The sequence below is a fragment of the Prosopis cineraria genome, unplaced genomic scaffold, assembly GCF_029017545.1.
Source record: "Prosopis cineraria cultivar Desert tree isolate PC_DT_omini unplaced genomic scaffold, ASM2901754v1 PC4, whole genome shotgun sequence".
In the NCBI taxonomy this organism is placed as follows: Eukaryota; Viridiplantae; Streptophyta; class Magnoliopsida; order Fabales; family Fabaceae; genus Prosopis; species Prosopis cineraria.
Window position 1 is genome coordinate 34,127,754 of NW_026555335.1, and position 144,179 is coordinate 34,271,932.

At 31.7% G+C, this 144,179-nt stretch overlaps 8 protein-coding genes and 1 long non-coding RNA gene across 24 annotated transcripts; 6 read left to right on the forward strand and 3 right to left on the reverse strand.

The window, feature by feature from the left end:
• The first annotated feature begins 11,685 nt into the window (after nucleotides 1-11,685).
• On the forward strand, nucleotides 11,686-21,785 carry LOC129309665 (sufE-like protein 2, chloroplastic). 3 transcript variants are annotated; one of them, XR_008592939.1, is made up of 3 exons: nucleotides 11,686-12,549; nucleotides 16,670-16,838; nucleotides 21,603-21,785. XR_008592939.1 is itself a non-coding variant. In XM_054951322.1 (2 exons), the coding sequence occupies exon 1, from the start codon at nucleotides 11,847-11,849 to the stop codon at nucleotides 12,528-12,530; it is 684 nt and encodes a 227-aa protein (XP_054807297.1). In that variant the 5' UTR covers nucleotides 11,686-11,846; the 3' UTR covers nucleotides 12,531-12,549; nucleotides 14,184-14,362. The 3 variants fall into 3 exon arrangements, 2 of the variants coding, with proteins under 2 accessions (XP_054807297.1, XP_054807298.1); XM_054951322.1 differs by lacking the exons at nucleotides 16,670-16,838; nucleotides 21,603-21,785 and adding an exon at nucleotides 14,184-14,362; XM_054951323.1 differs by lacking the exons at nucleotides 16,670-16,838; nucleotides 21,603-21,785 and adding an exon at nucleotides 12,812-12,916.
• A 12,073-nt stretch (nucleotides 21,786-33,858) lies between these two features.
• On the forward strand, nucleotides 33,859-41,072 carry LOC129309104 (eukaryotic translation initiation factor 4B2). Its single transcript, XM_054950483.1, has 3 exons — nucleotides 33,859-35,159; nucleotides 39,752-40,237; nucleotides 40,535-41,072. Exons 1-3 carry the CDS (start codon nucleotides 34,081-34,083, stop codon nucleotides 40,557-40,559), a joined length of 1,590 nt encoding a protein of 529 aa, XP_054806458.1. The 5' UTR covers nucleotides 33,859-34,080; the 3' UTR covers nucleotides 40,560-41,072.
• A 3,466-nt stretch (nucleotides 41,073-44,538) lies between these two features.
• On the reverse strand, nucleotides 44,539-45,705 carry LOC129309863 (uncharacterized). Its single transcript, XR_008592969.1, has 2 exons — nucleotides 45,515-45,705; nucleotides 44,539-44,800 (listed from the first exon to the last, which is right to left on the reverse strand). It is a non-coding gene; the product is annotated as an uncharacterized LOC129309863 (long non-coding RNA).
• Nucleotides 45,706-67,874: 22,169 nt separating this feature from the next.
• On the forward strand, nucleotides 67,875-77,778 carry LOC129308660 (chloroplast sensor kinase, chloroplastic). The gene is made up of 9 exons (XM_054949944.1): nucleotides 67,875-68,428; nucleotides 68,521-68,679; nucleotides 68,762-69,076; nucleotides 69,412-69,477; nucleotides 69,569-69,637; nucleotides 70,286-70,378; nucleotides 70,834-71,054; nucleotides 74,769-75,042; nucleotides 77,170-77,778. Exons 1-9 carry the CDS (start codon nucleotides 67,928-67,930, stop codon nucleotides 77,422-77,424), a joined length of 1,953 nt encoding a protein of 650 aa, XP_054805919.1. The 5' UTR covers nucleotides 67,875-67,927; the 3' UTR covers nucleotides 77,425-77,778.
• An 11,048-nt stretch (nucleotides 77,779-88,826) lies between these two features.
• LOC129309305 (uncharacterized) lies at nucleotides 88,827-94,927 on the forward strand. Of its 14 annotated transcripts, XM_054950826.1 has the most exons (18): nucleotides 88,827-88,964; nucleotides 89,040-89,221; nucleotides 89,351-89,456; nucleotides 89,599-89,651; nucleotides 90,062-90,205; nucleotides 90,288-90,402; nucleotides 90,720-90,860; nucleotides 91,998-92,102; nucleotides 92,534-92,617; nucleotides 92,691-92,806; nucleotides 92,896-92,997; nucleotides 93,080-93,193; nucleotides 93,284-93,340; nucleotides 93,417-93,483; nucleotides 93,605-93,658; nucleotides 93,827-93,901; nucleotides 94,022-94,057; nucleotides 94,582-94,927. In XM_054950826.1, the coding sequence occupies exons 5-18, from the start codon at nucleotides 90,183-90,185 to the stop codon at nucleotides 94,693-94,695; spliced, it is 1,203 nt and encodes a 400-aa protein (XP_054806801.1). In that variant the 5' UTR covers nucleotides 88,827-88,964; nucleotides 89,040-89,221; nucleotides 89,351-89,456; nucleotides 89,599-89,651; nucleotides 90,062-90,182; the 3' UTR covers nucleotides 94,696-94,927. The 14 variants fall into 14 exon arrangements, with proteins under 14 accessions (XP_054806801.1, XP_054806805.1, XP_054806810.1 ...); XM_054950830.1 differs by having other exon boundaries at nucleotides 88,888-89,221; nucleotides 89,599-89,758; nucleotides 90,110-90,205; XM_054950835.1 differs by having other exon boundaries at nucleotides 88,888-89,221; nucleotides 89,599-89,758; nucleotides 90,110-90,205; nucleotides 90,291-90,402.
• A 2,249-nt stretch (nucleotides 94,928-97,176) lies between these two features.
• On the forward strand, nucleotides 97,177-98,044 carry LOC129308232 (probable E3 ubiquitin-protein ligase XERICO). Its single transcript, XM_054949290.1, has one exon. It carries the CDS (start codon nucleotides 97,319-97,321, stop codon nucleotides 97,757-97,759), a length of 441 nt encoding a protein of 146 aa, XP_054805265.1. The 5' UTR covers nucleotides 97,177-97,318; the 3' UTR covers nucleotides 97,760-98,044.
• Nucleotides 98,045-98,710: 666 nt separating this feature from the next.
• LOC129308233 (uncharacterized) lies at nucleotides 98,711-99,575 on the reverse strand. Its single transcript, XM_054949291.1, has one exon. The coding sequence runs from the start codon at nucleotides 99,439-99,441 to the stop codon at nucleotides 99,103-99,105; it is 339 nt and encodes a 112-aa protein (XP_054805266.1). The 5' UTR covers nucleotides 99,442-99,575; the 3' UTR covers nucleotides 98,711-99,102.
• A 26,398-nt stretch (nucleotides 99,576-125,973) lies between these two features.
• On the reverse strand, nucleotides 125,974-128,852 carry LOC129307939 (uncharacterized). The gene is made up of 2 exons (XM_054948891.1): nucleotides 128,292-128,852; nucleotides 125,974-127,494 (listed from the first exon to the last, which is right to left on the reverse strand). The coding sequence occupies exons 1-2, from the start codon at nucleotides 128,373-128,375 to the stop codon at nucleotides 126,397-126,399; spliced, it is 1,182 nt and encodes a 393-aa protein (XP_054804866.1). The 5' UTR covers nucleotides 128,376-128,852; the 3' UTR covers nucleotides 125,974-126,396.
• Nucleotides 128,853-140,453: 11,601 nt separating this feature from the next.
• Nucleotides 140,454-141,788, forward strand: LOC129307696 (uncharacterized). The gene is made up of 2 exons (XM_054948554.1): nucleotides 140,454-141,384; nucleotides 141,535-141,788. The coding sequence occupies exon 1, from the start codon at nucleotides 140,454-140,456 to the stop codon at nucleotides 140,946-140,948; it is 495 nt and encodes a 164-aa protein (XP_054804529.1). The 3' UTR covers nucleotides 140,949-141,384; nucleotides 141,535-141,788.
• Nucleotides 141,789-144,179: the final 2,391 nt, after the last annotated feature.

Genomic DNA, 144,179 nt, shown 5'->3' on the forward strand with positions numbered 1-144,179 from the left:
TTTAGCTTTGTGAATGCTTAAATTCGAATTAGTCAATACTACTAAATATCATGCCATTGCACTGAAAAGATATAAGTTTAATATATAATTATATTTTTTTCTTCTTAATATAATAATGTTAGTCTCATAAGAGGTGTCAAAGTTAACAACATGAGACAGCCGCATGAAGGACATTATTTTTTAGATAAATGAATGGCATTTATTAATCAACAATAAAAAAGCTTTGATTTCTTCTCTCTTTTTTGGCTGTCTTATTCTTATTATAAAATATTTTTAATTGTTTAATACATTTTAAGAAAAATTAGTTTCTTTTTATATCATAAAAAAAGTGATGTGTTTGGGCTTAAAGTGACATGTTTGGTATTTATTGTTTTGCAGAGAATGATTTATACTTTTATTTTTATCTTTTATTTTAAATAATAATACAACTACATTAAATATTTTTATGCTAATCAAGAAAAGATAAAATTAAAAAAAAGTTATTTATTTATTATAAAGTATATTGCATTTTGGATAAAAAATTATTTTTAGAAGGTGTCCTATAAATAGGATTGGAGGAAGCATGTTGTATATATACAAGGAGTAGTAGGCTTTGTTGATAGTGGTTAATTATTAACTCTCTTGGGATATTGAGTGCAAAAGGTAGACTTTCTTCAATTAAGTTACTACATAACAAAGGTTGTAATTCGAACCTCAATGTTCTCCGTATGGATTACAATATATATCATTGTTAATTAATTCACTGTTTACAAAAATTATTAGATGAAATCATGTTTTTTTAAAAAATTTCAACATTTTTTTTACACTCTTTCAAGAGTTCCTAATAAAATATTTAAAGTCAAAATAAAATAAGCAAGGGTATAAATAGAAGAAAAAATATAACATTTGCCTAATGCTTTATATTTTGGATCAAAGAGCATTTCTAAAAGTGATTTATATTGTAATCTAGGAGCATTTTATTTATCATGGATTTAGATAAGCTGAAGAATACGCTCATCTGTATAAGTAGGGCGAAGAAGTTTTTTTTTTTTTTTTTGGGCCCCCCTCTCTCAGGAAATATTAAACTACGTATCACTTCGTTTTAGGGCATGACATTTGTACTCTTTAAAAAATGACTATAACATACTTCCTCCATTTAAAAATAAAAGGCATTTTTAATTGAATCTCATCCCTCAATAAAATAGTTACTTACTTTCAAATTAACTCTTTCTTTTTATATTTATCTCTATTAAATATCCTATAATAAATATAAAGTCACATCAGACACTTAAAAAAAATAATGATTACACCTTAAAAGACTAAAAATATTTTATATTTTTTAACATTTAACTCTTTAAAAAATATCTTATATTTTTAAATAGAAAAAATATTGTATTATGTTGTATGTACGCATGTTGGTGTTACATAGGTGGTTGCAACTTGTCAGCACTGGTGCGTGATTTGGTTTGACCAGTTGAGCTGATTTTTGTTTAAATAAGTGGAAGAAGAGAGATGAAAAACATGAGAAGAAGAAAAGTGAAGGAGAAAAGGAGGATGGAAGAAAACCAAAGGCACAAATATATATATATATATATATATATATATATATGAAATATCAATAAGATAGTAGAATGAGAAAGAGAAGGAATTGAAAACAAAAAAAGAAGGGGGGGTGGAGTTATGAGAATCAAACTAGATCGACTAGTTTCAATAGTTGAACTTGGAACACTCAATTTAGATATGATGATAAGTTCAACAGTCAATGAAACTGGCTTCAAATCGACCAAAAATTTATAAGATCGGCAGTAGGATTGGCATAATTGGTCACAATTAATATTTTTAAAATATTAATCTATGTATTTAGTTATAATCGATGTTTATCTTTGCCAAATACACATGGGAAAAGAAAGACAAATGAACAAATATTCAAGAAATATGAATGTATATATTCTAAAATTATAAATTGTAAAATAATTGTGTACATTTTGATCGAAGATGATGGAATATTGATGAATATTCATTTCTTTTCATTTTATTTTTTTAATTTAAATGTTCATTTTCATTAATATGGGTGATTTTTTAATTTTAGGTATATTAGTTAAAACACATTCAATTATTCATGTCCTGTTCAATTACGATACCTTCATTAAAACCATGAGCTAAAATTTCATTTGATTTAACAATCGGTATAATTTTCTTAACATTGGGAGAAACAGGAGAAAGAAGAAAGACACGAATAAACTTAAAAAAAAAAATTGAGACCTAATTTAAGTATTTTATATTTTTAAGTGAGGTAATTTTTTTTAAAATTTTTTTTTTCAAGATTGTCCTTCTGATGACTAGCTGTGAACACCCCATTATCTGATGATGTGGCAAGATGTGGGCCCAACCAAACCCCATTTGATTTTTTATCCTTCACGGCCCTTCAATGCCTCCACCCACATGTAGCCTCTTCTTCGTCCTCGTTTTCAAAGAAAACCTCCTTTTATCAGACTTGCTCTTTCGTATTGAACACACCTACATCAATTTATGCGTATCATTCAGAATATTACATGTTTAGGATCGGATCCAATTGTTGGAAAAGAACAATCACATGAATAATTGGGTGAAATGGAATCGAGAAAGACCATGAGATGGATTTCGCAGACGGGTCTGCGCTGGCAAGATGGGTTATGGCGATGATTAGCAATTTGACGCGAGGACTCTTCCCCGATGACCATAAATCCCCCTTTTGCTCCCGCTCGCGCTTTAATATGATGTGTCCCTCTACTCCAAATGGGACGCCAACTAAGATGGTCAAGGGGTCAGACTTCACACCTCTGAAGCTAAGTCAGAATTTGCCAAGGCCCACCTGTTGCCACATCACCAGAAAAGGGGTAGTTCATGGCTAGTGTTAACAAAAGGACATCTTTGGATCTCAAAAAATTACTTTATGAAAAATTATCCATAAGATGTCGAGAAAGCTTAGAAAATAAATATAGAGATAAAAGTAGACCTTAATCCAGTAAAATTATCATGACTTGAATAGGAAAAAATTTTGAGAACTTTAGAAGGAACTAGGAAGTGAGGAACAAGATTGGGGAAGCTGAAGCCAAAGTGACAAAGGCCTAATATTTGGTTGGTACAAAAATATTTTGTAGAAAGAAAATAAAAAATTACCCATCTAATTTTTTTTCCAAGTGCTTCTTTCGATTTTTTTTATAAGTCATTCTTGTTAACCTCACCAATATCAATACAAAAAAAAATAAAAAAATAAAATTATATAAAATTCTAAACTTGCCCCTATATAAAAAAAATTAAAAGTTAATGTCAAGTTACTTTTTTTTCTTTTATGAAGGAGAACTTAAAAAATATTTTTCAAACATTACTTAAAAAACTATACGTTGATTTATAAATAGTACCAAATAAATTTTTTAAAATGTACTATATGAATGAGATTGGAGGGAATATATTTTTATTTTTTTAAAAAACTACTTTTTTTATAAAATGACAAATGATTCAAATACAATTAAAAGGAGAAAAGAAATATAAAAGCAAGAAACTAAAGAAAGAAGGAGAAAGATGGAAGACACGTGTTCGCCTGAATGGGATCGATTTTAAGCTTTCTTTCTACATAAACCACTTTGAAGTTGGTGGGTAGAGAATAAATGTCCCTTGTTATCATCGAGCTAAAACCTTTTGCTGAGAATTCACTCATGAAACAATTTGGTCAATATAGGAGGATGAGATAATGCAAATGAAGATTCACACGAATATAAGTGACAGATATAACCCATAGCAGAGTAGATCAAAGGCATCGAATCTCAAAGTTGCTCAAGGTGAAATACTTGTGTTTTGACCAAGTGAACTTGACAACTTGTTGCCTTTGATGAAGAACAAAAATGTTAATTATTGTGAAAACACTCCCTTTTTTCTTGGGGTAGATGAAGTACCATTTTGGTTCTCATAATGAAAAAAATCTCCTTCTATTAGAATATGCTTGCTTGATGGGTTGCAAGGAGTATTGATATCATATACATGCAAATCTCTTTTATCTCATGTGCAAATATGCTTCAAGAAATTATGTGAGTAATGAAATTCTGATATAGTTATGTTCAAATTAAGCTTGTGACCATTATAAATGATAAAATTTCAAAAAAAAAATGACAATAAATTTCTTTCGAATTATATAAATGATAATTTGATCTCTCAAAATGTCATAATACTAATAAAGTTTTTAGGGACCTCTTTGTCAATAACTTTTTAAGGAAAAAAACCCATTTTACCCTTATTGACAAATTTTAATTTTTTGTTCAATTTTTATAATTCTTTGAAGAAAAATTGTGATTCTTTAAAAAAAATTGTGAATAAAATTTATTATTTTGAGAACTTATTCTTCAACAATAGAATTACACTTGATAAACTATAATGTTTTTTAATTCTTGCGATTCATAAAATAAAAGTTGTTATCCCTTAAACAAAAGTTATGATTGAATTTTATTTTTCAATAACAGAATTTGATAGTTTGTGATTTATTGTTTAACTCTTATGATTTACAGAACAAAAACATAATTGAGTTTTATTAGTTTCAATAAGAATAAAATGATTTTTTTTAAAAAAAAGTTATTGATAAAGAGATTTTTAAGAATTTTATTAATATTATAAAATTTTGAGGGATGAATTTGTTATTTATATAATTTAAAAGAATTTTATTATTATTTTTTAATTTTAAATATTTTAAATACAATGAGTTAAAATTATGAATTTTTTAAGTAAATTCACTTCTTTATTCAAAAGTAACCTTTTGACAAAATTCTTAAGAGGTTGCAAAAAACATGAATAACTCAAATCTGTCTTAGTGATAGAGAGTCAAACTAAAAAGCCCGAAAGGGCATCCGAAAAAAAAAGGTGGGAAATCAATTTCTCCTCTCGACATCCAAATAAAAAATTTGTTGTTGGAAAACACATGATACCTTTGAAAAATGTCGTTCATTGGCTAAGCTTCACGAAGAAGCTTCCAAATAAAGACTAGCATTTTGAAGGGAGCTTTGTCAAAGAAAGGTATTACCATTTGAAAAATGAAAGGTCAAAAATCTAAAAATTATGCGTTGTCAAAATTGAAAGAAAGTGAGTTTTGAGTGTTACGTTTTTGCTGGGTCAAAGAAAATAACAAAAATAATAATAATTTTTTTAAAATTATATAAATAATAATTTAATCCTTTAAAAATGTCATGATATTAATAAAATTTTTAGAAATATCTTTATCAATGATTTTTTAAAGAAAATATTATTTATTCTTATTGTTGAATTGTAATTTTTTATTCAATTATTGTGATTCTTTAAAGAAAAGTTGTAATTTTTTAACCAAAAGTTGTTAATAAAATTTATTATTTTGAGAACTTATTTTTTAATAATAAAAATTACATTTAACAAATTATAATTTTTTATTCAACTCTTGTAATTTATAAAATAAAATTTTTTATTCCTTAAATAAAAGTTGTAATTAGGGTTTATTTTTTAATAATAAAAATTATACTTAACAAGTTGTGATTTATTATTTTACTTTTGTGATTTATAAAACAAAATTTTTGGTCCTTTAAATAAAAGTTGTGATTAGATCTCATTATTTTCAGTAAGAATAAAATAATTTTTTTAAAAAAGTTATTGACAAAGAGGTCTCAATAGACTCCATTAATATTATAATATTTTAAAATACTAAATTATCATTTACTCAAAAATAAATTTTTTAATAATCATTTCTACTAACATCATCAATATCAATGTAAGAAATATAAAGAATAAAAATGTATGAAATTTTAAATATGATCTTATATAATAAATTTAGAAAATAATATCATGTTATTTTTTTCTTTTATAAAAAATATTTTTAAAAATATATTTTAAATATTATTTAAAAAACTGTATTATAATTTATAAATAGAATTAAATAAATTTGTTAGAATGTGACCAATTTGAGAACTAAAATTTCCAAGCTGTACTGTTAAAATAAAAGGATCATGATAAGACCAGATTCATGAGGGCGGTGGATCGGTGACGTGACAACGCATCTTGAAATGTGCATGTTAAAAACAGTAATATAATACAACCCGCAAATCTCTCTCCCTCTCTCAATCTCAAAACGTCTTTTTTTCTTTTTTTCAGGGACATAAATGGTAAAAAACTAAAACGTTGAATCCATGCGCATTTTCCCGCCATAATATCCATCGGCATTATTGGTCCTTTCTTTCCAAAAATCCAAATTATAACTTTATAAGTCACGGAAATGGAAGTCGCTTCTTCCCCTGATATATATTAAATTCTCAAACTTTTCAAAGGAAGCAAAGAGGAAAAAACAGAGCATACAAGAAAAGGGAAAGAATGAGAGAAATAACTGGTATTTAGCTTCCTGCACAATTAAAATGCTCCAACTGCTATTCCAAGCATCTATATTGTTTGTAAAGGAATCAAAATTAATCGTTTATACATATCTTCAAAATGTTGAGTGACATGGAGATTGAAATGGAGAAAGAGAAGTCATGCTCTGTTAATATTAGAGGCTTTGGTCTCTTCATCATTTTCATGTTTATGACTCCCGCTGCCCCCACCACTCTGCATTTAGCCATGCTTCGTTGCTTCTCTATGAGCTGATATTGACAATAGAGATTGACAATAGAGAGATTTTTTTTTTGCCCCCCTTGTTCAATCGCTTTGCCTTATCTTTTTCTCTAGGTAAAAGAAATGATGAGGAAGAGAGCGACAAATGATGAGAAACAGTAAAAATTTGAAATTCGGAAAGACTTAGGAGGTGAATATAAGGTGAAAATAGGTTAGGGTTTGATTAAATAGACTCAAACCTATGTGATAAATTAGAGGTCTAAGTTTGACTTAAAACCTGTATAAGACTTCTTTCATGACTCAAGTTTGAACTTATCTGACCTAACTTGAAAGCCTATTTAAAAGTAGGCTCGTATTTTAGTTTTAAATATCTCAAATATAGTTTAGGATTATTATAATTGTAATGTATAATATATAACTTAATTTATCAATTACAATACATAATAATTGAAAAGACTTACCAGCTACGATACAATATAACAATAACGTAATAATATTAAAATTAATATATAAATCTAATATGATTGAAAATATAATTAGAAATAAAAAAAGGATAGATTGATTAAAAATCAAAGGGTGAAAATGAATTGTTTGTGATATATTATATGACACACATATATATAAGCCGGCCTGTTAAGTTTATAGGTTAGGCCTTAAAAAAATAACCTTAGCCTATTTAAATAAATAAACTTAATTTAAAGTATAAGCTTATTTAATAAATAGGTTGAGTTAGGCCTGAAATAGACCACATTGTAGGCCCTTATTTAGGGCCTTCTCATCCTTTGCAACTAGGAAGAGAGATGTTGGAGATATTAGATTTTAAAATTTGAAGCGACATGTGCATGCTTCATTTTGCCTTTGACTCTCACAATTAAAAATAGAATAGATTAGCTCGAATCTACCTAAAAAAATTTAAAATCGAGTTTAGAAAAAAGATAGTTTTCTATATTCGGGCCTATTTGGGCTATTGGCTTGAAAAAATTTAGGTCATATCGAATATCTGAATAAAAAATATATAAAATATAATAAATATTTATTAATTCTTTAAGTTTTAATTCATTTTATTATAAAATACCATATATTTGAATACTATATATGTTTAAGTATCAAAAAATATATTTAATATTTTTTATAAAATAAAATAAGTAATTTTAAAGTAAAAAAATTAATTAAAAATAGTTGCAAAAATAAATTAAGATATTTAGGCCTCCCAAAACCCAGAAGAATTCAGGGCAGGGCTTGACCATTTGAGCTTTTTAGGGGTTCAAGCCTATTCAAGTCAAGCTTATTTGTGCTAAACATGAATAAGCTTGGCCCGCTCAAATTTTTAACTCTACCTACAATCATGCTTTTACCTTGTAATGCTCTATAGCTCTTTTTTCTACAATTTAGATGTGATAATTTGGGTTAAATTCGACGGGCTATCCCGAATTTGCCTAAAAAAATTTAGGGCAAAGCTCAAAAAAATGATATTTTTAAATTTTCAAGCCTATTTGAGCTAGCTCGATTCGGGCCAAGCCCAATCAGATACCCAAATAACAAAATAGTATTTTTTTAAATATAATAAATATTAAGTAATTCTTTAAATTTTATGTCATTTTATACTAAAATACCATATAATTGAATGTATTACTATAGTTATTTTTTAAAAAAATAAAAAAAAATATATTTTTATCATTTTTTATCAATAAAATATTTTAAAATAATATTTAAAATATATTTTAATATTTATTTTAATATTTTAAGATTCAATTATTTTTTAGAAAATTTTTTAAGTCCTATAATCATTTGAGTATCCAAGAAATATTTTTTACAAAATAAGATAATTAATTTTAAAATAAAAATTAAATTAAAAATAATTTTAAAAATAAAATTCAGATATGTACAAATTTTTAACTTTACTACTAGATAAATATAATAAATAAAAATAATATTTTGGATAATCATTTGACTATTGTTATCACTATACTTAGTTAAAAATTAAGAATAAATTAGGGTAAATATCCCTTATATGTAAAGTTTAAACTATATTAAAAGTTAAAGGAAAAAATAATTCTAAAAATAATATTTTATTCATATTTAAATTATTTTTTTAATTAATATAATGATGACTATTTTTCTCATATTCTTACAAAAAAAATATAGTTTATCTAAAATTTATTAAAAATTTTGAACTAATTAAAAAAATAATTTTAAATTAGTAATCTAATCATGATTGAATTAAGATTAACTTAATTGTAATTAAAATAACATAATTTAATTAAAATATATAAAATATTTATTCATGACTATGATAAGATTAATGTTTAAATAATTGAGACATTAATTTATGAGCAAAGAAAATATTCATAAATAAATTATATATAATACAACAAAATAATAACAAAATTACTTAAGTACAATGTTGATAAGTTATTATTATTTTATTCTTTTAAAGTTAAAATAATATTTTACGCTCAACAAAATCATTTAAAAATTAAAATAAAATAGAAAAAAATATTTTTAAAAGGTTTCGAATATTCGAGCCAGCCTGAATAAGCCCGAAGGTGTTAGAAGTGAGCTTGATTATTTTAGGTAAGATAAAATACTTTAAATTTGATTTGAATAATCTCAACTTGTCTGAAATACTACAGTTTGAAATTTGTCATGATAGGGGAAAAGATGCACTATTCAATTCAGCTGCTTGATGCCTCTATTTTTTTTTTGTTATAGTAGAATTTTATATTAAAAGAAATCAAATATTAAAAAAATATGTTAAAGAAAATTATCAGTTTTACTTAACTTGATCTGATGAAAAGGAGAAAAGAAGGCTTGGAAATAGATCTTATAAGATTATATTTTTAAAATAGGAGCAAACTTATATACTTAACTTTTTATACCTAATTTGTTTGTTTCCAACCAAATCAAGGGACGTGAATCTTGTATAGATTATTTATTCTATAATAAATTATTGTATTAATTTTATTAACACATTAAGATTTATTTGTTATGATTTCATTGGATATAAGTATATAAAGTTAACTGCATAAGTCTTACCCTTTAAAATATGCTCCTTAAAGTAGTGATTAACTTAATAAAATAATTTTTATTATTTGTAAAAATATTTTTATTTTCAAAATTATTTATGAAGATGCTATATTTTCATTTTTCTCGTTCTTTATATTTTTTTGGTAAACAAATGATAAATTTTAAGATAAAATTAAAGTAACTAATTTCTTGCTTCTATGTTTTTTCTCTTTTTTCTTAAATTTGATTCATTATTTTATATATATTTTTATTTTTTATAATTTTTTTAGTTAATGATAGATAAAATAAAGTGTTTACTAAAATTTTAAAAAGAAAATCGCCACTGAAGTAATGTTTGAAAAAGGATAAAAAAATCAAATAGAAGTGATAAAAAGTAAGAAAAGGAAAAATGGGAAAAGTAACGAGACACTTTGGAAGGTAAATTTTACTCCCAAACGACACGTAGCAGGCTGGGAAAAAGATGGAGAAGTTGCTACAGGTAGGGGAAAGTAGGGGAATAGTTTTAAAATATATACTGATTGATTCTCAAACTTTTCTAAGGGAAGCAATGAAGAAGAAACAGAGCATACAAGGAAAGGAGGAGAAAGGTTAAAAATGAGGGAAAATAACTATTTAGCTTCCTACACAGATGATTACAAGAGGTATGTAGTGTTCAATCTGTCATAAAAGCCAAGCACCATCTCTTCACCACGCATCCTTATCCAAACTTGCAGTCCAATTCCTAGTGTTCGGAATACATCTACCACTCAAATTATCCCAAGAAACATATGCAAGAATTATATTAGAGGTGGAGGCAGGAAGAATCGGTGAAGGATATTTATATTTTGTAACTATTCAGAGGAGATTTATATAGGTTTCAAAAATAAATAAGAAGCATTTGTAATTAAAGTAAAACAGAGCATAGGTCGAAGAATTTTACTCTTTGTTTACTAATAGCGGGAGCGAAATATTAATATTAGAGTTAGTAGTACGAGAAGTTGAGCTTGTTTAAATCAAGTTTAAATTATTCTCTTCTCTTTAAAAAAACTTATATAATTAAGTATGGTTTTAACTTTTTTTTTTTACCAAATTTCAAACTAGACTGTTAGATTTGGCTAAAATTATTGGCTTTACATATACATAAAGCTAAAAATTTTAACGGTTGAGCTCAATTCAAACAAGCTTATTCGAATTAGGCTTAAAATATCCTATTTTCTTAAAAAAGTCTATATAATTAAGTTCAGCCTTAACTTTTTCTTGCGAGTTCAGGCTATCTAAATTACCAGCTCTAATTAATTTTATTTTTTCTTCCTTTGCGTGGGTGGGTGCTGTTAAACCTTAAAAGAAAAGAAAAGAAAGAAAACAGGAATTGTGATGGTGAGTGGAATCTGGTGTTGGCCAATGGAGCTTGGTTTTCGCGGACTTGGAGAAATTGCCAATTGTTTGAGGCTGGGTTTTGTTAGCCAGCTGAGCCTGTAATTGTGATTAAAAAATAAAATATGCAAATGAGATAAAGGAGGTCCAGAACCAAAATTGCAGGCGTATTTGAACCATAGCTACTGGTGTTAAATGGGAAAATCCTCAGGTTGCTTGGATTAAACTAAACATTAATGTAGGAATGGTGAAGCAAGTTGTGGAGGTGCTCGGTGGAAGATGCTGAGGTGAGGCTTTATTGATACAGGTGGAGGGTAACGCTGTCATCATTGAGTCGGATTCTTAGACACTTGCCCAGAGGATAGAAAGATTATTAACATGTAGAGATGCGGATAAGTTTACCAGAAGAATTGGGACACTCCTGGAACTAATGGAATGGACTGGACTGGATGACACATGGAGATGAATTATCAGAGAGTCTTGAGTATTTAATTTTTTATTTTCCCTTTTTGTTTTTTTTTTGGTGCTTGGGCCCCGCTCTGTTTAACAAAAAAAAAAAAAGATAAAATATAAAATATATAGTATGCAGTTTATAAATATCTAATGTGCCTGACGTTAGATTTTTTTTTTCTTCCCAGAATTAATGGAATAGACTGGACAACAAACCAGTTTGTTGTAATGTAAGCAATTACGTAAGTGCCTGGCTGCTGTGGTCGCCGTAAGCAATTACGTAAGATTTTGAAACTTCAACACTCTCTTACTCTGTTTCTTATGTCTCCGTCTTTGACCAGAGAATCATACGAGCCTCATAATTTTCCTAACTTCATGGATCTCTTCTCCATGATCACTTCATAGTTTTCTTCTTCACAATTCACTGAAGCCGATTCTACACCATGGTCTCTGCTACTCCAAAGTCATTCACCAGTCTTGCTTCTTCTTCTTCACATTCCTATCTCTTCCCAAAACTGTCGAATCGTAATCCCTTCACTCCTAAACACGTCGTCAAATATAAACTCTGGGTCGACAACAATGGAGGAAATCGCTTGCTTCACAGATCCCGTTCTGAGATCAATTCCGTTCCTCGAATCCCTAGCTTTTCTTGTGCCGTCGCCTTACCGTCAGACGTCGTCGCCGCCGCCGATAAGCTCAATCAACTCGTTTCGGAATTTAGGTCTCTCTCGGAGCCAATCGATCGAGTGAAAAGGCTGTTGCATTTCGCGGCGCTTCTGCCTCCGCTGGACGAATCGGCCCGCGTGCCGGAGAACAGAGTGAAGGGATGCACAACTCAGGTGTGGTTGATTGCGGAGATGGACGAGTGTGGGAGAATGAGATTCAGAGCCGATAGCGATTCTGAGATATCGAAGGGTTTCTGCTGGTGCTTGATCTGGATTTTGGACGGCGCCGAGCCGGAGGAGGTGTTGACGGTGGCGGCGGAGGATTTGGCGGAGATGAACGTGGGCTTGCATGTGAAGGCCCAGTCCAGAGTGAACACTTGGCACAATATCTTGTTCAGCATGCAGAAGGCCACCAGGGAAAAATTTGATCAATTTGTTTCTCCTTCGTCTTGCAATCATTGATTAGCTTCATGACTAACTGGTAATTTAACTACCATTGTTCTTAATAGTCTTAGCTTCCAACGAAATGTGCATCTTGGTAACAGCGCATAGAAAAATGTACCATCTGATCAGTATTATCGTACAATTGTATGAATCAGGAAAATTATTTTTAAGATAATACAATTTTTAATCCCTTGCATGGTTGTGCTTGGGGGTGTTGTTTATTTGGTTTCTCGAAATTAATACTGTTAAATTGTGTTGACATGCATGGCTAATGAAATGATGATTTGGCATTTATATAGATTAATAATGTGAGAAGCAAGAATGCAAACTTGGACAAGGAAGAAGGGGGGGGGGGGAGCAACATATTCAGGTGAAAAAGCCGTGTAAATTAGATTAAGAATTATAAATAGTAAAGTTAATAATATGTCAGCAATTAGGATTAGGAAATTTAATTTATGTATATTAATTAATTCATGTGTGCATTTCACATTAACAACTTAATTTACATAACAATCTTTTTAGGATTAATTTATCTTGCAAAACTTAGAAAACTAACTAGATATCTAAAGCAAACATTAGATATGGATGAAATGATATAAATTAAATTTAAAGGGTTAAATTAATAACTTCTACAAATAAAAGGGACTAAAATTGGAGTACCCCATTTACCGGGTTCAGTTTCGATGCTCAACACCAATTAATGCTACCCTTGCAGTGTTAATTTGTAGTCTTAAACGTGAATTTCTTCGGCTTATATTTTTCTTCCAGAGGCATTGTGTGAACTGGTGGACTAACTCCAAATGCTAGTCTAAGTCTCTAGGATCGAGAATTGGTGGCAATTCTTGTTCATTAAACCATAAAATTATTATAATAATAAATAAATAAATATGATAAAATTAATATTTTAATATTTAATAAATTTAACTCGTTAAAATTTGACCTCAACAATTCATATATAAATTTTAGTTTGAATAATTTAGAATTGTAATAAAAAAAATTAGAACTATAACTAAAAATGTTTCATAAGATATTTTTTATTTTATTGATTTTGAATAGCTATCTATTTATGAGAGATAATATCATTCGAAGCATAATCGGGTATTACATATATGCACTTCTCTTAATAAAAATTTAAATATTAATTTATTATATTGTGAGAAACTAGCTCATTTTACTATATTCAACCCTTATTTTAAACTCTTTGTGTCATTTTTTTTATTTTTTCAATACAGTTTTTAATTGATTAAAATCAAAATTTTTATCTAAACTATTTATGTCAAATTTTAACAAGGTAAATTTATTTATTAAATATTAAAATAATAATTTTATCATATTTATTATTATTATTATTATTATTATTATTATTATTTTGTGGTTAAAAAGAAAAAGAAAAAAATCAGCACTGCGGTTGTGTTAATTGGTGCTAAGCGCCAAAACCAAATCCCCCATTTACATCTCTGGTGATTGATTGATAGGTGTATGTGTTGATAGAGGATGCCAAAATCATGTGATCTGTTTGTTGAGTCTATGAACCATGATTTAGCACTGTATAAAAGTCTTTTAGTTTTATCTGATTCAATCTAATATGAGAGGATCTCAATCTTGTTTGATTCACATGGACATTGATCCTTTAGGATCAAAAAGACTAAAAAGATCATACTATTTTTTTAGGTTGGACTAGACAAGAGACTAAACATCCAGATCACTTGGTGCAGTTCAGTCCTATTAATTTTTTTATTATAATTATAATTAATTTATTTTTGATAAATGTTTGAAGTGTAATTAATGCTAAGGAAATGATTGTATAAAGATTTATTGAGTTTGTTTCTAAATTGTTATTGTAATGTAGTGTTGTTGAATTTTATTAAGTGCTGTTTTTATTAAAGTTATAAATTTAAATCATATAACAGAGATTTTTTTTGTCTTGTTGTTGAAAATTATTATGAATTTATTATTATTATAAGTGTTTTTACTATCTTAATTGAGTTTATTATGTTGAAATGAATTATTGCCTATCATATAATAAAGAGAAAAAAAAGCTAAATAAGTATTAGACTGATAGGACCAGTCTCTTAATCCTATAGATTAAGTTTAGTTTTATTAATCTTTGAATTATTATTAAAAAAAATCAAACTATAGGTTGTCTAATTTAATTTTTTTTATAAAAAAGATTAAATTTTAGGTTAAGATAAAATCTAGTGCGATCTTGTTTTTTATGCAATCCTGTCATGATTGTTATCGCATTTAAGCAAGACTTTGGCTGACTTTTCCATGACGAATCAGGACTGACACTATTGATAAAAGCACCTGGCCATTAGCACGCATTCCTTCCATACTTGTATATTAAACTCTTTTTTAAAAATATTATTTGATTCATTTTATAAATTGTTAATTGATAGACATATTTTATTTTAAATTAAAATTTTAAAACTATTCTTAAAAATAAAGAGAGAGAAGAAATAATATTACATAATTTATTTATTTTTTACTTTTTATTTAAGGGTTATATTTACAATTTTGCTTACTTTTATTTCTTATACTTTTATTATATTAATATTAATGAAGTTGATAAAAATAACTTATAATAAGATTGGAAGAGTAAGTTTTAATCTTGTGAGATTAATAATAATTGGGCTCCATTCAGTATAATATGAGGTTAAATTAGAAATTTATTTTCAAAATTTTCATATAGATGTATCTCATAAATTCTCTCTCTTTCATATAGATGTATCTCATAAATTCTCTCTCTCTATTTTTTTTTTCGTGTAACATCATCTCAACATTTTTTAATTTGGTACAAGGTTTGACAACAAATGTTGACCGTTGACATATTAATTTTGACAATTAAATACCTCTTTGGCAGTCACATGACATATTTTAAAAATTTAAAAAAAAAAAGAAAAAAAAAACACATCCTCCTCATCCATAGCTATGTAGATCAGATTCTTCATCTTCCCTTTACCTCTTCCTCTCCAACTTCATCCCCTTCTCCTGCTTCCCCTCTCCCTTCTCACCCCCTCATGCATCTTCTTCATTCTTCTTCAATATCTTGCCAAACTGAAGCATTTCTCTCAATTCTGTCAATCATCTTTACTTCTTGAAGAAGAAGTCAATGAACATTGACTTTTACCATGATCAATTACGAACCGTAACAAAACCTCGCCCCAAAATAAAAAAAAAATCATCTAAGACAAATCATAATTAACACTTAAAAGACAAATCAAAAAAACCATAACCTAGATCAATCAAATCAACAAACTAAAAAATAAACATGGTCAAATCAATTGACAATCCAAATAAAATTGAAACTAACTGAAACAAACCTAGACCAAATCTAGATCATAATCAACAATCCAAATCAAGAAAGTCTAACACATCAATTTAAGAGGGAACACTGCTCTCCATTTTGAAACTCATGGATCAAAATTAGATCAAAATAAACAAACCAGCTCACACAGAATTTTCATTCGTTTCAAGCTTCCTAAATAAACGACTCAAAACCTAAGCCTATAAGGAGCCCAATCATAAGCTCTCATTGTTGAAGCTGAGGAGGAGGAACTCTCGTTCTCATTGTCACCATAGTCATGGAATCCATATCCATTTATTCTTCAATCTAAATCCACTCTCATGCTCTCGGTTCCTCCATAACTCTGTACAAAGAAGATGTGGAAGGGAAGATAGCAGCACGAAGAAGATAAGAAAGGGGGAAGGGTTCAGAGCGATAGATTAGGAAAGGCAAAGGAAGGAGAAAGGAGAATTGATTTCAAATATCTTCATGGACCCACTTCTTTTTTTCACTCACATACGTGGAACATGAGGTGGTGGTCTAACTAAGCACAAAACAATCAAAATTTCAACGTTAATGGTCAAACCGGTCAAAGGGTAATGAGAAGACGGCATTGTACCAAAATGAAAAAAGTTAGGGGTAATATTGTGTAACATTTCAAAATTTATTATATGCTTAATTAAAATTAATTTAAGGTTTAAAAATAATTAATCTAGGTTCTAATGAGAATAATTAGAGTAATTGAATGATCATTAGATCTATTAGACCCTATACAGGGCTTAGAATGGGACTAGAAGAGTTATTGGGCTACTGTGGGCCTCAATTAATGGGCTTAAGTTATGGTTCTTAAATTGTGCCATTCATTATGTAGGACAATGCCATACGCCATGGTAGACACATTAGATTTTAAATCTAAGAGACACGAATGGAATCAAAAACTAGAGGGAGAGTTGAGAAGAAACTGAGAGAGAAGCATGGAGCCTTACTAGGGTTTGACTCTACCTATGCTTGGAGGTGTTTTTGGGTTACCAAATCCTTAGGTAAGCTTCTCCACTCATTCCCCTACCCTTTTTGTGCATTTTTCTTCAAGTTTTTCTAGGTTGGGAGCTATATTCGAACATGAATGGGAGTCCCAGCTACCCATATGATTTTAATGGAGTCTAAAAGTGGTTATTTAAGTTTATAATTATTTTTTATGCTAATGATAGTGGTTATTAGTGTTAAAGATGGGTTCAAAATTAACCATTATACAAATTAACCTAGTTTAAGCTAATACAATGGATTAACAGTATTAGATAAGCTAATAAAAGTTAAATAAGTTAATTGGAGTCAGTTTTAGGATTGATTTTACTTGATCATGCTTAATGAGGGTTTAAAGCCTTAATTGTGATTAAAGTTAATTAAAGATGATTAGTCATTAATGTTGTCTATTATTTGTTAATTGTAGATTAATTTCTTTGGGCGGACTTTCAGTTTGTATAATTGAATACTTATTATTGACAACATTAGATGTTTGTAATTGTTGGAATATATATTGCAATTGCATGAGTCTATTGATGACTCTCTAATTTTTATATGTTTTGAATAGATTTTATTAGCAATTAGAGAGTCATCTCCTTTTTTTTAGCTAATTTCAAACTCATTTTCTCATTAATTTGTCACAATTTACAAATAGGTTATTCTTGTTTAATTATTATAATTTGGAAGCATTTTTGAGTAAAATGAGTGGTGCTTATATTTTAGGACACCTTGATAAGAAGAGGAAAGAAATTGAAAAAAGAAAAATAAGAAGAATTCTAAAAAGAATATTCTAAAAGGTGACCATGGCCCCTGCTATGGTAAGCATGTGTTGCAGAACAACAAAGAAACAAGGGATAGCTATGGCCACGTTAGACAGCAAAATGCATAGCATTATTTTCTTTTGGTTTTAAGTCGTGAGAGGTTAAGGTTTCAATGGTTTTTACATTTTGAATAGTTTCAAGTTAGGAAGTTGATTTTGGAGCTCCAACCAAGTCTTAAAGGCATAGTCAAGATTGGAGAGCGATTTGAGCAGATTTTATGAAAAACTCTTTTCTTCTAGTCTATGCTTTCCATTCCTTATGTTGATTTTCGATTTTTCTGTATATTTAGAGTCATGTATGGCTAATTCTGTTTAATGCTTAAGAATTCTATATACCTTTATGCTTTGTAGATAAATTTCTCTTTGATTATTGATGTTTAATAGATATTTTAGTGTTTAATATGAGTTTATTTGTTCTCATGCTATTAGATGGCCAACTTTAGTATGTTTTTGGTTATTAGATCACCTCTGTTTGACTTTACTTATTCACAGCCTAGCTTTTGTGAGCTTGATTATTAAAAGTCATTGTCATACATGCCTATTTGTTATTTTTTTTATTGATCACATGTTCTCATCTTCAGTTTTTGCATGTGCTCATTTTAAATAACTGATTATATGGTCTCTAATCATTTGTTCTATAGTTGTTACAACTTTTTGAATAGCGCTTGGTTTTATTCCATACTTGGCTGAGTTTTTGCAAATCCTATGCATCTATTCATTGCATTTTTTGAGGACTGGTTGACGGATGTAGCAACTGACCTTGCTAGTTACACCCCACCCTCACATTATTGTACCACCTATCTTAAGGAGAGTTAAGGAGAGTATTAGTTTCTTTTTTATATTTCCCTTATATTTTATTGCTTTGGCTTATACAGTAAGGACACTATTTGATTTAAGTGTGGAGGGCTTTAAGGTTAATATTTATAACACTTGCATATTTAGTTCCTTAGCAATGGGATTATGGTAGATTTTATCCTCAATTTTAGGCTTATTTTTAATTTTTTTACAAAAATTAGAATGCTTATTTTAATTTAACTGTTCAAATCTTTGAATAAATTCAATTATTTTAGAATTAGTAGCTTGACTACAAAGAACCTTCTCGAGTAATATAGGCTAAAAGGAAGACAAAATATTATCTCTTTTGTATGTGTTGGGGGGGATTAATATAAGCTCAAAGGTATGTGGTTTTAGATGTTGTGTCAGTGTTTGTGTCATTTTAGATATAGTAGCTTGACTACATGAAAGCTTTTAGGGTAATATAGACTAAAAGGGAGAAAAAGTATTATCTCCTATGTTTTCGAGTGTGTGTGTGTGTGTGTGAGAGAGAGAGAGAGAGAAAGAGAGAGAGAGAGAGAGAGGCTTGTAGAAGTTTTGGGGTATGCTTCCATGGAATAGAAAAAGAAAAAGAGAGAGAGAGAGAACAAAATGTTTAAAAATCCACTCTGCTAACTCAATTATACTCAGTAACCATCTTCATAATTAATGTCAATCTTTACATCAAATAGTGAAATTGAAGCCATGAGTGTGCTAGTAGTACCTTACTACCTTGGTTTTTTTGATTTGGGTAATTGGGTCTCTATATATAAAGATATGAAAGTTTGAGTAAAAATGACTTATAATGGCCTAAGAAAAGCATAAAGTTTAATTAGGAAAAAAAATGCGTATGAGTAAAAACACAGCTAAAAAAATCAATGAAAAGGCCCAACATGTCGTGATCCTATTGCACAAACTTAGAAAACTGGCATGGTTTAAAAGATATAAATTATTATGTTTGTACATAGTACCTAGTCAACCTTGAAACTTGAATTACCATTAATGGTGGCCTATTGTGGCACTGGCTAGAGCCTTTTTTTTATTGAGTTTAATAGAAGATTTAGTGATTGATTTTTCTTTCAAGTATTCTTTTGTTCTTTTTTTGATTGCTTGGTTTTGATGATAAACTGGATAACTATGGTTCTATTGCTTAGACACAAGCATATATGATGTTGACTTAGGCAATTATTGTAATGGTTCCCATTTGGTTTTGGTAATGGTGACTAATCATGCAAGTCTATGATGTATGGTTGATACAGTCCATTGGTCATGACAGACAACTTAGTGAGCTAAAAGTTAGTTACCCCAAAAGTTGATTCTCATAGGCTGTTTACGTTGTCTGCTGATACAGTCCATTGGTCACGGCAAATAACTTAGTGAGCCACGTTGAATGACAAAATGGGTGTTAGTTGTGACAAATGATAGGTTTGGCCATGACGGATTGTGATCTTGACCATGGCAAGTGATCCCTACACCATGAGCCATGCCAAATGAAGTGTCTAGCTGCAAAAATGGTCTAGTTTGTGAAAATTGTGTAACATCCCAATTTAAATTTTAATAGTTAATTTGGGTTAATAGAAATTTTAAAAAATATTTAGAGGTAAGCAAATTAGTAGAAAATGATTATTAAATCTAATTTAGGATATAATTCTAAATTAAATTTTTTTAAAAATTAAATTAATTAATTAATTAAAAAAATATATTATTAAATTATTATTATTATTATAAAAAAAGAGAAAGGTATGAATAAAAAAAAAAGGGGGAAGAAGAAGTGAACTTTCGGTGCTCTCCCGGTGCAATGATTATGTTTATATAATAATAATAATAAAAAAAAGAAAGAAGAGAGAGGAAAGAAAAAATAATAATAAAAAATGTGGGACTCACTGAATTTTTTTTTATAAAAACTCACATGTTTTCTTCATTTCTTCATTCTTTCCTTCGTGCGTGAGCTGAGGCAGAGAGAGCGTCTGTGAGCTAAGTTCACCGGTGCTGGGTTTTAAGGTAAGAGTTTTTAATAGGATATTTAGGGTGTGATTTTAAGCTTTTCAAAACTAAGTAAGTGTTCTAAAAAATTTTCTTAGTCATCCTTTCTCTTTGGTTTCTGATTTTGTGGTGGTAGAAAATTTAAGATCAGAAAGAGGGATGAATTTATGTTGAATAAGTATGATTTATGAGGTTGTTAGTAGTATAATAAATGTTCTAAAGTATAAATTTATTGATGATCTTTGAATTTGTGGCTTATGGATCAAATTCTAAACTAGATCTGAAAATATATGTTAATTTATTGAGGTTTAGATGATTATTTGAGATGAGAAATGAATTATTATGGCTATAGGATTATGATTCTAAGCTAGAGAATTAATTTTTAATTTTTGGGTATTTTAGGTGCGAATTTATGAAATAAAAAAAATTTTGATAATAGAAATTAGTTTAGAAGTTGATTTTTAAATTATTAATGTTTATTGATAAGTAAAAAAGGAGTTAAAAATTTTACTTAATAGTATTAACTCTAGATTTGTATTAAGATTTAAAATTAAGAATTATGTTATATTTTTAATTCTATTATTAGAATTATTTTATTAGTTTCAAAAATTGAAACTAATATTTATAAATAATATGTTATTTGTAGATTGTATTATTGGTGAAGATTGTGGTGGGAGAGAAATTGTAAGGAATAATTTATTGAAAAAGCCACGAGGTAACCATGCTTTTAATTTGTGATTAGTGTTACTTCATGTTAATTGGGTGATTATTGAGAAAATTATGAATTTTGTAATATTGTATAATTATGCAATATTATTATGAATTTGTTTAATTATTGTGGGAGGTGTTGGAAGACTTGCTATTGTTGTTATATTTATGTGCCACGTGGTACGTCCCTATTGGAGCTCAATAGGTGGCTTGTAAGGGCTCGAGCTAATCCACCTTTGGCCGGGTAATTTAGCACCGAGTGAGGGCTACGGCTCTAGGTTAATGGAGGGATATAAGGATGGTTATTTGTGTGTATTGTAATATTTCTTATATGTGTTGGAATTATATTATTTTTAATTCTCACTTAATAAGCACACACTTAACTGTTTGTATATACTATCATAAATTGGTTATGATTACTGGGACTTTTGAGTCTCCTTATATGATTAATAATTTTCAGGAGAAGAGCTACGAGTAACACGTGGAAGAGTCCCAGAGGCTTAGTGGCATAGATCCACTGTCTCTTTTGGGTATTTGATTTATGATTTATAATGTGTTATATTGTCAATATTAGGACTTTTTGTTTATTGATAATTATATGAATATATAAATGTAATCATACTTTTCAAACTATTTCTATTTTTGATACACTTTGGATGACTGTAATTTTAATATTTGGTTTACTTTGGATTGGTTAAAATGGCATGATTATAAGGCCAAATAACTGGCTTGTGTTGAAAATTGACTAAATTGCTTATTTTACTTGTTGGGAGTATAATGATGGACAAATGTGATTTAGTTTACTTGTTGGAAGTATAAGGATGGATAAATGTGATTTAGCCTAATGACATGTGAGAGGTAAAAATTTATCTAAAATGTTATATTGTGTGAGTTGAAACCAATTATAAAATATTTTATATTGAAATTATTGATATAAAAATGTGTTGGGTGGCTGTAACCCAACTATGGTTGAGTTAAATTATTTAAAAAAAATTGGTGTGTTACAAATTGACTCTTTTACCCTTGTTTAAGTTATTTTAATGCTTAACCAATTTTCTAAGCATCTATAACATTGTGTACTTTGATTTTAAATGTTTTCAAGGGCCTTATCTTATTTTTTTCAAATTGAAGTTATTTTGAGATCCCTTTTCTTCAAAATAATAATAAGTATCCTTTGGAGCTCTAAATAGACAAGGTTGATCATTTTTCCCTTTGGTATCTTTCTTAATCTAATTTGTTGATTTTAAGTGTTGCAAATAGATGTTGATAGTGATGGAGGTCATTACACATTGCACTAGAAAATACTTAAAAATATGAGGTACATGTGGGTGAAAATTTTGAGGATAGATTTGTAGTTTAAGTCTATAATATATGTTAGGCAGAATTGATTTCTTCAAGTGATCATGTAATTGGAAACAGGAAAAAAAATAAATTGAGGGTGAAATGCATGATGGTGCACCTACAAAGTTAATTGCTCAAGGCTCTTGTATCAATAATAAATCACGTTCATAAAATCCAGTACTAGTGGTTAGATGTGTCAGGTTGTTGGTGTGGCTGGAAATAGATGTGTGCATTTCAAAAAGTGGCAATAGATCTTGGAATGGGTTTGGCTTCAATGATTATTAGGAGAAGAGTGTTATGGTACTCATTATCTTTGATGAGATTTAGACAATTAAAATTTAAAGCTTTTATTTTTTTAATTTTTATTTTAGAGAATATCAGTCAAAGATCTTAAAAACAATTTAATTGCATAAAATGAATAATGTCTGCTAACAAGTAAACATCAACAATTAATAAGTAAAGTTCTTGTTTTAGCAATTATCTTATCTATTCAAGTCCTTATCAGATATTATGATCTTTTAAAGGTCCTTCATTGATAGTCTCCCTTTTTATTATTTTACATCTATCAAAATAAGATTATGAAAATTTAAAAGTTTTTTTTTAAAAATCTGTTCACACTACTTTAAATGTTCCAAATTAATTTAAATGGTTCAATTTAATATTAAATTTTTTAGATTTTTTATAAATTAATTATTGAATTATATTCTAAACAATCCAAATTTAATATTAAATTTTTTATAAATTTTCTAGATAATCAATTTATAAAAATTAGTAAAAGTTTTAATATTAAATTGAACCATTCAGATTAAATATGTATTGTTAAGACTAGTGACAAAGTAGATTTATTAGAAAATTATAATTTTTATTTTAATAAAAATAAAATATAAAAATTTTATTTGAATAAAAATAGATTTTATAAATTTTGATTTAAATGAAAATAAATTTTTATTTTGATAAATATAAAATAAAAAATAAATACTTTAAATTTAGGCCATTCAGACTAAATTTGACTCATTTAGATCTTATCAAAGATGAGGGATGAGCATCAAAGCCAGACTTTGTAATATGGGTTCAAAACAAGTCTTATTCCCTAATTTTTGACTTAACAGCTTGCTTGGTTATCATTTTTTAGACGTTAAATTTTTTTTTTAAAAAAATTCATTCTTCTGATATAACCTATTTGGTTGACATATTTTTTAAATAAAGAATATCTTTTCTTTTCTAACATATAATTCTTTGTTATTGTTTGTTCTATAGTGAATAAAACAATAACATCTTTTTTGGAAAAAAAAAAAAAACAAATCAGTAACGCTGATATCTCCCTCTGCATCGCACAAGGGCATACTGTAATTTTGTAGAAATAAAATTGTCCTTTTTTAAGAAAGTGACGTTTATTTTTGGCAAACTAACTTTGTTTTTATTTTTACTGTTAAAAACCAAACATGCAACAATGTTTAAATTTGATCAAGCGTTACAAATGTGGTTCCAAACAGGCCACAAAAACCTAGGAATTGTGTGTGCCTTCATTACATGGTGTTTACAGCAATGTTGTCAAAATTAAATTGGATATTGAATTGAAAAACTCAACAGTTCACAGTTCACATGGTTTAATTGGATGGACCAATAGTCAGACCGATGATATAATAATTAAATTAAAAAAATTATATATGTATATAGTAATTTAAATATAAGAAATACATATGAAATTGCTACTTAACTTAAAAAAATTAAATATTTTAAATTTATTATGACTTAATAAGTCACATGATACAACATAATATCAAATGATTAAAAAAATTAGTCATTTTTTTAAAAAATTTGATAAAAAAATAAAAAAAGTTTTTTTTAATAGTTTGGTTTTTGAAAATCGGATACGGTTCCCGGCTTAATTTTGATTCCCGATCCAACCACCGGTTCAAAACAACTAAACCTCTAAAATAATTTTTTTATATGAACCAAATCAAAATTTAGACTGATTAATGGTCGGATTGATCTAACTGTCCGGCCCGATTTAATTTTAAAAACATTGATTTACAGTATTGTACTCTTCTTCTTCTTCTTATAGGGGAAATAAAAGGCCGCAACGCAGTATTGTAATCTTTGCTCATGCTCAAATTTGACTTTTCTTTGGGAAACGGATGGATATGGTTTCTCACGAATCAATGCATCCAAATCAAATAATACATGAAAAAGAAAAGGTTTGCTCATGGGCTTGACTGAATCTTAGCATCCTTGTTGGCCAGAAAACCAAGAAGAATCTTAGCATCCTTTTTCCACCTTTATTCTTTATATTATATTAATAAATGTTCAAATTAATTATCAAACTATGATTATTAATAGTGAGTGATTGTTTTATTATATATGATACTTTATTAGATACATTGAGTCATTTATATATCTCTGTGTACTTTTTTTACCACAATATGCGCTGTCTTCTAAAACTCTTTTTGGTTTAAGTATAGAATATTAAGTGATTTTTATAATTATTTTTTAACTATATTTGTATGTCATTTATTACTTTTTTTTAAAAAATAATATATTAAAATTTTAATTATCATTATTAAGATTCTTATATTAAATATTTAATGAGAGTATACTTGAAAAAATATAAAAAAATTCAAAAAATTAATGTTTCACCTAATTTTAATATTTTATACTTTTCATGAGTCAAAAATCATAAACCAAATGGGCCTTACACTAGTAAGTTTAATTAAATAAGTCAGACGAGGAAGAAGATCCTAATTAATTATCAATTTTAGAGTCAAGTATTCCTTTTTGTATTAACTTAAGGTAATTTTGTCCTTGACCACATTATAAAATTTATACATTAGAGAAAATGGTTTTAGCTCTTTTTCTCTCTTAATCATATACTTAATTCTAGTTTGGATCGTTAAGTGATTTTAGGCATGTATTGTATCTTTGATTAATCTCCCTCGTCAAGTTTAGCAAATAAAACATCAGCAAGTTATGAAAAGAAAAAACCTGTTAGAAACTAAATAATGCAGAGATACATATCAAATCCAGGATTGGAGCAATTTATTGGATGCATGCACATGAAGAATAGACTACTTGAACTTGTTTTATTTAGGGTAATAGAACAATTGACCTTTAAACTATTTGTTCATAAATGTTTGAGACTCTAAACTCATTTTTGATATAATGTTATCATCCAACTTTTAAAAATAGTATAATATAATTTTTTTGTGAATAAAAGTTAACTTTGACTTTTAATTGAACATAAAATAACAAAAAGGAATGTGTGATTTGTAATATAAGCTTAATGCATAATTGATTGCCTAACAAAAAAAATACTATCTTATTCTCTTTTTAGAATATATAATATAGAGTATTAGTAATTATTTTATGGATATAAGAAAAATTTATTTGAAATTTTAATCTCTTAAAATATTTTACATTTTTCAAGTATATTTTCATTAAATATCTTTTATAAGTACTTCAATAATGATAATTAAAATTTTAATACATCACCTTTTTCAAATAGACTAAATTGGGAAAATATAAGTGCTTCCCACATTTATTGCACGTTAAAACTTTTCCTTTTTGCTTCTTCTTACACCCTTAACATAAGGGAAGGTGAGTCACTCCAGTGTTAAGGATGGCAGGGTTCTGTTGTGTATTAGAACCCTAATTACCATCATGGTTATTACCTTTTTTGCATTTCATTTCACCTATCTCTTTCTCATGCTAATGCACTTTCTCCTTAAGGTCTATTACTACCTCCTTCATTTGCCTCAGAAAAGTGTTGTTTCCTTGAGGTAATGGTGGTATATTAGTGGTTTGTGCCTTTCTCTTCTTTCTTATTCTCTCCTCCTAAAGATGAAAGTAGACACTAAAAGAAAGCAATTCAGTTACCATAAGCGAAAGGGAAATAATATGTGTAAAATGATCATTGCTAGCCCTATATGCAAATGCAAAATTTTCATATAGCATAGAATCACAAGACCAAATCTCAACACTCGAGAATCTATTACCAAGTGGTAATAATTCCTAATTTACTACAATACTTAACTATGTAACCACATATTACTATTGAAGTTAGGGAATGACTACCCAAGCAATCTTACCATGGTAAATAAAATTTAATTATAGTTATGAAAAGCTAACCATAAAAGAAAAGGAAAAGGCTCAATTCAAAAATCTACTATAATTAATAGAATTGAACTTATTAAATCAAAATCATACACTATAAGGGTACAACCCTTACCATGGTAGAATATTCTACCATGAGAGAATAATATAAGATCGAGTCATTAAACTCTAGTATACTAGAAAACAATAGAAATCCTTTTGTGTCTATAGGATCCCAAGATTTTACATAAGGAACGAAACTTTCAAAGCCAAGAAGACATATAAACATCAGAGTGTTAAATCATACGAAAGCATGGGATACCATATAGGTTTGAAAGCCTTGAAAAATAGAGTTTAAAAAGTCATTTTTTGAGAAAGCAAGACATTTGCTGTGGCTTATTTAAGATTCGTCGCATAGAGGCTAGCCGTTGCTGCTATTAAAGCTTTATGTCATATTTCACGGCACATTGCACAAATCAAATAGCAACTTTGCTAAAAAAAATTAGATTTGAGGTTGAACTTCAGACATGCCCTAAATTTTCATCTAATGTCAATTTGAAGTGATCTAAGTGTTCATAAAAAACTTATTCAGTAAACTAGCTATAGCACTAGTTTCATTTCCAAATTTATTCATGTCACCAAGTTGGAAACCTAGAACCACAATAACCATATTTTCACACCTTTCAAAGCTCTAAGGTGTCCGAACCCAAACCTATGTTCTTAAAAGCCAACAGACTCAACAGACTCAAGACAACCTATATAATACACTATAACCCAACAAAATCATCTCACAATTCATTCCTTAACCCCCATATTTAACCAAAATCAAGAGGGGGAGGTTTTATATAATTTTCAAGAATAAAAAACCATAATTGACAACATAAGGATATCCATACTTGCATTAGTATTTTTACCCTAACTAAGCACTCAGTATGACATAACTATTACTTAGAGCCTAAAATACAACCATATCATGATCCAGATGCAAATGGTTCAAGTATAACAAAATATATATACTAGTCGACATTATCATAATGATTACACATATAAATTCAAAATAAACAAGCATATTGCAGGAAACTCAATCTTATGCCTTTGATGCCTCCCTTTTTACTTATTTCCTTAATTAGCTCTTGTAATATGTTAATAGAGAGGGTTGAGTATAACTACTCAACAACCATAGTTCTCTAAATCATGTATATGTAAGTAAACTAATCATAGGCATGCCAAGTGGGCAAATATTTAACTATCACATTCACAATTTCACAACACATAATATTATCCAATCTTAAATTTATCAATCATGTGACATTCAATCAATGAGATGCACGATCATTAACCACCCTTATATCCTCATTATCTCTCTTGGCTGAAACCATAAGCTAAGTTAATATCTATGTTACTAGTTGCTACAAACAAAGCCGGCCAAGCTCACAAGACACATAACCAAACCATGGGTTTCCCCTCAGTGAATAAGTAGGGTGCTGTAGCCCTAAGCTAGTCTTCTTAAAGAATAAGTAGAGATGAGTTAGGATGGTGTCCTTCAACAAATAGTGGGACAAAATTGGGTTAGCCATAAAGCTCCAAATGATGGCTTTATCACGTGGATTTTATATCACTACGCCCCCAAGATAAACTCCTATCATCAATCATGATCATACAAACAACCACATGCATAACATGCATAATATATATCATGTCATAATCATGCTTGAAACATGGCACGTCATTCCTCAATTAATCATGCTTATCATGCATGGTATACCTTATTTCTCTACAAAAACTATAATCATTATCACATAACTTCATTCAATCTCATTACCCTTAAGAATTATCATTTAAAAAAATCATTCATTACTTTTTACTCATTTCTTTATGAAAATTCACACTAGCATTTATGTTTTCCTTATATATACATCACATAAAACTTTTCTAGTTATTTCTAAAAGCCACACTTGGATATATTTTCAAAAATAAGTAAACATATCCAAAAACATAAAACATGTTCACAAGTTCATAAACACCCATAATCTATTAAACTAGCAATTAGCATGAATTAAATTCCCCCAATTACTACAAGCTGTTAGGATGCCAAAGGTTAACCCTTACACAACTTGCTTCTTAAGCTTTGTTTTAAGCTCAAATTATGTGCAATAAGGTTAGTCTACAATTACACCAATAATCATCAATATTACTTCTATTAACCCACTTCCAACTCTCTAATTTCATTGCTTCAATTGTCCAAAAATCTCAATCTCTTGTGTTTTCTCACAACCAATGGGTGCTTGTTCTCCCATTAACTTTTATTATCTTAAATAACAACAATATAACACCTAATCATCCAAAATTAGCCTTAAAGTGTATAGGATTTATCCAAAACCCAAGACCCAAGCTCCCAGCCTTATAGAAACCTCAAAACTACGTATCAAAAGCTTAAACAACTCTCATTAATCTTATTTAGACTATGAGTTTGGACCTAAAGCCTTAAGGTCCAAAGTTCATCATCTCCCTAACAAACCCTAGCTCAAAACCTAGTTAGAATGGAAGAGGAAGGAGATCAAAAGACTTACCTAAGAATTCACAAGCTCAAAAATTCTAAAAACCTTTGAATCCAACGTGCCCTAGCAAACCCAAACAATGCTCCTCATCCTACTTCGTTTCTCTTCTAATTTTTTGAACACTTGCATGACTCAATAAATTCTAACTCAAGCTAATTGTCGCCATGCATGGCGTGTTTGCCATAGCAAATGGTGGCTCAGGTGGCCTAATGCACTTCCAGGTCCGATCCAAAAGTTATAACTATACCCAATAGACCCATTAACCGCCTCTAATTATCCTCAACTTAATTCACATAGGAAATTACTCAATTTCATTTAATTAATTCATTTAATCTCAAAATTAAATTCTAAGATGTTACATAATTTATAACCTTAATACTAAATTTTAGAGGTTAAAATTATGATTGTGTGAAAATATATCTAAACACATAATTTATAACTGAACTTTTAAGGTAGTTTTTCTATTTTACTTGTTTCTTTTGTTATTTCTCGAATTAATACTTTATATACTTTTTTTATAAGTCACTTTTAATATATTTTATCATAACAAAAGAAAACCTTACTTAAACTTTTTAACTTTCTTTAGAAGTTAATAAATTTTCATCCATAACCTTATTAAATATATATTTTAATAACATACTTTCGTGCCAAAATTTTAACATAAGTAAAAAAAAACTTGTAATGAAAAATTAATGATATAACTTATAAATATTATAAAAATAATTCTTTTTTTCTCTACCTTATAAATAAGATATGAGGAAGTATTTGTCAAGCTTTTAGAAGCTTGTTTATAAACTCTATCACTATATGGGCTCAAAATCTTTTCTTCTTGGCCAAAAGGGAAGATATATTATAACACCAACCAAAGCAGAGTCAACAAGCTCCCAAGATTAGCAAACTAGAAATTGAAACAGCAAGAACAAGCAACCAACAACGAACTTAAAAAAAAAAAGTAAAGATTTAAAGGAACAAAATGACTTGAAATCCTAACTTTAATCAGGTAATCAGCAAGAGCTAGGAACTTTTTCATGGAAGAATGGGGTTGAAACACCCCCTCTTTTGAACGCTTCTCTCCACGAAGCACACCAATCATCACTTGTAGTTTGAAGTCTTGGAATCCACTCATAGTGATAAGAGCCAAGAGCTTTACAAAGATTAGAATAATCTGCTAAAGCCAAGCAAATTCCTTTTGAGAAAAATGTAGCATTGAATACATCCTGCACCAATGGAAAACCAACACACTCCTCTATAGCCTTTAAAAGACTTTGAACGAAAACAAAGTTGAGCCACTTATTTCCAAGGGGAACCCACCTCAGATCATCCTTAATTTTTCCACCAAAAGAATTAATAAGATTAGCAAAAAGGGCTATGGCTCAGATTATCAATATTACCCCCATCTCAAAGATTAAATGTAGATATACCCTTAAGTAAAATTAATAGACCCCAAATATTAAGATCAACCTTTGTTATATACCAAGCTAGAGAAGGGTAATCCAAAAAAACCATAACCCTCTTCAAAACCTAATCCAGTAACCACTTCAAGCAAGCAAAAACCCTCCTCCAAAATCTAAAATAATACTCACAAAATAAATTGAATCAAAATTTCCATCCAGAATGTAATGCTTTTCCAAATCAAATGCACAAAGGTTGTGGAATAAATAAAGACAGAGAAATTACCCACAACAAACATGGATCTAAGCATCACCAACCACAACATTTTACTCAATGTCACTGAGCCAGGAGGTACTCATCACAAATCGTTCACACCACTGACACAAACAAGAGATGAAACCTAAAAAAGATTTACCATAGTCTAAAACCCAGATCTTGGCCTCCAAGGATGATTGAAGAGTAAATTTATTTTAAAAGTTTTCTATTATGTATAATTAATATTTTTGACTTTGAATTGGTATAATATTATTTTAAAAGTTTAAAAGATAGTGCAATGTTGTCTTACATTAACATCTAACATTTAAGCAACATTAATCTAACAAGGTTTGAAAAACAATTTTGCCCTGAAATTTTTTATAAAAAAGTAATTAATATTTTAAACTTTTAACTAGTACACTATTTTTGGATTATCTAAGTTAAGAAAGATTCACCAACTCATTATCAATGTTAAAAGCTAACTCTACTCTTTTAACTAATCCTATCCAGCAAGTTTCATTGCGATGTGATAATCTAGGACATTCTAGCTTTGCTGGCTAACTTTGATCCCATTGCTTTCAGTGTCACTCAAGACAACTTTCTTTCTTCTTTTCTTTTTTAGTTTTTCGCAATGGTTAAATACTTGTACTGGTTAAATACTTGTACTGTGTGATCTTTTTCTTGTAGATATTATATGTGTGTACGTATCCTTGCTTTTTATTCCAAAATCATAATAATAATAATAATAATAATAACTCTACTCAAGCACTTCGCCAACTTGTTTTTGAGTAACCTTCCTTTATTTTGCCCATAGACAGCTCCAAACATGCGTCAATGAGTAAATCTTGACTTCTGCATGCTTAATCGTGCGCAAATGTAAATTGGCTTGGACTTGTCGACGGACAACTTAGAGCCTGTTTGGTTTCTATTTATTTTTTTATTTTTAAACATTATTTTCTAATATAATTTTTAAAATTATTTTTAAAACATGAAATAAAAATCTGTTTAATTATGTCAATTAAAAAACAGTTTAAGAATTAAAAAATAGATTGAAAGTGATGGTTATAAATAATTAATAGTGGTGATTAATAATAGAAATTAGTCAAGGTAATTATAATTTTTAATAATTAAATCTAGTATATTTTAAAAACAAGAAACAAAAATGAAAACAATCTAAAGTTATTTCTATTTCTTTGTTTTTAAAAACAAAAAAAAACAGTTTTGAAAACAATTAAATGAAAAAATTTATCCAAATAAATTTTTATATTTTTATATTCTTAAAAATATAAAACAAACAAGTCTTTAAAATATGGGGGACGAATTGAAGAAACTTGTTCTGAATTTCTATGAATCGTGAAAGTAAAACTACTCAATCACTTACAATGTTAACATTGCACCCACATTTAAAACTTTTAGGCTAATATTGTGCTAACTAGATGTTAAAAATATTTATAATCCTAATTTCATTTGGTTGTTATTAGAGCTGTCAATTTTGAATTACATCTTAGGACTTTATTTTGATCAACCTGACCTTAGTCCTAAGGGAAGGCCAGCCCTATATATTGTTTTCTTTTTCAATTTAAGAATTAAAAAAATATATTTAAAATTTTAAAAAAATTATTACACATAATATTAAGTTTAGAAAAATAAATTTAAGTCAATACACATAACATTAAATTTAAGTCTAATAAAAAATAACAACATTATAAGATTAACATCGATAACAATTAAACTCTACTAGCATTATCAGCTAAATTTTGATAATTTTTATTATTATTAACATTAATATAATTTCATCCTTTTCTTTGTGGTAGTAAAGATATTAAGTTTTTTATATTTTCCTTCTTTATTATTGTGAAATAAGGTTAGGATTTAAGAATTAGTATAGTATTTAATTTTTTAATATTAAAATTATAAAAAATTATAAAAGCTTAAAAGTGTCAGCCTTAGTCCTAAAAAATCGTCCCTTTTATTTTAAGGCTTAAAAGAGAATTATCATTTTGCTTTCTAAAGTAGTAGCTTGGTTTTAGATTTTTTTGAGTTTAAAAGGATCCACCTGATAAGTTTGGTCAAGCTTAATTGATGGCTTTAGTTGTCACATTTGTACACATTAAATAAATAGTAAGTGATTTTTTTGAAAAAAGAATAAGTGATTTTAATTACACAACATATTATTAATATATTGAGGTCTAGAAGAGTAAAGCTATCAATTAGGATTGGTCCTTGAAGGGCCAAAGCTTAAATGGGCTGGCTCTATAAAGATTGATTTCATTTTAGGAATTTATTTTGGCCAACTTGGCCTTGATTTTCAAGGCTAAAGGACTGACCCTCAGTGCCTTGACCCTATATGTATATTTATTTATTTTTCAATTTAAAATTCTAAAAAAATATATTTAAATTTAAAAAAATTATTACATATAATATTAAGTCTAGCATAATAAATTTAAGACAATATACACAATAATAAATTTAAGTCTAATTAAAAGTAGCAATATGACAAAATTGACATAAATAATAATTAAACTTTATTAACATCATCAGCTAAATTTTGATTATTATTATTATTATTATTATTATTATTATTATTATTAATATAATTTGATCCTTCTCCTTCTAGAGTTTCATTAGTTTTTATGCATAACATTTAGTTTTAGAGTGTTTATTTTTTATATTAAATTTTAAAAAATATAAAAAGGTTTTAAAAGGCTAACCTTTTTATTTTTAGACTTAAAAAAATCAGTTCTTTTAAGTTGAATTTACCATTTTATAGTTTAAAAAAAGTTAGGCTTTAAATTTTGTTCAGACTTACTTAATTGACGGCTCTACGTAATAGTATCGCATATTGCAGAGGAAACTTAAATTTTGTATGTATTTTTATTTTTATTAAACATATTTTAATTTTTTTTCAAAAAAATTTACAGTTTAATATTATGAAATAAATATTTTTTAAAATTATAGTAACCGTCAGATGTTGAGAAAGGTGGACCCGTCCCGGGAGGTCCATCCAAGTCCCACTCTCTCCCGGGAGCGCGTGATAATCTGGGCATATCACTTCCTTCCCCCGCTGAGATTGTTTATCTCTCGATTTGACGCTGTTGTTCCATCTCGCCTTACTTTCTGGCTCATTTCGCATCCTACTTCCCTAAGCACTCTCTCTTCTGCCAGCTCTCCTTTCTTCGCATGCTCTCGTTGCTCCGGCTCCATTATCGGAGCCCCAGCTCAATATAGAACCCTTAATAATTTACATTATTATCTTTTTGTTTCTCCACTTTTCTGTGCTTTCAGATCTTGAATTCAACAAAAATGTCGAAACCATGGGGCCGTGCCGGAGATTGGGCCGCAGAGGCCGAGCGCGCCGAGGCCGAAGAGCGCGAGGCAGCCGCAGCAGCTGCCGCTACAGGATCCCAGAACTTCCCCAGCCTGAAGGAGGCCGTGAATGCGAAGCCTAAGAAGAAGAAAATGTCTCTGTCGGAGTTTAACAGTTTTTCCAGTGCCGCGGGTGGTGGTATCGCCACCGAATATAAGGGCCTCACGCCTGATGAGATGCTCCGGCTCCCAACCGGCCCCAAGGATCGTTCCACCGATGAAATGCCGTATAATCGTGGATTCTCCTCTTTTGGCCGTTCTGGTCCGCCGCAAGGACGTATGCGAGACCGTGACGACAATGATGGTTCTTGGGGTGGAGGAAGAAGATCCTATGGCGGATTTGATGAAGAACGTAGGGGGCCCACTTCTAGGGTTTCGGACTACGATCAGCCATCCAGGGCAGACGAGGTTGACAACTGGGCGTCGGTTAAAAAATCTCTTCCGTCGTTTGATTCAGGACGGCAAAATCGGTATGGTTCGCTTGGTGGTGGTTCCAGGGCCGATGAGAAGGATAACTGGTCAGTTGGTAAAACGCCTCTTCGCGCTAGATCTTCCACATTCGGTACTGGGTTTCGTGATTCGGGTATGGAGCCTGACCACTGGACAAGGGGACCATCGCGTGATAGCGAGAGGGAGCGTCGCAGATTGATATTGGACCCGCCGAAAGGCAATGCCCCTGTTAATGAACCAGTTAAGACAAATAAGACAAATCCATTTGGCGCAGCTAAGCCCAGGGAAGAAGTTTTGGCTGAGAAGGGTGTGGATTGGAAGAAGGTGGACTTTGAAATTGAAGCTAAGAAGACAAGTAGGCCTTCAAGTTCACACTCTATTAGGCCATCCAGTTCTCAATCCAGTCGTTCTGAGGATACAGGGTTGCAGGAGACAGAAAATATGGTAAAACCCAGACCAAAGGTGAATCCCTTTGGGGATGCAAAACCCCGAGAACTATTGCTGCAGGAGCGAGGTAAAGATTGGCGGAAGATTGATCTTGAATTGGAGCATCGCGGTGTTGACAGGTCAGTGTTGCATTATGATTTTATATGACTTAGCGATGATGATTCATTTATAGCATTTGGATGATGAGCAGTAATAATTAATGGTTTTCCTTTTCTTACTTGGGGATGCCATCTTAATTTTGCACTGGTTTTATAGTAATATGCTTCTACTAGATATTGAGGTTTTGTAATGGTCTAGTCATTATAAATTAGTGGGATATTTCCCAGTTTCTCATTCACTAGATAATATCTCTTTAATGTTGTGTTTGGTGTCCAGTTGAGTCTCTAGACTTTTGTCTGGTGGATCTGGTTATCCCTTGTTACAGACACTTTAGTAATTGCTATATAACCCTGAAAAGCTTCCAAGAGCCATCCCCATTTTAAAGTTTTAGAGAACATGTGTTCACTTCATTTTAAAGTTCCTTCTTGTGGTGGATGAATTGATCTGGTGATTCTGTGGAAGCATGTTTTGTGCCCCACACGCCCCAAAAGGAAAATAAAAGGAGAAATTCTATGCTTAAAGAGCTACTTGTGGTAGAGAATGCTGGTCCTTTTTCTCTTGTACGTATGTCAATGTTGACAAAAGATGTAATTGCACCTAAAAAGTTAAATTCAGAGGTGCTGCAAAATTTAAATGTTATGAAATATGTAAGATATATAGATGATTCTACGCCTGTGTGGCCTACTAACCCAGTGGATTAGCTTTCATTTTATATGATAAAATGGTTTCTCATCATAATACTTGATAAATGGCTGGTGATATCTTAATGAGAACTGGAAATGCTTTTGCTGTACATGTTCTGGGTTTCTGGATTCTTGATGTATAATAGATTAATGAAACGATTAAACTATATTGATTCAATACACATAATAGCACTTTAAGGTTTGATTTTCCCTTTTTATGTACTTTCTTACCTAGCTGAACATAGTGCAGTCTTTTAAAGGAATAATTTAATATTTAATTTCTATTTGAAGTTATAAGTGAATGTAAAATTTTGGCTAAGAATGCGCAGTCTGATGCACAAGACCTTCTGATGCTCAGTTAGGCCCGCTCTTTCTGTAATGATATTCTCATTAGGGAAATGAGCTCGGGCTCTAGTGTTTGAACTACTGTAGCTGGCTTCCTTTGTTATCAAACTTAGGCTTGCCCACTATAGTTAAAAAAAAAAAATTGAATGTAAAATTTCATCATTTGGGTCTGGGTTGGTGCTACTATTTATTGAAGATTTGCAGATTGGAGAATATAATTTTCAGAGGCATTTTTATGAGCAAAGAAAGTGACAAGTGACTTTCCAGTCCAAGGCCATTATAGCAGCTAACCGAATATATTTACATTGTACGTTTGTAAATATATGTAGTCTAATCTATTATATTTCTATGAAACCAAACATGCTCTAAGTTGTTCTGCTAACGCCCATTAAATAGGTGTTTCATCTCTCTTCAGTTCTGTTTATTGTCTGGAGATTTTTTTTTTTGAATCAAGTATATTTTTCACTTCATGCAATAGTTTTTTGTGACAGAAGCGTAGGGTGAATGGGCATGATGGAATTTTCTTTTGATTGACTTTTTATTTTAATATTAAATTAGTAAAGTATGGGTTTGTAAATAAAGTTAGGATTCAGTTAAGTTTCTACTTATATGGTTCAAGGGATTTGGGCAGAAAAAGGAAGGACTAACATTGTGGCAATGACTGTTGTTAAAGGCGAAAGGCACACTTAAGGCGCAAGGCCTGCAAAATGCTTTAGGTGCAAGGCGCTACAAAGGCATGAACCCAAGTAAAGTGAGGGGCTGCCATGTGTTGCTATGTGCTGTAGCCTCTAGGTGTTTCTGCTTTGGGCTAAACTTCTAAGGGTTTATAATAGGTTCCCTTTTATGACCTAAAAAGCATAAGTTGGGGTTAAACTTTCCTAAAAATTTTCCCAAGGGTCACAATAATTTCTCTATCATGTCATGTTTAAAATTTCAATTTCAATCAAAGATTATTTCCTGTAGTAAATTTAAATCTTTTCTATTATGTAATTGTTCTCTCTTCTTTTACATTTAAATCTTCCCTACTTTTTTTATATCATATAACTTTCCATACAATATATCATATTTTAATTTAATGGGTTATTTATTAAAAAAAAGAGCAAACCCATTGTCTCGTTCAATATACTAATCAATAGCAGTCAGTGTCGTCCTCATCTTCCCTTCTTCAATACCCAGTCGTCCTTGTCCTCATCTTCTCTTCTACAATACTCAGTGCTAGTGGGTGGTTGTTTTCTCTTCTTGAATACCCAGTCGCAGTTTGTTGTCTTCGTCTCTTCTTCAATGCCCAGTAGTTGATTGTCATCTACTTGTCTTCTGTTCTTCAACCTGCTGCCACCAGTTGCCCTTAGGTGAGCGCCTTTTGCTTGTGCAAGATGCACAAGGCACTTTCAGGCAAGCACCTGACTAACCCCATCTCCTATCTTCACACAAGAGGCGACGGCACTATTTGGCGCCTTGCCTTTGCGCCTTAGGTGTTGAGGCAAGCACCTTTAACAACACTGAACATTTTTGGGTGTGCTTTGGAACATTTGGCTGGAGAGCAAATGTTCATATCATCAGCAGTGTGATTCATTGTCTTTAATTCTGTATGGGGTTAAATTAACTATTGTGTCATCTCTCTGGAGTTTGGCTTTAGAATTTTATTTTATGGACTCACTTTATTAGATATGCAGATAGATTTGGCAGCTTTGCTGCACGATTAGTTTCTATCTTCTATTTTTTTTTTCCTGTTGTTTTAATTCGTATATTGGGTCAATACTTCAACCTACTCCATTGTACGTTTTCTTCTCTAATAAAATTTCATTTTTTGTCCAAGAAAATAGAACCACTTCGCTCATGTAACCAAAAAGAAGATCGCTTGTTCCTTCATTCATATCTAATTCTTTTAGAATTTTGCATACAAAAAACCGTTATAAAGTTCTGGCCTAGTGTTTTGTCTATAACTTTTGCTTATTAGTTTATGTAAGTAGCTGGCTTAAATAGATTGTTTCCAGCCTGCACCATCATGCTAGTGATAATTCGACAGTATTATGTGTTTATATGAAGCTAGGGTCTATAGACAGTGCTAGGTAGCACTGAAGTTGATAAAATTGCATTATAAAATAATTATGCTGACTTACAGAGTGATATCGGCAATTCACCATTAGACTACAAATATTTGATTGTATATCATGATCATCAAATGCCACATTAATTGAACATCACTGATCATGACTATCATCAAATAGTTTATGGCTCTTATTTTGTATAAATACTTATTGTTGGTTCATTCTATGCAATTTGTCAAGTTCATTCTATGCAATTTGTCAAGCGAGATATACATGATAAGAAGTCTCAATATAATGGTAACTTTGGAAGTGCATACTTTGAATAAAGGTGTGAAACTGATTTAAATTTGCTCAAATATCTTTTATTTTCACTGAAAATGAAATTGAATCTGCAAGAAAACAATTAATACCTCAAACCAGAAATACATCAAAAGCTCAGGACAGGACATGGTAAAATTCTTCTAAGGCTCATAATGTTACAAACTGCACACTCTTCTAAGCCAGGAGTAAATGCATCATGTCTGAGTTCAGCTAAGACATCTGAAGAATTTAAAATAGAGTTTAGATAACATTGATTGGTAATGAAACACGTGAAAAATTGACTAGCTCAGGTGAATAATGCTGGGTTTTCTTTAAGCAGAAATGCAATGAAAGACAAACAGAGTATCATTAAGAATAAATAAATGTTCAGCGTCATATGTCCCATTATACTTAATAGTTAGACATACTGGCATAATAAAAGGAGCAATGCATAAATGTTAAGGGATCTGATGCAAATGTTAGGTTCAATATGGTATGGAAGCAGCTATAGAATACCGAATGAACAAATTTGTTTGGAGTGGTTGTCCCCAAAAAAAAAAAAAAAAAAAATTCTTTGGAGTGGGGATAGCTTCAGCTGAAGGGTGGGAATAATTGATTGCATAAACAAGTAAGCTGGGTGAAAGTGGAAATATTTAAGAAAGAACATCAATATTTGTGAGGATGATCAATAATGATAAAAGGAAGAATTGTTAAGGTTTGATTTTTAGACAGTTTTGACTGATGATGGGATGTTATTTGTTGGATTGTGATTGGAGTCCTGCAAAGAAATATAGAGGAAAACAAGACCAATAGCACTTTGAGGGGACCACCTTCCGCAAGAATGAAAAATTTTCAAGGCGCCCTTTTTTGGTACTCATTTAATAAACTTCCTTTAGAACCTTCTATAAGCTTTTGCATGTTCCTTGCTTTAAATCCTTAACTTCCTCATACCTTTGTACACTTCATACTACCTGTGGTGTGGGCCTATCAGGGTGCAAATATGTTGACGGATATATACCACCCAATCGAATTAATATAGTTTTGCATGAATCAAGACTTCTAATAAATTTAAACATGACTATCACTTTAGATGCATTCCAACAAGCTTAATGCTTATGTCTAATATTGCACAACAATTTGTGTTTAACTAATCGCATGCTTTGTTTCTTATTTTGCTGATCATTTGTATATATGCTCATGTTGGCATCTGGAATCCTGACAAAACTGACATTTCAGGCCAGAAACTAGGGAGGAAAAGTTATTGAAAGAAGAAATTGATAATTTGAAGAAGCTTGATAAACAGTCAACAGTAAATTCAAGTAAGGAATCTGTGGAAGAGGTTGGTGGAGACCAAACCAGCTTACAAGAAATTTTACTTCAGAAGGAAAGGGAGCTGGAATCTCTTATTCGTGATCTGGATGACAAAGTTCGTTTTGGGCAAAAAGCTATTGAAAGGCCAGGTTCTGGAGCAGGAAGGCCAGGTTCCAGTGTGGGAAGGCCGGGTTCTGGAGCAGGAAGGCCGGGTTCTGGAGTAGGAAGGGCTGCTGGTTTTCCTGATAGGCCACATTCTCAGTCTGGCTCGTTTGAGGATTCTAGGAGTCTGGAGTTCACAGACAGACCTCCATCCCGAGGCACAGGAGATGTGTGGACACGGCCTGATGACAGAAGACCATTTCAAGGTGCCAGGGACAGAGGGTTTCCAAATAGCAGAGTCTTGGATAGGTGGGCATATGCTGTTGCATTCCTGTCTTTTTCTCCTGGCAATAGGTTTTTTTTCCTTCTTTTTTTTAGATTACCTGTCTCTTGGCAACAGGTCCCAAGTTTATAACCAAGAAAATGGCTGCTTACATTCTAGCGGTCCACAGACCGTTTGATAGATGGTTTATTTGTTGAGACCTAAAGATTGCATATAGCTGACAATTCTTCGCATTATCGCATATATGATTTGGAACTTATGTAAAAGCACTTGTTAGCTTTCGGAATTATTTTTAGAAGGCTGATAGTTGTGCTGTTTTGCAGGTCAAGATCAAGAGAGAGATGGTGACCAACGGGTTGTGAGGAGTAAGAGTTATCTTTCAACTTTTGATGACCAGCCTAATACTATTTTGTCCTCTTATTTCTCTTGTCAGATAGTTTTGTTTCATTTTGCTCCTGGAATCGGAGCGAGAATCATTGATTACGGGCGCAAGAACTTTTGCCTCTGTTAAGGGTACATCTTGAAACAGCGTAAATTTGTTTCCATGTAATTTTTTTGGGTGTCTGGTGGAATGCAGGGAGCCTGTAATTTTATTAGGAGTAATTGGTTAAATTTTTATTGAAGATCATGAAACTTGGCAATGAACGTGATATTGCCCAAAGTCTATACTGTGATCTTGTATGATGTCTACTATACCTTCCAGTTTGACTGACGCTTTGGCATAGGTTGCAATTCTGCAATTTTTCCCCGATTTCTGAAGGACCTGATGCTGATGGTGTTATTATTACCATTATCCGAAGAACTTTCATGTTTGAATTCTACAAGGAACGGGTTGAAGGAATAAATTGTAATTTCAACCGAGCTTATGGTCATTGGCTTATTTATTTTCTTTTGCTTTTGCTTGCTTGTTTTTTCAAATTTGGGTAAGGATATGTTCAGTTAATTTGTACATGAATTGAAATCAAACCTTTCAAAGCTGCTTGTGTGAATGTGTGGTGGTATGTTACAATTTTTTTGTTTTTCTGTTGTTTCCTTTCCCTTTTATTTCGTTTTGTTTGTTTGTTTGTTTGTTTTTTTTTTTTTTTTTGGGTTGAAGAAGAGAACAATTCTATATTTCTATGGTTAATTTTCCCCATATGTACGCGCGCTCTTTGATGGCTTGGGTTCCGTCAATCGAGTCTTGGATTGTGATTTGATGGTGTCGATATTTTTTTGGCCATGAGATTACAGTCTGATGGTTAATTAATATCCATCAACTGAGGTTTATTTGAGGGGTGGTCCATATTCCTTGGGCCATTAGATTTGAATAAGATCGAGTAATTGAATTAGTTTTGTATATTTTAATTGAAAAGCCATAGCCCATGTGCATTATATAATACGAACTCCTATCGAGTTAGAGTTAAAAGTATGTTGCATCTGTGCATCATATGCTAGTTCAGATAGGAAAAAAATGGGATGAGGTGTTCTTGGTGTATCAAACAATAAAAAAAGAAAAATAATTATTTGATTCTTATTGTTGAGTCATTTAAAGTTTAGTTCCTTGAAATTTGATTTGGAACGGTCGAGTGCCCATAATTTTGATTTGATTAATATTTAATTTTTAAATTTTAATTCTTACAACTAAGCCATTATAATTTTATTCACTTAAAATGTTGGTACTCGCATTTTAAAAAATAAAATTATAAAGAATAAATTTATTGTTAAAATCTAGGGACTACTCATATTTTAAATAATTAAATTATAAGATTAGTCAAATTATAAAAATTAAGTTGTAACAAATTAAAATTTAAAAATTAAGTTATAATAAAATTAAAAATACGGGATTAAATTATTAATTTTTCCATGAAAATATATTGTTATTTTTTCCCCCATAAATTAAGGTACTGTATTGTCAATTTTTGTGGTAACATATGAATATAGAGTAATTTTTTTTCTCAACAAGGTTTTAATGAAACATTTTTTAACACAAAGGTTTACGTGAATTACATTTCAAAATTCATTGAAAGCCAAATTTTCCATATGTTTTGTGATTGAAGCAATTGGTTATAAATTTTAGAGAAAACACATTTATCAGTTCCTATAATTTTATTGGGTTTTGCTTTTAGTTTATGTAATTTGTTTTTAATGTTTTCAATCCTTATAATTCATGTAATTTAACATTGTGAGAGATTTGAGAAACAAATATCACATAATCTTATTGAAAATATAGAGATAGAATACATTGAAAAAACTACAAGAATTAAAAGCAAAACTAGGCTCTTTCCCGTGCATTGCACGGGTTAGAGTTGAGGAATTTGAAAAAAATATAAGTGATGCCATAAATAAGGATAGATGTGAGATTGTTATATTTTAAAGTGTTATTTTATACTATTTTTTTTCTTGGATGTTTGATTTGTTAACATCTTGTCTTTATTTCTCGATCTTATAGTAAGTTACAAGTAAAGGTTGAAAATATCTAATTTTTGATGATTTTATTATACATTATTGAGTTGCAAAAGAATGAGATTTTAATAAAAATCAAATAAGAAGATTGGTTACATTGCATTTTCTTACAATGCATTATTTTCACAAAGAATACATAATATGGATACATTTATTCAACTTTAATATAAAACATCTTGTTTTTCCCCTCATAACATTTTAAAAAATTTCCTTATAAACTACATCTCTCGTAGATGTCAATGGCCTACATTTGTTCAGAATTGTTTGAATGGATACCTTCTTATCAATGAGCAAGAATGAGATGTTCCAGACATGGTAAGAGGGATTTTTTTTGGTTTATGTGCCCTTTTCTCAAGACTCTGACGACGACAATACACTATGTCTCCATGAAATTATTTATGTCTTGAACAAAGTCATACTCATCGAATTTCATCTTTGCTTTAGATGATTTAGGTACACAATCTGATTAAGAAGAACTAAAAAAAAGAATAGTTATGTTTGGAAGGAAAGAATGTAAAGTATTAAAATCTAGGGCCTTTTATAAATGGATGCAAGCAATAAGAAGCATATTGTAATTTATTAGGTGTTTGGAATAAGACGAAAATTATTCTCACTGCATCATTAAATGTAATTTAATTAAATTAAATTGATAAATGACACATGAAATATCAAAAAATGAATGTTTCAGTTTCTTAAGAGACACTACAATGAGAGACTTTTGGTTGGAAAATCAATTAGTTATGAATTTAATAGAGGAATATTAGAAGAATGGTTTTCTAAATTCCAATGAGATAACCAATAATTTAAATCTTCATAATTTAATCCTTCCCAATACTCGAAGTAATTGAGATTTAATTTTTTTATGTCAAGTATTAAAACTGGTATTAGGAATCAAAATTTAATTTTTCCCAATATTCAAAGTGCTTGGGATTTAATTTTTACTATCAAACATTAAAATTAGTTTTTCTGATTTAGCATAAATTTATAATTAAACATTGATGATTCTAATAGTCTATATTTGAGAAGTTTAGAACATGTGTTTCACCTAAAGTAGAATCTAAAAAAAAAACATTTATCAGAAGATAAAAGCAAGTATAAGATTAGATAATCAAGGCAAGATTACTCATGTTGATGATCTTCTAGATTTATAGCTATTCAAAGCAACAGAAAGGACTTGCTTTAGCTCTAGTTCCTTGACTTACGTAGCATGACAATTCATCATTTGCTATCAATTCATATAATTAATAAAGTAAAAAAAAATGAAGAAGAACAATGGAGATGTCTCTCTATCTAAGAATCTTCTATAAGACTTGTGTTAGTGCCATAGCTTTAACGTGTTGAAAAGGGAGTCATGACATGTTCTGAAAGGACATAAAAATAAAATCAGCTTTATATACATATATACATACATACATACATACATACATATATATATATATATATATATATTCTAACAACAATCCATTTTGTCACTTAGCAAAGAGCTAAAGACTTTGATCAGATCTAATTGTGTGTGTTTTCCTACCTGCCTTCATTAATTACCCTCTTCATACGTTTTTGTCCTTTAGGCTCCACTAACTCCAATTTTGGCATCTTCTTTTTTGATTTAGACTTCACAAATAAAACCAATATACAGTACATAGTTCATATATATACCAAGATAAAGTTCACGCAAGCCCTCCACTAACCTTTGATATATATATATATATATATATTTATATCATAAACATTATGTTACATCAGGTTGATTATTTGTGATAGTAGGAACAATGATCAAATGTTGTACGTACACCAATAATGTTGGAACATGTACCTGCGTTTTGAGTTATGAAACTAAAGCTCATCATTATCAGGATCATCAAAGGGGAAATAATCAAGGCCAAAATGAACAAAATCATCAACCCTAAAATCCAAAGAGCCACCAGAACATGAATACACAAAATTTGCTTTATCATTAGATTCCGAGGGCCCTACTATTACAGCCTCATATAGATCTTTGAGATCAAAGTTCCCTTCGATTAAAGTTGACAGACCTGCATAAGCACTAATAGTAGATGAAACCATAAACTGATCTAGCTCCAAGCCCATTAATTGAGAACTATGAAACAGTAGCAAGACGTCTTCATAGAGCCTATTTAGTACATATCCTGCCACCATAGAACTCCATGTTATAGGACTTATTTTTTGCATGCTCTGAAATACCTGATTCACGTCTTTTATTAAAGAGCACTTAGTATAAACATCATTTAAAGTAGTTCCAACAAAAACATTTGAATTTATAAAAGCTTTAATACCAAAGTTTTTAAAGAAATTAGTTGGCTTGGATCCCATAACAGAAAACAAATAATAGAAAATTGAAGAACAAATAAAGTATCAAAATGGAAGGAAGAATAGATGGAATAAACCTGCTGACCAAATTCAAGACAAAGGAATACTCCCTTCAACAAAGCATAACGTGAAATACTTCCTTCCACAAAGCACAGCTCTCTAAACTCAATGGCTAAATCAAGATCTGCCACAAATGCTTTTGTGGGCATGGCACAGTTGATGCTAGATAAAAAGAGCCGATTCATAGACAGGACAGGGAGGTTATTGAACTCGGATGCTAAATCACTGGAAAGTTAGATCCTAAGATGAAATTGGTTCAGTCATGATGAGGGTTTTGGAAATTAAAAGGCACTGAAGAGGGGTTTATGAATTTAGGCAATAAATGCGACCATGACTTTGAGGTTTAAGATCTGCTAAAAGGATAAAAGGATCTATTAATGTACCATGATCACATTTTATAAAGCATAAGTATATGATTTTTGAAGCATTAGCTGATGCTGAACAAAAACCCTAGGAGAAAACAAAGCGATAACCTTTGAAGCTTCATTAGTCGACGCCGAACAGAAACCGTAAGAGAAAACAAAGCGATGACCTTCAAAGAGCAAAGGAATGAGATTAGCAGAATCGACTTCTTCAAACTCATTGCTTGGGAGAGGAAAAGACTCACTGCCTTGGAAAAGGAGCAGAGGAATGAGATTGGCAGGGGGAAACATTCTTTGCCTTTGAAAAGTTTAATGCTCCCATAATGGTAATTAACAATGTGATAGAAAAATAAACAATTTAAAATATATTAAGGTTGATTAAATCAATGATAACCAATCACAGTCCTTCTACGCGATTTGTTAATATATATTGATGATCTGATAAAACAATATAAATCTATAATTGTGTTTTTTCTAAATTTTATTTTATATTTTTTGGCACACCTATAAATTTGATTCACACATTATTTTAATATTTTTTAATATTTTGTTAAATTTTATTTAATTAATAGTAATTAATTTACACTATTTTATTAGAAAGATATAATTGTTTGTCTTTAACTTGTTTTCATCTTTGTTCATATATATTTTTGAGTAAAGGGTCATTTTTACTTGACATCTCTTAGTATGGGTCCCATTTTTGAATTTTAAATTTTTTATTATAAAATAGTATTTATGAGCCCCACATTAATTTACATACATACATATATACATACATATATATTTTCCCTCCTTTCTCCTCTCCCTCTCCTTGCAATTCATCATTATCTCCTCTTATTCATCATCTTCTAATTTGTCTCTCTCCCTCCCTCTCTCTGTAGCTCTGGTCTTCTAACACATTTCGCTACATTCACCTTCTCTACTATTAGCTCTATGCTTGCAAACTCATCGACAAGCGCCTCCCTTCCAATCCTATCGGATACACTTGGCTACAGAATGAACTCAAATACATGTATTTCCTCTCTCTTCACCCCAACATTCTCCTGGCTTGCCTTTATGTTTTTAAGTGATCACCTTTACACATTATGCCAGTTTCACTTTTACCATGCTTCTTGAACCACCTTGGCTCAATGCAAGAACCATGCCAAATGATTCCCAAAAGTGCAATAAAGCCTTATCGCTGCATCTGGCATTTTCTACAGTGCATCCATCTCACCTCTAACTTCATTTGGATAAACAGGGCGTGGAGTTTGGAGCATCTCCGATGGTGCACCCAAATAAAGATGGTGGCATTGATGAAAAGGAAGAGGAGTTCTCGAAAGAAATCTTGAGTACAGTGAGATAGGGAGGAAGTCGGGGGAAGGGTGAGATAGAGAAAGAGTGGGGATAGTAAGGGACAGAATCAGAAGTATGATAACTATAAAATCTCCAGGTTAGACAAGTAAGGTTAACCTTACTGATCCTCCCTAAGTACCAAACATCATGGTAATTACTAGATTTGTCAAATTTCACAAATGAAATCCCAAGTTTTCAATATTTTTAAAACATCCTAAAAATTCTTCACAGGAGAAAAAAATCAAAGTTTGATTAATATGAAAAAGTATGGGATTTCAAAAAGAATCAAAGCATTTGCTTAAAAATTGAAAACAATATATCAGTGCAAGAAAAGAGGCATGCACTGCTACTTGTCACACACGCACCGCGGTTCATAAGCCTTTGTGCCATGTGTCGCAGCTTAGGCACCATGTGCTATGACGTATAGCACGATTTTGACAGCAGATTTTACTATCATTTGACAGTAACTAGGGCAACTTCCAACGCGCCTTATTTCTCTGTCCGACGTTCGATTGAGGCGATCTAGGTGTTTATAGAAAGCTTTCTCCTAGCTCTAGTTAATGGCTTTGATTTCACAATCAAATTATTTCTTAGTTATAAATAAGACACTCCTTTCAAAATTCACTCCTTTTCACAATTGACACATAAGTTGAGTGCTAAAAAACTCTTATCCAAAAGCTAGAAGCTACAAACACAACCCAAACCATACTCAATGGACTAAAACGGACCTGTGCAATACACCATGTCACTACCATTCCACATAAAACACATTTTCACTGCTCACCCCTTAATCACCAAAAGCAGAAGGGGTAGCTCCAATCACACATTCAATTAATTAATTATCATAACTCTAGTGTCATACATAGCCCTTACTTACATTAGTATTTTAGCTCTACTATAGATTTCAACATTGGTATATATACACCCTTGGGCCTAAAATACACAATATAGTTGAACCAAAACACATAATGCAAGACATAACATGAACTCTCCCTAGTTGGCAACATCATTTAAATTATACACATAACAAAACTAGAGTAAATGAGGCCTACTAATTTTAGGATCACAATCCTAAGCCACAGTCTATTTCCCTCATTCATGTCCCCATGAGCTAGTTCCTGTAATATTAAAGATAATAGGGTGAGTACAATCACTCAGTAACTAAGGTCCACATGTTAATCAATTTAAATGCAAGGGTTAGGATATTCAATTTCAAATCATTTAACATGCTCAAAAGCATAATTCAAAATTCTCATTCATAATAATAGATGCTCATGAGATAATGATTTAGTAATACAATTTCATATAGAAATAAGACAAATCACATGATTTGTTTCACTAGGATCACAATACAGACAATTATGTGCCCTTTTATCACTATATGCATGATCGTACCTCCCTTATATCCTCTTTATGCCTTTGACACAAAACCATGGGCTATGACACATTGAGATCATTTATACATTGAGACCACCCTAGCCAAAAATAAGCAAGAGGTTACCCGGCCAAGGTTAACCAACTTACTTGTGGGTCACGGTTTCCTCCATTTCTCATACTAAGGAGTGTCATTCTCTTTAGACTAGCTTCCTCATTGAACAAATAGAAAACTAGTTAGGTTCGAGTCCCTTATTGAACTAGTGGAACAGTCCCTCGTTAAATAAGTAGGACAATATGAATAATAAATCAGACTAACCATTGAGCTCTAATAGAAGTCTTATCACGTGGATTTAATTTCCTACTCCCCTCTCTAGGCGTGTCCTTAGGCAAATTTCCATTTCTCAAGATCATGCAATGCATAAAAAATGCAATTATTCCACACATTTACATGTCAATTCATTTCATTGTACTCTACATTTTCTCAATTCATAATTAATTATAGAACTCCACATTACACATAATCATTGAACTCCCTAAAACATACGATCATGAACTCCATTCACACGTAGTCATTGAACTCCATATATTACATAATCATTGAACTCCTCACAATACACATATTAGTTGAACTCCGCAAGCAACACATCATAGGACATCATAGCATTATTTCATTGCACTTTTGACACATCAAATCCTTGAACAACTCATGACATAATAATTATTGAATTTCATTTGCAAATCACATCATTGAACTTTAAATGAAAAATACATCATTGAACTTTATAAGATCATTATAGTATATTTTCAAGAAAGTCATGCCATACTTGCATTTCATTCAATTTCAAACATTTAAATCATCGAAGATAACTTAATAAATTAATTAACATACAAAAGCACAAGAAAAATTTTTTTCAATTACCTCAAATATTTGAGAGGTCAAAAGTTTACTATTTAATTTCACACTCCTAAAGCTTCCACGAAACTTGAATGGTGCCAAGTGTAATTACTCTACAATTGGTCACAATATAATTCACCAACATCCCTTTTTGCCTGATTTCCACTATCTAGTTCAACACTTCTTCACCCTTAAGATTCATACCCTTCACATACAAAGGTACTCATAGGGTTTCTTAACTTCCTTTAACTTCTATTAACTTCATTAAACTCTTAAATAACCATTAATGGAGTCACATTGCCCCTAATCACCTCATTAATGGTAGATTTTCATCCATTTATGGCCCCAACTAAATAAAAACACATAGAATCATAAATGTAACATCCAAAAACTTTAAATCTAGAATAAACTAACTAATTAAGGGATAAATTAGTTGAAAAGATAATTAATTAATTTAATTATATTTTTAGGTTGCTAATTAGCTTTTTGAGTCATATTTGGCTCTACATTGAGTTAAGATAGAAGTTAGATCAAATTGGGTGGCATTGGGAGCTGCAACTTGTGCGTCGTGTGCTACAGTGCACGACATAGCACAAATAGCATAAATTTTGAAAATCATCAGAAAAAAGTAGTTTTTATAAGGGAAAACCTAGAACATGAAGGGAAAAGCTTTGGGCACTGTTAAGGCATCATTTTAGGAGGATTTTAAAGATAAATTGAGCCTTTAAAATTTTGAGTAAGTTTCTTACCCTTCTCCTCTACCTTTTCATCTCATTTTTCATGAAATTTGAAAGTAGGAGAATTTGCTCTAAATGGATTAAGCTATGGGTCTATGTTTCAATGATTTAAATTAATTCTATAGGTTTAATTTAAGTTTCTTAACTTTGAATAAGTGGCAATATGAAGCTACTTTGTGCCCGTTTGGATTTTCGTTAGGTATAATAGATTATGAAAATAATTAATTAAGTAGTAGATTTTAATTGTAATTGATTATGTTATAACGCAATCTATTTGGATACCGTTTTTTTAAATTGATTTTAACAGAATTAAAAATTTTTGGATAATTTAATCAAAATCAATTTTAGCTATATAAATTACTATATAATTTAATTTTTAAATACCAAACATTAATTTTTTTGAGGATACAGAGTTTGAATTTTATTTTTTTTAGTTAAGAGAAGAGAGTTTGGTTTTATTTTTATTTGATGTTATGCCTTTTTATAATTTTTCTTGGGCCTTTCTTTGTAATTTTCTCCAACAATTTTGATCAATTTTTTTCAGAAAGCTGATTAAGAGAGCTTACAAAAAAAATGCACGTCTTAGCCCATAATTGATTTTTGACTTTTTTTGACTGTTTAGGTAATTTGGCTCAAAAAATTGATTATTTCTCTTATCCAAACACACACTTTGCTGTTTGGAGAAAGTTGGATCAAACCTTAACTTGATCATGGATTTTTGAAGTGTGATAAGTTGAGATATTAAGTGTTATGTTATGATAGAGTGAGAGGAAGGCTTGAGGGGATTGTGTGAGTAAATTGTAATCTTGACAAGCCTCTTTGTTAAGAATATGAGTGAGAAGTAGGAAAATTACGATGTTATTGATAGCTAATAGTACTTGTGTTAATTAAAAATTAACATATAGTACTTGTTGATGTAGATTATGGTGTGAGAAAGCTTGCCTTAGTACAAGAAGAGATTTAGTACCATGGGTAACCCTTTTAGTGACAAAAGGGTTAAGGTAACTAGATAATTTATATTATTTATTACTTTGTATAAGTTATTCTCAAGTTGTTTTTCTATAATTTGTTATGTATATATTTATAAATTTGGTAAAAGTTAACTATTTTAGAAAATAAGTGGAGTATTGATTTGTGAAATTCCATGTTTTTTAAGTAAGTGGTTTATGCATGGTCAAGTGGAAATATGTAGTAAAATATGACATATTAGAGGATAGGAGGTCACCCTAATGAAGTTAGTAGAGGTTAAGTCCATATAGTATTGTTGACACCTTGGGACACCAGGTGTAACTCATGTTTCTCCTTACTCCTTAATGCCTGAAAAAGCATGATATGTTGGAGACTTATTCTCTTTAGTACTCAGAAGGGTGCGGAGTTAGAGACTATGCTCCTTAGCATTTGTAGGATGCAGTGTTGGAGTAACAGCACCCCCATTACTTGTAATAGGGGAAACTTGTAGTTTAAAAGTGATTTAGGACACCTTGGCCAGGTAGTCCTGCCATGAATGGTGAGTTTAGGGACCATACATGTGGTTTGGTTTCATGAAATAGCCTACTAGTTTGGTTGGGAGTACTGGAGGATCGGATGATTAGTGATCATGCATTTGAGTTGTGGTAATTGTATATGGTGTGTTTATTATGCTTATTTTAAGGCTTGTTTATAACTTGGCATGTTAATCAATAATGTAAATTATCTTAGTTATTGAGATTTTTATCTCACCCCGTGGTTATTATTTTAAAAGTTTTACCGTTGAGTTTGAGCAGGGAAAGGAGTCGAGCAAGGATTAGCAGATTTGTTACATCATGAATAGTAATGCTTGATTTTGGTTTGAGTGGTGTATATAAACTTGTGATATGATATTATATGTCGCTAACTAGGAATACATATCATTTTGATTGGTTGCATTTGTATTAGACTATGTCATTTTGTATTTTAGCCTAATATTATACATGATGTGAATATGTGGTTGTGAACACCGTATTTTGTCCGAGCATTTTTTAAATTTAATAATAAATAATTAAAAAATATAAAAAATATAAAAATAAAATTTAATCCTTTTTAGGATTATATTTTCAAAACAAAAATTTAATTTAATGGAGAGGGCTTAATTTTATTTTAGATAATCTTTTTGGTTAGGATTTTATTTCTTTTAATTCATTAAAATAATCAAAAAAATACAAAAATAAAATTTAATCCTTTTTAGGATTATATTTTAACAAAATTAAAAAATATAATCTTGCTTAAATCTTTAAAAATCTCTCCTAAATTATCCCAATCATTCAAAATATTGGGAATTAATTTTTGAGGGTTAACTTTTCTCTCCTTAAATCTTATTTTTCATTAAAAAAATACATACATATATGCGTGTGTGTGTGTGTGTGTTAATTTCATTTAAAAAAAATTAAAAGCAAAAAAAAAGAAGGCTGGATGAAGCATTTCATCACAAGCCTTATGCGGAGCAGTAGATCTAATACACATACAAAAAGAAACACAGAAAGCAGACCCGCATGTGACTGAGAAGAACAGATAGCCATGCAAAGACACACATTCACGTGAGCAGAAAAAACTAGACAACAGTAAAAGCAAAGCAGAAGTGCAGCATGCACGCAAAAAGCAGAAAAGCTGAGAAAGAGGGAAGAGATATAGAGAGCATGAAACACAGAACACAACTAGACGGAAGAAAGAAGAAACCGAGAGCAAAAACAGAGCATAGAAAAACACAAAAGAAAAACAAATGCTGGACAAGCATGCAAGCAGAAACAGAGAAAAGGAGAAAGAAATAGAGAAGACGTGTGCGGCAAAGAAAAAGAGCCTGAGCTTCAACGATAAAGGGATCTCTCACGCAAAGATCTAGGGAGGAGGAACAAGATTTTTTTGCTCATGGAGGAGACAGAGGAAAGAAAAACTGAACGAGAGAGAGAGCACAGGGACGAGAAAATGAAAAACAGAGCATGAAGAAGGAGCAAAGAACCTGGATGACAGTAGAAAAGGAGAGGAAGAGAGGAGAGAAAAGGGGGGAGCACTGACTCAAAACTGAAAAAAAAGAGCCAGAAATGAGAAGTAGAGCACCGAGAAGAGGAGGAAGAAAAGAGCACGAGAAGCAAAAAAAATAGAGGAGAGATGAAAGAAAAAAGAGACAGCAGAAATGCGAGGGAGAGGCAAGTTCGAGGAAGAAAAGAGAGAGATGGAACGAAACTTGAAAGGGAGAGAGGAGAATAGAAAAAGAGCATAAAAGAGGGAGAGTGAGGAAGCGAGAGGACAGTGATGGAGTACACTGATATGAAGGTGTTCAGATATGCATTAACATTCAAACACATGAGCAAAGGGATGAAGAGATTAACAGCACACTCACAGAAAAGAAGAAAACACAGAAACAGAGCATGCATGTGCACGTGGGTACTGAACGAGATTATCTTCTTCTTCTTCCCTCAGTTACGTGGGTTCGGCTACCAGCAATGCACAAGTTCCAATTCGGTCCATCAGTTGGAGGAAGTGATATGGCTTCGAAGCATATCTTGAAGGAGCTTAAGGACTTGCAGAAAGATCCATCAACTTCATTCTGCACAGGTTCTAATATAGGTTTTTCATACCTTCATGTAGCCTTATATTATATCATTTCCTAATCTCAATGTATGCATAGCTTGTTATAAGGTACAGTAGTTGAAGGTGATGGATATACCGTTACAGATTTGATTTTGGCTGCCTATAATTAAAACTTAGACATACTTTTACAAATTAGATTCTGTTAAGCTAAAAATCTTGATTATATAATGAATGTGGTTTTGAACAACCCATATCATAAGAAAAAAATTTATCATAATAAAAAATTTAAATCCCTACAAAATGATCCTCTATCGTGAAAATCAATAAGATTTTACGGGTACGAGGATCAATCTTGTAAGCATTTATATGAGTTTCAAAGGCCCATTATTAAATTTTTTTATATAATAAATATTTAAATCTCACGTGAGATTTTAAAAATCTTCATAGAAAATTAAATTAATCACATTATCATGTAGGATAATAAATCTTCACAGATATCGTGATTCACAATTTATAAGGTAAATAAATAAATGAATTTTGTAAATAAAATAAAATATTTTTATAATTTTAATTAATTAAATTAATGAATTTAAATTATAATTATATTTACTAATTATATCTTTTAGTCGTGTGAGATTTTTGAAACTCTGTAGACCTTTAAGATAATCGTACTATCGTGTGAGTCAATAAGGTTTCGTATGTATAACGATTAAGATTTTTATATTCAAAAATATGTGTCGTATAATGATGCATTATAATATATTTAAAGTGAATATTATTTAATCCTTCAATCGTGTGAGACTTTGAATCTTTACAAATATTCAGGATAATCTCGTGTCGTGTAAATCAATAAGATTTCGCAGATATGAGAGCAAAACTTATACATTAAAATTAACTCTCTTTTTATAATCCAAATTAATAATTTATTTAACTCTCATGTGAGATTTTAAGAATCTTTATAGAGACTTAAATTAATCACATCATCATGGGGATAATAAGTCCTCACAGATGTAGTGATTCTCAATCTCTATTGTAAATAAGTGATTTTTGTAAATAATCATTTAATATACAATTTAAGAAACTTAATTAACCAAATTAATGTATTTAAATTATAACCATATTTACTGATTATATCTTTTAGTCATATGAGATTTTTAAATCTCCGTAGGCTTCTAAGATCATCGTATTATCGTATGAGTCAATAAAACTCTGCAGAGATAACGATTTAGTTTTAAAAAAATATATATATACATATATATTATATAACTAATTAAATCAATTAATTAAATTTAATTCCTTTATCGTGTGAGATTTTAGAATCTCCACAAATATTTAGGATAAATCATATTATCGTATAAGCCAATAAGGCTATACATACTTAAGAAAACTATTATTAACATTTAAAAATAAATAAATTAAATTACTAAATTCTTTTATCGTGTGAAGTTTCAGAATTTCCGCAGATATTTAGAGCAATTATGTTACCGTATAAACCAATAAGGTTCTGCAGGTATTGCGATTAAAATTTCTAATCATAAAATATAAAAAATAATAATTTTTAAACCCTTTTCTTTTCTTTAATTCAAAATTCAAAAATTAAGAAAATAAATTAAAATTAAATTGCTTCTTGCAATTTAAAACACACATCAAAATTTCAGAAATTATTTTATTTGCAAAATGGTGAATTATTTCTAATTAATTTCTCTTCAAAAAAATATTTTCACCAACAAACTTTTAAGCCCGAACTACGTGGACTTTGATCCCCATCACAGGGTACGTAGGCCTTAGAGTCAGATTCTGAGTCAAGTCCGTCCTCCCTCATAAATAAATAAATATTTCTCACTTAATTCTTATCTTTTTTTGAAACACATGAATATAAAAGGGATACTTAAAATAATTATAAAACCAAATTAATAGAGCACAACAAACTTCAGGTAACCGTTCTGACGAACGAGTGTTGTGGGGTGCCTAACACCTTCCCCATATTCAACTGACTCCCGAACCTATTCTCTGATTTCGCAGACCATCCTTATCCTCCTTTTAAATGGTTTCTCGAGATTTACCTCAAAATCTTGATGGCAACTCCTCGTTCGATCCGGTTTCCGCCACGAAGGCCGGGACCTCCGCTCGTGTGCCGTCTGTATTGCATTTTTCTGGGTGTGACAGTGGTGATGGGCTAAAATACTAATACAAGTGCAAGAAATGTTGTATACATATGGTGATAATGAATATATGGTGTGTTATATGGCAATAGAGGCTAAATAGTACATGTGATGTTAATTTTGTATTTTGGTTATATTGGGTAAAATTGACATTAAGTGGCTAAATTTTGTGTTTAGTATGTTTTTATGTACTTGAATGCATAATCAAATGTATTTTGGTCTATTGGACTTGGTTCAAACCTCAAAATGAGTTAATGGTATAAGTTGAGTTTTGGGTACTTGGATGCTTGATAATCGCTTTAAAAAATGAAGTTTACATCTCAGTGTCTAAAATTCTCATACAATGTCAAATCATAATGAAACTTATACCATTAGTTAGTTTATTGAATAAGATTTGCGTGGGTGCTTGAATCACTTCAATTAGACATCGGATGTGAAAATGGCGCGTGTTTAAAGTTTGTCCCAAAAAGCTACCATGATTTTGTTGTCATGGACACAATACAATAGCAAAATTTGCCTTTCTGTGCCACATGCCATGGCACATGGACCACAAGCCACAGCACATGTACCGAAATACTCAAAAATAACATTTTTGGCCCTGTTTTCAAGTTTTTTGCTTCCCAAAACTTCTCCATGCTTCCAATACCTTTATAAATAATTAAGTTTGAGCTTAAACTACTTATCTAAAGGGTTTTTATGGGATCTAAAATATTTCATAATTATTTTTAAAAGATCATTAGTTTTAACCCTTATATATATAATGTGAGCTCAAGAGCAATTCTTGCTCCTAATTATGATTGTTTGTTGTGATTGTGTGATAAATTTTGGTGATCTCAAGGTGGATATTGCAATAAATGCTAGGTTTAGATAGCTCAATCAACTCTCATTAACTCTATTTAAGTTAATGAGTTTAGACCCATATCTTTAATGGACCGAAAATCATCTTTCTTAACTAAACTCTAACTTCTATCATCAAGAAAAATAGAAGAGAAAAGAGATATTCACGCTTAAGAAAACTTACCTCTAGTGTTTAAAAGCTCCAATACACTCCTAACATCTCAATCCTTCAAGCCTTAATAGAGTTCCTCGCGCCTCCTCCGTGTCTCCTTTATTTTCTCTCTATTTTCTATTTATTTTCATGACTTATTTCTACAGAATTTGTACCATGTGCCATGACAGATGCATCAAGTGCATGGCACAGAGAAGTTTTGCCTAGGTGTATTAGCTCACATGTAATGCAGTGGATGAGCCACATGCTACGATAAGTAGCACGGAACCTCCTCCTTCAAATTTTCTCCCTTTTTCCTATCTAGGCTATTTGATTTCACTTCGAACCCACATTGAGAGCTGAAATTACAATCAAACATGCCTATTAGACCTCATCGACCACATATCTCACCAATAAACTTAATTACTTTAATCAAGTTTAGTTAATTAGGTTTAAATTTTAAGGATGTCACAACTTAATTACTTTAATCAAGTTTAGTTAATTAGATTTAAATTTTAAGGATGTCACAATGACGATGATGACACCATCCCTATAGTGATGCTCTTAGCTTCGCCATTAACACCATTCTTATCAACGACATGCTTATGAGCTTAAGCCAATATACCATCACCTCCTTTATTTTCTTTCTTTCTCATCTTAGCTTTGTTGTATGTGTTGCTTCATCTAATGAGAGCTTAGCCTTTTAAATATAAGCCTAAAAAGACAAACACTCATAAAGACATATAGAGAGAGAGGGGGGACTGAGCAAGACTAAAGGCATAGGTTGAGAGGAGGCATGGAGTGTCATAGAGACAACTTAGTTCGATAGTCATCACTATACCTCCTTCATCTTGTAACATCTTAAAATTTTAAAAAGGGATTAATTAAAAATGCATAAGGGTAAATTAGTAAATTAATACAATAATATGGTTTATTAAGTTTCTGGGTCACTAACTAGACTTATTAAATCTCTTAGGTAGTACTGGAGTTGGGCTAAGATGATAATTAGGTCAATCGAGCCTAAAAGAAGGGCTAAAATTATGGACCTTGAATCTATGTGATTCGCCATGGTGAATATCCCTTTTTGCCATAGAGATGGGTATAAATTTAAATTTTAGATGTATATCAGCTTAAAAAATTAGAAGGAAAAATTGGGTGAAGTAAAGCATAAAAGATAAGGGGTTTAGGTTTACTAAGGTTGACTTGAATCATCATTTAGAGGAAGTCAAAGCTTAGAAACACTAAGGTGACTCTTCCATACCCTCTTTTCTCCCTCTACTAGCATTACAAAGTTGTTTTAGGGATGAGGGATGATGTTTTCATCTTTATGGGTTGTGTGGCCAAACCTATTGAGTTTGTTTGAGCTATTAGGAGTTAATTTAATCTTCTATACATATGGTTGGTTAGTTTACATTATTTTGGAGTTGGGACCTAGGGTTTGACAAATCTTAGGCTAATTTTAGGACTTTTGAAGCAATGTAGATTCTAAATTAATGTTAATTAGCTTCGTGAAGGCTAAATAGAGTTAATGAAATATTGTTAGAGCTAATAATTAATGATTAGTATTTAATCATGTAGATTATGGTTTCTTAGAGCTTGCTTGAGCTCGTGAAAGCTTGAGAAATATGGTAACTCAAAAGGGTAACCCTTTTTGGTAACAAAATGGTTAAAGTAACTAAATAACTTACTTTACTTATCGACTTGTTAGAGCATATTTGAGGATTTATAAATGTGATTATATTTGTAAATAAGCATATGGGTCCATGAGTTGATTTAGAACTCACGTGAAGTAGAAAAAGGGTTTTGAAAACAAGATGTTTATTGTGCTCTTTTTCTATAATTATATATGTGGAGGTATGATTATCATTGTAAATGTGATTTGTGATGATGGTGTTAATTTATACTAATTGTGTGCAAGCATGATTCGATAATGTGTGTATAATGTGGATCAATGTAAATTTATGATTGTGTAAAATGGATATGAGCAACGTGTGGTTACATGATCATGCATGTAAGGGTAGGAGGTTTACCCTACAAGGTAGTAGTGCTTAACCATATAGTAATTTTCAAATAATGCTTGTAGTTAATTATATTTGTTTGGAAGCCCTAGCTCATTGTACATGGCAGTAGTGAGGCATGTGACACCTGATTATTTATAAAGGGAGAAACCATAGAATGGATAAGGAATGGAGCCTTAGCCAAATTACATTCCCTATTTGGTGGGATTGGGTAGATCTAGTCATATAGACATGGCCCAGTTGTGTTATTAGCCTACTGACTTAGTCATCGATGTATAAAAGGCTCGATTGGACTTATAGATCACGCATTATGAATATGTACGATTACATTCTTATGCATTATGATTATATGAAGTGCTTTATTCTTTCACTTTGCATACTCATTTATGATTTGACTAGTTGCTAGGTAGTATAGTTTTATATAGTTACTAGGACTCTATCTTACCTGCAATTACAATTTTATAGGTGATAGTGCTGCTAAAGGCAAGGGGGAAGCTAGCTAGGGTAAGTAGTAGACGAGCTCTACTTCATTGTATTGCCCTTGGACTTTTATTTTGTTATGTAATTGAACACACACACACTTACATTGCCAACTAGGTCTATATCATTCTTTTATATGTACTTGCATGTTTTATTGTAATTGTTATTTTGATAATTTGGCCTGGGTTATGTATTTCTTGGTGAGATTGTGGTGTATGGCCAAATTACACAAGCAAGTGCATGATTAGATAAGTTAAACATAATATGCTAAGAATTGAGTGTTTAGTTAGCCCAATATTATATTAGTGAGTATGCATCTTTTGTGTATATGGAATTGAGGTTTAGTGGCTAAGATGTGTTTGAATGATGTTATCACATGTATAAGTGTATAACTAGGTGTGACTTGGTTCAAGTCTTAATCGAGGCAAGTGGTACTCGGTTTGAATTTAAGACCCTCGAATGTATTTTAAGTTTTCAAAAGGTGCCCTTTTACTTTCGGATGTCCATCATTTTAACAGGTTGTTGTTTTGGTGTGAAACTAATGTTATTAGCTAGAAGATTGTATGAGCTTTATGTGAGCACTTGAGCCACTCTGATTGGACATCAGACAGTAAATTGGTGCATGTCAAAATTTTAACTTCGAGTGCTATTATGACAACAAGTGTGCATTTATGACAAGTCACGTGCGCTTCTGTAGAAGCTGTGCATTGCCACGGCGCATGATGTTATGGCAAATAGTATCATGCGTTGTGGCAATGCGAGTTTGTGTATTTATGGGCAAATAACAATTTTGCCCCAATTTTAAATATTTGTTATTAAAATTTATCCCTATGCTTCCCTGTGTTTTTACCTTGATTTTTAAATTACGTTGAGCTTAACCAATGTTTTGAGAAGAGTTTTTAGTGGGATTTCAACTTTTAATTTTTTTCCAATGATTTTCTATCCTTATTTTATTTAAATAAATCCTTTATTTGCTATGTGAAGTCATAGGGCTAAGGGTTTCCTATTAACTGTTGTGATTGTATGGCATACACATCTTAAGTGTGTGAGTTCTTTTATCTAATGCTTTGGCAAGGTTTATTGATAGCATACTTTGCAAATTTATTTAGAGGAGAGAGAGGAGAGAGGGAGACACAAAGAAAGTAGGGAGGAGATGGAGAGAGAGTAAGGAAAGGGGGAGGAGGAAAAATATAAAAAGATAATAATGCAAGGTCCACAAGCAATATTTTATAATAAAAAATATTTAAAATTTTAAATGTGGAATTCACACAATGAATTGTTAAGTGCATTAACGTTAGGGTGCTGGGAGAGGGAATATTTTATGTTGAGGGACAAAAAAGACTCCAAGTCAAGTTTAAGACCCTGGTGATCTTTTTTGTAAAATCAGGGTGCAAAATGACCATTAACCATATATTTTTCATTGCTTCAAATCCTTAAAGTTTCATTTGCTTGCACTGTTAATCTTTAAAATTACGACGAGGTTAAATCTGCTGATGTGTACATAACTTTGCTAGTTCTGTTACCAAGTTGGCAAAATCATAATGAGTTCAATATTATATGAACAAAATAGCCAGTAACCCTTTTGTCAATGTGGTGCATTCTTCCTTCTAAAACTTATCAACTATATATATTTAAGAAATTTAATTTAATGTTGGATTTTTTTTAGCTTTTAACTCATTTTTATACTACTTATAGTAATTTTAATAAGCTAGCATAAAAAGTGATAAATTTTATGTGCACATTAGCGACCCTCAAATCCTTGGATAGATGAAATTCACAATTATGTTTAATAGCAATTTTCCCTATATTTTTCCTATTCTAATTTATTTATTCATTTATTCCCATATAACTGACCCTGGTAGATAAGACTTGTTGTATTTACAGTATCTAGTCACGTGGGGGCGTCGAAGTGTTAGAAGGAAGTGGCATCAGGTTGGGTTAGACAATTATGGAATTAATAAATATTTTCAGAGCAGTTATCCATTAAGAGATTATGAGTGAGAGAGTGGAAACTTTTGGACAAGAGCATCAGCCTCCGTTCAGCAACTCTGAGAAGCTGGATGACAACGACAAAGAAGGATTATCAAAACAAGATGAGGATGTCATTGCAAAGAATATTAAGAAAAGGAGTCAAGACGTGGTCATAGAAGATCAGAATACAGGAAGAGATAATATTCAAATAAAGGAAGCAGAAGAACAGAGTATGACAACTGAAGAACATGGAGTGAAGTAGAATAAGAAAGAACCTTTGAGAACCTAAATCTCTTACAAGGATAAACTAGTAGGAGAGCAAAAATATAAGTTTGATAAAGATTTTGATGATCTAATGCAGGAATGGTTGCAAAAGGAACAGAGTCTAATGCTTGAATTATTAGAGGAACAAAAAGTAATCTTGAACAATTTGCCACAAGTAAGTATGCCTAATGATTGACTCAAGCAACTATGTTTGCCATGAAAAGATGCTGTGGTGATAATGTTGCTAGGAAGGAACCTCATTCTGAAGATGATGAAGGAGAAACTTGAATGGTTATTAAAAATTACAAAATTTGAACATATCAACCTTCCAAATAATTACTTTGCGTTTAGATGAGAGGATTCTAGTTTGAGTTAGCACTTATTATTTAAAGGCCCTTGGCTGATCTAGGGCTATTATCTTGCTGTGTAAAGATGGAGTCCAAACTTCAACCCTTATAGCAATATGGTGAGGAAACTGGCTATTTAGGTGAGAGTTCCAACTCTACCAATACATTGCTACTTAAAAGATTTTATGATGGATCTAGGGAATATAGTGGGCAAGGCATTACAAGTCAACCTGAATACTTTAGCTTATTGCAAAAATAGACGTGCAACCATTGAGAAAGGGCAATTTGCTAGAGTAAGCATGGAAGTAGACTTAACCAAGAGACTACAATCACGTTTTGTGATTAGAAACTGTATATACAGGCTAGAATATGAAATTTTAAATGTTGTTTGTTTTAATTGCGGCAAGTATGATCACTAAAAGAAAAAATGTTCGATGCTTCAACAAGATAAACAGGGAACTTAAGGGCCATCGAAAATAATTGAGGGGCAATCGAAATCGACAGAGATGTAAAAAGCTACATCACCTCTTGTCAGCGATCCCCTCATCACGCTAGAGGAGGACCTAGGGGGCTAAATGTTAGCTAAACATATCTTTAAATAAAAGCCTGTATTCATAGAAAAAAGAGGGTAATAGCAGCCAAAGTACCCCTCTACTTTACACCTATTCGATCAAGAGCCGCTGATGGCATCAAAATTAAAGTTTAATGTCCTATTAGAAGAAAAAGAGGATAGAGAGGACATGGGAAAAAGAAATGCACAAGAAGGAAAGAAAGTTAATTTTTAGTAGAGAAGGAAAGAGGAGTCAGAAGTAGGGAAAAATAGAGAGGCTGAACCTGTTACCTTAAAAGATCAAAGAGAAGAAAAGATTTTTGAAAAGGGTGAGACTAGTGGCCGAAAAGGAGATGCTGGAAGTTGTATAGATTACACGCCACTTGTGGTTGAAAATAATCAAAAAAGTATGAAAGGTGAGCTGGAGGAGACCATGGGCCAAGATCAAGCAAGAGAAGTAAAGATGAGTAAAACAGATTTAGGCTCAAGCCCGGTTTCTTTACAAGCTAAAGGTGTGGAGTCCAAGGATAGAGGAAAGAAGAGGAATAAAAGCACTAGGCCTAAAATCACATCCCCTATCTTAAAATGTATGCAGTCAATTAGAGCCCATAATCTTATTTTTGGGTCCATAAAACAATTGGGCTCTAGTATGAATAGGCTGAAGGAGTTAGAGGAAAAGAAGCCTATCAAGACTGATTTAAAAGATGTTGAATTTCCCATAAACAAGTCTAATGGTGTCAGAGTCTAAAGTAGTCCTTTGATTAGATCCCTGGAAGTAGAATTAATCAAAACACCGAAACCACCTGATCTATCAGTAGCCAACGTGAAGGTGATAATGGAGTTAAGCCCTATGGATTTAGTTGATCAATGGTATGAAACTCAAGATGAAGTTCGAGAAGATTGCATTGTGGATAATGCTAGTAAGGTAATTCCTGAATCACTTGTATGATTGCCTGGTGTGCACTGCCTTTTCCTTTCTTTAGATATGTCATCTATGAATCTTCTATCTTGGAATTGTAAAGGTGCTGCCTCAAATAATTTTGTTCGAAGGTTAGTAGATTTATTAAAAGGAAGAAATATTAATTTTGTTATTCTAATTGGGACTAGAGTTTGTGGTGCCAAAGCAGATGGAATTTGTGTTAAACTAGGTTTCAATAATTGGATTATAGTTGAATCTAGGGGCTATACTGGTGGGATTTGGATATTATGGAATGATCATTGCTTCTCTGTTCAATATGAATTCTCCTCTACTTAATTCGTTCATCTAAAAGTTACTGAGATTCAATCTAATAAATTTTTCTAGGTTATTGGAATTTATGTTGAACCTAATCCACGGGCTCGTTTAGAACTCTGGGAGGATTTAACTAGGCTGAATAAGTTGGTAAGAGAGCCTTGGCTGGCTGTGGGTGACTTCAATTCTTATTTATCTCCTGAAGATAAATATGGTGGGTCAGAACTAAACTTTAGATCTATGCAGCAATTTAATAATTATGTTCATTCATCGATGCTTCAAATTGTAGAATGTGTTGGGGAAAGTACACTTGGGAACATAATTTACTCAAAGAAAGGATTGATTGGGCATTTGTTAATTCTTCTTGGTGTAACTTATTTCCTTGCACATTGGTACATCATCTCTTAAAATTTAGATTAGACTACAGGCCCTTACTTGTTTTTACAGATTGGGCATCCTTTCAACATCAGAAAAGTTCTTTATTCCACTGCTAAGCTGCTTGGGTGCTTGAAGAGGGCTTTATTGATATGGTCAAAGATGCTTGGTCTACAGGAGGTTAAAATGATAAAATAAATACCTTTATTGCTAAAGTGAAGGAGTGGGATCAAGACAAAGTTAATAATATTAGGGTGAAAAAGAAAGGGACTCTTAATAGAATTAAAGGGATTGAGAGGGCTCAAAGTAACTGTGACAATCAGTTTTTAGTGGACCTTGAAAAGGAGTTATGGGTTGAGTATAATAAGATTTTAACACAAGAGGAACTTATTCGGTTCCAAAAGTCTCAATATAATTGGCTTAAATGGGGAGCCAAGAACAGTAAATTTTTTCATGCTTCAACCTTAGCTAGAAAAAGATGAAATAGGATTGAAGGATTGAAAAATGACAATGAGGAGTGGATCTTCGACCAAAAAGAATTACAATAAATGGCTATCAATTACTATAAGGCTCTTTTTGAGAGTAGCAATGCTCAAGCTCCTCCTTTGATAATAAGACATCAGTTTCCTAGGCTAAGTGGTAAGGAGTTGGAAGAACTACATCATGAGGTTAGTAATATGGAGATTAAGGAGGCAACCCTTGATTTAGGACTTTTAAGGCTCCAGGACCAGATGATATCCAAGCATTCTTTTATTAAGAATTCTGGCATATAATTGGTGAAAACATTTACAGTTTGGTAAAGCAATTATTTTCTAATCCCTTTAACATAGAAAACCTTAATTCAACCCATCTGGTTTTAATCTTGAAAGTTAAAGTTTTGAAGACTATGAAAGACTTCAGACCTATCTCATTATGCAATATGAGTTATAAAATCCTTTCTAAGATGTTGAGCAAAAGGCTTAAAAAGGTTATGAATACTCTTATGGGCAAGCATCAGTGCGTCTTTATTGCTGGGCGATAGAGTAGTGATAACATTATTATTGCCCAAGAGGTTATACACACTATGAAGCTTGTAAAAAGAAGAAAAGGATTAAGGGCAATGAAAGTTGATCTTGAGAAAGCTTACGATCAATTGGAATGGGGGTTTATCCATGATACACTCCAAAGTATAGGCCTGAATCTGAATCTATATAGGCTTTTCATGGCTTGTATCAAAAGTTCAAACTTCCAAGTGTTATGGAATGGGTGCCCATCTGAGAGCTTCTCTGAGAGCTTCAAACCTTCATAGGGAGTCTGACAAGGGGATCCTATATCTCCTTATATTTTCACTTTATGTATGGAAAGGTTGAATCACATGATTGAGGATGTAGTGGAGGACTATCGATGGCAACTAATCCTAATTATCCTAGGGGGTACAAAAATTTCTCACTTGTTCTTTGCGGATGATTTAATTCTTTTTGGTGAAGCTTTCTCTTGTCAGGTAGATACTATCCTTGATTGTGTTGTTAAGTTTTATGATGTTTCTGGCCAAAAGATGAACAAAGCTAAAAGAAAAATCTACTTCTCAAATTCAATTCACTTTTCTAGAGCTTTTGAGCTAAGTTGGAAATTGGGTATGGGTCTTATTGGAGACTTGCTAAGTATTTATGCATTCTTCTTATTCACAAAAAGGTGTCTTATATTCTTTTTGCACCAATTCTTGATAAAATGCATACGAAGTTGTCAAGCTGAAAGGGACGATTTTTAAACATGGCAGGGAGAACTACTCTTATTAAAGTCGTACTATTTGCTTCACCCACATGCCATATGCAAACAATGATACTTCTAAAGTGGCTAATAAATGAGCTAAATAAGAAGAGTAGAAGTTTCTTGTAGGGGGAAGATGATAGTAATAGGAAGTTATACCTCATATCCTAGGATAACATTATTAAGGACAAGACAGAAGGTGGGCTAAGTGTTAAAGACTTAAAGAGACAGAATGAGGCTTTTATAATGAATCTCTGTTGGAATCTTTGTAATAGTAAGGATGCTTTATGGGTTCAGGTTCTAAAAGTGAAATATAAGTGCGGTAACAATTGTGTGCCTAATGTTGTCAAAAGGAGGAACTTGTTGTACACTTGGAGAGGGATTTGTAAAGTATGGGACAGATTTAAAGAAGGACTAAGGAAGAAAATTAGAAATGGAAGGAACACATCTTTTTGGTTTGAGAACTGGTTTATGCTTAATGTTCCTCTAATAGATCTTATGGTTAGTAGGGAAGAGCTCGTTAATAGAAATGAAAAAGTGGTGGACTATATTGATAATATAGGGTAGTGGGATTTGCAGAAGCTGAATGCTTGTCTCCAGCCGAACTTAGTGGCCTATTTGACCTGTGCTCACCCACCTAATGAGGATAAAGGAGAGGATAAATACCTTTATAAACCATCTATTGATGGTTATTTTATTGTGAAAGTTGCATATTATTTTTTGTCTGTAGGTACTAGGAGGAACTCGAACAACATCTGGAAGTAAATTTAAAGGTGGTCTGTGCTAGAGAAAACCAAATCTTTTACATGGCTCTTTTCTTATGGACGTGCACATACAGTTGAATTGAGACAAAAGAGGGGATTAACAAGTGAGTAGATTTGCCCATTTGGATGTGTGCTGTTGGAGGACTCCATACACTTGATTTGAGATTGCCCACATGCTGAAGCTATATAGAAAGCTGTAATCAAGGAAGATTACTGGAATAATTTTAGTAACCTGACTGGAGTGGAGTGGGTAAACTAGAACCTTTCTCAAGAAGCTGGCAAGAACTTCATGAGTAAGGTAAGTTGGAGTACCCTCTTTGGATATCTTTGTTGGGATATTTAGGTTGATAGGTGCAAGAAGGTTTTTGAAGATCTCAATGATACTCAATTACATTTAGCACTCAATACTTTCTTTAGAGCGTGTTCGGATGGTGATTTGGCTAGACTAGCACCTTTTCTTACCTATGATCGCATGCGACTTGGGGCTAGTAACCAATTTAGAAGGAATGCTTTCAGACTTGAAGTGGATGGATCTGTTAAAGCAAATAGTAATAGTGGCTGTAGTGGTATTATTTGAGATACTAATGGTAATTGGATTAAGGGTTTTAGTTGCAACTTTTCAATGTTCCCTTTGCAATTGTAAAAATTCTTGCCATCATACATGGACTTCAAATGTGCTAGGCATGTGGTCTTAAGGAAGTTGATATTTATTATGATTGTGTTGAAACGATTAAACTGATCCAAGAAGGCTGTATGGATACTCATCCATTCAAATTGATGATGTTAGGTTTTTGTATTATAGAGAGTGCAATTTAACTATCCATCACCTTTATAGGAATCTCAACTCTTTTGCTGATACATTAGCTAGAATATCTCACAATTTGGATAACAATTTTTGTATCTTTGATCAACCTCCACCTCTGATACAAGAAACGATGGTTAATGAGAGAGATCCTCTTACAGGTCTTTGTATTTTATAAACCCATAATTTTATGATTGCACTTTTCAGTAAAAAAAAAAAAAAGACAATTATGGACTTGGCTTTCCTTTACTGACACAACACACCCATGTAGCTCCACTGCATTTTGAAAAAAAATTGAACCATCTCAATAAATATGAATTATTTTAATTTTAATTTTATTTTTATTAAAATAAAAATTTTATAAATAAATTTAATAAATTTGATCTATCTGAACAACAGCTTCAATATAAATGACCTAAATTTAATGTTAAAATTTTTATAATTTTTACAAACTGATTATCTGAATATACTGAAGACAGTATGTATTTAATATTAAAATTTTTATAAATTTTATAAATTTTAAATTGTAAATTCAAACCATCTATATTAAACCTAAATTGTCTAAATTAATAATTAAATTTATTAATTTTTTATAAGTTTAAATTATTTATATTAAATATGAACTATCTAGATTGATTATTAGATTTATTGAAAAATTTTATAAATACAAACTATTCATATTAGATTTAAAATGTTCAGACGAGTCAGATTTATTAAAAATTTTATAAATTTTTTATTTTAATAAATATAAAATTAAAATTAAAATTAAAATATTAAATCTAAATCATCTAAATTTTATCTCAACGGTCCAGATTTTTCTCGAAATGCAGCGGAGCTGGAGCGGAGCAAAGCCAAGTCCGACAATTATGCTGAAGCCGAAGAGATGGTATAGTTTTCGTCCACTCTTTGAGCTCAGTGTGTCACTGTACAATACGCGAAATGCTTCTCTCTGCAAGCACCACTTCTTTGCCCTCTCACTCCTTCTGCAACCACCTTCTCTGCTCCAATTCTCTCACCACCAACCTCCTTCTCCTCTCAACCAGCACTTCCCGGCCCCACGTTTTCGCTCACCCTCGACCTCGACCTCTCTTCCTCCCCAACGCCTCCGCGTTCCCTTCGCCGCCTCCTCCCTCCGACACCTGCTTCCTCCAAGCTCTAAACCCTAACCGTGATCCTAATTCTGATACGCTTCGCCATGTTGTTCACACAACACGCCCTGATGATGATGATGATTGCGGTGGTTCTGAACAGACTATGGTGGCTTCCGCCTCCGCTCTCGCCTCCGCTATTCGTAAATCTTCTACTTCCTCTGTCGAGTTCATCCAGCGGATTGAGAAGGACCCGAAAAGCGGAATGGTACTCCCTAGTCCTGATTTTCAGAGACTTTGTGTTGAACAACTTGACCTCTTTCGTAGGATATTTCCCGACGCTCTGCTCTCGGTTGGCCTCTCTTTTTTTCTATTTTTTGGCTTCATTTTACTTGCCGTTAGTCTGGTGCTTCTGTTTGTGTAATGTTTATGTTTTTCCCCCAGGTCTATGTAAGACCAGCTGGTAGCTATGTGATGGATCGTCTGGAGTTGCGGAGGGTTTCTCTCCGCCCTCGAGATGCAGATGACATTGTTATTTTAGTTGGTCATTTTAACATTCCAACAGGCTTACGTTCTGCCGAAGCTGCGCTTTCAGATTTGCAAGTACGATGATTCTTGTTCTTCTTTTTGTCACTCTCAGATAATCATTGATTGAATTTGTGATGGATGTGAATCTGAATTCTAGGTTGAAGTTATCCCTGAAAGTAAGGCTGTAATATTCCCAATGGTCAAACACCCATTTGTTGTTGGTTTCTTGGTTGCCGAGCTTCCACTAATGGATATTGGAACATTTGAGCAAGCTCATAGAGATGAGCGAGATATAGGCCTCTCTGTTGAGAAAACTCATTCGTTGCCTACTGTTTTGGATGGAAAACGTTGGCAAATTCAAACTTTTCAGGTCAAGGATAACCCTATCATAAGGGGATTTTTCACTGACGAGCAATTATCAAATGCTGTCAACATTTCACGTTCTCTAGCTCTGGCACATGTTATGGATCAGGTGAATTGCATGTGGCATTTTTATCATTGCAGTTTGTTCTTTGCTCTGGACATGGAATACTGGGAAGCTATGGATTTTTTTTTTTTTAGTTCATAGCAGTTTATTTCAAACCTCTATTTCATCCTTCTGCTACTGGATTCTGCAGTTTGAAATTATTGGGTAAATGCCCCGCTCCCTCACACTAAATGTAAACTTTGTTGACAAGAAAAAATGACATTAATACACAAATCATTCATGTATTGATTGTTTAGCATGCAATGCAATTAATTGATTTTTATCTGCTAATTGTGTTATAAGTACTTCTTTTGATGTTTGGCCTGTTAGTCCTTTTGCAGAAAGCAATGTTACTTCAGCAGTCAACATGGCAAAATAATGTCCGGATGAGTAATCTAGTCGAGCAAGTATGCCTTGCTTTGCTGTTTTTTCATTTTTAAATTTCGCTTAATTTGTTTAGCATATCTTAATTTTTTTAACAAAAAACATTCAAAGCAGATCCGGGGTCCTCTTTCCAGTATTCAAACTTTAAGCAAAATCCTGTCCTCTCAAACAAAGAGAAGTGAGGTTTGTATATTACTTAAGTCATACTTTTTTTTTTTTAATTAACTTAAGTCACGCTTGATCTAACATGAAATTACATACACATACATAGTCATCATGTTTGTATGCATGAGTGGGAGCAGTTCTATTTTATGCCCCTTATAAGTTCATGCTTGTATGGGGTAGGATCAAATGACATCAACAATTTTTCTGCTATTTAACAACAGTTTCGGTGGAATAATTTTATGAAATGTAAAAATTGGATCACACAATTTCGTATGCTCAATTAATAAACCAAATTTAAGCAAACCGGAGATTTAATTCGATATCTTTGTTTGTTCAAAGGGAAGTGCATGTTTGTGAGACCTTAGTCAGGGTGAGGCTTATTTTGGTTGTGTTATAATTTATAAATGCCCTGGGTTTTAAAGTTATCTTCTTTTAGTTTTAGGACATAGAGATTATATGATTGTATGCTAGAAGAAAAAATATAAATAGCGATGGTTGGTTTAAACATGAAAAGTGTGTGTATATCTTCAAGTTTGGTTGTGTGCATTGTGTTGTGAATGGTATCTTAGCCAGCAGAAAAGATGAGTGTTTTATAAGTTGAAACTCAAGAACGGTTCTCTATATTTTGTGGCATATTGAGTATGTATTAAAAAGGTAGTCTGGCAGGTCGCACATGACATTGTTGAAGACATCCTTTTGCAAGGTGATCGTCTGAGAGATGTCCTTGGACAACTCCAGGATGCTGTTCATATGACCAAGGTACTCCTCCTCCCTCCCCTTTGTATGCTCACTCTTACACTACATACACTACACTTGATGCCTCTTTCATTTATGTCACATCTTTTCATATCGTTGTATCTCTTACTCCATAGATATATAGAGAAGAAACCTCCTTTATTGATTTATTTATTTATGTTTACTCTTTTATGTCCCTGGTAACTTGTCAATCCATGAGAAATTGTCATGATTCACAACACAGCTAAGCTCACACAGTGGCTTATGTTGTTAAACATGGTAAAGGCAGTGGTGATTGGTGTTCTTCTGATCTGACTTAGGAGAAAAATGTGGGTTTCTCACCACTAGATGGTTGGGTAGTTTTGACCTCTGAAGAGGTTGGGCTTTCTCACCATTAGATGCATGTAGATATTGTTCTGGATTTTAAAAATTAGCACTTTTGATGTTCTTTTTTCCCCTTTTTTGGTTATACTGTCTAGGCAAACATACTGCGCTACAATCAAGAAGCAATCAAGAAAATGAATGGTTCAACTAATATACTTGCTGAGTCTCTAAAACCTGAGTGTGATGACTTTCCAAGGGATGATTCTGGAAGAAAAATGCATAAATCTAGCGAGTCACATTCTCTAAGTGCTGCTGTCAAGGATATAGAGATGCCCTTGCCGCCTTTTGCTCTTGCTCCATTGCAACATGGAATTAGGTGGGTTTCAATGGTGGATTAATGAATATGCTTGGGATAATGAAATTTTTTATCCCTTAAATTTGCTTCAGTTATTGATTTGATTTTTGAAGTTTAATTTTTATCATTCAAGTCTTGAAAATTTCATAACCATGCATAATTAGTTCTTATGGTGTTCTTTCCCCTTTATGATTCAAAGGAAAATCAATATCCTTTGCTTGCAAGAAACAAAATGGCGTGGAGAAGAAGCTAAGGATATTCAAGGTTTCAAACTTTGGTATACAGGAAAAGTAAGTGCACGCAATGGAGTAGGCATCATTATAGATAAGGAGTGGAAGAAGAACGTTGTAGAAGTTAGCAGAATTGGAGACAGAATTATTTCTTTAAAAATGATAATTGGACGTGAGACTGTTAATATTGTTAGCGCTTATGCGCCGCAAGTCGGGACAGAAGCCAGTCTTAAGGAATTATTTTGGGAGGATCTGGAGGGGTTGATTCGACACATACCACAGAGTGAAAAGATTTTTATTGGAGGAGACTTTAATGGGCATGTCGGGAGGGAAGCTGGTCAGTATGCGAGGGTGCATGGTGGTTTTGGTTTTGGAGAGCTAAACAATGAAGGGCAAACTCTTCTTGATTTCTCATTGGCGTATGATTTTAAGATTGCCAACACTTGTTTCAAGAAGAGAGATGAGCATCTCCTCACCTACAAAAGTGGAGCCTCAAGGTCGCAGATTGATTTTCTTTTGGTTAGGAACACAGATAGAAAACTTTGTAAAAATTGTAAGGTGATCCCTGGAGATGCTGTAACGACACAACATAGGGTCCTAGTTCTTGATGTGTGTATTATGAGTAAAATCCAAAAACGTCAACAAGTAGTAACACCAAGGATTAGGTGGTGGCAATTAAAAGGTGAGAAGCAAGATATTTTCAAGCGAAATCTTTTGGATAAAGGAATTTGGGATTCTCAGGGAAGTGCTAACATCATATGGGAGGATATGGCTAAAAAGATACGGGAGGTTGCAAAAGTAGTTTTGGGAGAATCGAAAGGTCCTGGTCCGAGAGATAAGGAGTCTTGGTGGTGGAATAATAGTGTACAGGACAAAATCAAGTATAAGAAGAACTGTTTTAAAGCCATACATTTGTGTAACAATGAGGAAAATTGGGAGAGGTACCGTATGGCTAAGAAGGAAACTAAGAGAGCTGTGGGTGAAGCTCGTTCTAAAGCTTTTGAAGAATTTTATAAGAACCTTGAGACGAAGGAAGGAGAGCAAAATATTTATAAGATTGCCAAGAGTAGGGAAAGAAAATCAAGAGATTTAGAACAGGTAAGGTGTATTAAGGATGAAGAGGGAAGAATTTTAGTTACAGATGATGAAATTAAAAATAGATGGGAGACTTATTTTTCTAAACTTTTCAATGATGGAGAGGATTCATCTAGTAACTTGGAGGATTTAGTAACTGGTGAGTCATTCTATCGAAAAATACGTGATAAGGAGGTAAAGGAAGCTCTTAAGAAAATGGCAAATGGTAGAGCTAACGGACCTGATTGTATATCTATCGAAGCGTGGAAATGTTTAGGTGAAGAAGGGGTGAGATGGTTAACTAAGTTATTTAATGTGATTTTACGGTCCAAGAAAATGCCTGATGAGTGGAGGAGAAGTACATTAATTCCTATTTATAAAAATAAAGGAGATATTCAGAATTGTACTAACTATAGAGGGATTAAACTCATGAGCCACACAATGAAATTGTGGGAGAAAGTAATTGAGCACAGGTTGAGATTGGAGACAAGTATTTCTGAGAATCAATTTGGTTTTATGCCAGGTAGATCAACTACAGAGGCGATTTATCTACTAAGGGGATTAATGGAAAAGTATCGTTGTAAAGATAAAGATCTACACATGGTTTTTATTGATTTGGAAAAAGCTTATGACCGTATACCAAGAGAAGTGCTTTGGAAAGCGTTGGAAAAAAAGGGAGTACGGATTGCTTATATTAAAGCCATACAAGATATGTATGAGGGGGTAAAAACTAGTATAAGAACGCCTAGTGGTCAAACAAAGGATTTTCCTATAAAGATTGGGCTACATCAGGGATCATCTCTGAGTCCTTATTTGTTCAACTTGATTTTAAATGTTTTGACGGAACATATTCAAGAGGAAATCCCGAAATGTATGCTCTTCGCGGATGATATAGTTCTTATAGCAGAGACAAGAGAAGAGGTTAATTGCAAACTTGAGTTATGGAGGAGGACATTGGAGTCGAAAGGTTTTCGTCTGAGTAAAAGTAAGACGGAATATTTATATTGTAAATTTGATAAAGGACTATTCGAAAATAATTTGGAAGTGAAATTGGGAGATCAAATTATACCTCAAGTGGAAAAGTTTAGATATTTGGGAGCCATTATCCAAAATGATGGCGAAATCAGTGGAGATATTTCACATAGAATTCAAGCTGGGTGGTTTAATTGGAGAAAAGCTAAAGGAGTTATTTGTGACCGTAAGGTGCCTAATAAACTTAAAGGAAAGTTTTATCGTACTGCTATCAGACCGGCAATGTTATATAGTAGTGAATGCTGGGCTCTAACGGGACAGCAAGAGCATAAAGTTGGAGTAGCAGAGATGAGAATGTTACGATGGATGTGCGGACATACACGTAAAGATAAAATTCGAAATGAGCACATACGTGAAAAAGTGAGGGTGGCACCTATTGAGGAAAAAATGGTAGAAAATCGGTTGAGATGGTTTGGGCATGTACAAAGAAGACCAAGGGAGGCACCAGTGAGAAGAGTGGAACATATAACTTTGAGTCTGATTAAGAGAGGTAGAGGAAGGCCTAAGAGAACACTCTTGGAAGTTGTTGAACGTGATCTCTTAATTAATAATATTTCTAAAAGCTTAATAAATGATAGAGCACAATGGCGTCTTGCAATCCATGTAGCCGACCCCACCTAGTGGGATAAAGGCTTGTTGTTGTTGTTGTTGTTGGTGTTCTTTCCCCTTTAGGATCCAAGGACCAATTTTGTATGATTATGAAACTTTAGGCACTTGATTGAGAAAAATTAAACTTCAAGGATCAATTCGACAATCGTGGCAAATTTGAGTGACCAAAAGTTTCTTTTTCCCAGTATATTCCTTTTTGTGAAGAATAAATTATATAAATCTCTTGAGTTTTGTTAAAATTATTCAAGCTCCCCTTACTTTCAAAATATTTAATTTAGTTCAATTTGTTTTCTAAAAAAAACTAAAACATCCTTTCTATAAAATCTTTAAGAGGTTATTTTGTTCAGTTGACGAAAGAATGTATTTTAGTTACAAAAATAATGCATTCTGGTTAATGGAGGGTATTTTAGTATAAAAATTTAAACTTGTACAAGAGCAGTGTATCTTTTAGTTTCAATGGATGTGTGTGTTATTTTAAAAGTAAACAGCAGGTCTATTCAATTTAGTGAAGTTCAAAGGAACTTTCATAATTTACTCTTTAATAATATATCTAATTTTCTTTATATTTATCTCTTCCATATTTTTTTTCCCCGTCATGAATCCTCTCCATGTTAGTCTGCATGAAATGTAAACAAACCTTAACGTAGGTTGCCTTTTGTTGCATGTATTTATAATATTATCATATATTTCTTTTTCTTTTCCATAAGCTGTCAAGCGCATATCTCTTCTCCCTCTCCCTAGGATCGGATTATTTCTTCTTTTGCTTATACATTATTTTAATGTCAGGAAGACCGTGCAATGTTTCTGAAGTATTAGCTGACTTGGTTGATGCTGCAAGACCTCTTGCCCGGAATCAAAAACGCATGATAGAACTAAATGAACTCTCATCACCTTTGCTAGCTGCTGTAGAAGGACCTGCTTTGCGTCAGGCTTTTAGCAATCTCATTGAAGGTGCTTTACTACGTACACATGTTGGTGGTAAGGTTGAAATTATGTGTACTGATGCACCAGCAGGCGGTACCCTTGTAATCATTGATGATGATGGTCCTGACATGCAATATATGGTAACTCCAGCACACTCCCTGCTATGCTAACTTGCTGATATTTCTTAAATAAAATATATGATTGAACTGGTAACTTTTGTTATGGGTGTATGCTAGTAGCATTTCCATGGGGAACTGTGGAATGGCTTTGCTTTGAGAAACAGCATAGTGATGTCATGAAAGACATAGGGTGGAAAATAATTCTTTTATTAAACAACAACTTTACCAGAAAGTAGAGGTAGGGAATGGGAGTGTGGAGGTTAAGGTGAAGATAGTTAATCATAATAAATTAAGCAAGGATCTCACTCAATTTTTTTAATAGCTGGTGGGGAATCTCCAGAACAAAATTGATAAAGGCGGAATAACCAGTGCAAGACAGATGGTTCTACCTTATAATCTCAATAACTGATAGGACTTAATAACTGGTATAACTTCTCTACCACTAAGTAACACATACATAACCTCCTTATCTGCCAACTGGGCACGACTCAGGTAGTACTTGCTTCACCATTCTCTCCATTATCTATCTACCCTTCTGTTGACTGGTCTGACTCATTCACCATCTCTCAAGTTGATCTCCTTCTTGAGCGAGTAATTATTGTCCTCTCACGGTGCGATCTTCTGAGAGGATGTGTAATTTCAGTGCAAGGATATTAACTGAAGTTAGAAATATCAGATTAATAATCTAAAAATCAACAATCTCTTATGCTGGTATGGACAGCTTGAAACTTGGGATTCCTCGTGAATGTAGTTGTCTAACTTTCTAATCTTAAAGCCTTTGTTTGCCCCCCATGTTTTGGTAACTTGCACTCCCAGAATGCAAGTAACATGCATCATGTTGATGGACGATTGTAGATAAACCTACAGCTCTTCCCCCATTTTCATCTTTCATTGAAAGCACTGTGTCGTTGTGGTCACATTTTAACAAATCACTGGTGACGCAGTTGATGTTTTTCTAAAGTAATCTGCAGCTGAAACAAAGTAGAAGGTCACTGGAAATAATTTGTGTGCCTGTTTAAGCTGTTTATGGAAATATTCCGTCCTTATTTGTTCGACTTGATTTTAAATGTTTTGACGGAACATATTCAAGAGGAAATCCCGAAATGTATGCTCTTCGCGGATGATATAGTTCTTATAGCAGAGACAAGAGAAGAGGTTAATTGCAAACTTGAGTTATGGAGGAGGACATTGGAGTCGAAAGGTTTTCGTCTGAGTAGAAGTAAGACGGAATATTTATATTGTAAATTTGGTAAAGGACTATTCGAAAATAATTTGGAAGTGAAATTGGGAGATCAAATTATACCTCAAGTGGAAAAGTTTAGATATTTGGGAGCCATTATTCAAAATGATGGCGAAATCAGTGGAGATATTTCACATAGAATTCAAGCTGGGTGGTTTAATTGGAGAAAAGCTAAAGGAGTTATTTGTGACCCTAAGGTGCCTAATAAACTCAAAGGAAAGTTTTATCGCACTGCTATCAGACCGGCAATGTTATATAGTAGTGAATGCTGGGCTCTAACGGGACAGTAAGAGCATAAAGTTGGAGTAGCAGAGATGAGAATGTTACGATGGATGTGCGGACATACACGTAAAGATAAAATTCGAAATGAGCACATACGCGAAAAAGTGAGGGTGGCACCTATTGAGGAAAAAATGGTAGAAAATCGGTTGAGATGGTTTGGGCATGTACAAAGAAGACCAAGGGAGGCACCAGTGAGAAGAGTGGAACATATAACTTTGAATCCGATTAAGAGAGGTAGAGGAAGGCCTAAAAGAACACTCTTGGAAGTTGTTGAACGTGATCTCTTAATTAATAATATTCCTAAAAGCTTGATAAATGATAGAGCACAATGGCGTCTTGCAATCCATGTAGCCGACCCCACCTAGTGGGATAAAGGCTTGTTGTTGTTGTTGTTGTATGGATTTGGTAAAGATACTTTGTTGTCGTAATTGTACAATATTATTAAAAAAAAAAGATAGGATCAAAAGCATTAATCATTGTACATCGGGGTTAGATTACCAATGTTGAGCTTGCATGCTTCTAATGATATGGTTGCTTTTCAATACAACTTATGATGAAGTCCTTTGTTGGGACTGAGGACATTGCATTTTGTGAAATAACTTTGTTGGTGATGAACTTGTCTGCAGACCCAGATGCATTCATTAACATCATACGGACCTGAACTCTTGTCTGAAGACATGGTTGAGGACAACATGACATGGAATTTTGTCGCAGGTCTGACTGTCGCCCGTGAGATATTGGAGAGTTATGGGTGTGTTGTCCGTGTTGTATCCCCTCGGGTCCGGGATGCTCCTCTAGGGGCTGGTGGAACTCGCGTGGAACTCTGGCTTCCGTCATCTATTGCAAACTCTGATTTGAGCAGCCACGTGCAAGAGATATGATATGGCAATGCTTTTATGTTGCCCATACCATAAGAGATTAATAGAAACAATTCAAACTGATCCCATCACATGTTAGAAGGTGAATGAGATAATTAGGATAAGTTGGCATGTCATGTATTAGGAATTATTGCCTTAATCCTGTACGTAGTGCGCTTGATAACTCGTGTAGATGGTTCATTGTACAATTTTACCCTTCAGCTGGCTACGCGCGGATATTTATGTTTATGTGGCTGTGTCACTCGTTTGCCCCTTTGTGAATTCAGTATAATCAATGTAAAGGAGCTAGGGGGAAATTTGTTGGCAAGGAAATACGATGAAGCTGTATAGAATTACCTCTTCGTTGGTTTTGCCTTTCATGTGAGTCTAGTATTTTTCCACTGTTTAGTCCAGGTTTGGACTTTGGGCTGTTACTACTTTCCATACAGAAGATATGATTGCTCATCTGATATGACGGGATGTATATCGCATGATAAATTTTAAAATTATAGGATATAAATATGTATAATTGTAAGTATTTAACAATTTAGCGCAAAAATGAATAATATATAAAATTGAGTTTTAATTGTAAACAAGTATGTTGAAATTAGTGTAAAGATGTCTATACCAATTAATAAAAGAACTAACGATACAAATGTGAAAATGTATCATGCCTAATGCCTGTTGCGAGGTATATAATGCTTGTATAGTATTGTACATGTTTCTAACGTGGACATGTCTACATTTTAAGCTACAAAGGACCATTTATAACAAATATTAATGGTCTAAATTAACTTGTATTTTTACAGTTTAATATTCTACATAAGAACTGTTAAAATTTAATTTGATGGTATAGATGTGCAGTGGTCTCTCCATTGGATGAGATTCCAACACAAAAATAGTTAAACCCGCAAGATTTTTTGACCTATTCTGCTGTTATATTATAAGTTGGAAGAATTATATGGCTAAATGCCATAATTAGAGTGCTAAGGTCTTGAAGCTATAATTATGGATTGAAAGAGTGCCTGGCATAAAGAATGATCTTCCTTGCCAATGTTGTCTTCTTTCTTTTGTTTTTTTATAAGCACACCCAATATCCTAAATCTATTTCATGTCAAGTTGATGAGACTTTAATAAAAATTTAAACTAGTTTAAATGGAATTAGGGTGGAATTTTTTCAAACAAAAGCTTTACCATTAATGTTGGTGTAATTCTAGGGTTCAAATTTAAGATATTTATTTAAAATGGTTTAACTTTTTTATTGATTAAACCAAGCTTGGAGTGATCCTTGCCTACATCTTTGATTGAACTTGAAAGTTGAATGAAAGTAGATATCAATTAACAGAATGTCATACTTATTTTTCATAGGAAAAAGAGTGCCAAGACACATTAACGAGACTACAACGATGAGACACACATACAGCCGCATAATGTAGGGTTTGTAGCTCAGACTTTTATGGCGAAGGATCAGAATTCATCTCTTTTAGGGGCTTGGCAGTTGGACCAACTAGAAAAAGCTTCCGTGAGACCTGAGTTTCATGCTTTCGAGGGCAAGTTTGGGGATTGACGTCTCTGGCAGAGCATCTGCAAGTCAATGTACAATTGTACATATGCCTATGTTTGTGCAAAAGGCCAAAAAGTAACGTTGGGTTTGAATTTTAGTTGAATATAATTAATAATAAAAAAATTAATTAATATGATTGATTTAAAATATAATTAATTATGAGCCTTTTTGAATTATTATATTAATTAATTTTAAGGCTCAAATAATTTATTTTTTTTAAAAAAATACCTTAATGGTAAAAAAAATTAATAATTAATTATTGAGTTAAAATCACATTTTTAAAATAAGCTCTAAAAATTACTTATACATTCAATTTTATTGTTAAATAATATATTTTACTTCTTAAATAAAGTTTAACAAATTTAATAATATTAAATACAACTTTATCAATAATTTAATTTTAAAAAGCAATATCTTTTATGAGGATTTATACAGCTAAAATTAATTTCAATATCCCAGCAAATTGAGTTATACCATAATTAATTATAATTAAAATTAATTATATTAATCAATTATTTTCATAATTAATTATACCCAACTGAAATACAAATGGGCACTATGTTGTGTGGTACATAATTGATTTATAAGATTGACTTTAATCAAAATTGAAAAGTAGAAATGAAAAATAAAATTAAAAAGCAGAATTGAAAATAAGGTAAAATTATAGTCTTGTAAAAATATATCCAAACACCTATGTTATTGATAAGTGCATATTTTATAATTAAATAAGTATAGATTTTAGTTTGAATTTAGTTATATTTATTAAGATTTCATATCTATTTAATTGATAGTTTTATATTTTTTTCTTATCATTTAATTATAAGATAAAAAGGAATTTTAATAAAAAAATCCACTCATATTTTTTTATCTTTCTATTTTGCAGAGAAAAAAATAAACCAAAGAGAAGGAAAAGAGAAAAAAAAATATATATATATATATATATATATATTAGAGTCCCACATCGACAAAGAATCAAAGAAGGAGCCTCCACTTTAACTATAAATACTCCCTCCATCAAGAGGAAAAGCATCCAATCACTTATCTGAGTACTTCAAGAATTCTCTCTGAGATATTTGAAGGTCGTAGAAGCACTTTAAAGGCTAAAAGCAAGATCATTGAGGAGTTTCATAAATTATAATTATTTTTTTCCACTCCTTAATTTTCTCTGTGATCATTTTTCATGATTGAAGATTTTAGAATGGTGTTATTTGATTTTATTATGTATCTTTAAATTACCCTGTTGGGATAAGGATGTAGTCCAATTGGGGAGCTAGTTTTTTATTTCCTTTATTTTGACTATTTACATTTATATTTATGAATATTTTTGCTTTTTCCCAATTATATTTATTTCTCTTGTTCTTCATATTGATTTAATGACTGACCACTATCTAATCAAGTCTATGGGTAATCTTGATGGACTAAGAGGTGAAGAGAGAACTTAGATTTAGAGAAATAAATATAAATAACTAGGCTAGGGATAGTTCTAAAAATTTATGGTGACTTAAACTATAGTTTCACGGTTTAATTAGTTGTTTGGGTATGATGAGAATGAATTCAGCACTAATTAAAAAGGGACTAATAATTCAGGAGAATATTAGGACACTTTAGGAATAGTTGTCACTATAATTGATCCAAGTCAACTCAAAGAGTAAAAACTAGCAACCTATAGGGTGAATCCTAAACCCTAACGCTTTAAGTGATTGTGTTTTCATCATCATTATTTTCTTGATTTATTTTTATTCTTATATTTTCATCAAAATTATCCATTTTATCAATTTTTCTTAAACTATTAATTATTTAAATTAGTAAAAGTGTAACTTTCTTTGTGTGTTCGACACTTGAAATACTCTGGGTAATTTATTATTGTGATCTTGTACACTTACGAGAGCAATCATGTTTTTGGCACCATTGCTGGAGAAGTCACAAATTTACTAACTATTTAATTTTTAGTACATTTTAATTTTAAATTTTAATTTTTTTTAATTTTTATTATTTTTTTATGCAACTGAAAAGTTTTGGTGATTTAAGTTTGATTCTTATTAATCTAGAAATTGAACAGTTTTGCAAGGAAAGTAGATCTCAAAGAAGAAGAAAGATGGATGACGAAACTATTATAGAGCCATCCATTACATTTAAAGATATTCAATGCCCATTCATCATATCTAATCCGTCATGCATCCAACTGAGTACGAGAGTGCGTAATTATGAATTTAAGAATATTCATTTAAATGTACTACCTAATTTCAACAAGCACCTAACTGAAGATGCTTTAGATTTTATACGAGAATTTTATGCAGTAATTGATACACTACCGCTAAATAATTTATTAGATGATGATTTAAAGTTGCGCTGCTTTCCATACTGTTTAAAAGGAGAAGCTCATCAATGGCTTTTATGAATACCGGAAGCTTCCATAAGCTCTTGAACGGAGATGTATGAGCAATTTATATTGAAATATTATTCTGCTCAAAAGACTTCAGAATTAAGGGATAAGATTCACTTCCTTACACAGCAAAATAGTGAATTATTCCATGAGGCCTGTGAACGTTATAATTTCCTCATAAGCCAATGTCCCTATCACCAACTTCCACACATACTTTTGATGGATTTTTTTTATGATGGGCTTAATGCTGAATGCCAATCAAAAGTTGATAATATAGCTCAAGGTGATCTAAGTAATATGACAGTTGAAGAAAGGAAAGAGATTTATAAAATGTTAGCAGCAAATTCAAGGCAGAAGGCAGTTCAAGGAAGGAGTGCGATGATTAATGAAGTTTCCACATCAGATGTCTCATATGAACTACGGGATTTAACAAAGAGTTTGAATTTATTATTGAAAAATTTTAGTTATGTTAATTCCCTTTCTTCTACTAATAATTCTCTTCATATAGGTTGTGGTGGTGACCATGTGGAAGAGGCTAATTATATGGGAGCTAGTAATGATCAAATTAATTTAAGGAATGACCCATACTCCAACATATACAACCCTGCATGGAGAAATCCTCTACTCAGGGGCCACAAGTACAGCCAAGCTTTCAACAACAAAGAAACACAATTGAAGATCGTACAATGAAGTTGGAGGAAGCTTTGGCTCAAATGGCGACTTACCAAGTGAATAGCATGAAGAGCATTAATCAAGAGATTGACCAATTAAAACAAATAATTACTTCAACTCAAGCTTTTATGAAGAATATAGAATCTCAAATGGGTAATTCTTTGAGGAATATGGAGACTCAAATAAGCAATTTGGCTAGCTTAGTTACTGGAAAGAGTCAAAATAAACTTTCAAACAATACCGAAGTCAATCTACAAGAGCAAATCATGGCAATCACCATACAAAATGGTAAGGAATCCTAAGAGGTTGATAGTGGAGCTAAAAATGGGCATTCTCTCTCTGAAGCCAAACCTTATATGCTCCCCATTCCATTCCCCAAGCACCTTCCAAAAAAAGATCCAAATTTATGCTTCCAAAAATTCCTTGAGATGTTCAAGAAAATTTAAATTAATATTCCCTTTATAAAGGCATTGGCAAAGATGCCTGCTTATGCCAAATACATCAAGGAGCTGGTTTCAAGCAAGAAAAAGTTAGAAGAATTTGCCACGGTTACACTTACAGAGGAGTGTAGTGTGATTTTACAAAAAAAGCTACCACCCAAATTGACAAATCCAAGGAGTTTCACTGTTCCTTGTGATATTGGTTGTAATATTATTGAAAATTATTTATGTGACTTGGGTGCCAATGTTAACTTAATGCCTTATTCTCTATGCAAGAAACTTGGTATAATAGATATCAAGCCAATCAATGTGACTCTTCAACTCACAGATAGATCACTCAAATATCCATATGGTGTAGTTGAGAATGTCATAGTAAAAGTCGGTAAACTTTATATTCTTGCAGACTTTATTATTTTAGACATTGAAGATAATTGAAATGTCTCACTTATACTTGGAAGATCATTTTTAGACACTGGAGGAGCCTTAATTAATGTGCCTAAGGGAGAATTAATATTCAAAGTAGGTGAGGAAAAAGAGATATTTGAATTTACTAAAGCTACTAACTTCCCTATTCTTGAAAAATCTTTATGCAGCATACAGGTGACACAGGAAGAGAAGAAACACCCAAAAGACCCTCCCTTACATACTTTAGAAAATAAAGAGGAGAAAATTAGCAATGGAGAAGGGAGGGAGCTACAAAGGCAACCTAAAGATCTACTCATTAGTCCTCGCAAAAGCTCTAGTACTCATATATTGGAATCAAATTGAAAAGTCCCTTGCTCATTAACAAGAACCCTCTCCAAAGGGAAGATGAATATTAGTTGGGATAAGAAGGTGTCTTCTGATTTAAGAGGACAAGGATTTTTACCATACTCAAAAGGAATCTCTTGATTTTTACAACAGTGTCTAGCTATAGACATTAAATGTAGCGCTTATTAGGAGGCAACCCAATTTTGTTTTTATTTCCTTTTCTTTGTTATTTTAATTGGTTTTAATTTCTTTTTACAGTCTGTTATCCCTATAAAATTTTGTTTGATCACTAAGACCCCTTCTAAGATAAATTGCAGGATTACAATGCTTAAAAGGGAGTTTCTTAAAGGTTATCAAAGTTATATCAAAATAAATTAAATTAGAAAAGTTTCAGTTTCTTTATCTTTTTCCTTTTCTGCAAAGATTAAGGACAATGTGAAATTTAAGTGTGGGGGAGAGAATATCATGATAATTTTCTATTGCTTATGCTGTTATAATTTCCTTAGCAATTTACATGCTGTAATTGGCCTTAATTCTGAAATTTTTGAAAATTTTTGAATTTTTTAAAACTTTTTGCTCTTTTGTACTATTTTATTTAGTTATATAACTACTGAGGGCAACTATGTGTTTGAGAAAGAATTTAAAGCTGCCAATACCCTATAGGAGTTTATCAAAAATATACTTAATGCATGAATTATTTGTCCTAATTATTTATGTCTATGCCTAGAAAGCTAACACCTTGCAAAGTAGTTAAAAGAAAGAATGATCTTAAAAAAAAGAGAGAAAAAAATTTGCTGAGTACCCACTCCATTGATGCCAACTGGGCCTAGTAATCGGGGACCTTCATCACCAATGTTGGCCTTCGCATCAAACAGCTTAGTAAGTATCAAGAGGGTGCCAATAAAGTTCTTAAAGTCTGAGTAATTAGGCCCTTGTATCACTAATATGAGGGTTCGCGTCAAAAAGACCTAAGGAGTATTTAAGAAGAAAGGCAATTCATGAATAGTTAAGGATGATGACCCCATTGCATTAACTCAGAAAAAGAAACAAGTAAGGTCTAAGGATATAGACAAATTTATTTTACAGATAAGTACTCAATCAGAATTTAATTCACTTCTTGTGGTGGTACTAGTATAATTATTATCTTTCTCTCTCACATTGAAGCTCTGTAGGTTGGTTATACAGTTAAATTTTACTAGTATTTTGAATAAAGTTCCTATATTTGATATACTTATTTTAGGAATAAGGCTAAACACAAAAGTATTTGCTTGAGGACAAGCAACAAGCTAAGTGCGGGGAAATTTGATGAGTGCATATTTTATAATTAAATAGGTTTTTTAGTTTTGAATTTGATTATATTTATTAAGATTTCATATCTATTTAATTAATATTTATATATTTTTTCCTTATCACTTAATTATAAGATAAAAGGAAATTTTAATACAAAATCCACTCATATCTTTTTATTTTTATATTTTACAGAGAAATAGAATAAACCAAAAAGAAGGAAAAGAGAAATATATATATATATATATTAAAGTCTTACATTGACAAGGAATAAAAGAAGGAGCCTCCACTTTAATTATAAATACTCCTTCCATCAAGAGAGAAGACATCCAATCACTTATCTAAGTACCTCATAAATTCTCTCTGATATATTTAGAGCTCGTAAAAGAATTTTAAAGGCTGAAAGCGAGATCATTAAGGAGTTTTATAAATTATAATTATTTCTCTTCCACTCTTTAATTTTCTCTGTAATCATTTTTTATGATTGGAGATTTTAGAACAGTGTTATTTGATTTTATTATGTGCTTCTAAATTATCCAGTTAGGATAAGAATGTAGCTCAATTGGAGAGTTAGTTTTCTATTTCCTTTGTTTCGACTCTTTGCATTTATATTTATGACTATTTTTGCTTTTTCCTAATTATATTTATTTTTCTTATTCTTCATATTAATTTAATGACTGACCACCATCTAATCAAGTCTATGGGTAATCTTGATGGACTGGGAGGTGAAGAGAGAACCTAGATCTAGAGAAATAAACATAAATAACTAAGTTATGGATAGTTCTAAAAATTTATGGTAACTTAAACTATAGCTTCATGGTTTAATTAGTTGTTTGGATATCGTGAGAATGAATTCAACACTAATTAAAAAGGGATTAATAATTCGGGAGAATATTAGGACACTTTAGGAATAGTTGTCAGTATAATTGATCCGAGTCAACTTAAAAGGTAGAAACTAGCAACCTATAGGGTGAATCCTAAACCCCAATGTGATTTTGTTTTAATCATCATTATTTTCTTGATTTATTTTTTATTCCTTATATTTTCATCAAAATTATTCATTTTATCTATTTTTCTTAAACTATTAATTATTTAAATTAGTAAAAGTGTAATTTTCCTGTATGTTCGACACTTGGAATACTCTTAGTAATTTATTACTGTGATCTCGTACACTTGCAAGAGCGATCAGTTACATGTTAAAATTAATTATGAATTCAAAACCATGTTTAAAAAAAAACTCCAAACACCTATTATAGATGTCAAAATCAATTATGAACTTAAAATTGTAATTATCTTAAAAATATCCAAACACCCTCATGCATGTCAAAATCAATTATGAACTCAAAACCATGGTTATTTCATAAGCTACTACTATCTATCTTAAAAATTTATCCAAAAATCAAATAAATTATTTTTACAAATTATATTTTTTTTGGTTCATAATTAATTTTGATATAATAAAAGGTGTTTGGATATTTTTAAGAAAACCATGGGTTTAGATTCGTAATTAATTTTAGCATGTATAATGGATGTTTGGATATTTTGAAGAAAATATGATTTTGGATTCATAGTTAATTTTGACATACAACATTTGTGTTTAGATAAATTTTGACGAAACTTGATTTCCGTACAATTAATTGATTTTCAATGCAAATCTAAACAACCACTTAGTTGTTGGATGGATTAGATTATGCAACAAGACTTGGATTTAAATTAGATTATTTGCATGTAAAGCTTTAGGATAGTGTTTTTTTTTTTTTTACCGAATGGGAAAAAAATAAGAGAGAAAACTAGATGAATAAAAAAAACTTTTTTGATCCAACAAGACTTAGATTTAAATTACATCATATATATGTCCAGTGATTCTTTATTCCTCAAATGATGAGTTAAAGATATTTTCCTTTCAGGTCAAAATTGAGAAATAAAAATGACTCTTAACCTAATAAAAAATATTAAAAAATGATGGGATCTACAAATGACAAATGAATATCAAGCATTTTTAATGGCAAAGTGATAAGAGAGGAAATTTTTAACATTGAACAATATAATTAACTCATAATTAAATTGAGGATGCTTAGTGATTCTTCAAATACAGTTGAGGAATAAAAATAATCTTTAACTCTTTTAAAAAAGAAAAATATCTTTTTTTTTTTAAGTATATGAAGTATATTCTATCAATAGTCGGTATTATCTTCTTAATGTATTGAAGACAAAAAAGTAAACCTCTCTTGATTAAATTGTTACATATATAATGGTTGAAATTATATAATGAAAGCTTCTCATCACTTAAATCAGTTTTAGTTGGAAAGGAAATATCTTTTTCTTCTTGTTTTTTTTTTATTTCCCATTTTAAACGCAAAGTTAAGGTTAAGAAAGATGGGTGGGAGTATTCAAGTCTACACAAAAAAAAAAAAGAAAAAAGAAAAAGCCTGTGACTTTGATTGTGGGGTGATATCAAATAGTGGGTAGCCACGTGGAAGCAGTAGTGAAATGTGAAAGGCAAGGACCGGTGTTGCATAAATGAGAAGTGAATGGTGAAGATGGTAAAGTCAAAGTGCATTTCCGTGGCCTAATCAGCCGTACTTGAGGGGCTTACATTTATGCCCTGCCTAACTAATTTTTGAAAATTATTGCGCCGTCAATCAATCAATGGCGCTACTTGAACTGGTCAAATTCCCATCATAGTCCCCCAAGAAAAATATCTAATCAAGCTTTATTTTGATTGGATGCTATGGCTGATATTTATTTTATTTTTATTTTTACAAAATTATTCATTTTCTTTGTCTGTTTCTTTCCTCATATCATAAAAGGGTAGAAGGAGAACCACCCATTAGTGCGCTCGAATCAGACTTGAGCGTTGTTAGATTTATCAATTTTACCGCTTTGCATCTCCTAGACACTTCGTATGTTGGCCCTTTTATTTATTTTCGCCCATGCTGGATTATCCAACCTAATTAATTAAATACTTGAAAGTTAAAAGAAGAAGAAGAAGAGCCCTTCTAATTCCCGTAAATACTAAGTATTTTTTCTAAAGAAAGATTTAGCTACTCGAAATTAGCTCAAGTAACAAGAGAGACATATAAGGGTTGAAAACAGTGCAATCTTAACAAAATTAACTTTAACTATTTGTTAACTATAAAATGATAAGATATATATTAAGATAATTTACTCATTTATCCGTTTTATATATATTAAAATAAGATAGATTTGGAGACAACTCATGGGTGATAATCTTCTCCCATTAAACAGTGGTTCAGGGTTTCAAATAGTGTAAATGTAATATTTTTATAAAAAATTTAATTTTATCCCTTAATTTTATTCAAAAAGTTTAATGAACACTGTAAAATTAAATATTTTATAATAAAATATTAAAAAATATAATATGTGATTCGCTAGCGGTGAGTAATGGCAAATTAACGTTAGGATGATAATGAATAAAATTTTTAATGTTGATGAATAAAATTATCTCGTAACTTAGTTTAGGGTGTCAAGTGACTTTTTAGATAAATTTGAGAGTAAAAAATGACCTTTAATCTTATATATGTGTGTGTTTGGGATATGATGATTTAAAAACTTGATAAAAGAGATAATAAAGATATTTAATTTTATTGAATTTTTTTTAACACAATGGTTTTTTGGTCCAAATTTTAACACAATGGTTCAAAATAGGATATCATATGTAAATGTCAGTTTCGTTTTCCCTGAACAATTAGAAAAATTGTTCATCATGCTAATCAAGCGTGGATTATCACATCTTAATCACTAATTGATTCCTTAAACTACGGTCACGTCGCTGTGCAATGAAATGCATGCAACTGCACGCTTTATCTCTTGGCCCAGAATTTTCTTATTAAGTTCAAAGGATGCCTAAGTTTGTTTTATTTTTCCTTTTTTAAATAATGTAAGGATTGGAATTTAAACATCCCCAACAAGAAATTCTAATTTTTTAGGTCGGTCTGGTAAAAGAGGAGTCGTAAAACACACGATGAGATTGACTGAAAAGTTGCCTAAATTCAGTTCAATCCAACACACACACACACACTAATATTAATAATTAATTCATGATTTACGAAACATAAGTTAAACTCTTAATTCTTTTATAAAAAAAATTACCTCTTTTTTATTTTACTCTTAGTAAATATTTTATATAAATATTTTAATAATTAAAATTTTAATATATATTTTTTTAAAAAATAATAAATAAAATAGATATATATTTAAAAAATAAATATATAAATTGCTTAATACTTTATATTTTGAATGAAGTAAACTTTTAAAAATATTTTATAACCTGGAAGTATGTGTCATCCCCAACCTCAAATGCATTATTAAATTCGCTAACATTCGCTCCTTTATTTATTTATTATTATTATTGGTTTTTTCGGGTGAAGAAACACGTCTTGAGGAGTTGTGTTTCATTTTCGAATTTGAAAGAGGAAGAAGAGAACTCGAAAACCAGAAAATCTGTGTGAGTTGTTTGTTCCCTGTTCGTCAGTGCTGTAAACCCAAACTCAATATTTATTTCTTTATTTGCTTTCGCCAGTAAATTCTCTGTTCCTTTGTCTCCTTCTTCGTCGTTTGCTTCCCTCGGAGAAGTCGACCCTCAACTCGTCTGAGCTCCAATTCCAGTTCTCAGCGAGTGTTATTTCTCCTTGGACTCTTAAGCATTTCATAAAGGCTCCCTCGATTTGCCAGATCTTGCTTCGGTTGTCAGCACTGTTACAGGTATCTTTAATTTATCTAATTAATTGCTTCTTCGTCTTTGTTCTGGAGAGCCTTGCATTTGAAGTGGAGATGCTGCAAGGTCCAAGCAATCTCTAGTTGCTTACTTCTTTGGGGTGTCCCGTATTTTAGGTTGTGTTTCATGGGCAATTCGAGATCACGTGTCCCAATTGTGTGTTTTGACAGTATGTACCTTTAGTTACAAGCTTCGGTTGGACTTTCTGGTTAGTCGATTTTGGTAGGTACATTCTAACGTGGAAATTTCTCCAAGCTACGAAGTTTTAATATTTCAATAATTAATTTGGGCTTGTCTTTAGGGATGGTCTTTCCTATGGGGTTCCATATAAAATTAATGTTTTATTAATTTTTATTATATTCAGAGGCTATCTCCAGTATTTGGCAAAAATTGATGCATGAATGTGAAGCTGCGGAGGTACTTGAATTTGGAAATATCATCTTGTTGCCATTTCGCTAATCATATTTAATTAAAGAAATCACATGATTTGCTCGCCCTACGTATTACGTGCGGAGGTTATGGGGGTAAAGCACATGCTTTTCTTGCTTATGGTTCACTTAATTATATTCAAGAATGGCTGCTTAAAATTTTAGTTCCTTTGCCATTGCTTCTAGCAACTTTTAAGCTATGCTTTTTAGAGGTGCTTATTTTTCATATTTGTCGTATTAACACTGGTATATTTAAGGGTTTAGGGATTTCCATAAAGCATAATCTTTGTCCCTCATGAAAATGCGTACATGGTGTGTTTTCTTCTATTGTTCCTTTGAACTACTATCTGGTTCCATTCTTTAAGATATTCGGTTCTGTCTTCTGTGTGTATTTAGCAGGGGCTGTATTCTAATAACCAGCACTTCTGTTTCGTACATGGTGGATAGGTGCCTCTTGCTATACGGTGAAGAGAAGCTTTTGTGTGTAATTTTATGAACATACAATCACAGAAGTTTGTATATGATGGGGATCATTTCTCGCAGGTTGGGTCATTTTTTGGAAATTTTGTTCATGGTAATTGTTGTCAGCGATGATTTTCAAGTGACATTTGCTTGATTTTGGCAGCAGTCCGACTCACAGAAAACCAAGTGAAAGCATGAGGCTTATTGTCACTACTTTTATTGGAGTCATTTTTGGCTTCTTCATAGGAGTGTCATTCCCAAAACTGTCAATAACAAAGGTTCGGCATACTTTCAGTTTCTTCATCTATTCAGGGTGTACCTTATACATGAGTAGAATATCCGAATATTTAATGTTGATGTGATGCCATTGTAGTTATTTTTTGCAAACTTCGATTATAATCTTACTGTTGAATCTCCCATGTTTCTTGTCTCTTCATCCTACTAAGGGTGGACTTTATATTTGAGGTTGGAGATTGGAATTGGAAATGGGGTGCACTTTGTATTTGAGCGAATATCTGAATATATATATATATATATATTATGATGTGAGGTTATTACACTCGGTGGAACACTAACCGTGATTATAATTTTACAGTTGAGTCTTCCATCCAACCTGCTTCCATCCATTGATCTCTCTTACATTGAAGGCAAATATACAGGTAGCTATACTTGGTCGTTTGTGAAGAGTTCCAACAGAAGCTCATCACAAGATCAATCATTGATTGATTCATCAAAGGTGCACTTCTTTTCCTCTCACTGTTGGTAAGGACGTTCATACCATCTTTGATTGAGGGGAGGAAAAGAGATATTTAGATTATAGTTGTAAATTGTTGTAAATAGATCTTCAAATTCATCCAAGAACCAAGATTATGCACTTATAGTATGAAGGATGCTACAGAAAACTGCAGGTTTTACTTCTGTCAGGCCTCACCAAACAAAGGATTTGCTTAAAATGGAAGAGGAATGGCCAAAATCTTGTGTTTGGTGAGGTTGAAATCAAATATTGATGCTATAGGATTCAAATCACTAACCCAATGGAATTGGATCGCTTACCATGAAATGAAGCAGCTAATAACCATTTACTCCTCCCTTGGGAACTTAATGATCATTTTGCCATCCACTTATGTGTCCTCACTCTCCGCCCTCTCGCTCTCCCTCTGTTTCCTCCCTCCCCCCCCCCTCTCTCTCTCACACTTCATGAGCTTCAATCTTTGATAATTTTATGGGGTATTTTGGTCTTTTCACGCATAGCATTCCTTTCTATTATTTTAATACACATACCTAGCAAATTTCACTTTAGGATTTCATTTATTTTTCTTTACATACCATACATGGTTTTTGGCCCAAAAATTGCATTCCATCATGGTCTATTCCTTTTTCCCCTCATTCCAACTCCAATTCCTTTAAAAATGAGATCCAACATGCCAACTGGGACGTATACCATCATGGCCCAAAATTTTCATTCCATCAAGGCCTTGAATATATTGGGATGCATGCCTAATGAACAAAACAGGGTGCATTTATAGATTTCTAACAGAACTCTTTTTCTTGCATTTTTATATGCTATTATTGGAGTGGCCATTCTAATATGAAGTTTGAATATATGTTGCAAGCACATGCTGTGGATGTCTTACAATAGTAGAGACGATGAAAATAGGTTTAAGCAACTTGATAATATCAAAAGGACTCTCTCTTTCCCCATCCAGTACTTTTCACTTTATAAACTATATTTTCCCACAACTTACCATTACAGTTGGCCTCTTACATTATTATTCAAGTATTCTTTTTTATTACACAATAATGTTGGAAAAAATATCTTGTCAAAATTTATACTGATCAGATATTTGATCTATATCTACTTGCTTCTCTGCAGATTTGGGTTCCATCAAATCCAAGAGGTGCAGAGATGTTACCTCCAGGAATAGTTGAAGCTGAGTCAGATTTTTACTTGCGTAGATTGTGGGGTAAACCTAGTGAGGTATTTTTCCTAAAAACACTAATTGTCTCCATGCTGCTACATGACCTCATATTGTCAAAAGGAAAATAACTTTTTTTTTTTTTTACTTCTTTTAATTTGCTTTTGGGTGTGATTGGTAGATAGAGTGTGCGTGCGTGCGTGTCTTTCAAGGCACATAATTAAAGTGATGGATGGAGGTACTACTGAGCCTTACACAACTATCAATAGAACTTATTAAAGCGAGATCTTACATTTGTTTGAAAACACTACTATAGGGGTTTCTATGAAGTAAACTTGCTCTTGACCCTACTGTTTGAGAATGAAATGATTTTGGAAAAAATAATAACATTGAAAAGTAATTTGCTTCATGAGTATTTTTGTTCCAGCTACATTTTATGTTGTTGTTAGGTTAAAATCTAAATATTGAGCATTTATAAAGTTGCTTCTTGCAGGATTTAACCTTTAAGCCGAAGTACCTTGTAACCTTCACTGTTGGCTATAATCAAAAAGACAATATTGATGCTGCTGTTAAAAAGGTATCTTTTTTCCCTTTTTGGCTGCATGTGTGTGTATTTATGCGTCTTGTGACTAGATGTGTTACTTGAACAGTTCTCAGACAACTTCACAATCCTTCTCTTTCATTATGATGGCCGAACAACTGAATGGGATGAGTTTGAGTGGTCCAAGAAGGCTATTCATGTAAGTGCTCGAAAACAAACCAAATGGTAAGAAGCTTTCTATCATCCTTTTTAACTGTAACTGTTATGTTTTATAGCTTACAGTGATAGTGACCATCTGATTTTTTGCCACCCAGGTGGTATGCCAAGCGGTTTCTGCATCCTGACATTGTGGCACCATATGACTATATATTTATGTGGGATGAAGACCTAGGGGTTGAGCATTTTAATGCAGAGGAGTGAGTATTTGATATGAAATATTTTTTAATCATGTTTTAGTTTTGATTTACTGAAGATGTCTTATGCCCCTCTTAATTGCAGATACTTAAAGCTGGTGAGGAAGCATGGCTTGGAGATTTCACAGCCTGGTCTGGAACCTAATAGAGGGTTGACATGGCAGATGACAAAGAGAAGAGATGATCAAGAAGTTCACAAGTAAGAATGATGGGAGTATTGTCTTTGTTTTCTAGTGGCGCATGTTTTGTGTAAGAATGGAAACTAATTTATTCGTTGAATTTTTGTTAGAGTAACAGAGGAGAAACCAGGATGGTGTACCGATCCTCATTTCCCTCCTTGTGCGGCGTAAGTAACTGCTGGGTGCTAAAGTACTACACTGTTTGGATGGACTTTCTGTGGTGACCATATCATGCCATTGCAGGTTTGTTGAGATTATGGCTCCAGTGTTTTCACGAGATGCATGGCGCTGTGTGTGGCATATGATTCAGGTTTGAACTGTCTCTTTAAGTAAATCTCTTTCAAATTGAAAGTTTTGAACTGATTAGATTAACTTTGATTCCAGCACTTATTTTTCCCAATCATTGACAATTGTAAACTTTATTACTGCAGAATGACTTGGTCCATGGATGGGGCCTTGATTTTGCTCTTAGAAGATGTGTTGAAGTAATTCCATTTTGTTATTACTTTAATGTAATCTATTTTATTAGCTGTTAAATTCTTATTTTCTTGGGGTGGCCTTAGTAGAGGCCCACGCCAAAGAGAAGAAAGATAAATTACAGTTGTGATGTTCAATGGTACTCTAGACTGATTCATCCTCTGTCCGATATATAGCCTGCTCATGAGAAGATTGGAGTTGTTGATTCTCAGTGGATTGTTCACCAAGGTGTTCCTTCACTGGGGAATCAGGTAATTTTACGCCATGGATCAGTCTATTAGATTTATTAATCATTAATAATAATTTTCCAAAAAAAAAAGAGAAAAGAAAATAGCAGAACTGAGATGCTAAAATATTTCTGTGCTTTGTAGGGAGAGTCGCAAACGGGAAAAGCACCATGGCAGGGGGTATGTACTGTATGTTACATTTTTTTTTTCCTTTTCATTTTTGTGATTGCTTGCATCAACTTCTAACGATCAATATAAAGCATGTGGTGTTTTGTTCTCTTTTTCTCATCCAAAAGATTGTTACCTTAAATTAACAAGAACTTGAACGTTTAGTAGCGAGGGAAGGTTTTATATTTGATGGAATATTTTTGAGATAATATAACTTTTAGTTTTTAAACTTTCTCTCAGTTATCAATTTAATCTTTAAATTTTGATTCGATACAATTTAGTCCTTATAGTTCATTGAATTAAGCAATTATAATGATCGAGTTATACTAAATTAAGAAATTATAAAGACTGAATTGTTTAGAGTCCAAAATGTTCAGGAACTAAATTTTTTCAGAGTCAAAGTTAAAAAAAAAAAAAAACTGAATCAATAATTGAAGAAAAACTTAACGATCAAAAGTTATATTTTTCTATATATATATATATATATATATTTATTACTAAATATGCCTATCATGTTTTCATGGTTATGGTGACAGGTGAGGGAAAGATGTAGAAAGGAGTGGACTATGTTCCAGAGTCGGATGACAAATGCAGAAAACGCTTATTACAAGGCCATGGGAATTGATCCTTCCAATTCCACAGCTCATTAGGCACAATAATGAAGAGAAAAAAATAAAATAAAATTGACTTGTATACAGCCGCCACCACCACCCCTGTGCTTAGTTATTTTCGTTACAATTTGTTATACCTTGCCCTCTCATCATTGTTCACGCGCATGTAGCTTCGGTTATGTTAGAAGAGTCCCCGTTGGGACACAATCTGGAACCCATTGATGTATCTGGTTTATTTGATTATATCAAAATTATAATCATATTCTTGGAATACACTAAGAAACAGGACAGAGTGAAAATTTTGATGTATCGTTGTGAACGATGACAGAGGAAGCTGTCTATTCACTTGCAAGCTGTTTGTTCACAAAGGAAACAAGATACTAACATGCTAGTCGTCTCTAGGCTACTTTTTTTTTTTTTTTTAAAAAAAAGATAAGGGGTATTCGTTGGAATTTATTTTAAAAAAAATTAATCATTTGACCTTTATAGTTTTAACTTAATTATAATTTAATTTTTAAACTTTAACTTATTATAACTTGATCCTCATAATTTTGATTTGATTGTAATTCAATCTCTCAATTTTAACTTTTACAATTTAATTTTATAATTTTAATTATTTAAGTATTGGTTTTATATTTTAAAAAATAAAATTATAAAGATTAAAACTATTTTAAAATTTTAATCTTTATAATGTTTATAAAGATTAAGAGGGTTTGGTAATTGAAAATAAGAAAAATATAACTTTTAATTTTTGCATTTTACTTATATTTTACTTTTGATCCCTGTGCTTTTTTTTTTAATATTCTTAGTTTTTATACTTTTATTTTTCATTATTTTAAGTCCTTCTAAAATTCTTACATTTTGTTTATGGAGGGATATAAAACAATGAAAAATAAGAAGGTAAGGACCTAAAAAAAAAAAAAAAGATGTCGAGATCAATAACAAAGCACGAACAAAGTACATGGGTCAAAAATTATGTTTTCCCTTTAAAATATTATTATTGAATTTTAATATAATTTTAATATTTATAATTCTATTTTTTAAAATATAAAGATTGATATTTAAATAGTTAAAACTATAGGGATTGAGTTGCAAGAGTTAAAGTTAAATGATTGAATCATAACTAAATCAAAACTATAAGGATCGAGTCATAACGAGTTAAAATTTAGAAATTGAGTTATAACTGAATCAAAATTTCAAGAACCAAATGATTATTTTTCTACTTTAAATATTCCATGGGGGAAAAATATAACTAGTCCTTATATTTTTGTTGTGCTTTTGTTTTAGTTCTTATATTTTTTTGGTTATTTCTACTTCCTTAAGTTTGATTTCTCTACAACATTAGTTTTTATAATTCTAAATATGTCCACAAGGGTTTGATGGTGGTTGACGTGCACAAAACTTCGTACTAAAATTCTGGTAAATTATGTAAAAAATAAGCAAAACATTTTTTTTTAAAAAGGGGGATGCATTCTTCTCTTTTGATACTCTTTAGAAAACAAGAGAAGAATGTGTCCTCCCTTTGTTTTTTTTTGTTTTATTTTTTACTTTTTTTTATCTAACTTATTATAATTTTAACATGTGAGCAAAATAATTAACAAAATTTATGTGCTACACGTGAATGAAGATAAGTTCTTATAAGTATATTTAAAATTGTAATGGGGTGATGGCGGTTTGAGCGTGATGTGGCAATATGGGTGTGGTTTATTGAATTAATTGTGGTTTGTGAAGCTGCGTTTGTGGTGAAAGGGACAAATGATTAAAGGCATTATTAGGGGTTGAACCGCAAATGAGGGAACATGCTGGGCCTCACAACTGAAAGGCCAGCATGAGTGCCACCTGTCACACCCGCTGTGGCCACCTTATGCATCCACCGACACGTGGCCTCCCCTCCTCTCCTTTCCTCACATTTGTGCTTAAAATCCCACTTGCACATTTCTGATGTCATGCCTCTCCAATTTTTTCCAGCCCTAACCAGTTAGGCTGTTAGCTTGCACACACAACATAAAGGGAAAATGACGAATAAGGATCCTTGAAATATACATGAACTGAAATTTTAAAATTTTTAAGAATTTACAACTTCAAAGCCTTTATTTTATATTAATTTCCTTACCAAATCTTCAATTGTCAATTCTCCCCAAGAATAAAATAGTCTCATTTTATATAAATTTTAACAGACTAAGGCCATTATACTTAAAGGGAGTCCATCACTGATCATTTTGGGATGAATAATTTGGATGAGTTAGATTTTTAAGTCCTAGGAAAAGTTTTACTCTTTAGCAAGTATCCATAGATGTCAAGGGAAAGCAGTTTTTAGTCTGCTAACATGGGGATTGCTGGACCGGGGTGAGATGAGACTATGAGAGTGACGTTTTCCGAAATTTCCATTGATTTTTCACGTTACAATTGAAAATGCACTTTCACTGCTATGAACGTGCGTCGCATCAAACCTTTGCTCCCTACCTACCCTGGTTACTCCTGAACCTAACTTTAACTTGGGTTAAGGGTTTAAGTGGTTAGGATCTTTTGCTCTGTGTTTGTCAAGCCAGCCCAATTTGGTTCTATCTTGGCGTTTGTCTGGGCCTCTCCCTGTTCCATTTCTTTTCATTCCTCTGTTTTCCTCTGCTCGATTACAGAGTCACACACGCGAAGAACAACAATCATGGGTCTCTCAAACATTCTTAATTTATCTGAAGGGATTCTTCCCGCTCTCGTGGTGAACACGGTGCTCTCAGTGGTTCTTCTGAAGAACATGCTGAGATCTGTTCTGGAAGCTGTTGGCGTGACATCCTCGTCGTCTTCGTCGTCGTCTTCTCAGAACATGGAGGAAGACTCCGATGAAGAAGGGGACAGAGAGAGTTGCGGAAGAAGGAGGGTGTCGATAACACAGTACAAGGAGGTTTGCGGAGGAACATCAACGAGTGACTCTGATTCGCGTGTGGGTGGATTGGGTACGGTGGAGTGTTGCGTATGTCTGAGTGGGTTCGAAGCGAATCAAGAGGTGAGTGAATTGCCCTGCAAGCATTTCTTCCACAGAGGTTGCTTGGACAAGTGGTTCGATAATAAACACTTATCTTGTCCTCTTTGTCGTTCCATAGATTAGCTTTAGGTTCTTACAAAACCAATCTCAAGATACTTATTTTGTTTTTTGGGTTTTCTCTTATGTTTAATTTGTAACCCTGATCAGTCTGGTAAACTCCTTCCCCTGTTTCTTTGTCCTTTTTCATGCATTCATTTTTGACAAAAATCATAGGATATGTGGAATTGCAAAAAGGCTGTTGAGGGATGGGATGGGAATATATACTTTTATTTGATTCCGATCAATGAATTTAATTTGAGCACAGTTTAGGTGTATGTATGGTTTTCATATATACTTTTATTTGATTCCGATCAATGAATTTAATTTGAGCAGAGTTTAGGTGTATGTAAGGTTTTCTGGCCGCCATTCTGGTGTTTTTTGTTTTTTGGATTTGGCGACGCCGACTGTGTGGCATGATAATTCGATGCAGAGAGATTTGCACCCAAATCTCCTATCTCCCATTATAATTAAATTAAATATCGCAGGATCTAATGATAACTGAGTATTTTAATAACAACTATTTTAATAAATCTTGTTTCTTTAATTATATTTGTATATAATACATATAAAAATAAAAAAATTCATAAATTCAATATCTTAAAATTTTAAATTAAAATATAGTGCCATGACTTTTTTATATTTCTTCTTGAAACTGGCCCAACAAATCTAATAGATACCAAGCAGGTCACTTGGCCCATGCTTTAACATTCTTCATTCCAATATTTCCGGATTGCTCTATTTTTTTATTTAAAAAAAAAAGTGAGTTGAGTGGCATCTAAATTTAAAAAATATTTATAAGAATACTTACAGGTTATGTCCACTAAAAGGATTTTCATATCAGGAGTGAAAGTTGATCACATGATTGAATTATTCATCAAATTCTATAGTTTTGCTTCGATTAATATGTTAAGGTAGTTGTTTTCAAAATCTAGAGTTCTGATATGTAAAAATTCTCAGTCAAGCAAGCTTCAGTGATCACTACCATAACGTTAGATATATTACCAAAAATAATATAATAGATCACAAACAACTTTCTATTTTGGCGTATAAATATACAACAGCAATAATCTAATAGTAGTTGTAGCAAAACAATCACTTATACTTGTGTTGAGAGAGACAATCTCCAATCTCTTACAAATATGACTGATATCAACACAGAGTCATATAGTACGGCCTTCTTGGATGTATTATTTCGATCAAATATTCAAATACAAAGCTAAAGTCCAAATATTACTCCCAATATCTATATCTCAAACCTACTCGTTGCATGAAAGTATTATGTTAAATAATATTATATATATTCTTGATTTACCATGCACCTCACATCGAGTCCTGTGTGACTATGTATGTATAGTCGTGGCTATAACTCAGACAGGGTTGAGAGACCTGAGCCTGGCTAATCGGATCCTGCTGTGTTCGTGCTTGATGAAGGCGTCAGCTTCTTCATCAACGCCTTTGGGAGTATAATTATCACTGCGATCGTTGTCGTAAACGACGACGTTTTCTTGTGGGATGACGGAGCTGCTGGTTCTGATCTCCTCTTCGTCAGCCTTAAATGTCACGTGGTGCTTGGGATGGTGCTGGCGATGGTAAGGCCCGCGACTCCCACCGCCGTCGTCGTGGTCGTTATCGGCGACGGTGGCGGAAGGTTTCCATCCGCTGTGGCGTCGTCCGTCGTAGTTTCTGGGGAAATACTGGAACTCCATTGAATTATATTTCTATGCGCTTGCCTTCTTCTGAACTTCGATCGATGGCCTAGGATATATATAGAGGAGATATTTTCAGAGTCAGATCGGCGATAACATTGAATCTGATGCCTCTCACCCACTAACAAGGATATTAAGCATTAACGGATGTAATTAACTTGACGTTGAGCTACAAGATTGGTGATGATGGAATTATATGAATGTGTTGTGATGTGGAAACGATTCGAAAGAACACAGCCATTAAATTGGGAATTTGAGGAGTTATTGCTGAGATAGTTACGTGTTTATTGAAGCTTCAAGATTGATAGATTCGCTCTGCTTTTATTGACTGATTGCTTAATGTGGTGGGAACAATTGTGAATTTTGGTAGTGGGGGATAAAACCACGTCGTTTCATGAGCATTATAAGTGAATTTGGGAACATTGGTAAAAAAACCCTCCACCAAAAATTTAATTGCCAAGAAGGACTTGGGATTATTTTGGAAAAAAGGTCCTTCACTGTCAATAATAGATTAAGGTTAAATGACATAAATGCCCTAAATAATTGGCAAAAAAAAAAAAAACAAAGATTGAGTAGGGTCCTTTGCTGTCAATGTGTTGCATGAGGTCATTGGCTGTCAATACGTCACAAGTCCTTCACTATCAATAATTAATGTTACACAAGGTTCTTCGTTGTCAATATGTGAAATAAGGTCCTTCAATGTCAATTTATTAAGCCATGAAGCATGAGGTCCCTCGGTGTCAATATGTCAGATGCAATGTTTCTTCCATGATATACGCAAATCATCTTCAATGAAGCATATGCAATCTTTTTTTCACGATATGCGATTAATCTTCAATGAAATACAATTTTCTTCCACATATTCACATAAGCAAAAGGTCTTTCATATATGTAGTAGGCTCTCTTCATGTACAGAAGTCTTCCATATATTCAAGTAATTATTTGTCATATGCAACAATCTTCCTTGAATGTTCATTTTATTATGGGTGCAAATGACATCAAGGATATAAAATTAGTCTTTCCTTATATGCAGCCATCTTTAATGGAATGCAATCATCTTTTTGTTGAATGAGAATGTTTCCATGCATATGCAAAAGTTCTTCCATATATGCAGTAGGCTCCCCTCATGTGTAGAAGTCTCCCACATATGCAAGTAATTAGTCATCATATGCAACAATGTTCCTTAAATGTTCCTTTTGTTATAAGTGCAAATGGTGTAACATCCTAGATTTGTATTTTGGGAATTTTTAGTATTTATAAGGGTATTTTGGTTAAATTAGATGAATTATTGTTTAACAGTGTTTTTGGGAGATTAATGTAACTAATAGATCATTGAAAAATCTTAGAAGAGGGCAAGATTGAAGTTCGAGCAGGCCGTGGCATGGAGAGAGATTCAAAATGTGTGTGAAAATCTCTGTGCCATGCTTCACAACGAACAAGCCAATGTGCCACGACGTATGTGTAGAAATCTACATTTATCAGTCGTGGATCAGAACAAAAAATTAGAAGAGGGAAAGATAAAATGTGAGGAGAAAATGGGAAACAACTGGTGGGTGCTAGGACACAACCTCTAGACCATTTTGGACGTATTTGGGGCAAGATTTATCCTTAGGTAAGCTTCCTCCACCTCTTCCTCTCCCTCTATGAGAATTTTTGATGTTTTTGATTATGGTTGAGGCTTTGATTTGATTATTCGCTGAATCCATTACCTTAGATAAGATTTTAGGGAGTTAAACCAAGCCTTTAAACCTAGATTTATGGATTATATAATGAATTAAAATTTTTGGGTAGGGTTTGGATGAACCCTAAGTAAAAATTGGGAGATTAAGAACAATGTGTGTGAACACTGTATTTTGTCCGGACCCCCTTTTTTTAAATTTAACAAAAATAAAAATAAATTCAACTAAGATATATAAAAATACAAAAAACAAAATTTAATTCTTTTTAGGATTATGTTTTAAAAAAAATAATCTAACAAAATTTTAAAAAAATCTTGTTTAAATTTAAGAAAAATCTTTCCCAAATTATTTTAACTATTTAAAACATTGGGAATTAACTTTTGAAAGTTAAGTCTTTTTAATTAACTTTAAAATTAGGTTAACAAAATAAAAAAATAATATAATAATAAAAAAATTAAATAAAAATAAAAGGGTAGGTGAAATGATATATCACCCACCCCAAAACATTACTTTCCATGGCAAACACGGAGTCAGACACAGCAGAGACAGTCGGAGCACACACACACGCAGCCACGGCAACACTCGAACCAGACATGACAAAACAAGAAAGAAAGGAGGAGAAGTACTCGATCAGACACAGAACAAGAAGGAAAGAAGCAGAGCAGCATCGTACGACAAGACTAGAGGAGACATGACTACACAGAGATGAAGAAAGAGAGACGGAGAACCAGAGAGAAGGAGGAAAACATAGAGAAAGAAAGCAGAAGGAGTACACACGAAACCAATTGCAAAAGTAGAGGAAAGACAGAAGAAACCAAAAATGTGGGAGCTTTCGGCACACATGCAGAAAGTGCAGTGAAAGAAAGGGAAAAGCATGAAGGGAGAAGAAGCAACCCATGATGACGCAGCGGAAGAAGAGGAAAAAGATGAAAGAACGGACGCACGCAAAGGGGACGGTGATCCGAAACTAAAGGGGAAATTGATAAATCGTCTTTCCTTCCCACTCTTTATAATGCCTGAAACTGAGAGTGAGAGGGATGGAAGAAGGAGAGTGCGTGTTTTTCTGAAAAAGATAGAGGGAGGAGGAGTTGTTCTTGCTAGGGAGAGAAATTGAGAGGACGAGGGAAAGAGTTGTTCTGGTTGGAGAAAAAGAGAGAAACCAAGAGGTGACGAGAGTGAAAAAACGAAGAGGAGGAACTGTTACTGCTGAAGGAAAAAAAGAAACCGAGAGGTGACGAGAATGAATGTTTTTTGAGAATAAAAGAGACTGAGAGAGGAGGAAGAAGGGGCCGAAAGAGACGAGTACAATCAGAAGGAAGGATTTTTGAAAAGAAAAGGCTAAGAGTAAGGAAGAAAGAACTGAGAGAGGACCTGTGTTTTTTTCAGAGAGTGAAAGAGGAAGAGACATTACATAGGTTTCATGATTATTTGCCTTTTGATCTAGAATATTTCATAGTTGATTTCATTTCAGCTTGCATTTTGTAAATATCTGGGATCAGTTCCTGCTCATGAACACTGCAAAGGTTTTATATACTGTTCTTATATGGTTTGGCTATAGAAATCATTCTTCTTCGGTCATGAGTTTGGATGGATTAAATGGTTGAAAACATTTGATGTTCATGTCTTATGTGAAACCTTTCAATTTAATTACCATATATGTGGCTCAAGATAGCAAAAATGATTTGAGTTTACTCTCTTTACAAATCAAGTATGTGCTTGTTTTACAACCATTCAATAATTAGTCTTTATGATTAATCTTTTTTTTAAAAAAATTTCACTCTATGTTGTTTGACAATGTTAGCTTTAATTAATGTTGCTTATGTTGTTGGTAACTTATAGGGAAGGCATTTTTTTTTTAAATTACACTTGGTTGTTTCTTAAGCCATAATCATAAAAATTGCTAGAATGTGGCCATGTATGTTTAATAGACATAGCTTCAATTGTCTCAAATAAAATTGATTGTGTGAAAATCACATGGGTCTTCATAACCAATTAAAATAATTTCATACCATATATATCAATAAGATTTCGCAAGCATGAAGATCAATCTTGTGCATATTTATATGGGTTCTAATGGCCCATCATTAAATTTAGTTCTCTTTTTATAACCTAGATTAATAATTTATTTAAGTCTTTTGTGAGATTTTAAGAATCCTTATAGAGATTTAAATTAATCATATCATCGTGGGGATAACAAGTCCTCGTAGATGCAGTGATTCTCAATTTCTATAATAAATGAAGATTTTTGTAAATAATCATATAATACACAATTTAAAAGATTAATTAACCAAATTAATGCATTTAAATTGTAACCACATTTACCAATTATATGTTTTAGTCATGTGAGGTTTTTGAATCTCCATAAACTTTTAAGATAATCGTATTATCGTATGATTCAATAAAATTCTGCAGATATAACGATTAAGTTTTTTTAAAATATATATATATATATATATTATATTAAGGATGTATTTAAATAAATTTAATTCCTTTATCGCGAGAGATTTTAGAATCTCCATAGATATTTAGGATAATCATATTACCGTATATGCCAATAAGGCTTTGTAGGTATAATGATTAAGAGTCTTTAAAACATATTTATATACACACACTTAAAATATATTATTAACACTTAAAAATATACTTAATAATATAAATAAATAAATTAAATTTCTAAATTCTTTTATCGTGTGAGATTTCAGAATCTCTGTAGATAGTTAAAATAATTGCATTACCGTATAAACCAATAAGGCTCTACAGGTATAGCAATTAAAATTTTCAATCATAAAACATAAAAGAATAATAATTTTAAACCCTTTCCTTTCTTTATTAAAAATTCAAAAATGTAGAAAATAATTAAAATTATATTACCTTTTGCAATTTAAAACACACATATCAAAATTTTAGAAATTATTTTATTTGCAAAATGGTGAATTATTTCTAATTAATTTCTCTTCAAAAAAATATTTTCACCAACAAACTTTTAAGCCCGAACTACGTGAATTTTGATCCCCATCACAGGGTACGTAGGCCTCAGAGTCAAATTTTGAGTCAAATCCGTCCTCCCTCATAAATAAATAAATATTTCTCACTTAATTCTTATCATTTTTATCAAACACATGAATATAAAAGGGATAATTAAAATAATTATAAAACCATATTAATAGAGCACAACAAACTTCAGGTAACCGTTCTGATGAACGGGTGTTGTGGGGTGCCTAACACCTTCTCTATACTCAACCAACTCCTGAACCTATTCTTTGATTTCGCAAACCATCCTTATCCTCCCTTTAATCAGCTTTCCAAGATTTACCTCAAAATCTTGGTGGCGACTCCTTGTTCCGTTCGGTTCCAGCCGCAAAGGTCAGGACCTCCACTCGCGCGTCGTCCATGTTGCATTTTTTCGGGTGCGACAATATGGATAATGAAATAGTGTTATTTAAGTGTTTGTGTTCAATAGAATTAATAAAGTGTGTTGGGAGAATTTTTGGGGCTAAATCAAGGTTTTAAATATTATGGGTACCCAAATTATGTTATAAATGAGATGATTAGTGTGCGGATTGACAATTAAAGTTTTATATAACCAAATCGTCTAATCTTTCTATTTATGTGTTTGGATGGTTTTGTGAATATCTTTGAACTATTGTTCTTATTTTGAACTAGCATAGTATTAATATGAAATGCTTATGATTTAGAAATGATGTGAAGTGGAATGGAAAATTTATATTTCAATGTTATGGTTTTTAAAGGAAAAATACTATTTTAAAGTATAATTATTTGTGAAATCATGTTTAAGTAGAAATGAATGTTCCAGTGAAAGTTATATGTTATGATTATGTGTTAGGGCATTAAGCATGTTTGACATAACCATTGTGAAAGGGTAAGAGTTTAACCTAATATGTTGTTGAGGATATTGTTTGGAAATCTATATAGTACACTAGTACTGTGGAGGCTCTAATACTCAATTTTATATTGTTTAGAAGTCTCAATACTATATGAGGTAGATTAGGCATCGACACTGCTAGTATTTATGGATAGGGAAAAGTTGTGGTCTATAGTAGGCGAAGGTGCTCTTGGCTGAGGCTGCTTCCTACTAATGGTAAGCTTGACCTAATCCAGTCATATGGACTTGGTCCTATCGATTTGGCAACCCATAGATTCAGTCAAAAAACATAAAAAGGATATAAGGTAGTGTGTCGATCATGCATATCATACTATAACTCTATGTGTGGATATATGATTTGTTATGTATTTTTATACCACTTCACATACACACTATCTATTCTCACACATGAGTAGTTTGATTAGACTATTTGGTTATTGAGTCCTCAACTCACTCTGTAGTTATATTTTACAAGTGAAGGCTCTAATAGGGGTAAGGGAAAGGAAGGTGAGATCGAGTATCGGGGGGACTAACTAGTAATTGTATAGTCCCTTTAACTTATTTTAGTTTGTAACGAAAAATGTATGCATATGTCAACGTAAGAAAAACATGTCATTTTGCAAGCGCTTGCACGGTTTTTGTTGTTAATTATGGGTATCTCAGCTTGAAATGTTTTATCCATTTCGTGATGGCTATAAGAGGTTAAGAGACTAATACAAGTTTTAGTTTTGTGGTAATTCACATCGATTATGTATGATTGTTACCCTTTATGGAATTTATATTAATTATGAGGTTTTAGTGGCTAAATTTTGTTTGGACTGTTGTTGCAATGTTTTGTACAAATTGTTTGTGGATTATTTGAATTGGTTCAAGTAGTTCTATAGTTGTTGGCACTTGATTTAGGAGATTGGATATTTTGGTAGTGGTTTTGGAAAGAAAAGGTACCATTTTAGGTTTAGATATTCAAATCTCATTTGGCTTAGTATCTGGGAGTGAGACTAGTGCTAATAACTAGGTGGCTCAAAGAGTTACGCGTGGACACTTGAATCACTTGAATCGAATGTTGAACAGTAAAATGGCATGCTTTGAAAATTATCCTAGAGAGTTGTCATGGCAGTAGTTGCGCGCCACAGCACGAGGCACAAAGAGGGACATTTTCCTTTGTGTAGTCCGCCGCGACGAACAACACACTACCTCATAGCGCACTATGCCCCTGTTGATGAAAATCTTTCTTTTTTGCTTATTAATTAATGTGGTGGATTTTTTCATGCTCTTGTTGTCTTATTTAATTGGTTTTAAAACTTTAGTTTGAGCTCAAACAATCTCTCATAAAGAGTTTTTCTTGGAATCTCGACTTTTTAAATACTTTTAACTATTGTGTTATGATAACCATTTTAATGGGATTTAAATACCTTGGTTATCATATTAGTGTTTCATGTTTGGTGTTCTGTGTGCTTGGTAATATTAGGAATCACATTACAAATGGGATTAAGGATATGCAATTGGTCTTCCCTTATATGCAATCTTATTAATGGAATGCAATCATCTTTTATTGAATGAAAATGCTTCCAACGCATATGTAGAAGGTCTCCTATATGTGCAGTAAGCTTGTCTCATATGTAGAAGTCTTTCATGTATGCAAGTAATCAGTAGCCATATGCAATGGATGTTCCTAAAAGGGCCATTTTCTTACGGGTGCATATGACTTGGAGGATATGCAATTGGTCTCCCCTTGTATGTAGATATCTTCAATGGGAAGCAATTATCTTGTAAAAAATAATTATTCTAAAAATTTACTCATTTTTTATGAAAATACTTATGGATATTCTAAAAATATATATAGATATTTTGAAAATGCAAATGATTATTCTGAAAATTTACTCGTTTTTCATGAAAATACATATGATATTTTAAAAACACATGGATATTCTAAAAATTTTCTCATTTTTCATGAAAATACCTATGGATATTCTAACAACCCATATGGATATTTTGAAAATGCAAATGGTTATTATAAAAATTTTCTTATTTTTCATGAAAACATATATGGATATTCTGATCATTTCCTCATTTTTCATGAAAACATCTATAGATATTCTAAAAATACATATGGATATTCTGAAAACACAAATGACTATTCTAAAAATTTTCTCATTTTTCATGAAAACATATATGGATATTTTGAAATCATATATGGATGTTCTAAAAATATCCTTATCTTTTATGAAAATACCTATGGATATTTTGAAAAAGCATATGAATATTTTGAAAACACAAATGGTTATTTTGAAAACTATCTCATTTTTCATGAAAATGCATATGGATATTCTAAAAATGCATATGGATATTATGAGAATTTCCTCATTTTTCATGAAAACACTTATGAATATTTTGAAAACGCATATGGATGTTATGAAAATTTTATCATTTCTCTCCAACAAGTCATTCTTTTACTTTAATTGGATGATAATTCTTCAATAGGAACCCTTGCAACTTGGTGAAGACCAATAATTATAAATGTTCTCTTTTGTATATCTCATAAATTACGACGCAACAAATTACATCTGCAATTTTGACACTAACTACAAACAGTTCCAAAAATAGATACATAAATATAATTAAGAATACTAATCTATACTCTAGTTGCCTAGATTTGTGATTGAGCAAGAAAGTGATCAATTTGAAAGCTAAGTGTAAGCCATATTTGCTCAATTGTAGATGATGACAAAAGGACTAAAATTACAAGAATGCATTCTCTAATAATACATCTCTTTGTATTTTCTTATCATATTATTGCTATCTGAAAATTCAGGGGATGGAACACTACTACTTGGATCTATAAATTCAACCACAAGTTCATTTACAACTTACTGGTAGAATAAACTACAATCTTCAGATACATTAAATTAAGGATTGCCTCAGTAAGTCATATCATTACAATACACAAATGGTGCCTCTTCTACAATTAAACAAGTCAATTGGTATTCCAATTGACAAATAAGACAACCTAAAACAATAATTTCTATTAGCATGTTAGAGCAGCTATTGCTAATCTCTTGCTCCTCTTCTTGTGCAACAAGGCCTTTTTTATTGCTCCAATTATTTTTTTTAGTACCATAGCTCCCAATCCTCTTTGTTAGTTTGTGCTTCAAATGGCTATTTGCAAACAATTCCCATGTGCTTTGGAAGAAGCAACATCTCATCATCTTCGTTAAAGACTTTTGTAACCCTTGGCTTTTTACTTCCCAAAAACTTGTGTTGATAATAAGCATGCTTATTTTCATTAGAATGATCATTACACTATGGATGTGGAAATATTTCCAACCACTAATTATCAATCTTGATATATGAGGAAAAACAAAATTAACAAAATAGATGGTGAGCCATCATATACAAAAATGAGAAAACAAATTAGAGAAAGTGGTATGCTTGAAATTCATTTTGATCACATCAATTCTTAAGATGCCAAGATACTACTTCCTCTCTTCAAGGGCCATAAGGGCATTTGTAGCCTTATCCATATGAGCAATGCATACAAAATCTCTCATTTTTGCAAGGGAGGCACCCATACTTGCTCATCCTAGTCCCTCACAGTAGTCTTCCACATCAGGAAAATAATCAGGAAAACATGTTATTTAATTTTGCTTGCTCCAATATAAAAAATATAGAAGAGATCCAGATAAGTGTCAGATTCAAACAAGAATGGATAGATATAGTAAACTCAGAGAATGGGAAAAGCAATGCAAAAAAAAATATATCACAAGCATAATGGGTAACACATGATCAAATCCATGATAAACCCACCCAAACATGTGCATAAGTGTATGGGTTCACAATCACATGCACACATATATATAGCCAAGCTGGAACACCCTAAAATTTTCAAACTAATTTTTCACAAATTATTAGTTCAATAAATTATTTTTACATCATTGAACCCTTATCATGTTAGAAAAATTTCTACCATGATAATAAATAATAAAACTTCTTTTCAAAACTCTACTATGGTAGAAAAGAGTTTATCATGCAAATAAAATAATTTACAAATAGCCTACCATAATAGAAAGAATTTAATATAATGAATAAGCTCTACCATGATAATTGAAAATACATGTATAATAAAATTTTACCTAATGAAAAATAATGTAAAACAATTTATATCAAACAAAATAATAATTTTTAAATCAGCATTTGGTGCAAAGCCTATCTTAAGGTAGAAGAATCTCAAACAATTTCTAAATACAAATTTTTAATGTTGTTATGTGAACCAAACGTACATTCAAGACAATATACCACAAGTCTTATTTAACGACTAAATCTAACACTGCCTAAAGAATACTGGTTCAACAATATCCAAAATAGATTTGCATAACATTCACCATAATCCAACACTTAAGCTTCATAAAATATAATTATAGGATGTACACTTGTTCATATTATAAATACCTTTTTACTTAATACTCAATGCTTCCAAGTAAATTTAGTTATGTTATTAATATCCCAAAAAGAAATTAGAACCATGAGGGATAGACAGGATCCTGATAACATAATATTCAAATCAGGTCAAGAATCAAAAGAGACAGATATAATCCTCTTGGTCATATAAATACAGTTAATAAAAAAGATTAGAGTCTATATATTTCACAAAATAAGATATGTTCTAAGTTGGCACTAGATACATTGTATAATCCAAAATAAGAGGCAACGTAAAAGATGGTGTTTCATACACCAAAGTTACACCTCTGATGTTTTCTCAGTCGAACTTGGCCCTGTAAAAATATTAACCACAGGAAATGAGACTTAAAAGTCCTAGTAACCAAAAATTAGTATGTAATAATGCATGTAGAAATAACTAGTCATGCGATTGCTAAGTAGACACATAAAAATATTTAACCGAATAATATTTCCAAATAAACTGAACAAGTATTTAATTGCATGGCTACACCTTATATCCTCCTTTCGCCATGCTTGGATGCCAAATCACCTAGTCAAAGGGGAGTTGGACCAAGCTACACACCATTCATTGGATCCAGTAAGGGCTTACCATGTAGTAATAATTAACTAGATAGAAATCCCCAATAAAACCATACATTAAAATACCTTAATAAGTCATGCATCATTTAAATATCCAAACAAGAATATAACCACATAATAATATCTCATCATGATAAATAAAAATAAATTTTTAACCCACTTGGCAATAATTTCAAACAAGTATATAACAGTATTTATTTTCACTAATTCATAATTCATAATTTTTTCAAACAACAAAACAACACATATCAATTACATACACACCTATCACAACACATTAATAATGGTTATCTTATATCTTGAACAACAAGTTCCCCTTCACAACTCCTCTTTCACCACTCTCTTTATCAATACAATCTATATAATTATTTCATAATACTATATATTAATTTTACATTGAAATTAATAAATAAACTCTAATTTAAAGAGTTAAGAAAGTCTTAGGCCTAAGACATATTAATACTAATTTAAGGTTTATGCCTCATTTAATTTTTTAAATTCTTTTTTAAAATTCTCATACCTTAATAAATTATAGTTAAACCTTAAATCACTTCTAGTATCACAATTTTATCAATCTATATTCTAAAAAAAAATTCTTCCAAAAATAAATTAAAAATTTAAGAATTATTCTGAAATCTCAAATCACCATTCTATAGCCTTAAAAATGCTTATTCATACTTAAATAAATTCAATCATATAGATCTACAATCTAACTCAAATTCTTAAATATGAGTTTCAACTTTAAGAAAATATTCTATAATATTTATTATATTCCTAAAAATTTTAACTTGTATTTTTAATCTATCATATCATCAGATTAACTATCCTATAGAGAAATCCTAATAAGAATATTTACTTTACTTGACAAAATAATCATATCATTAAAAAGCTAATATTTTAGGAAATAACTATGAAATTAATTTTACAATTAAATAATTTTTTAAATGCTAATCTAAATAAGAGAGTTTAAGCATACCTGAAGAAACAAAAAAATGACACCCTTGGATGAAGCAACGTGAGAGGGAGAGGGAGAGATAGGGGAAAACAATATAAAAAATGAAATTATAGGTTCCACAATTATATTAAAAAAGACTATAGGTTTGAATTTAATTATTTAAATTCTTGCCATTAGTTGCAATTTTTTTTAAATTACATCTCAGCCCTTCTTTGTCTCTTAATGCGTGTACTCTTCTTTTCATACATAATGAGACATCTTCTCTTCCTACATCTAACTGATGTGTGACCTAAAAAAAAGCCTTCCACTTCTCTTTTCTTTTTCTTTTTTTTTGGTTTCTCACACACACACAAAATTATTTATATATTCTAAATCTTAAAATTATATCTTAACTAAACATTTCTTATGTGATTTTAAACTTAAATTTTTAATTCATAATTAAATGCCTAACCATATTATTATTTCCGAATAACCTCAAATAATATAAATTCTTATTATTATTATTTTTTATCCTCAATAAAACCTAAATTTCATAATTTTTTTATTATCTAAAAATCAGGATGTTACACAAGCTAATAACTTCAAATATAAAATTTCACTTATTTTGAAATAGCATTAAGAAAGCATGGCACAAATATCAAAACAGACTAAAACACCAACACAAACAAAAGCATGGCACAAATATGAAAATGAATAACGCAATGACTAAGAAACATGGATGCATTGGTCGTGGGGATTACAAATGAAAAAACCATTAAAAATATGAAAAAAAAAAATGCACATTGACAGTGTATGCCATAGATTATTTCACTCTTCACTGTCAATTCATGTCAGCAGCATCAATGCACATTAAGATCTTACAGTATCCCTCCTTGATAAGCATAAAGGAAATTTCACTAATTGCAGCATTTATTGTTAGTGTCAATACTTCCCATAGAGAATTTTAGGATCCCAATCTGAGCAATGCATATTTAGTTGTGCAACGTTTATTATTAGTGTGAACTTTAGAGGAAAGGGATCAAAAATGTAGATCAATGCATTCAAACGTTGGGTGGAAAAAGTAGAACAACGAAAAGCGTTTCTCAAATATGCAAACATTGAAAAGTATCCTTCAAAAGGAAAACACCATAACACTGTAAAATTCAAGGAAGTATTTTCACCAGTCTGGATTTCCTATTCCAAGAAAAAGAATACGCAGAGATAGAATTGCCTTTTTCTATACAGCACAACCTGAGATCCCTAAAAGGGGATGATTAAGAAGGATTAAAGAATTATTTACATCCATAATTAGTAGCAAACGGACAAGCAATCAGCCAGGGTCAAGATGTGGTTTAAGCAATCAACAGACAGTGCCAAAGCGTCAAGAGCGAAATCGGAAGAAACCGCGAAGAAAGGGAGAACGCATATAATCAAAGAGAGGTTTGATGCCATTGTTGTGAAGAAGGAGGAAGAGTTGGAGAGAAACAGAGTGAGAGAAAACAAATGGAATGAAATGGCACTCTTGTGCTGAGGCGTGGCTCTGCAGAGGGGCGTGAAGAAGATGGAGCACAAGGCAAAGGCTTGCGATGCAGAGGAAGGAGAAGAGGACACGACCACTTGCCGCCGCCTCTACCACCATTGCCGTCAGACACTTGTTACCATGGTCAGAATCACGAGTTCCTGCCTAAAACGACGCTAATGTCGCCGCCAAAAATCGTAGGGGGAAGTAGGAGTATTTGGTAAGGGTAATATTGGCATTTTAACCTCTCAATTAGTTACACTGAAGGACTTCATTTGAGAAATTTTTTCATGTGTTTCTAAGCAAAATAAATATCTGGTGGAGTTTTTTTGAACAATTTTTTCTTGGAATTTCTCCTGTCTAAACTCTAAAGTCTTTCTATATATAATAAATTCAAGAAATCGACTTAGTTAAGAAATTTTTTTAATAAATTTTAAAATATCAAAATAATATCAATTAAGAATTTGATTGATTTTTTCATATAATGTAATATGTTCTCAATTTCAAAATTAAAAAAATAAGTTGTAAATTCAACAAAACAATATTAATTTTATTAGTTAGTTTGGAGATTCATCTCTTGCATTTTTAATACAAAACTGAAAGTATCAAAATATTAAATTTGAGTAGTATAATATCTTGGAAGAAGACTTAAAATTTAGCATGTTATTTTAATCTACAAATCACCTATAATTACATTTCTGAAAAACTAATTGAGATGTTAATATTTAAAGGATAATTTATGAACTTTGGATGAATATTTATAAATAATAATATTTAAATTATTAAATATTAAAATACATAATATTTTAACAAGGTTTTATTAAAATAAATATTTATTAAATTTTATTTTAATAAAATTTCAAGATTCCTAGGTAGAGCTCATAGAAAAAAAAAAGTTCAAAAATAAATTAGCATTTTAACTCAACAATAATAAGATAGGTTAGATGATCAATGGGCCCACACATAATATGCATAGACAAATCATAGTGAAATTGACAGTTCTTTTATGGAAAAGTAAAATTGCTCCTTGAAAGAGTAGTTTAGAGAGAATATTATCTCACTTATCAGTACAAGATACCTATTATTCCTCAAAAAATTGGGAAAATATGGTATTTAACCCAATTACTATTTATCAAATATATACATGTAAGAAAAAATTAATTATATGCTAATGATATAACAAAACAAAGTAATTTAAAAAACTTATGATTCAATCAATACCTTTATATCAATGGTTAAAAGAAAATCAATGCCTGCATATCTTCACTTACTTCTTATTGTAATGAATAGAATCAATATATGGTATTTTCATGTAGGCAAATAACAAGAAACATTCAATGATTTCTATAATATATTAAATTATTAATATCATATCATTAAGCAAATTTTTTATAAATTGAGATATCATTTAAAATTTTAATACCTTTTAATAATTAGTGCAAACTAGCACTTCTTGTTGATTGAATCAACAAAATTAGGCTAATAATTATTGGTTCACACACACACACACATATGGTAATATAAGTCAAAGAAGCAATAGCTTTAAAGTTAGGAACTAATTTTTAATTTGAGAAAAACAAATATAATTTAATTTCTTAAGCTTTTGAGTTAAGATGATTTGTGTAATGACTTCCATCATTAAATCCAATTAACTTCACTAACTAATAATCCTTAATCATAAGGATCAACCATAGCTTTAAAATTTATAGTAATAACTATAAGAACAATAACAACAATAAAGTCTAACTATGAATTTAGGATCTCAAAAATATTTGAAGGGATAAAGTAATTAATATTTTCCAAAACTCAGAGAATGTCTTTCACACAGAAGTATGGAAAAGAATGAAAGATAAAAGGCCAAACTATCATCTTTAGAAAACCAAACTAGTACGCCTTAGTTAGAAGTATCCTTGCGTAGCCAATTTCAAGTTGACTTACTCGCAGCAACTAACGTCACCTTCACCATAGCCCATGGCACAGTGCTCACTTTATCATAGCTTACGACTTTACTCACCGCTTCCATAATCACATGCATACTTGCCCTGGCCAAGTGTGTTGTCCATTGTGGTGAACCCTATACAACATAATAACAATAGTAGCATAATTCACCTCATACATTACCTACTAATCATGCAACCTCTAAATATGAATATTTGACAACCTATACACTAAAAATATAACAATCTAACTACTAACCTCATTCATTTTACATCTTGGTACCTCATGAGAATCTTGGAACACATAGTGCCCTACCAGTATTTGCACTTTAGGCACCACATGAGTATCTCCCCTTATAATTATTTCCAATCTCAATCATGAGTTAAGTAAAACATATATAAACACTCAAATCAAATTAGGTAGTATATCCTAATTCATCTCAATTTACAGTTAGGCCTTCTCTCAAAAGTTAAGGCCATGACCAAAAATGTTCACATAAACATCCATGGCTCACATGCAATTGAATGATAGCCATTAATTATAATGATCCTATGGTGGTACAATAAAGTTCACGTTACACAAACTTCAAGGACTAAAGACTATAGAAGTGAGATCTCTAGCACTTGGCCTTTGAGACTTTCCCTTTTCACTTTGCCTTATCTTCTCTTAGGGAAACATTAAATAACATGAGTGAGATCAAATAATTCCAAGAAACTTATAGAAAGTATGTTAAAGTGTGGCAATTGCCCAATAAGGCAAACAATAACATAACAATCAATTCGACACACAGATTTCAAAAAAAAAAAATATATATATATATATATTGTTACTTTTGCTTAATGCAACTACCTTATATCTATCCTTATCTCATTTGACTGAACCTACAAGCTATCAAATCATGTAGGTCTAATCCATGTAACTAAAATTAGCCCCACTCTCTAACTGTGAGAAGTCACTTAATTAAAGGCTCATACACTCACTCTCGGATAATGGGTTCCTCTTACTTAAATTTTAAGGTGTCATATATTGCCTGACCTATACTATCTAATCCAAGATCAGTGATACTAAACATTGTGCTTGACCCATGCGACACCCAAAGGTTATTAGCAATACTAAGTATATTAGTAATTAGAGATGCCAACCACTGTGTATAAATTTAGAGGAGTCTACACCACATTGATTTAACTAATATAGTCTTCAACTAATCTAGGATGAATCCCCACCCCTCATGCTCATCCTTATTTAATTACTCATATGTAACCTACTCATGCATATCTAAAAAAAACACTTTTTACACCAGTTAAAAAGGAATAGATGTAAAAAGTGTGAGCAACGGCATTTTTGTAAGTAGATGAACTTGATATGACACTTTCTACACAGATTTTATGAATAATCGATGTAAAAAGTATTCTCTACATTGATTCTTAAAGTAACCTATGTAGAAATTGTGAAATATTTTTTAAAAAATATTTATAAAAGTAAAAAATTTTCTATACCTAGTAGATTGCTACTTGGTGTAAAATGTTAAAAAAATAAAAAAATATTTTTTTCTTTGGCTTAAAGTCTACCTAATGAAAAATTTGTAATATTTTTTTAAATATAAAAACAAATAGAAATATTTCTACCCAAACCCACCCAACATAGAAAATTTTTGAATAAAAAAATTAGTTTACATACTAAGTAGACATTTTACTAGATGTAAAAAGTGTCTTAACTTAAAAAGATAGCAACACTTTTTATATCAGATGAAAGGTCACCCGGTGTAGGAACCCCCCCTCCCTTCCAATTTTTCCTTTCCTATCAACCCCCACCCCGTGGCCATTTCCTATTCCTCATTCTCTCTCTCCCCCTCACCCTCTCTCACCCTCCTCACATTGATCCCCCTCTCCCTCACCCCATTTTCCCCTCCCCCTAACCCCTTTCGGTGAGAGAGGATTCTCTCCTCTTCCTTCCCATTCTTTTTCCCTCCTTTTCTTAATTTTCAATCATTAGATCAAGATTTGTGATAATGCAAATTTGATCTTCTTCAAATCATTTCATTTTATTTTATTTTTATTGTATTTTTAAATTGTTCTCATTAAATTTTAGTAGTTTGAATTTTATTATTTATATTTTTTGTAATTTAATATTTTAATAATAATTTTATAGGAAATCAAATCTAAACCGTTTAAATCTTGATCTAATGGCTAATAAGGGAAAACAATGGAAGAGGATAGGAAGGAAGAGGAGAGAATTCATGCCCCCTATAAGGTCTCTCTTACTAAACCACAATTAACTCTATAATTGAGGTAATTACCGGACTAAACCTATAAAAGATTACTAAGTTTTTTATAATTCACATATGGGAGAAATAATTCACAAAACATTTACAATGAGATCCCAAGATTTATAGTATAAAAATCTCTTAAACATTTTCATTTAGTTTAAATCAAAACTTTAAAACAATGCAAAAGCGTGGGATTCAATTAGGATCCAAAACATTAAATTTCAAAACCCAAATTAGAGAAATTGTGCAGAAAAACATGTCATGTGCCGCAGATCACTCACCTCTTTACTATGCACTGCAGTGTATTGCACCCAATATGACACCATATTTCTGCTATCAAATAACAACTTTAGGATGAACTTCCGACGCATTCTAAATCTTCATTCGACGTCCGATTGAGGTGGTTTCAGTATCTACACGGAGCTTTCTCCTAACTATAGCTAATGGCATATGTTTCACATTCAAAATTATTTTTTACAAAGGGTTAGACACCAAAACCTATTTTACCACTTTTTTACATGAAACTCATAATAATAGTATTCCAACTCAACTACAAGTGCCAAAAACTTATACCGACTACTCAACCATGCTCAATAAACTCTAAGGGACTCGTGCAATATACCACATTCAACCAAAAAAACTTAATCCACAATTCTACCATTCAACCCTAAATTTCACAAAACACAAGGGGAAGAATTTCTTGCACAAATCATTTCTTTTCATTCCAAATCAATCATAATATACATGTTCCTACTTGCACAGGTATTTTGACCCTATCCAAGGGTTTACAACCATAACTCACTAACCCAAGGCATAAAACATATAAGCATGACACAAAATTAATGCAAGTAGTACAAAATCAATGGTATATGATCTAGTTGACAATTTAACAATATAAATACACATACACAAAGTAGAAAGGCATAAAAATAGAATTTTCACCAAAATCGTATGCCTTAAAACACTTTTCCCAAACCAGATCCGATAAATTAGGCCCTGAAAATGTTGAGAATTGAGGAGTGAGTACAACCACTCAGTAATTAAGTTTTACCTAATATATACAATTGCATATCAATTAAAAATAGATGCAATTGGTAAATAACACACATATATACATATAAGAAAACATAGCCACGATTTACAATACTAACAACTATATATCTAAGCCTTAAACAAATATAATCACATCATAGGGATGCAAAAATACCAACCATGTGCCTCTAACACATGCCGGACCACAATAATAACAATCATATAGCCGGATCTAAATGCATGTGGTGTCATACCCCTAATCTAGCCTCCTCATGAACTGATAGAAACTAGTTAGATTCGAGTCCCTCATAGAATAAGTGAGATAGTCCTAAATCAACCATAGAATAAGGGCTTCCTTGTGATTTCAACAATTGGTGTCGAGGAAAGTTCTCAATTCAAACAGTCATTGCCAATAATACTATGTAAATTTATCAATCTACTCCTCTCCTTAGGCGAACTCTCGCCTATAATCATACTACACATATTTGACACATATTATGCACTTATGACAACTAATGTCATTGATACAATCCTTTCATCACATTAAGCTTATAAAACTCTTTTTCACCATTATACTCCTCATATCTATTAATACATGTTCACATATTCTCAATCATCATTATTATTCACATGTATATGAACACACATAGCATTTTCACAATGTCACATAATCAAATATGCTAAATTTGTATTAAGGGTTTAAAATATAAATCATATCTCAATTCAACCCTTTTTAAATAAACAATTAATATTCAACTATATAAACTAGGTTTCCCCCAATTACCTCAAATCTTTGAGAGGTTAAAGGTTTAACCCTCATAATAAACACTTCTAAAGCTTCTCACAAGCTCAAATGGTGCCAAATTAAACCACACTATAATCACAATACTAGGATAACATCATTATCTCATTTTTAAGGATTTACCAATACCAATTTCCATATTCTCTATTCTATCAATCCTATAATTTACTAGTCATTCATAGCCAATAGGTTCATTAGGTTCCATTGACCCACATTAATTTTAAGGAATCAAAAAACCACCATTAATGAGCCATAAACACCTCCAACAATCTCATTTATTATAATTTTTAAATATTAATTACTCCTCTCGACTAACCATACACAAAATCAACACTGTAGGGTTTAAATACTTTAAACCACTTCCATTATATCTATTTTAACCAATGGGATTAGACCTATAACTTCTATGGATCAAAATTACTCTCCCAACTTAAACCTTAAGTTTACCTTAGGTGTTGGAAAGCTTCAAACTATCCTCAAAGGTCTTAATGTGTGTGCCCTAGCAGAGTCTTAAACGTGCCTTTTGTTTTCTCCCTTTCTCCTCTTTTGATTTTACACGTAGATATAAATAGATTAAGTTAGGATTTTGGCCATGCGCTACAGTACACGCAGCCTCTTGCTGGGACGTATGAAACAGAGAGGCCCAAAACACACCCGATTGCCTCTGTGCATCATAGCAAATTGTGCACACATCACGACATGTGGGACAGAGGGCTTTTCTTCACTTTTTCTTCCTCTTTCCTTACTCGGATGGCACGATTTCAATCTAAACCCACATCTAGGGTAGAAATCAAAACCAAATACACTAATTAGACCTCTTTGGCCATACACTTTCTCAACTCACTAATCACATTCATTAGGATTAGTAATTATGCTTAATTTTCTTAGATGTTACACCCCCTTTGGCACCCCCTTAACCCCCTCCCCTCCTTTTTGGTACCCTCGTCAACCCCTCTCCTCTATTCCAGCTAGTGGGTTCAAAGCCTTGCATCTCCTCTAGTTTGGTTCATTGCCTCTCATCGCCTTTTTAGCTTTAAGTTCTTGGTTAGTTGCTGTGGGTTTGATGAGGATTAAGGTACATTGCATAGTGTGGCTCTCTCTTTGTGCTTCTATTTCTGTTCTAAATCTAGACTTTGTTTGTGGTAACTTAGGAACCTAAAAAACATAATTAGATGAGATTTGAAGGATTTGGAACTTGCTTTGAATAGGTGATTCTATTGTAAATTTTTTATGATTGTTTGAGGGTAAAGAAGCAAGGATCTTATTTTTTTATTATTTCTAAGAAATAATGGAAAAAGCTTTTAGGCTGCAATTTTAGCATATTGAGACTAACTTCCAACCATCTAGATTATGCATGCGACCATAATCTCATACAATTTTTCATGCTCTTATCCAATTCATATGGCTATAATAATCATGCATTTTAGCACATAAACCATATCACTAATTCATAGCCAATCTAGGCCTGCAGTTCATATTTCACATCATAAAGCATCTTTATCAAATTGATTGTCCAACATGTATTTCTATAGATACACTTTCATTTAGCAATGATCATATATTCACAATCTCATAGCAAATCCATACTAAACATTTAATGGCACAAAACCACATAACAATTTAAATACAATTGCAAACACAATTATATGCAATTATAAGGTTTTTGATTACCTCCTCTATTGGGCTACTCTACCAAGGGTTAAATTTGGATTTCCCAGAGAGTTACTCTAAACCTATGCTTTGAGCACAATTAGTTTACAATCATGCTCACAAAATAATGTTAGTTATTAATCATCATTAATTAACCCTTAATCACAATTAAGGCATAATACTTTATTAAGCTTGATTAATCATATCTAATCCCAACACTAACTTCCATTAGTTTATTTAACTATTATTAAGCCTAATAATCATTGCCATTAACTCTCATTAGCTTAACTTAATTATTTGGCATTAGGGTTAACTCTAAACTTCTCTTTAATGATATTTAATGTTGCCAACCATTTTTTGACTAGGTGAAGAAGCATTAAATGACTCTTAAACAACCGATTTAGGTCACTCTAAGAGCTATAGTTTGCCCATACCAATTTAGACAGCCACTTCCCCATGAATTTAAACTAGTAACCAAAGCAACTAGAGGTAGAAGAAGGAGGAACAAGGCTTGCCCAAGGTTGTAAAAGCTTCAAAACACTTCCAAGATCCACCAATTCAAAACCCTAGCAGAGCTTAAGCATTTTCTCTTAGCCTCACTCTCAAATTTTCCTCTAGAATGAAATCTGATAGTGTTTCTACAATTTTTGAAATTTTTGTCAACTTGCCACGATGATTTATACTATTTGTTGCGGCGAATAGCTCAATATGGGTAGCTTAACTTAAGTCCAAATTATGAACCCATTTTGTCCTAAAGGCCTCCAAAGTCCTAACCTAAGCCCTCTTGGGGACCACATAGGCCTAAATAGCCGTCATAACCTATTAATTAACTACTAATTGACCCAATTAATTAATTAATTAAGTCACCAATTAATTAATTTAAATTCTTAAATTAAATTCAGAATGTTACAAATTGCACAAAGTTATACACACCTTTTGGTCCTATTTATAGAATAGAGAAAGAATATTTTTTTATCCTATTTATATGTTACTTTATTAAATTTTTATCAAAAATTTTTCCATTCACCCTCTATTGAATGTTAAAAAGAGAAAATATGTTGTTAAAGTATATATATTTAATAGGGGTAAATTAAAATTGAGTTATTAAATTTTAGATAAAGTTAAGAAATTTTAAGGTTTTTCTTAATTTTGATGGAACATGCTAAAAGTGATTTACAAATATGATGACCAAAGGCATGTGTGCACGCGGACACGCATGCCAATTTTAGTTTAGGAGTCCGATACTATTCTAATTGCTTGTAATATTTTCAGACTTTATAACTCTAAATACTTGATAATTCCTAACGAATATTTTGTTGGACTTTTTGTATTCAAATTAACTAAATATCCTTTTATGATCAGTTTTGAACTTGATGGCCAATTATATCCATACAAATATACAGATATACTAGTGACAATACATGTTCAACATAAAACAAGCTTACATGCAGAAAATAGTTTATTCAAATCAATTAGCAGATAGTGGTGGACAGATATCATCCCTTCAAAGAGACGAAATTCAAAATGTAAACAAGCATATATATATATATATATATATTTATCTAGCTGACGGAGCACAGAGATCTGAATCCATTTGTAAAACGCTCATATCCTTTCCATGCTTGTCTCCATTGCCAAATATTCCCTTATTAGTTCAACTACCACTTGACTTGACTTACGTTAGGCCTTTGAATTGCAAATTGTGCAATGCATGACATTACAATTTCAAGAAACTTCCAAGCAGAACATCACAAGGTTCACAATTGAAAAGGCTCACTAAGCTTATTACATTATAGTAAAAGTAACAGCTCGCACACACATATACATAGTTTATCAGTATTAAATACGAAGGCTTCATATTTATCTATAATAATAGTGTCTAGGGTGAAGCAGAGACTCCCTTGGGATCCCGGTAGTACTGCTGCAAGTGAGCGTATTGAGGCTTTGAGGGAACATTATTGTTGTAGTTATGATGATGATGATAGGGATTGAAGCCACAGCTGTGACTCCCCATTCTCATCCTCATCTCATCCTCATGCTCCTCCTCATTCATCATCATCCAACCACCACCACCGCCATACCTCTCCTCCATGTAACTACCCTTGTCATACCCGGCCACCTCTTCGGTGTATCGATTATACCCACTGGAGTCGAACTTTTTGAGTCCTCCAGAGACGGTTCCGGCGTAGCCGTGGTGGCTGGAAGAACCATAAGCAGTTTGGGGATGCATACCAAAGCCACCACTGCCACGGCCACCGCCACCGCAGAAGGCTGAGGCGGCAGGAGTAGAACAAGGAGGCTTCATGGGTGGGGAGGTCCATGAATGTTGATGAACAAAAGTGTTATTGTTGTTGCTGATCAGACTCAGACTGAGACTGGTCCATCCACATGCCACTGTAAACATATTCATTGCCATAACCATAGTATTGGTGTTGGTATAACCCACCTCCTCTTCCCATTTTGCTCAAATGGAGAGATATATCTGCATGCTTAAATTTGAGTTCTTATGCTTGGTTTTTATAGCCAAATTGATAACGTGGCTATCTCTTTTATTATTATCATTAGGGATAAGGAATATTTGAAATGGAAAAATGAATTTGGAGCCTTATCAGCAATTCCCCAAGTTGGATTCTCTGGGTAGGAAGAAAAGAAAGCATCCCATTATTTTGATACGTCCAGAACCAGGTTTAACACCACTTGGTTGGAATAACATGTCACACTTGTTACATTATAGAATATTTTCTTATTAAATCTCTCGTGCGCATTTGTGTGAACAAACAGTATAAATTTATATTATTAAATTGCATTTGGAGTTAATTATAATTTATTGTTATTTTAGTAGAAATCATATTATATAATCCACTAATTGAGTTTAGCAGAAGGAACTAGTTTCTCTCAATATAATAAAATAAGTTTTGAATCTCTGTAAAGAAAGGTGCTCACATTTAGTGCTTGACCATATTTAGAACAGAATTGCCTCCAATAGGAGGCCATACTTGTGAGCAATCAAAAAGAATCATATATATATATATATATATATATAAACAAAATGTTTTGCTATCTCCAAATGTTCATTTTAACATAGCTATGGAAATGAGCCAATTTCTTATGAAACAGTTTGAAAGATAATTTTCCTTTTGCTTATTGCTAAGGTTCACCAAAAACTTTCAACATGGTTGGGAAAATTGTGCTCATCAAATCTGTCATTTCCTCTCTTTCTGGGCGCACTTAATGCTTAATCTATGCTTCACCCCAAAGGCATTCTTAATGATATTGAGAAATGCAGCAGCAGGGATTTCCTTTGGAATGATGAATCAGGAAATAAAAATATGCATCATGTTGCATGGAACACCACATCCAGAGGCCAAAAGGCAGTAGATTGGGTATCAAAAATCTTTAGGCTGAAAACATATCTTTCATTATAAAACTTGCAGATAAACGGAGGGATCATCCCATGGTTCGTGTCAGGAACCGTGGTAGTTCCCACAGTTACTGACCAAAACCTTGCGGAAGCCATGTGTTTTGCTCAAAATCTTGGACCCAAAAGTGTAAGTGAAGCAGAAATTTTAGCCGTCACAACGGGTTTGAAGATTTGCTGGTTACAAGAAAATTCAGCGGTTTACTGACTCTCTAGAAGCACTATAATAGAATCTACAGTGGAAAAAATAACTCATCAAGGAGCATGTGAAGGCATGCATCCAATTAATCAGATCATTGCTATTGGATGATTGGGAAGTTTTTATTATAAGATTGTCATGACTTACACTTTCTATACCGTTTGCCTTCCAACCAATGAAAAATGCCTTGTAAAAATGATATTTTGTACTAGTATCACCCTCCTGATGAGCTTGAGCACGTTTTGTTATTGGATGTATAAGCCACCTAGGATCCAATCCCATGGACCTTCGTATTCCTTCAAGCTAGTTCTTGCTTTTTGTATTTTTCTTTTTTTTAAAAAAAAAGGCGAGGATCGAGCATCTGATTTAGGAAGATGGATGGTATCCCTGGGGCCTTGATGTCTCGAATTTAAATTAATGCTATAATATCATCAAGTATTTGTTGCAGGTACAAGACTTGAATACCTACTTTATTAATCATTTATACGATACTGTTTCCGCCAAAAGAAGAGGGCAATTGATTAGCATCGGCCATCAAAAGAAATTAAGAGAAGTGAACTTCAAACAAAGACATCAACTTTTATACAATTCAGCTCATAATTAAACCCTGATCAGGTTCTGCAAGAAGGATTAAGAAGAAAATGTTGTAGTTATGTGCGGCTGTGTCGGAAAAACAGAAGTCCCACGTTGCCTACTTGAGAGTAGCTCTATAAGTACCGATGAGTGAAAATGGACTAATTGGTTTAGAATAGAAGAGATCTTGCATGCATGATCAACAATAGTTAGCGGAGTTGAAAATAGATAGTCTCCCCTCGTGTGAAAATAGATGAAAATGAAATTATTTTTGCTAAAAATAAAAAAAATATTTATTTAAAAAGAGCTTATCAAAAAAGTTTTGATTTAACTAGATTTAAATCTAGAACCCATGAAATCTAAAAATGTTAGTATTTATTTTTATCAACAGTATTGTCTAATCTATGCTCTATAAATGCCTCTGTAGATAGTGGCAGACCTAGGACCCTGAGCCAATAGGAACAATCTATTTGGTACAAGATTAGTGGGAGCAAAATGCAAAATCTACCATATCATTCATGTAATTTTTTTCATTTTAAGAGGCATTTGCCCACACTAACCACTACTTAGGACCGCCCTTGTGTGTGGGCATAAGTCCAGTGTGCAGCCTATGAATTTTCAGGCATCTCTCTCTTGCATTCTTCTTCCTAAATTCCATAATTTATTCCTCTGTATTATTTATGTTATCATATTCTCTACTTGTTTACAGGAAAGATTTGTTTGATTTTGGGGAGCTTTCATATTTTATGGATGTGGTGTAATAGCTCTAAAAGATAGTGTTTTTAAACTGAATTTTGCATTGCTATTGCCAAAATAAATCCCTCTAATAAGAATTAATAGCATGTTTAGTATACGAAAAAGTATTTTTTGAAAAAGAAAAATAAAAGCTATACTTAGAAAGAAAATATTATAGGTGCACTTCTATCCTTTCTAGGAAATATTTTTTTTTTTTTTTACTTGCCAAGCATTGCATAAGAGTCTTGAATCCGTTTGGATAATGGAATTAATGACTCAATTGAGGATTTGGATATGGAGAAAACACGATCGATTCTGCTGACAATTGTTCATAAATGAAACGCTGTTTAGGGCTCCTTCCCAATAGGAAATGTGCGAGATGATGTAACAATTTTCTCTCTTTTTCTTTTTTTGGAATAAGATACAAACTACACACGAGAGCTGGATTCTTGTTTTGGACATTGATTAATCCATTACATATACATGTGCGTTTTTGTTCAGATTCCAAATTGACCAGTATTATTTATATACCAGCTGACTCTTCCCATGTTATTTGTATAAGCTCATGCTGTTTTGTTCAATTAAAAGGGAGAAGGGGGATATAAAGCATTTGATGGGCATTAGTTAATTTTTTTTTTATATTAATCTTATTTAAATTCATTAATTATGAAAGAGGATGTAATGTAAATTTAAAATTTTTTGATTTAAATAGAAGTAAAATTAAAAATTTCTTCTTTTCTCAAACAATATTAATGATTTAATCATCTTTTTCTTGATTCCAATTAGGTGATTAAAAGTACCTTATATTATAATAGGTATTGGGAGAGTATTAGCTATCAAATTTTAAACAAAAAAAATCACCCAAAAACGAAGACATATAACCAAATATATAACCAATAATAAGAAGAGGCATATTTAGCATCAAATAGGAATAACAAGGGAAAAAAGAAACAAATAAAATTCGTTTCCAAGACAAAACTCCCCGAAGGAAACGAGTCATCCAACATATCCGGGGATCAGCCACGCCTGTCCAGAGTGAATACAAGACTAAATAATTATCTAAGCCAAACATCCCCTCGTTCATCAGATCAGAACAGACACTGCTCCCTCTTGAATGAAGTTCAGCTCTAAATTATGTACAAGTTCCCCTATCCCACCCAGCATCATGGCATCTGTCTGATCTCAATGCATTCTCAAATAATATCTCACCGGACATGGACATAACCCAGCCCTCCAATTGAGCGACAGTCAGTAAAGCTTCAGTTATTTGTCTAACCCTCGAACGGTATGAAATCATTCACTCTCTCTTACACAATTTCCGGGCAAAAGAAATTTGAGCTTCTCTGCGTTCTCCAAAAGATAAGCAGGAAGATGAACTGCAGAATAGGAATGGGGTATAGGTCCCATTTTACTAATGATTTCCTTGAAGGAGTACTCCTCTGGAAGCATGTCAAATAAGTCATCCCCTTTGCAGATTACTTTCTGAATTCTTTTGGGATTTAAATAATGAGAGAACCTTACTCTGTCATAATGGCTGTAGGCTTTCATCTTAAAAATGAAATCACTGATTCGGCGGAAACAAAAGCTACAATGCCAGCCAGCATCTGCTAACAAGTCATCAGACTGGCGAAAATGAGCATACCTTGTCTTTCCGCTCTGATACCTGTGAACTGAAGCCCTCCAGCTGTCATTATCCACATGAAACTCAAAGGAATAAAGATAATTCTTGAGTTGAAGATGGAGGATTGATGGTATGTCATCACACCACCTTAAAAGGTTGACAGTGTGAGCGCTCGGTATCTCATCAACATCAGACATAATCAACAAGTCATCATCTGAAATACCGGCTATCTTAAGAAGCTGGTCCAGTGCTACTCGTTGATAGGCCTCCTCAACAAACGGGTTTTCTCCTTTCTTGAATCTTCCGCCAATAGTCCCATATGTCAACTGGGGCTCAACAAATTTGAACCGCTCCCGATTGCTTTTAAACACAAGAGGCTTCGACAATCCAGTGAACGTAGAATTTGACTCAAGAAGGACAAATTCTGATACGTAAGGATACAATTCTCTCCACCGTAAATTCAGTATTTCCAACTCATTACTGAATAACACAGCATCATAAACACGTCTTGGGGAGGCACGGACTCCCCAGCCATGAAGTCTGCAGAGATTCTCCATTGACACATTCTGATTGTAGTAATGCGGGATAACCTTGAAAGGCTTGGGTGGTTTTTCCCAAAGTGGCCGCAGAAAGTATGAAATTTTCTGTCCATGTATATAAATTCCAAAGATACACATCGGGAGGACAGCAAAAAGAAATATGTAGGTCTTTACATCCAAACCACGCAAAATGCATCGAACTCTTGACATGCCTGATACTTGGCTTGATCCCTGCGTATTGGAAAAACAAGCATCTAAGAGAACAATAAACTTTTCTTTCAAGAATGAAAGACCACAAAGATAACATAACAATGCAGCTTCATTCAATCATGCAATAAAGTAACGCATAATCAAAAAGCTAATTTTTTCATAAGCATATTTTTAGGGCAATTATATTTAAAATTTCCATAACACCAAGAACAACTGGGTAATTATAAAGCCTAAGAGGGATCATTAAACCCCAAAAACAGAGGGGAACCCAAACGTCAAAATCTTACTCATCCTTGCTCCTATATCCCAATTCAGATCACAAATATTCCGTACACAATCCACAAACCCAGAGAAACAGAGGCAGCTAAGAATTCAAATCCTGTCGAGCACAAATACCGTGCTCCCAATCAGAAAAGGTGCGTTTCATCTATTTCTTTGTTTTTATTTTTGGAAACTTTTTTTTGCCCCCATTTTAAGACTCACCTTCTGTGCACGGCAAGCAGGGTGCCCCGTAGGTGCTCTGTCCGGCAACTCAATAATGAACTAGCCATGACTACCCTGGCTTCTAGGCCAGTGAGGAATTTATAGCAAACTCGATGCATAATTGTAATTAATCCAAACAGAGGGCAAGCTAAAGTCGTGAATTAAAAATGTCAAAAAAGTGACCGTTTTAGGGATCTATCGAATTCGGGATTGCTTCAGAAACCCAAGTACCCGGAACTATAAACCCTAACCGGAACCCCAATAGAAGATCAACAAACAGTTTTATAAGGAAGCGGACCTACAATAAAAGGAACACAATAAACTTAAAGAAATACCTGATCACCACAAACATCGCCGCACAAATCATCGGTCTTCTTGGAACAGTAATGGCCTCCAGCTTCTCCCATCATCCACCACATTCTGCCGTTTACTCTATTGACAGCGAGTCCAAAAGCACAGCAGCACCAGCAAAAAGCAATCAAGCAAAGCAGATCGATCTCCGAACAGAAATTACTCGAATGCCGGATCGCTACACTGAAACCCCAGCAGCAAGCGGCGGCGGCGTCACTATATGAAAGATGCTCAGATTCAAAGCAAAGAACTGAAGGCGTCGTATGAAAGTGAAGATTGGGGGATGATGTATCAGAATTTGAAACTGAAGCAAAAAAAATCTTAACGGAGAAGGAAGGTGCTGGGGATTGGAATAGAAGAAGGAGAATTAAGGTATGTGAAAGAGGAAGGAATCAGAGGAAGAAGAATAACGATGAAAGAGAAAAGGTTAAAGAAGGAGCCTCTCTGGTAATGGGGTGGCAATTGTCGAAGCCTCACAGAGACACACACTGAACGCCAAGGAAGCCGTTCTCCTCGAACGCCGTAGCGTAGTACGGTATGTTCTGTGCCGCTTGCGCCTAATATTCATATTTTGTTATCTAATATATATATATATATACACACACACACACATACATACAGACACACACTCACGCTTTCTGAACAAATATAAATACATAATAGATTATTAATTATTAATATTTTTCTATTTTATTCCTAGCAAATACTAAGAGAAAATTTAAATTCTAGTTTAATGTTTCAATAATTTCTCTTTAATATGGATAAAGTAATTTTTAAAAATTTTAAGATAAATTTAATAAGTTAAAAATTATTCTTTAATGAAAAATGATTTACAATAAAACTGGAGAAAGAGCGTGTGTGAGAGAGAGAGATCCGCGGGTATGTATAATTTATTCTTCTTTTAAACGGAATTTCACAGGCTGTTTTTTTTGCCAAAAAAAATAAAGGAAAAAAAAAAAGACAGGCTGGACTGGTATCAACAATTTGAATCATTTTAAAATTGGATTATGAGCTTCTAGCCTTCTACTCTATATTTAATTTGTAATATATATGACTTACCAATAACATTTTTCTATTTTTTTATTACCTGTAAGTATAATTATCAATTTATAGATTATTAACATTAATTTATAGATTATAAAAAGATGATATAGTGGGTACATGTTTTAGAAGTTGAATAATTAAAGTTAATATAATTTGTGATATGCATAGATTGATGTAATTGAAGAATTGAAAAGGTTTAGTGGGGTTATATTTAGTGATATTTTCTTTTTCTTTTTTCCCCTTCTAAACGGTTAATTATGATAATAATAATTTAGAAAGATGCATAGTTATCACTATTTAAATTCGTTAATGCTAGTATTGGATATGATATTCAAAATTTGACCAATTTAGATTTAAAATCTAAAAAATTATTAATAAAATATTAAATAAAAAATAAATTTCAATTGCTAAAACTTGGTTAGAATAGTTTAGAATTGCAATACGGACATTATTAAAAAATTATTAAACTTGATATACTCAAAATTTTGATCCAACAATTAAGGTAAAAAGTGAAGAGAAAAGAAAATGGACAGAATCTAATTCCAAAGAAATTATATTGAAAAGATCATTCTAACAATTGGAGCTAGTAATTTAGGCAAGTTGGGTTTAATTTGAGCAAGTTGAATAAATCCAAATTATAAAGAAAACCTATATAGCCAAATTCAACCATAATACTCTTTGGTTTTCAGCTAGCCCAAGTATTTAAATTATCAAAATTTTAAAAGAAATAATTTTTAATTTAAAATTAATTATTTTAATTATAAAAATACATTTTTAGAATAATTAAAAAATTTAAAATGCTCAATTTTTAAAAAAAATTGTGAGTCTTAAAGTTTAAAAACCAATATTAAAATATATTTTAAATATTATTTAAGATATTTTGTAAATTAAAAATAAGAAAAATATTAAATTATTAATATTTTTAATTTTTTTACTCAAGTATATAATTTCTGAATATAAATGAATTAAAATTTATTGAAATAATTACTATTTAATATATTTTGTATTTTTTTCATAAAAAATTTGTTATTTTGTCGAGTCCATCCATAACATTTTTGGATTTACTCAAGTTAGGTTGAATTACCAATCTTATAATAATATTCAAATTCAAAATTAATTTAATAAAATTAAATATCAACTTATTGTATTAAACAAATATTGTGGCAAGGCACAATGGAGTCACACGCTATACATTGACTGATTCAACCATGTTGGCACTTGGGGTAGTTACATGTGAATAATAATAAATAACTAAGTAAATAATAAAAATATTTTATTATAACCAAATATAGACAATATTGTTTATATGAAGAAATTTCTGAAGAAAGTGCAAGCGCCGAATAAGAAAGAAGGGGTGCTTCGGGTGCGTAGACGATTTAGGGGAATGAGATGGAAGGTTGTGACTGGTGGGCCCCCACCACGAGGTTGTCTTCCTGTGGGCCCAACCCATTCTCCAATGTTAGGCCACAAGGATGCCTCCAATGTAAATCCACTAAACCATCTAATTATTGACCCCTGCGCGCGCGCGCGCGCATAAAATATGTTATGTAGTTTAACATTTTTTAAATTTTCTTTTTGCCCCTTCAGATTTGATTTAAATTCCATTTATTACATGAGATTAAATTTCTTGCACTGTACACACACACACACACACACACAGGTTTTTAGTCTTACCGGATAGTTGAATAACATCTTGCGTTTACAAGGGAGTGCTAATTCTTTTAACAATGAAAAAACGAAATTGAAAATAAAACATGAAAATAATATATAAAACCATAAACTTCTATCTGTATGGTTTATGAACCGCGTGAGGAATCTATGTTTATTATTTTATATATATATATATATATATATAAGTTACCTATATAATCAAGGTTTTGGATTACGTTTATGTAAAGGTAAAAAAAAATTAGGAGATTATTCTCAATTAATTCTAACAATACTTGAATCTTACATTATTAGGTAATTATATTAAAAACAATTTACTTCTTTTATTCAGCATTATAAGACATTTTTCCTGAAATATCATATTAAAAAGGGAGAATTATATTTTAGGATATGTGAAGAATGCTATTCGCAAAAAAGAATCAATAATAAGTCATGATTCGATAAAAAGAAAATTCATATTCCTATTTTAATAATAATTTATTTTGTATTAATTTTCTTATGTAAATAATATTCTTATCAGATCCTTGAATGCAACTTTTGTTATTAAAAAATATAAGACATGTTTGGTCTTTTAAGATATAATTAATATAGTTTTTTTTCAAAAATATCATTAATTAGACATGTAACTATTAAAGTTTTTTAATTGAGACGACTTATTAAATAAGAATAATTATGGAAGGAATGTGCAATTATAATGTTATTAACTAACTTATTAGAAAGTATACATTAATATTAATCAAAAAAAAAAGAAAGTATACATTAATGATTAGTTAAGTTAAAAGTGTTTTATAATTTTTAAGGGATTGAATATATATATATATATATATATATAATCATTTCTCTCCTTCTCTTTGTGGTTAGTTTTTAAAAACTGGAGACAAATTGATTTTTAATATATTACTGAATTTAAATTAGGAATTACAAGTCAAATATAAATAAAAAGGGATAATTATATTCAAGGACGTCCTAAAAGAATTATTTGTAAATAATGATCAATAAAAAATTATTTATTGTTAAAATGATAACAAAGATTTATAATTTTTTTTAAAACAATAATTTGTTATTGGTCATTATCTGTAAATAATTCTCTTGAAAGGTATTTAAATGTAATTTTTTCATATAAAAAAGTTAATTATTTAATATTATAATTTTAACTTAGATACATCTCTCCAAGTTTAACTCAGCGGATCCATATCCTTGAAGTTTTAGCTATTTAATAATTATTAAGCCACCGAAAAGACCAGATAATTTTTAAAAGTGCACGGATACTTGTATTGTTAAATAACTATAATATAAGAGACTAAATAATTATATTTTTTTTCAATAAAAAATATACTCTAGTCATTTCATCTTATAAAAAAAATTTTATTTGTTCCCTTAGTTTGAAAATATACAATATTATTCTCTCTTTTTTAATGAAATACTTGTTTCACATTATCCATGTAAAACTTAATGCTAATTACCACATTAATTTACAAATTTGATGTCTAAACCAATGTTATTAAAACATATAGAATATTGTATCATTCATATGTCATTAGTAATAATAATGAAAATTTTAAAAGGCAGTAGGCATTGTATTTACCATATAGGTACAATCTCATAGTTATTAATAAAAAATTTAGGTTCATTTTTACTCTCAAACTTTTTCTCAAAAAGCAATTTTACTCTTATACTTATAAGTGAAGTAATTTTATTCCTAAATTTTTTTTAAGGAGGAAAAAAAAAACTTTTACAAGATGCCTAGCGCTTCTCAAAAAAATAATTTAAGAATAAAATTACTTCATTTATGAATACATGGGTAAAATTGCTCTTTGAAAAAAAGTTTAGGAATAAAAATACACCTTGACCTATTAACAAATAGTGTTGGGTTTGAATGTGTGAGAATTTTAATTTAGATTTGAACCAAATTTTTTATTTAAATATATAAGAGTTTATGAATTTGAATTTAATTTAAATTCAAATCTATGCTTTATTATAATTTTTTATAATTTTTAATTCTTTTTAGACTTTAATTATTTGAAGTTCTAACTCCTCCAACAATCTCGTTTTTATTATGCTTTTACTGTTGGTGCCTCCGTTACACTAGTATCTCATCTTATCTCTCGCTTTCGTCTCTCACTTACTAAAGAATAGATATAAGTTTTTCACTTTTAATGTTTCATTTTTGTTTCAAATTTCAATTCATCTCTTTTTTACTTTTAAAATTTTTTAATGCAAATAAATAATTTTAAATATAAAATTTTAAATTTTAAAATTAAATTTAAATTCATCAATACAAAGCTACCTTATTTTTGTATATCGTTTCAAAATCAACACAATTAAATTTATCTCTACTTTTTAACATATAAAAATATAAAATTATAAATTAAAGTAATCCGATTAAAAAAAGTTTTTCTTTTATTTATTTTTTTGCCAATAAATTAAAGGTTTTATAAACTTTGGGACTTAGAGTTATAAAAGGATTGTATGATGCAAAACCAAATCCGATGTACTTAAATCTCGCAGCTATTGAATTTCAACGTACGTGAGCTAAGTCTCGTTCTAAAGAAGAGGAAGAGAAACAAATGAAAATGATGATTTTTTTGTGTTGACTATTGAACGATGATCGTCCAACTGGCAATTTAAAGGTCAACCACTAGACCGGATCAAGTTAAATTAGGGGCCAAGAAAAAACCGGGAAACAACCATTGGTTGATTGAGTCATTGTATGAATTACATATTAAGATAGCTGAAGAAAAAAAGATGGTTTGATACACTTATCTTAAAAAAGATGTGCACTCAACATTTCCATGTAATTGTCTCTATGTATATAGACTAAAGTCCAAGATATATATGAATGCATTTGAGGGTAAATGACTAAATGGAGACAAGTTAAATTTCTTCGAAAATACCATATATAACTTCTAATTGAGATAGTTAAGTTTCACATTTTTCTTATAATCATGGATTATGGAAGTAATTTAGTGATTATAATTCAAATAAATTATACTATTTTATCTCAAATTATAAAATACTTTTGACTAAAATTTAATATTTTAAAATATAAGACACTTTAAAAATATTAAAATTTCATTAAATATGTTTATTCTAATATTTCTTTTTCTTCATCTCTATTTAATAATTAATTAAGCATAGATTTAAGATTATTAAATAAATTGAAAATTTATGTTTTTATTTTGAAAAATTAAGGTTTTTAAGAATATTTAATAAAATTTATTGGTACGTGAGATTTTATTTAAAAATGTCTTATAATATGGGATGAATGAAGTATTTCTTTAAAATATACTCACTTTGAACTTATTTAGAAAGTGAAGAGAGAATTATTTTTTTGATTTATTTATGTATCACATCATTACACTTTTATCACATATTTTCTCTTCTATCTCTATTAAATGTTAGTGAGAGAAAATATATTATTAAAATATATATATTTAACAAGGATAAAATTAAAAATTTATTAATTTTTCAAACATAATTAATAAATTTTAATGTTTTCCTACATTTTGGTGAAAGTGAAAATGTTAAAAGTTACTTGTAAATAGAATGGGGGGTATTATATATTTACAAATTGAGTTCTTGAAAATGTAAAAAAAATTCAAATAAAAGGATATATATTGGAATAAAAAATATTATATTTATTTGAGAATAATGTTTAGACTTTCTAAAATATTAAAAAAAATGAAACAAGCTATCGTTTATGAACTTTTCAAACAATTATTATTTTTTATTTGGAGAGTATACTTCTTTTGGAAAGTTGAATAAATTAAAGCAAGCAACCTCTAATGTTTTTTTTTTTTTTGTTTTTATCAAATCTCATATTTTTGTTCACAATTATATTCTGTTTAAATGTATGAACTTATATTGTTGGGGGGAAAAAAACACCATAAATGTGTAAGAGGAAAATTATAATTAAAAAATAAAACAATAGTTGTTGAATTGAATTGGAATTGTCCAGGCAGCTTTACAATCAAATTGCGAGCGGAATAGGATCAGACCAGGGGGGCAGGGACGTTCTAATTTCCTGTCAAAGCAGCCCAATTACATTTGAGCAAACGGACCCAGACTTTTCAACTTTTACAATTCAAAGTTATAATTCCCCAACTATGGATTAATGAATTGGTAGTTGAGATTTTATTTGTATTAAAAAAACAAACGGTGTATTTGATTCTTCCGTGAATTGTGCAATTTTTTTGAATAAAGTTGGATTTTGAAAATTTGTTGAATTTCACAGCTAAGAGTTGATCATAAAAGTTGGTCTATTGGCACCAAGTTTTTACCATCTTGTGGAGGTGAAATTGCTATTTTTCTTGTTGCATGTCAATATTAACATGTTTAAGAAAAAAAATGTCAATATTAATTAATATTAAATATAAAATGCTATGAAAAGTCAGTTTAATTGCACAAATACAGTTTACAACACCTAAAAAGTGAATGGATTTGAATGTTGCTATCAATATGAAAATTTTATTGATAGATAATCTATAATTACATTTGTAATCCCTGACCTCTTCCACCTGCACTAAGATATATATTAACTATAAACTCTATAATAAATTACATTGTTTACAATGTGTTATACTAAATAATATAATTTCTTTTCACTTAGAATTGATTGAAGCCTCCTAATTTCCAACCAGAAACAATTACCTAAGTTACAATGTTATGAAGATCAGACCGGATTAGTGGATTCCATCAAACCGATGAACCGGCTCATAGTCCGATCTTAACATTCAAAACCGGTTTACAAAAATCAGTTGAAAACCTATAGAGTCAGGTCAAAAACTGGCGGCAATAATCGGTGTGATCGGATGGTGTTTATAAATCTTTGCTGAGTTGTGCAGAATATTCTAGCTTTGGGCCAAAATCGAATTCGAAAGGTTATGGGCTTTCTGTTTTATACGTTCCAAAGTTGGGTCTAGGAGTTGGAAAGTTAGAGCCCATTAATACCTTACCTATTTTATGTGCAAATTTCCCTTTTTTTTATAATCTTTTAGCGTTATTATAATTTCCAATTTTCATTTTTAAAGGTAAAATTCTAATTATAAACAATAACCATGATAAAAAAATTTAATTCAAAGAAAAAGCATTAGTCGGTTTGAGAACAAAATTTTATCAGATTTTTTTAAAAGATTTGCTCGGTTCAATTTACTAAATTTTATTGTTTGCTCCATTTTTAAAATTATCAACAATTGTAATTATTTTTTAAATAATTATAATATTTTTTAATTTCAAAGACATAAATATCCTATTAATTAATTATTTTTGACCCATGGAATCACAAACAAAAGAATGGAGAACCAATAACGCTAGTGAGAATTTTAGCATTGGTGACGCAAGGATGATGGACTTGAAAGTAAAGCCGTTAATAGGGCCAGGCCTGATGGGTTATTCTTCTAAGCCTTGTAATTTATAAAAAAAAAATCAAGTTAGTCCTTATTACAACTCTAATAAAAAAGAACAATGGTGAAAAACTAAAAAAAAAGATTGAAACAAGGTGGCAAATCGAAAACCACCCAATTTCACTATTTTTGCCCAAAGAACTACGATGATAAAATCAATGCTAGCATTGCCACCGTTGTGTTCTTCTGATGGTTTCCCATTTTAGGGTTACTTACACTTTAACTTGTCATTGACGACCAACATTGTGTTCTTGGATGACAATTTGGGTCTTGAATTTTCAGCCAATTTTTTGAATATTAGAACATGAAAATACTTCAAGATTTGAAACAGCCAGCTCTTATGCCCAAATACAATCTGGGCTCTGATCCCATGTTAAGCTCATAAAGTTAAATTAAGAGAAGAAAAATAATAAACAAACTTCATTGAAGATTATGAGGAAGAAAATTATAATGAGAAAATCCTTCCTCAAATGATTATACAACTAACTCCAAAACTCTTAAAACTCTTTGAGGTGTAACACATGAGGTAATAACTTTCATACTTAATTAACGTCTAACACTTAACCTTTTGTATAAGCTTAGGTGGACAGTGGGTTATTGGGCTAAGCTATTGTAAATTGTTGATGTTTTCAATTGTGGGTGAATAGGGGAGCATGATTATGTGATCATAACTTACACTTAAAGAAGAGATTGTTAGAATGTCAATTATGAATAGACTTAGCTTGGTATGAGAAAAAGTCTCATATAAAATAAAATGGGATCAGGAAAGATGTATATAAGTAAAAAAGACTTATAAAATCAATGACTTAAGTTTTTAGATTAAAATATGATCTCATACTTATTTATATGTATTTTCTTGAAATTGTTATTATTATTCAGATTACAAAGAATTAATTAGAGAAAGAAAATGAACAAATTCATGATAATGATTATTGAACATTACAACATATAATCCTTCACTTAAAGGATTTACACCAAACCCCAAAACCACTTTAAGGTGAAACATGAGGTGAGGACCTTTATTAACCTCCCTCTTAAGGTAGGATTTAACTCCCTTTAAATAGATTTTAAGGTCAGAAACAATTAAATGATTAACACTAATCACTCTAACTAATCCAATAGTCCCCTCAAGTTGACACCGCACTACTCAAGGTGCTCAACTTGCCAACATAACACAAGGGTGGTATTACGAGCTTAGGTTCATTTGGGCTTGAAAATCAACTACTTTCGTAGTCCACTTCGGATAAGCAAGAAAGTTAGAGTTGGGCCAGGTAATCAAGAAATAATCACCCCAAGACCAAGATCTAAAGTCAAGCAACCTTATCACATATGAACATCTACCCTCCATTCATCTCCTTTTTGAAAACTCGGAATCTCTTGTCACCATTAAAAAAGAAAACTTTCTGTCACCTATCTCCTCTCCTCATTCTTCTTCACAAAGAATGAAACTGGGAAGAAATGTCTAGAAGAAACTAAGGCAGACCCTTCAAAAAATGTAGAATCGTAGGTTAAAGAAGAGGCGTTACTTGTCATGTCGAAGATAGAAGCTACATTCAAAGGAGTAGCAAGCAAAAGAAGACGAGGTCTCATACCAGGTGAAAAGACCAAGAAACGAAGCTACATTTAGAATATTCATAGGAGTGGCAAGCAAAAGAAGGTGAAGTCTCATACAAGACTCCGATACCATGTTGAGATTATAGAGAATTGAATAGAGAAAAGAAAACACACACATTCTTGATGATTAATGAACATTATAACAAATAATCCTTCATGTGAAGGATTTGAACTACCACAAAACTTGAGGTGAAAACCTTTATTAACCTCCATTTTGATGTAGGATTTAACCTCCTTACCTCTAATAAAATGTCATGCCCTTTATATAAATTTTAGGATCATCAACAATTAAGTGATTGACACTAATCACTTTAACTAATACAACAAGTGGCCCAACTATTTTTTCTCCCTTTTTGGGATGCTCATTGAGCCCAACAATATTCCCATTTGTGTCCCCTCCTCTCCCCTACTGGCCATTAATACCATCAATTTATAGTAGATATTGAAAAATACAAAAAACCATAGTTTTAGTATCATCGTTACGAAACAAAACAAGCAGACAATCAAAATGATGATGTCTAATTTTGACAAACGTGCAAACAAAATTAATATATGATAAAATTTAAATAAAAAAGATTCCATTCTTAGTGAAGTCCAATGCATTTAGTCCATTGTACTGTACTGCTTTTGGGGCAAGATTCTCTGTTTGAAAATTGCAACGACCCTCCTGAAGCAATTTCATTAGGACCACTATTTTTTTTTGCGCGCCGACAGCAATATTCTTACCAACAATAGAGACGAATCCTTCCCCAATTACAAAAGAAAAAATGTACTCCCTTTGTTGGTACTTTTTTTATATACAAAACCAAGAGAGGGAAGGATCTTTTAAACCTCTTTACAAGTGACATTATTAATGTTTTATTACAAGTTTTTACTTTTACTTTCCATTAATATTGGTAAGGGAAAAATATTATTAAAATATACATATTTAATAAAGGTAAAATATTAAATTTATTAAATTTTTAGATAATGTTAATAATTAAGATGAGAGAATAAATTGGTTCCAACTAGTTTTGCTTTATTCAAATTGTCAACTATTTGTTTTAAGAAACGAGCTCAAGATTAACCAGGATGAGGACCACAGTTATAATTTTCAGGTTTCCCCTGTACATTGAATTCCCATGCATGGCAGGTCATAAAACTAGGCATTTTTATTGGACCGACTGATCTATTTGATTCAGAATACCTCCTTCCACATTTTGTGGTCCTATATCCCACTTCTATGGATTGAGATTCTCTAAAATATAAACTTCTTGGCTTCATGCTGATGTTCCAATCACATACATATATGCATATATACTCTCATCTCATTTTACCCTCTATTTTATTTTTAACTAACTTTGAATTTATGTAATAAATTTGGACAACACAGATTCTGTCACCAATGTATTGGTTACCCTCACAGATCGATTGCCCCATGTATATAGAGCTCAACACTTTGAGAATGATCATCATCATCATCATCATCATCATCATCATCACATGCAACTCCAATGTCAATTTTATTTGTTCTCTCAGAATGTTTAATGCTCGTTATAGCTTTTGCAATGCCCAACGCATCAAGTTGTATGATGAAGTTTCACTCCTCTTACCTTTTTTCTTTTAAGTATAAGGATAGGAAGTTGGCTCCATCAACAATAAAGAATCATTAGGGAGAATGAAAAGTAATAAAGTATATCATAAAAAGATTAATATCAGAGCAATTTTTCTAAAAGATTTTAATACTGAAACATATGAACCTTAATTGTGAATATAGATCTCAATTTAATATTAATATTCTTTTAAATTCCTTATTTATCATTCTCCCTTAAAAATATCTCTCTTGAAGTATATACTGAAAATTATGAGTAGACGTTTTGAAACCTCATTGTCAGCCTATTTTGATTCACCTCATCGACCATCATCAATGTACAGAAGTATAAAATCATAATTAATATAATTCATTTCTTAATTTTTACGTAAACACCTAAAATCATGCCTGTTTCATCAATCAAAATTTTAATATACAACGGTAACTATAAAATTTCAATTTAGACATGCATTACGCATAAACCATAAACATTATAATTCATTTATCAAGTTTTGTACAATGCGCGAGCCAACATTTAGTATTGCTATGAAATATAAAATATAAGGCATGAACCAAATAAATACAAGATATAAAATCTAAACCTAGATTTAAATTATAAATACTTGGATGCATTTCTTATACCTTTTTCATGCCTGTATCATCTAGATACTGAAATAAATAAAAAATAATAATTAATTGCAAATTACCAGTTTACCACCGAGAAATTTGTATATATGTTGACCTCTGCCATCTTCTTCTTGCACCTATATTCTCAGAATTCAAAAGAAACGACAGGGAAGGCACGAGGTTTCTGGGCATGACGGATCAAACCGGAAGCCGACGGCGAGATGAGCTTCCATCAGTACTCAGCTTCAGGAATTTCTCGGAGCTCAAATTCTTTGAAACAAACGGTGGCGTCAAGGACAGAAACGCCCACTTTTTCGTCTGATGATCATCAATTCCTCTCTTGGAGCTCCATTCTACCGGCAAAGCCACGTCGTTGCTGCTTGCGCATCGTCGGAGCTCTCTCTGGTTCCGGAAAATCTCCTCCCTCACATGCTCAGGCAATCTCAGTGCGTACCTCTCCAGAGAGATACCGGTCGAGTGTGACCTCGCAAACCTCGCCGGCGCCGTTGTTGACCAGATTGGAAGTTCAGTCTCCGTCGGAAGACCAGCGCTTCCGATTTCATCAATCGTTTCCTCCGGCGACTCCTCTGCGCTCTGCCGCTCGATTTCTCCATCTGCGGCCGGCGATTCTTCCTGATTGGACTCTGTCGCGGCGTCTGCGGCGGCATTGTCATCGTCCGACGGACAGAGCTTGGCGCGGCAAACAGGGCAAGTAAGGTGGGAAGCGAACCACTGATCAATGCAATCGGGATGGAAAACGTGATTGCATTGTGGCAGCAAGCGGACATTGTCCGTGTCACCGAACTCGGTCAGGCAAACAGCGCAATCGAGAGCGCAATTTCCGATCCTGAGCGCCTTCACCTCGGAGTACTCCAGCACAGGACACTGCTCCATGACTTGACGGAGGCGGCGTTGGGCTGTGGCCCGGGTGGCTCGACGGTTGCTGCGAGCACAGGATCTAACACAGTGACGGATCAAGAGGGAGAGGAAAATCAAGAAGACAATGCAAGAGAAAAAGCCGGTGAGAACAACACTGAAGCGAGCTTTCTTGAGAGAGACTTTCAAGACGTCGCTGACCCAAGTGGATGATGTGCCCGGCGGCTGTGCATGGGAGCGACGGTGGAGAATCGCGAGTACGGCTAGCAAGAACAGGTGGGACCAGGCTATGCGTTTTGACTCCATCTTTGAAATTGATTTTCAATTTCATGCAACTTTTGAGGCAAGGCTATAAAATAAAAATATCAATGAAATGGGAATTCTTTCTTAGTATATCTTTATTATTTAATTATTTAATATGTATAGAGAGGAGGGAATAAGAAGACGATCGAGGAGCTCCGGGGGCGTCAGTTTTATGGGTGGGGTTTGCAGACGGTGGCACGCTACTGAAGAGACACGTGGCAGACTGGAAAATGAGAAAGAAATAGGTGGCGTTGTCAGGACCCAACAAAACTTCTTTCCCGCTGTCCCGTTCCGTAGTTCTCTCAGTCTCATGCTATGTATATACTCCCCTGCTCATGCATACATACATATGTGTATATAATATAAGTTTTTTTCAATCATTGAGTCTCAAATATTTATTGAATTTTATTAAAATTTAAAAATATTTTTTACGCATTTCTCTTTAAAAATTCAAGATAATTTTTTAGACCAAAACACTTTTCATTTCTTTAAAAAATTTGAGATATATGATAAAAAATTTTATAATCAATTGATTAAATTAAATTATTATTATTATATCACGTAAGATATTTATTAAGTAAGTAGATTTAAGTTAATTACCAAAGCTAAATATAGGTGGTGGAACTTAGAAGATAGTGTTGGCTCAAAATTCAAATTATACATGTGTCAAAATATCAAACGATTTTTTTTTTGAAAAATGTAACCTTTAATATCTGAATTTTTAATTATTAATTTAGTCAATGAATTTTGATTCAAAATAACTTAATTATTATAGCTTTTTGATTTTATTTAACTTAATCTTTATAATTTCTTAACTCAATAAATTACAAGGAATGAATTGTATTAAATCAAAATTTAAAGATTAAATTAATAACTAAAAACAAATTAAGAATTAAAAATTAAATTATTTATTTTTCTTTATTCTGATAATTTTAATAGTTAATTGAGCCAACGTTTTGTGATTTTTTTTTCATAAAAAATAATGATGCACAATGGTATAATTGGTATATTACGTACGATGATTTTGGATAGAAAATGACGTCGCAAAAGATCTTACAATAAGAAACCGGGAACAATATGTTTTGCCAAAAGAAAAAAAAAAGAAAAAGAAACGTAGGATTACATGTGAGGTATCACTGTTTACATTTACTATTGTCTGTAATCATGTCATTATTGCTTCTTCTTAGTTCTGGGTGCGTGCGTATTATTTTTTATTTTTTTTGGACTGATAATTGTTTTCTGTTAGTTTAAAAAACCTGCTCTTCTTAAATGTATTACTCTCTCTTATTTTTATTATAAGGTATCTTTAAAAAAATATTTTTAATATATATGGTATTAATTTACGTTGTTCTAATATTGCTTTTATTTAAACTTATTAATTATGATAACAGAGAATATAATGTAAATTTTTATTTTTTTTATTTAAATAAGGTAAAATTAAAATTTCATTTTAATTTTCAGACAAAGTTAATAATTTAACCACATTTTCCTAGTTTTGATAAAGTAGTTATAAGTACCTTATAATAAGAATGTATAGGAAGTAATTAATTAAATAATTGTCTAAACTAATGAAAAATTCATTAATTCAAAATATTTTATTTAAGGTAATTTTAAAATTGAAGTACAAATTAAGCAGCACAATTTTTACACAATGTTTGACAGTGGTGGTGGGAAAGGATATATGATGGAATAATAGATTGGGGAATTTTCGTTGAATTTATCAAGCATGTTCACTTGGCCCTACTTTTTATATAACAATTAAAAATTTTTTCATGATTTAAAACTCAGCTACTTATCAACATCAAAACAGTCTCTCTATTTAAACTAAAGAGTGTGGGTTTTGTTGATAATAAAGATGAAAGAGTGCCATACACTGCATCTAGTTTAATGGAGAAAGCACACAAACAAATCTCCCCACCCCTCATTAATCATATTCTTGCAACATTGTGATTATTCTCATCTCAATCAGACTTCTTTTTTTTTTTTTTTTAAACGTTGGTGTTCTTTTATTAGAAACAATTATTTTAAAGATACAATTAAACATTAAATATCAATATATCTTTTAACGGGTATTTATATCTTAATTTGTCATGTTATGAGAGATTATGTCAATATTTGCCTTTTATCTTAATTTGCGTTTATTGCTATTTTTTTTTTTACTTTGTAATTCTTCTCACCCCATTTCATTTTTCTGTCTTCTTAAACAAGGTTAAGATTTTGAACTCTGTGAATGCAAATATATATATATATATATATATATAAGATATACTTTTAATTTCACCGAATAATACAATTAACGGCACTAACTACTATAGAAAATATCGGGCACCAAACAACAATATGATTAAAAGAATAGGAGGAATTAGGTGTTTGTAAATCACTTTTTCTGTACATGCTTTTGAATTGATATATGAATGAAGCCCCCATAAATATTATAAAAATCAATATTGATTATAAAATATTAAATTCAATTTATATATTGCAAGAAAAAAATCGAAATCAAAACTTGCATTTAATGTGTTTATTTGTATATGAATATTTAAAAATAAAACCCTACTGACTGAGAAAATAATTTTAACTTAAAATTCAATTGTTTACTTTCCAATTATTAATTAATGTCATTTTTATAATTTATAAAGAATACAGTTTATCTCAAATTTAGTCATTATATAGATGATAATATATTTGCCATTATGTATTTGTATTGGGATGAAACGTTAGTAGTTATATAAATGAATAGATACTAATGTGTGTTTGATTTTTAATTT

Bases quoted from the DNA above. Each gene is read 5' to 3' on its own strand.
- LOC129309665 (XM_054951322.1), top strand. From the start codon at position 11,847: ATGGTCTCTGCTACTCCAAAGTCATTCACCAGTCTTGCTTCTTCTTCT.
- LOC129308232 (XM_054949290.1), top strand. From the start codon at position 97,319: ATGGGTCTCTCAAACATTCTTAATTTATCTGAAGGGATTCTTCCCGCT.
- LOC129307939 (XM_054948891.1), bottom strand. From the start codon at position 128,375: ATGTGGTGGATGATGGGAGAAGCTGGAGGCCATTACTGTTCCAAGAAG. The intron at 127,495-128,291 runs GTATTTCTTTAA...TCCAATACGCAG, and splicing joins GCGATGTTTGTGGTGATCAG to GGATCAAGCCAAGTATCAGG.
- LOC129308660 (XM_054949944.1), top strand. From the start codon at position 67,928: ATGCTTCTCTCTGCAAGCACCACTTCTTTGCCCTCTCACTCCTTCTGC. The intron at 69,638-70,285 runs GTTTGTATATTA...GTAGTCTGGCAG, and splicing joins CTCAAACAAAGAGAAGTGAG to GTCGCACATGACATTGTTGA. The intron at 70,379-70,833 runs GTACTCCTCCTC...TATACTGTCTAG, and splicing joins ATGCTGTTCATATGACCAAG to GCAAACATACTGCGCTACAA.
- LOC129308233 (XM_054949291.1), bottom strand. From the start codon at position 99,441: ATGGAGTTCCAGTATTTCCCCAGAAACTACGACGGACGACGCCACAGC.
- LOC129309305 (XM_054950826.1), top strand. From the start codon at position 90,183: ATGATGGGGATCATTTCTCGCAG. The intron at 92,618-92,690 runs GTATCTTTTTTC...TTACTTGAACAG, and splicing joins TTGATGCTGCTGTTAAAAAG to TTCTCAGACAACTTCACAAT. The intron at 93,659-93,826 runs GTAATTCCATTT...TCCGATATATAG, and splicing joins CTCTTAGAAGATGTGTTGAA to CCTGCTCATGAGAAGATTGG.
- LOC129309104 (XM_054950483.1), top strand. From the start codon at position 34,081: ATGTCGAAACCATGGGGCCGTGCCGGAGATTGGGCCGCAGAGGCCGAG. The intron at 35,160-39,751 runs GTCAGTGTTGCA...CTGACATTTCAG, and splicing joins GAGCATCGCGGTGTTGACAG to GCCAGAAACTAGGGAGGAAA. The intron at 40,238-40,534 runs GTGGGCATATGC...GCTGTTTTGCAG, and splicing joins AATAGCAGAGTCTTGGATAG to GTCAAGATCAAGAGAGAGAT.
- LOC129307696 (XM_054948554.1), top strand. From the start codon at position 140,454: ATGAGCTTCCATCAGTACTCAGCTTCAGGAATTTCTCGGAGCTCAAAT.